Genomic DNA, 133,278 nt, shown 5'->3' with positions numbered 1-133,278 from the left:
TTTATTTTTCCCCCATTTTTTTTTTTCCGGGGGGGGGGGGGGGGGGGGGGAGGGTTGGGGTTCAAAGTATTCAACTAAAAAGTGCTCCAGGCTTGGTGGCCAAAATTCAGTGCATTGTTGGATAAAACTAGACCAACTAACATGAAGGCCTATTGTTTGAGTTGATTTGATATATTTTGATTCGATTTGATGTGATATGATTTGGTATATACATCATTGCCCTTGCGTGGATATTTCTTTTTGCCTCTGGGTCACAGAATACATCGTAATCTCATTACACACACGATGATGGTTCAGGCTAGGGCTAGGGTTCAGGCTGTATAGGCTAGGGCTGTTGGGAGGAGAGGGGCTTGGAGAATCAGACTTGAGTTACTCCTTAAAGGGGAAGGCTAGTAACTGATCAGTGGGAATCAGTGGGAATGCTGAGGGGTGATTGTTCCAATCATTGTTGGATTCATTTAAGAGTACATTATATATCTATTCTTGTGTGAAAATTATTTGCTTCAGAATGGTCTCATATTCAAGTAATGTGCAGTTTAATGTTTGCAGGTAAGCGTCCCTGGTCAGTGACGGGGCATTAATCTGCACATTACTTGAATGTGAGACTGTTCTGAAGCAAATAATTTTCACACAACAGTAGATATATAATGTACTCTTAAATGAATCCCACAAGGATTGGAAAAATCATCCCTCAGCATTCCCACTGATTCCCACTGATCGGTTACTAGCCATCCCCTTTAAGGTCTTTAGTGTCTCCTTAATATGGTACATGATAATTATATTAATAGCAAGGGTTTTGTTTGTTTTGCTTTGGTTCGGTAGTATTTAATTGACGATTCGTTTTGTTTGTTTGCGCGGGTCGCTGAATGAGCAGTCAGAACATTTGTTATCTTGATGTCCTCGATGGACATATCAGAATGTCCTCGGTTGACATATTAGAATGTCCTCGTCGGTTCTGTTGAGGGGATACTTCAGTGTCTCCTGTCAACGGGGGGCATCGCGACAACGCACAATCGCTCAGCACTGCGTGGGATTCGAACCCGCAACTGCTTGATAGTAGGCCAGACACGCTGCGGACTGAGTTAGCTCCCCCCCCCCCCCCCCCCCCACCTACCCACCCGATCGATGAATTCCTTGACGCACGACTTATACCACACTCTCCAAATATGCCAAATGAAAATTGAATACACATGTGCAGCCTACTTTATTATTCCTGGAAAGACGGACAGCGGTGTAATCCTTCTGAAAATAACTTTGCCTCGTTGTGCGCCAAGACTCAAAACATATAAAAAGTTACACTTTTCCGTCTGAAGGAAAAATAAAAGGAGGGAAGGTTGTCTTCTGGTGATTCTAATGTTTTTAATGTCCGGTATGTCATGCCATAATCACCGTGGCTGTGACATTCATCCGTCTCTAAAGCTTTATTCATTCGGTTGTCACTTGTTTAGAATAGAATCACGTTTTTGTGAAATAACAGACAGTCGCGGTTGCATCCAGGGAAGTGGCCCCTCCCTGGTGTATCCTGGTATTTGTAAAGTCAGTACGTGACTGACATTGCGTCGAAGCCGATACGCTGAACTGCATTGTGTGTATATGCTGCTTGAAATAGATATTTATCGCATCAGCAACCTTCATTTTATGCGAGATCACAATCACACTGATATCATCAGTATGTAATGCTGGAGATCTGATGCACAACAGTCCCAAAATGAGTCATATTGACCATTACGACTGAAAAAAAAAGACACTGATATGACGTTGCAAGAATAGACATTATACAGATATCTCTTCTCAGCTTTTGCAAGGTGACATAAGATTGAGCACATGCAACACGAGTTTTGTTTTGTCGATTCTTCATGGCCCTTTATCATGTTCACCTGTAAGAATAACACACTCGGTTGTGTGGATATTAATGATTTGTCTAATGGTGTTTTTTTTCACCAATCTAAATGAGAACCATGAAAAAAAGGGGGGTTGCGTATCTCAACGAGGGTTTCAAAGTCGCTCTTGTATAAATAACCAGTTCTTATTTCATAATTCCTTTGATGCACGTGACGGTTTTCAGGGATGCCAAGTTCATATTTTTTTTTATGAGTAAGATTTTCATGACTCGGCATCTCGGCAAGCGAATGTGCGCGCGAGCGAGGGTGTGGGAGGGGTTTTTTCCCCTGTGGCCTCCCACGATAGGGAGCTTTTTCAATTTTTAGCTCATAATGGTGCGATCAGGTGCATTTTAAGTGACTATTTTTTACTTATTTTGAAAGACAAAAAGGATAATATATCTTCAGTTTCAACTATCACTTCAATTTTTTGAGGTATGCTCATTATTATAGGCCCAAGTTGCAGACTTCGCCCGATGTGTGAGAAAAATGGGTGCCATGCGTTAGATCGTGAGACGGCCCCTAAATGCTTGAGTCTCACGCAGAATGCGTGAGACTTGGTAGCTCTGGGTTTTATTCGCATAAAAAGAGTCAGCAGCATTACATAGATTTAGAGGAGTAACCGTGTGTGATGAAAATCTCTTTGGATGTACCCAGCGTCGTGCTCTAGAAGAGCACGCCCTCTCCAAGCTGTCAAAAAATAAACAAACACAAAAACATGTCTCGCAAATTTAGACGATATTGTGAAGATACCATATGGCATTAATACGTGTTCTTTTTTGAGTGTGAAATAATTCATAGCATGTACGCTTCTTCCCACTCCACCCCCGTTTCTACTCCTCTCAATGATAATTTCTTTGTCTATTTACCCTTAATACGAAGACCATCTGATGTGGCGAGCAAAGATACCACTGATACAAAAGTATAATCAGCTATCTACCTGTTATTTTAATCAGTACTCTTTTATTTGTTGTAGATAATGTAGTTTGATATGCAATATCGTTCTCTGTAGACTATGACTGATGTAAACACAAAAAATATAAACAAACAGCTGACACAAGTAAAAGCCTTTCCCACGGGCTCCTATAATACACGCAATGCAAAATGGTCAACTCTCTTTTGCCATCAGGGTTACCGATCAGAACTTACAGTCTCAGCATACGTCACTGATGACCAGGGAGGTGAAGGGAGGTGAAACCATCACCTCCCTGATTAACTTTCATTCTCGTCAGTAGACGACAATCAAGTAACTTCTTTGAGCATAAACTTGTTTTCCCTATAAGGGAAGGTATGAGTAACATAATGAGTAACATTCAATCCTCTCTGATATGAATGCATAACAATATTTCAGTCGAGTGTGGCAACAGCGGTGGTTTTAATGTGTGTGCCCGACTCTTTGTAACATTCACGTGAGTCAATAATCTATTATTGTAATGCAAACAAGTCTGGTTCATGAATACCAAACAAGAGTGCATTAAATCATTATTTGAAAGTTGCTTCACGACCGCTGTGCTCTCCCTATAAAAAACCGCGAGTTCTATGACGCATGAAATAGTCTGGTTATGTATAATTTTGTTTGCGCAATGAGATTCTTCAAGTGCATAATATTAAGAAAAAAAACCCAAATGTGTTTGTATTTAGCCGAAAAGGATGCGTGAGAAAACATACTTCCTTGACATTGATTTAGCTCAGCTGTTATGATATTCAATAACTGTTCTGTGATTCATATTTAATGAACGCCATAAAATCAGTGTTCGGAGAGTTGAAGCAAATGATTTTTGACTCTATTTCTTTTCTTTATTTGTAGGTGTCACTACGTTTTAGGTCTATTAGGACAGTTTATTATCTTCATGAAACATCTTCTAATGTGGTAATCAAATTGTGGGCAACCTGGGTATCAATACCGAATTTAAATGATTTAAAGGAGTATCTCACTGAGCGGCGAACGTTTGCGAGCGTAGCTGATTCTATATAGGGAATTTTAGGTTTCGCCCGGATTCGTTAACAATTGTAATCAAATTTGCAAACGATTTCAGAGAAATTCAAAGAAATTTTGAACATGCTAACAATTTCTTTTAATTTCTCTGAAATATGACTGACGCTTATTTCGTGGGCAGCTATCTGCTGTGACAAATGTGGTTGTATTTCGTTTTGTTTGTTTTTTGCTGCCATAGTAGTATGGTTGGTCTGTGTTTTCAACTTTATTTAGTGGTAAAGATTCCTTGCAAAATCTTTGAATTCGTAATATAGATATATAAAGAAGAATTTCATGTTTTCAGCATTGTCTTATAGTTGCATGGATTTGTATATGCTTTTCGGTATGGTTGAAAGAGAAAGAAAGAAAAAATTCCGCTTAAATCACCTTCCTTCTCCATTACCACATCCCACGAACCAAGATGAAAATTGCTCTCCACCCCCCCCCCCCCCCCCCCCCACACACACACCTTCCTTTGATGTCTGCCGCATGAAATCTACGTGATGTTGTTTGGTCGTACGGCACGCAGGAATGCGCCTTTGAATTGCTTTCTGCTTATTATACACTTGGTATAAGATCCTCGAGGCTTTGAACTTGAACCAACGTAATGTTCTCTGGTCTCCATGTAATTTTCTGCCACCCTATTTAAATATTGATTCATCGAGGGCTTCTCGAGTACCTGCAATGTTTGTGCTCGCTTTATGTCTGCTATAGGGAGACGTGAACTGTGAACGAAAAGTAGGATTACCATACCAGGATGTATCTCCCCCTCTGAAGAACGAACACGCACACTTCCCATTCATGTGCTCAGTATTATTTACTGATGAAAATGAAACTTTCAGGGACGAGATGATCACATCAGCAATTCCTCTATGATCTGATCATCACACAGAAATCGTTTTGAAATGGGACAATTTTCCGCTCTCCACTTGGGATTCTTGGTATTCATGCTTTCTGCGGTCATACTTACCGCAGTCTTTTTCATGATGGGACGCTATATCATTTTCTTTTTTATGACGCAGTACAATTTAATCACAAACACACACACGCACACATATACATACATATCTGATCTATCATGCCTGCATTTACTTCTAAAGCCAAACCAAATTTTTATCGCATTATATATATATATATCTCAATCGAATTATCGCAAATATAGGCAAATGTCTTTATGTTGTGATTCGACATTCATTCACGTTGTACACTGACGCTTGACTGATTAAAGAAAAATGAAAAACATCGACATTGTGCTTGTTGTGTGACGTCCCTGTGTCTAGAATAAACTCGTGTTCGGGTGAAGCGCACAACATGACCCTAACTTCAGCCTTGTGCTAACCAAATTTAGCTCTCACAAGCAACTCCTGCAACGATGGTGAAAAACAGAACAACAACAACAACAACAAATACAAATACAAAACAAAAACAACAAAAACAAAAACAAAAACAAACAAATACACACCAAACCTTCATAAACAGAATTCTCCGAAGACATGCAGGTGGGTTTTTGACAATGTATGGGTTTTAATTGACAGCAGTAAACAACAGGGTCTCACTAGATGCAAAACATTTTTCGGCAAAATGACGCAGGATAAATCTATTTCCTCATCAGCACAACAGAGTCGATTGTCCTTTCAAAGCTTTGAAGATGAATACACACATAATATCATTCATTACCATTGACAGGAAAGGAAACAGAACTATAGCATCGGAAAAATAAATAAATGTATCTGGAGTCTTTGTATGATTACTTCCTGTAAGGGTAAGGAGGTACTAGGCTCGCCAAGTACCTCCTTGGTATAAGTATCCGCGACTGTTCAACGCTTGTGAGTGAGATCGAAGACGCCTCATTTTACTTTTAACATGTCTTCTCTTCAAGCCAGATCACAGACACAATCTCCTGAAGCAGTATAATATTTGATCAGAATATGTGACTGTCCCTGAAACTTCGACCGACATGTAAGTAACTTCGTCTTGCTCTGTTCTCAATTCAACAACCACTGAGTTATAAAAGTTACATAACCATGTTTGTGTGTATGTTTGCTTGCGTGTATAACTGTGTTCATGTTTATATGTGCAATTGAAGGTTTGGGGAGGGGGTTATAAAGAAAACACGAAGAGACATCGCTTATCTTTTTTTCCTTCGGATCAACTTAATAATACAAATACCTTTCATAGGATCCAACATCACGTTGCCAAGTTTTTGAGCGCTTCAAAATTTGAAAAGCAGTGGAGAAAAAAAAAGATGATTCTGTGAAAGACGGTCCATTCGTATTATCATTTTGTATGTGTGAGTGTCGATCGTTTATTAATGGCCTGCATAATTGTACGGAGGTTTGAGCAGAAGGTACCTTATGGTGAGGAACGCTGGGAGTGGAAAAGTTCTGGGCCCTATTTCATAAAGCTGTTCGTAAAGTTACGAACAACTTACGAGCGACTGGTGATCAGTTCTGATGTGCTATACTTATCAGAATTTCCATAATTCAGCACAAGAACTGGTCACCAGTCACTCGTAAGTTGTTCGTAACTTTACGAGCAGCTTTATGAAACACCCCCCTGGTCTCGTTTTGTTTGAGTTGCTTTTCAGAATAATTAGAGGGGGAAATGGGGGATAAACTTGTAGTCCCGGAAGCAGAATGAATAACGCATGATAATTCAGTGTCTTATAGAGTATGAAAGGATTTGACAAACCTCCTGCTATGACGACAAGAGTTTATATCAGCATTCATTCTCCGTGATATCACATTTTGGTACCTTTATCCATTCCTCTCTGTATTAAATAATACACACGCACACGTACACGCACATGCAGCATATATACATATGTATATATATATATATATATATATATATATATATATATATATATATATGTATATATATACATATACATGCAGCATATATACATATGTATATATATATATATATATATATATATATATTGGTTTATTCAAAAATTATTTACGTATGCAATTACTGTAATTCTCCGTCCATCTGCCGCTTTATCTCATTCTCTCTTTATCCCCAAACATATTCTAATAACATTTTTAATGTATTACACGTGATATACACTTCAGACGTGCTTGGTGTATTATTCACCGTTTGCACCACCCTGTCCACAATGCCTACTTTCATTTCCTCGTCCGAATTCTTTGTTGCACGTTCTGATACTTGGAAATAGAAACGAGAAACGCAGAAAATGTCATTTTAGATGCAATGAATTCATTGTTAGCAATGACTGGAAATGTATTTTGTCGGATATGCTTTGCTTGAAAGGTGGATGATGAATCTGGGGGTTTTTTTTAACGCAGAGGGCATTGCCACTTGAAGTTTGGGTGCTTTCTTTTCAGACCATTTGCTTTTGAAGTGTTGTCAAAAGTAGAGTGAATTCAATTTTTGTTGTGCAAAGCATATTTGCTGGAGGCTGGTTTCTTGGCTTTATGTTCCATTTGATACCACAGGGTTCACCAAAAATTGTTAATCTTCTTTTCGCACTTGCCTGTTCTCATTATAGACTGATGGCATATCATTTTTTTTTGGTAATATATGTGTGAGCATATCGTAATGTCTAAATCAGAACAAACTCTAACAGTTATCTTCAACAATTCCTGTCTTGACTCTTCTCCTCATGTCTTTTTTGTATAGCTTTTAAAATGTGATTAGTATTAGCTCTGTTGCATTCCGTACGCAATACCAAAATAGCGTTTGGATATATTCACAATATTCATCATTACGTGCAGTGATAAAAGTTTCCTACGGAGGACAAAGAGTGAACATTCGAAAAGTAATAAATCGGCAATTGAAATGTGCCACCAAATTCAAAGACCCGTATGTTCGAGCGCATTGTTCCTGTATTTTATCCACGACTATAGTGTCGATATTGTTCATTAACATTCTTTTTTTCTCTCAAAAATGGCACCCGGCCGTTATCTCAAATTATTGTGAATGCTTTTCCCTGTTATTGTGTGATTTCAATACATGTAAATTATAATTTTATAGAACGTAATTTATTTCCGTGGCTCTTGTTATGGTGGGACTCCACTGCATATGCAAGGAGACATTTTCGATATGTTGTGTTGTGTTGTGTTGTATTATATTGTATTGTGTTGTCTTGGTTATGTGTTCATTTATTAATGCTCCATTGAGCATTATACTTTCACAGGTATGATTATGTACTTTGTTTCATGGCAAATGTTATAGTTTTCAATAAAAACAGAAATGCAAAAAATATATATTGTTCAATTAACATAATAAATCATGACTGTGTTAAGAAGAGGATTGTATCTTCAACAAAAGTAATGATTTCATGATATCTTTATGCACTAACTTATGATGGGAGTATTAAAAGGCGGCGGTGGAACCTACTTTGCATGTGCTGCAAAACATGTTGAATTAAAAAAATTGATAACTTTCTAATCGTTTGTCGGATTCTTTTGAAATTCCAGCTGCCCAGCTTGTACAGGGTTTTCTCGAGTGTAAGCTTTCAAACAGTGTGCGGAATATCTCTTTAACGCTACGTGGAGCTCGAATGTATGCTGCACAGCACTTGAACTCATGACGTGTTGACGTCTCAACAGGGAATTCTTTGTTTCAACATAGACTTCCTCATAATGTTTGCAGGTCTCAACCAAGGCCTTTGAATGTCATCAGCGGTCGTTCCCTGCTCACCATCGCCACATAATTATCGCCTGAGGCTTGCTTTAGGCTCTTGGTCCAGACACGACCAGGAATTCATTAACATTCAAATCAAACTTATCGCGATTAATCACAGGTGTAGGCACTATATGATGGTTTGTTTAGAGGAAGCACAGGTCTTGTTTACACAGACAATATCCATTGACTCAAAATATATGGATAAGCAACAACGAGTAAACCTTATTATATTATGCCGAGTGTGAACACGCGTCTATCAAATCCCTTGATCATTCATCACCATGATTAATTTTTGTGAAATGTTGACAGTCAGGAGTCCGCGCGTTTTCTTCAATAATTGTGCGGACAATTTGGCTCATTGTCACCCCATAATTACATCACCATACCCTGTCGATATTTTCTGACATTCGCAATTTTCATCATGACTTCGGTCGGTGCATGCACTTTCGGTTGATGCTTTGTTGAGTGATTATCAAACGCTCACTCCTGCTATACCCTTCCCTTCTTCTTTCCTCTTTAGCTTCTTCTTCTTTTTCTTCTTCTTCTTCTTCTTCTTCTTCTAAAAACCCTGGCATATTCCGTATACAGCAGTGTCGGATCCAGCCACTCTAAAGAGGCGGGGGGGGGGGGAGCCATCCCCCCTCTTTATCTTTTTGTAAAAACAGAAGAAATAAAAAGAAAAAAATAAACAAAAATAATTTTGTAAAGGCGCCTCCCATTCACGGAATTCCTGGATCCGCCCCTGTGCAGTACTGTTCTGTCTTGAAACAGGCAGATTTTTCACAATTGCAATACAAGTCAGAGTTCCTTATTTCCATTGTTCTTTTCGAAGGGTTCAAAAATGTACTAGTATTGCTTTGTGTACCATAAGTTTAAAGGAAATTAAACAGAGATTTTATCAGGAATGATTCCATTTGTCATCGCTAAAGTGAGTTATGTTGACATTTGAGGATTCTTTTCAAGTTTAATTGAAGTCAAGGACCTCGAGTTACAATAGTGGAAAGTTATGGAAACAGGAACAGTGCGTTTATAGTGTAGATAGAGGCGTCTTTTATTTGAAAACCAAATACTTCCACGACTGCCTGATTCCATTTGGCAGGTTTAAATGATGGATTACGTTTTGGTATCTGTTTTGTTAGATTGATGGCGGTATTATCTGCATAACTATATTATGATAATGCCCGTGGGGAAATATTTATTTTCGTTATGCGGCTGCTCCATATATACACAGAGTATACATCCCCCTTTTTTTCAATAGAACAGCTAAAAGGGAAAAGGAAAAGAAAGAAGGGAACAACACGAAAAATCCACAATGTGATGTGAAATTCGTGCAGTTATATTTCATTCTGTCCCTTGGGAAGAAGAACATCGCGGGGAACTTAACCAATGATACTGACTGAATGTGAAGTCTCACCACACATGATATACAATTGTATACTATCAATAAGTATAAGAAAGAACTATGATAATGCGAGGTTGTCTCGGCGCAACTGTTTTCTTACTATATACATGCATGGATGACTATTACTGCGGAAATAGAATGTGCTGGCTGTGGTCTGTCTGTCTGTCTGTTTGTCTGTCTGTCTGCATGTCTGCCGATCTGTCGATATGTCTGCCTGTCAGTCATGTCTGTATGTTTGTCTGCCGGTCAGCCGTCTGCAAGTCTGTCTGTCTGTCTGTCTGTACTTGGGTGTCGTGAAAAGGTTGTTTGCTGTGTCTGTTACTAGACGCGTTTGCGGCAGCATTCATGAGCTTCCATCACTCGTCATGATCGTGTGGTAATTCATGTACATTTGACGCTCAGAAGTTTAGAAATGGTATAAGAAGCTTCGTACATACAGATTTTGAAATATACAGCTGACATGCAGACAGTGACGTGTTTGTCCCCATCTGGAGGTTGCATACTTTGTTATAAGAAAGTGGAACATATATAGGAGAGCAATAAAAGAGTAGACTACAGAAATACATTCTCCTATACCCATACAACTTCGTTCCGGACAAACATGCTTTAATCTGTCAATAATAAGCCACTTCTACCAATGAATTCTCCACAAATATTTGCTTTTATCACAAGATTTCCCCTTGAGCTTAGAAACTTAATGTCGCCACCGTGCTGGTAAATTTGACTGGAGATGTCGAGACGATCTGGGGAGGGCCACTTCAAGCAAATTTTAAACTTTTGATGGGACATTTGAGATGTCATGCAGTGGCTTCCCGAAATCCGTCTTCCGTGACAATTCCATTGTTGTATACCCTGAATTCTATGGGCAGAAAGGAAAGCCTAACAAACATAGCATGACACAGAGGAGGGGAAGGCGGTCATTGTTTGATCGATCTTGTTTCGTTCATGGAAAACTTAGTGATTGTGATGAATTAAACACTTTTGTTAAAGTGTATATTACTTGCGAGTCAGATCGAATGAGGTTGCGTTGAGCCTCGATCTCTAAAAAATTATGCACAATATGACAGCTTGATGAAACGTTGTCAGAGATTTTTCTTTGGATATGGGAAGGACAGAATTCAATCGATGAATGGATAGAAAAAATAACAATAATGCACACACGCACACACTTTCTTTTTTCCTTGATATTTTTTTGTGTGTGTGGTGCACACATACGCGCGCGCGCACACACACACACACACACACACACACACACACACACGTAGATACACAAGTCGCCAAGGAAACAATGATGACGGGTTATCATGTTTGTATGCTAATACGCCATTTCATGCAAATGTCTTGTTATTGACCCATGATGTTATTGACCTAATATACATGCAGTATCAGTCCCATCAGTATCAATTCCATGGAATTGATTACTCATAGTAATGGAATTTACGACTCGATGTGCTTATGTGTAATGGACTCTTTCAATCACTTTTAGTTACTTCAAAGTCTGTGGTCTTGTTGTTAACCAAACATGATCATTGATCTGTTATAATATATTAATATCCAACTGTTTTAGCTGGTGAAATAATTTGAATATTATGAGAAGTAACTGCTCGGCCGTTTTATTTTACGGATGCATGGCGATGTTGCTATTTTCCCGTTTTTACTACGTTCAACAGTTCCTCAAGGATTCGTTGTATATGAAAACCTGTCTTGCGCACAATGCACCATTAATGTACATATACGGCAAGTGCAATTCCCCGCTGATAAGTGGATCTACTCTTGTACGTGTGCAGACGCAGTACAAAAAAATCGAACATTTGTATTTTATTCTTATTATAAAAGTAGGCCTATTGGATAACTGAGGAAAACTGATACATCAGAGGACTGAGGAAATTTTCAGCTATTAATGTGACTATTACAAGACCCCTAAAGTGGGATCCTACATAAAGAATTGATGGAAGTTTCACATTTTGAACTTTATGAAATCCAACTGATTATAGACAGGAATTCTAGAGTTTGTTTGAATATTCCGATTGTTAGATAGTGTGAGCATGCAGATGGAGTATGCACAGTGTCGGTTGTTTGAACCCTCGGGAGAAATCGTCTGGCACTGCGCTATACTTTGTATTCCCGTGTAACTTTGCTGAGAAGATTTGCATCAAATTATATCGACACCATCTCATCAGCCGCCTCTTTGCAAGCAAGCCGACTGAGACAGGTGAGACGGAACTTCGATCTCCCGCTCAGATTCTTTACATTCTTGTTGTGTTTGCACTGAGGTGTTGATAGACTTTGTCTGAGTCTAGAGAAAAGGTCCACGGGTGTTCGCTCGTGTCTGCTGGATGCTTTCACAAGTTTGTACTCCAGGATTTGAGCTTTACACTTTTTCTGTGCAAACTAAATTCTTCTATACCTACTGTTCAGACCGTTAAGAGTTGTGTGCCTTGCAAACAGTTAGTACCTTTACTTTGACGGATTATAGGCGGCTTTAGGAAGTTGAAGACCAGCAGTGCATCTGCTTCCTATGCCTTCTTGATTCCGAAAGGTTATGAAAAGATAGAAGGGACACAAACACTACGTGGGCAAAATAGGACACAAGCATATTATTTCTCACATATTATTGTGACAGTTGAGAATACGTTCATAGTCCACAAACGTGTCATCAGAACAAATTTGACGTGCATAGCGATGGAAACTTCGTTAATGGTAATGGACTGAAGAAGCTGGAGGGGAAAGATCATGGTACATGAATGCTTACAGCTAATTTTGATGACTGGGAATATTAAAGCATTGCTTAATAATGATACATTTTGACTGTTTAGTGATCACGAATATCCGAGTGTTTATGATGACATGTCTAAGGTATAGAGCTGCCAAGCGGGCGATTGATCAACAGGTATAGGCCCCAAAGACATACGTGCACGTCATACCCATCTTCCTTTGAAGAAGAAGTTAAAAAAAGCAGCACCGGATTTTAAAGGCATAATTTACCATTTGCAGATGAAACAAAAACCCAGCATTAGTGCTTTAAAATAGTTCTGAAATGAGAGTTAGGGATTGAAACAACCACTGTGAAAATCTGATTCAGTAAAATCGATGTAAAGTATTGTTAAATCAGGGAGGTGGTAAATATACAAAATGTGAACAATACGTATAATAAAAATGTTTCCTGACTAAACCGTCTACAGATACGGTTTAGTGAGAAAGATATTAATATCTCCCTATATTTTAGGCTTCATTGCAAAAAAATGTATATGGTAGGGTGTTTTCTGATACAACACACCTAGCCTATACACATGTGCATGAAATGTGATATCTTGAACATTTTTAAACATCTGCCCCCAGAGGTAAACAAGACCTTTAAAGATTATAAATCTACGCTATATTCCTTCCAGATTTCAAGGAAATAATGCAACCTTCAGGTGGATAGGTTTCGTAGAAAATCACCCTCATTAGTCGCATTCGAAGATTGTTGTTATTTAATCTGTCCAAGGCAGATTTGAATTCCTTAATAAAATTCGTCACGAAATCATACGTTGTGGAAAAAAAAAAACTTCAAGGAAAAGAATTTGAAATAATGCATTTTATTCCCATTCTTTACTCTTACACTTCTTGCATAAACCTGGTTATAAAATAGTATAGCCAAAACACTGTTATGCGGTGGGAGTGATCGAAGAAATCCGCTGCCGGAGATATACGTATATATAGCAAAGAAAACTTGAACAGTGTCAGAAAGTATAACTATCAAGAAACGTTGCCTCGATGCCCTCGAATAGCTCGCCTTTTGTCAAGTGTAATCGTAGACTGTAACAGTTACAATACGCGAATTAGTGCTTGGCCAAAACGCCGTGTGACTGTGAGGAATATATCTCCGGGGTTGTGAAATCATCTATTAAAAAAAAAAAAAAAAAAAAAAAAAAAAAAACTGGGTCCCCACAATTTGATTTGGTTTGTTGAGTATATTCGAGGGGAACAATACCGCGTCTTTGTAACAATATTTGCTTTCCCCCTTTGTCTTCTCTTCAGAAATTGTCGTTCTCTTTCATTTTTTCTTCCACTCCCAGTGTTATGAAAGGAAATATGCCCCAGCCGTGTTGCAATTCAAAATAAATTAGTGGCTACTTTCCATTCTTTGTGTAGTTTAATAATCGGGGCCTTCAATGGTGAAGTTGGAGTCAAATAAAGGAGTGACGCCCCTCCCTCAGTGGTGCCAAAAGCACCATGAGTCATCACAGAGTGGATTACTCTCGAAATTCTTTAGATTGAGATGAGGGACCTGTGATCCAAAATTAGATTGAAAATTTCAATCTAAAAGATTTAGAAGTCAATCCATTTTCTTAGTCTAATTTTGGATTTGTCCCTACTATAACGATAATCTTATAAATTGAATTCCATAACAGCCTATAAGGAATTTAGAAACTATCGCAGATGGTCAGAAGGAGTTTTTCACTTTTATGTCGACAGACTTGGACGTTGAGTACATTGATACAGATATAGAGATAGATAGACAAAAAATATACTGATTAATTAATGAACAGGATAGATGACTAAATAGCAAATAAATACTGCAACGAATAAAAAAAAAATATGCTGAGATTGCGAAGTATCCATGCTCAATAAAGTTGTTATAAAGTCCTCAATTTCGCTTACAAAGAAATAATAACCTCCCTCGATTTGTCGCCATGAGCAGATAAAAATTCAACCTATAGTCAGCGAAATTGATTGGCATGAATTAGGGAGTTAGTTTAGTTTTCATTTTCTCGGGCATTTTAACGAAAGTTTATTCCTGGTTAGTAAGACCTTGTTCATGGTTGCGAATGATAAGTTCTTAAAAGGATCGTACAGTTTTGATTGAAATCTAACTTCAGGTTTCTAACATTTTTCTTTCTTTTTTTGTTGTTGAAATAATCTGAGAAACCTCTATGAAAAATGAAAGAGCATGTAATTCTATAAGAGGAATTCAACATTTATCTGATGAAAATTGGTTTTGAAATGACTGAGATATCCAAAACAGGGCAATCCTATATAATAAAAGGTGGGACCCATTTTTTTATTGGAATCGCTTTGTTTTACTGTTTTTGATGTCTCAGGCATTCCAAAACCGATTTTCATCTAATGAACTTTAATTCCTCTTAGAATGGTATGCTCAATATCATTTCATAGATGGTTTCTTGTCAAGTCACAAAAAGTTAAAAGCCCAATCCTCATCTCCACCAATACTATACCATTCCTTTAAGTCTGGTGGATCCTGACTGTCCTAAATATTGGAGGACACGTTTCAAAGATATCATCCTGGAAGCTTACATCCTCGTGTTATTGAGGGCATTTGGAGTACCTTTATACGAAGCAGAGACCGCATTATGCATGATAATGGAAGAAATGACTTTGTCTTCTTGTACGTCCTTCTCCGTCCTCTTGAAGAATGACCTCATTCCGCTTGACCTTCCCGCTGATTATCGCCATTGTACATGATCTAGTTGGGATGCTTCGTATATCCCCTTTGCAAGGAAAGATATAGAAGGATCCAAATCCAGGTGCATCATTCTGTTTCTTGAGATGATATTCAGACTGAATAATTAAATCTGGAGTAGTACATTATGTACCACATAGAATAACTGTCATGGTTTCGTTTTATGACTGAGTTATATGATTATGTACTTCATTTCTATTTCCAACCACTTTTATATATGAAAGGAAGGTATCCATATTTCCAATAAATATGGCATTAAAAAAAAAGAATATCTTCCTAGGTCTTGCCCGAGGTGGTCTGTTTAACGTAATTGTAGGTATAGACACTTCCCCCTTTTTCCAAAACCAGTCCGAAAAATGCAAAGTTCAACTGGTGATTCTATGCAGTAGCCTAATTTCTCCATGCGTTCATTCCCCTAGCTGTTAAAAATGTCCCTTATCCATCATCCTTTAAACCAATATTGACCCAGCCCAGATTAATTCCACTAGGACTCTAAATGAAAAGTGCAAACTTCCTGCATTATAACCAGATTGATGATGTTCAATAGAAAAGATTCTCCTTATGGACTAATTGAGCGACGTTATCCAAATGTGCTTATAGCCTTTCACGGTTATTCGTTCGCACGTATTCTATAACTTTTTTTTTTTTCAAGTAGTTTTATAGCTCCATCCATATAGTTTTATAGCTTGCAGTGATAAAAAAATGGAAGAAATGTCATACCAATTATAATTTTATACAATTTTTAAGTGGAACATCCCTCGTTGATGACAATCCTGAATATAATGAGAATATAAGGCAGAGTATTGATGACATTATTGACTGATATTTTATGTGTTATTGTTTAGAAATGCATGTATCATTATACCCAATATGATACAAGTAGCTGTTTTCATACCTTACCTTGAATCCGTCCGAATTCGCTACACATTTACCTAGTTGTAATACACAGGTACACGCCGGTGGTTTGAACATTACCATGGGACAATGGTTCAGGTAAAGTTTGTTTCACATCACTTCTTTGGTGTTGGAGTGTAATTGTAATAAATTATCATGGTCCTGACAGTTTGCAGCCTTGCCTCATGTTTTGTTTGTTTGTTTGTTTTTCAAAATGATCTTGTCGCTCCAACGCACAAGGATTTTATAGCTTCCAACTAGTATGTTTTTGCAATATTCATCAAAAGGACAAATATGTTTTATTGAATGAAAAAAGGTGTGGTTTTCAGTTTTGACACGTGATATAGAATGCCAAGTAGGCCTATGTGTACTAGTAATTTTCCCATTTTTAAAGCCAGTTAATGATGTCTGCCTTCATTTGTTTTTTATTTGTTTGTTTGCATATTTGTTTGTTTGTTTTTGTTGGTGATGCTGTGTTTTTGTTTATTTGTTTGTTTGTTTTTTTACTGTTCCTCAAGATATCTTTTTATCTGCAAATGCGTGGTAGCCTTGGGGTTTTATAAAACTGAGGTCAATCCGCTTGCCATCCGACAGTCAAACCTCATGGCCGTTTGGTTTCTTGTGTGTGTTTTTATATTTATCTAAATGGATGTATTATTTCCCTCCACCTCTCCTCTGCAACCATAGTGTTTACAAGAAGCAGGGACAGTTTTATCAATTCTCATTATATTTCTTCACTTCTTTTATTTTGAATCGTATCATTGCTATGTTTTGACCAGAGGATGACACAATTTTAGCATGTATAGGCCTACACTTTACAGCCACGCTGATTGGCGAATCCATTTGTCACGGTGACCCCCATCACCAAACTCTCCGTGAAATGCTGATGTCATTCACAAAATTCATTTCGTATTTCTCGGAAATGCTTAGGAATGTATTTTCAACGGCACAGAAAGCTTCAGGTCCACTCAAAGCCAGACCCTCCATTGTGTACATAACAAACATGTTACAGACGTCATAAGCTCAAGTGTATGTAAGCACACTCGAACAACATTGTAAATACGCACACACACACACACACACACACACACACACACACACACACACACACACACACACACACACACACACACACACACACACACACACACACACACACACAGTCCGCTGTTACTCTTCCCATATATGACAAGGAAAATGAATTGATAACACATTCACGTAAAATCGCTAGTAGGGTGTTAAAATGACAACCTCTAGCTTTAAGTTGCCGACAATGAGAATTATTTAGATATAAATAATATATTCTCTTTTCTGTGCAAACCAATGAGAGTATAATTGTGAGGCTGTGATATTTGAGCATACGTCTATTCAGAAAGTATCATCACTGTTTTGCGTCAATCAGAATTCCACAATTTCTTTGTATTTGGTCCAATTTTGGTGACTCTTTCTCTTTCACCGTTCTCTGTTTGTTACTTTGTTACCCTTTGTGCACAAAATGGGCGTTTCCTTTAGTACTTCGACAAGAAAGATTCTAATCGCTATATGCATGGAATAAGCATTTTAATATTTAAATAATAATATAGGCCTATAGAAGCGATAGCTGAAAACTGAGTGAAATCTTACGTATGAAAAGAAATCAAGACCGTTTGAGCGAGCAATCTCACTTGCTATATGTTTTTGTTTTTTGTTTTTTGTCAGAAATTTTAATCTTCTAAGCCATTCAGTTTTCAAAACTGCAGAGAATGACTGCCTCCTAAGGTTTTCGGGTGTATATAAATGGCACATGACGATAGGGATAATATTTTGCACTGAAGCATAAAACACACACACACACGCAAAAACACACTTACAGACAATTGTGTTGTAACTGACTAAAGTGACGAAGACAAGTGTTCAGGCTGTAAACGATGCCATGGCAGCTGATTCATTATTCGAAATTTCTCCGCAATTTTATTTTCTTCACTATGTATCATCTAAAGCTCAGAAGAATTGATTCTAGTGCGGTTATCAGTGAGAATGACAACACGTGCTGCAAAGTATGTGGATTGCATCCCCTGTTACTGGAATGGAATAGTCTAAATTGACTCAACAACAGCTGCTGCCCTGTACACTCTTCTGTCCTCACTCATTTTGGACGGGGGATTGCTGCAGCGTGTGATTTCCCCCTTCAACCCTCAAACCTGCCGTCTGCTCTGGTAAACACACACATCCACATGGTACACACAACACACACACACACTGGACGTGCTCGCCTACCAAGTTCTCCTCCTAAACGTCGTGGTACAATGTACTGCAGTTGAGTTATGATCCTGCCTACGCGCCTGGCGAATAAAGTTGTTGGGAGGAAGTAGGCTGCGACGTGTTTTCATTCGTGGGTTAAATGCGGCGCGGGCTCAGTCGGATACCTCAAACTCGGTGCGGATGCATGCTAACATAGGATGCCGTGTAATCCGAAGGGAGTGACTATTTACCTTTTGAGGAATACTTTGGAATTATCTCCTTTTCCTCTGCACCGTTCCGTGTCATTGTAAGTTCACTTCTGTTTTCAATGGTAAAACATATCCGCACTTTGCCCCTGTAAGGATAGTAAGGATATTTATTTTAAAATGTGCTTGTAAACCCTTTAACATCTGATGTGATATATGTCATAAACTATTAACCGGTGCTCAATGGGGAAAGTGCGCGTGTCATCATGCATGGCGTTTGGGAGTGTCGAGTTTGACAGTTTGACCCAGGAGGTATTGGTTTGACCATGGAGGTACTGGCGAGCGTAGGCCTAGTACATGATGTATCTCCTTGGTTTGATTCACTGAATACCTCTGGTGCAGTGGTGCTCATTCGTTATCGACTAGTATTAGTATTGACTGCACATGAAGACTGAGCATGATGCTGGTATATAAAAATAAAAAAACAGAGAAGGGGGAGAAGGAAGGAGAGATATTTAAAGATGAATGGAGTGATCTCTTGTATTAATAATTTAACCTTGTATTTTTGCATTTTTTATATAAAAGAATGAATAACTAGTATTGGTTTGAAAGATCAGAGTTTCAGAAATTTAATAGGCCTATATTATTCAGAAACTTAAAGATATTGGGCTGTGAGAATCTCACTATAAATATTCATTATGAAAAAGAAGTATAAGTGAAAATGGTTCTTGTCAATGAATGTTTGCTATAAAAGCAAATCTGTTTTAGTAGAAATCAAAATTGAGTTGAACTTCACGTGTGATTCAGCAATTCCACTTCCCCAGACAGAAATTTGTCATAAACAAATAAAGAAAGAAAGAAACCACAAGGTACTGGCTGATAAACTGATATCCTAAGCAAGCTGCAGCGCAAAATTAGACAATGCTCAATGGAGATGACTGCCATGTGCCTCAGCTGATTGAGTACTGGAATTGTATCTCTTTTAGCCAATCAGCTGTAAGCAATTCAATAAGTACTCCTGTTGCACCACTGTGCCATGCATGTGACATGCACTGTGACTGAATCTGATTCCTGTGTCATGATTCAAAGCATTTAAATAACTTTAGTGATATTAAAATTAACCTTGTCATCTGTAATGGAAGTGGGATTTTTCTTGGAAAAAAGAAGAAGTTTTGACTGGATCTCTTTCCAACTCAGCTGATAATATTCATCTCAGCTATCTCTTTCTGTTCCATCTTTGTCATTTATTTTTAAAGTATTCAATATATGGCATTAACTGCATGGCCCTATCTGATGCATTCAGTTTCTCTCTTCTCTCTCTATCTCAAGACTTTCAATTTGGTATAGATTTAGTGTTTTCTTCTATAAATATTTTTTGATCTATATTTTCTTGGTTTCTCAGGAAAATCTGCAAATTGGCTCTGTTTCTCCCAATAGAAGTGACAAAAGGAAAGAGAGGCAAAGAAGCAGCAGATAATATATATATTTTTTTCTTAATAGGGCCTACTATTTTGAACAGCTCAAGTCGCAGAGAATACAATGCTGTTTGAAGAGTTTATGCTTCTTTTTGCATAAGGGGTCTGAGGTGATAGACTAGCCAAGTTCTAATATGTCATGCAAGAACTATGTGGCAGATGACATTTAGAAATGACCCGTGCTATATTCCCTCTACTTCCTACAAATCCTCTGGTCTGGAATGTGTAAGTCAAGGGATAAACAAAGTTGAAGAGTGTCTGACTAAAAGTGTCTAATCTAAAATGTCATGATACAATTATTTCTCCCCTGTAGATGTTACCATACTCTGAGTTATTTATAATAATATTTCATGTCGAAATGAGATGGACTGAAATCTGTTTTTGTTGTTGTTTAAGATAAGGTGAACACTCAAGCCAACTTTCCCCACAAATAAGTTTTGTTGGTCAGGACTTCACAATGATCTGTCAATTATGTTAATGCCCAGTATACGTAACAGGAAAAAAAAAAGTTGTTGATGTTTGTTTACACAAGTGCAGTGTAGTAGAGCATTTATGTCAATACAATGGTTGTTTAAATATCATGAATAAATATGGTCTCCTCTTCTCAGAGTCGCCACCCAAGAGAGAAGCTTCTTGAATTGATAAGTTGTCCCTTGAAATATCCTTTGTGTAAATAGACCTTTTTGGTTTGGATGCTTCTAATGTTAATTTATATTTCAGCCCTGGAGGTGGGGTGGTGGAGGGGGCTTTAGTGTGCCTAAACAATAGCTGATTTATGCACTGACATAACCCATTGAATCATCTTTTCTTCTTATTTTGGAAGCCCCCTTCCCTCCCCTCCCCCCCCCCCCCCATCCCCATGGCTGACATTGGTTATACTTATAGTGTTTTAAAACCAAATAGTCTGTATAATGTGGACTGTAGCATTTAGTTCAGGGTATTACAAAACATATTCCCAAAATTTATTTGAATGGGCCGGCTGGTGAGGACTATGTACATGTGCTTTCAACACTGGCAAATAAGTTTGTAGGGCTCTGTCTTATCTCATGTCATATTTAGCGACTATTAAAAGGTGAATTTTTTAGACTTCCTGTAATATAGCATAGGGCCTCTTCCAGTATAAGAATGTAGTGTAAAACAGTGTAATGTGTGCTATGCAGGAGAGATACAAAACTGTATGTTGGGCACAGTAGCGGAATCGACCACCATAAACATTCTTGAAATACCAGATTCACACTTTGGTCTTCTAATGGGCCAGGTTAAAGCACCATAAACAGGGGACTTGTTTTGTGCAAAGTTGGCCAAGCCTGTCCCCACTTATTAAATACCAGGAGTTGTTTGTGTTTACTGCACCCCCCCCCCCCCCCCCACGTGTCACAACAAGCACAATTGTCTTTGTGGTCCGATAAATTTGTGGCATGTATGATATTCATGTAAATCTATTTCATTAAGGAAACTTCAATGGTAGTCACAGCTCCTGAGACAGAGATAAATTGGGTTTTGCTTTTGACTGTGTGATAGACTTGTCATCAAAGACCACAGCAAGCTACTGCCTTGTGAAGCGATGATTGTGATGAATAATTTCATCTAATGTTTTTGGTGCATAATTATGATAATATTAAATTAAATACAACATATTAGATACTATGAATAACAAATAATAAGAAAGTTCTCAGATTACAATCCATCACCCCCCCAAAAAAAAAAAAAAAAAAAAAGAAAGCTCATCAATTACAAAACAAACAAAAAACACAATGGTAATGATTATTACATGTAGATGAGTACCACTCTTTGTATGTGAAGAGTTTGTTTGCAAAAACCGATAAGTCCATATTTGTCAAATGGAGATATTTGCGATTAAATGTCAAGAAAAATAAAGAGAATAATAAGAAAAATTTGGCTTCTTTTGACCATAACTTCAAAAATATACCTCTATATGTAGTAACCAATATATCAATCATTTAAATGGTATTATTTTGTACCTTATGACAGAGACCGTACTTCAAAATCTTCAAAAATGGACTTATCGGTTTTTGCAAACAAACTCTTCATGTCTACTATTGTACAACATCTGTAAATTGAAATAACTTAGCAAGGAAGACAGTAATAACATATAAACATGGTGCAATACCATTAGCACACAAGGAACATTATACAATATGACAGTTCTCTAATTATAGTATTGTATAACATAATATGGATCATATTTACAGCAGTGTCAACTCATATTCCACGAATCAAGTTACGTCGCTGTATCGGGTATCTACAGATGTTATTCCTGTTGGCATACACCCATAGACATACAACACAGTGTAACGTTATCCGGGTACTGTGTCACTTGAGTTTTCTGAAACATGCGGAAGGATTAGAAAATGATGAAATGAAAAGTACTTCCTGTAGAACACATTCTGACCTGAGTGCTTTGAATTACAAATTTTGATGTCTCCAGGGACTTCATCTGTATTGTCTCTGCATTACCTTTGGCAATCAGTGCTATAGAGGGAAAACTGTAGCATACAAGGCATGTGAAAAGATGTAACGACATTTCTTGCATTGCATGCTTGATAGGCAGGCCTGCCACAGGACAATTAAAGGGATAGTATAGGATTGGAGATGAGGACAGGGCTTTGAACTTTTTGTGAGATACCAAGAAACCACTCGTGAAATACTACAGAGCATACCATTCTAAGAGGAATTCAAAGTTTATTTGATGAAAATTGGTTTTTGAATGGCTGAGACACCTAAAAACAAAGTAAATCAAAGCAACCATAGTAAAAGGTAGGTCCTACCTTTTATTAGGATCACTCTGTTTTGGATATCTCAGCCATTTCAAAACCAATTTTCATCAAATAAACGGTGAATTCCTCTGGGAATTACATGTTCTTTCATAATCATCAGAGGTTTCTGGTTATTTCACAAAAAAAAAAAATGTTAGAAATGTGAAATTAGGCCTAACCAAAACTACACGATCCCTTTAATAGAGTTTTGTCTGTGACCCACATTTCAAGCAAGCAGAAGATAATCAGGGCTATGCAAAGGAAGTTCTTGACCTGTCGGCAGTATCAGAGGGTGAAAAAAAAAGTAATCAAATGAGTCAAACCCAGCTGTGAATTCAGTTTTGGGGTTGATTTCTCCTCTGTCTGTTTATCTCCCTCTCCTTCTCGTCTGTTTGTCTGTCTGTCAGTTTGGCTGTCTCCATCATCTCTCTCCCTCTCTATCTCTCATTCTCTCTGTCTGTCTGTCTGTCTGTCTATCTTGTTATCTGCTCCTCTCTTTATCTCGCTCTCTCGCTCGCTCTCAATAGGAATGCTTTGTGTGAGTCATCAGTAGAGATCAGGGATGCGTGATCACATTGTCAAGGTCACTCATGGCATACATGATTTGTTTAGGAAATGTGTAGCCTCTTGACTGTCCACACATGACAGATATAATGTAAAACCAGGTCACTTGAGTTGAGCTTAATTGCAGATGCCTGTCAAAGGTTGTAGAATTCAATTATGGGTCATATTCATAATTGTCATATTGTGCATGACTGATTCTTGTCTTGTTTTGTTTTGGTTGGTTTTTTATTGTGGCTTGAGACAAAATGGATTGATCTGTCTCCTGTCCCTTTGCAAATTTTATTAGGTTCCCTTTTTTTATCTTTGAACACTTCCTCAGTTAAAAAGATTTCCTAATTAGATTGTGACTCTGACAGTTGTGATTACCAGAATTAGTCCTGATGACTGGTTGGTAGCTAAGGGAAATCTCCCTGGAGGAACTTATCTCTCTCTCTCTCTCTCTTTTTTTTTTCTACACCTCTTCCAAATAACCAAGTAATTTAATGTGAACATGATCTTGTGTCTTAAAAATGTGTTTGCGGATATATCTACCTTGAGTATATTGTTATGTGCCTGAAAAAATGATGTGAATGCACGCAAGCAAGTAATATACCTTACTCACTCATGTGCTTTATAAGATTCCAGGCACTCGACAATATATTTAAGAATGGTATCATGAAGAGATCTGTATTTGTATGTAAGTGCACATATACTAGTTTAACACAAGATAGCTCTATTATAATTATTGTTCTCCATAATTGCTGTTATGCATCTCAGTTCACTGGGATCTTGTGAAGTTGTAAACCGAATACAATGATAAAGTACTATTAAAAAAAAACCTTACTGAAGATATTAATGTTATACTGTTAGCAACTTGACAGTGGAATTAGGAATTCGGATTAGTCTCATTGTTGCATGCTTCGAAGAAAAAGAGAGAAAATTGTAAATTTTCAAAATATCAACATTCTCCATGAAAAGAAAAAAAAACCTCACATGAGCTGTGCCAGTGTCCCTGTGTGTTTGGGATTCAGTGTCACATTTAAAGTTAAAGATTAAGATCATTCTAGATAACATTTCAGCCAAGACCCCAATTCTAGTAAATCTCTATTGGCTGTGGGAAATGAATATCAATGCTTTTTTTAATGGTTAATCAATGTGTAGATTGTCTTCCACATGTCTGAGATTTCTGGGTTGATGGCAATATATGACATTTATATCTCATGAATTAAATATTATTGCAAAGTTGTAAATGATATGTCTGTGTGTTAATTTGTGGATTTTCCAACACTGTACGATGTGAAAACTACCTTTAAGACCCTTCATGTTTGTCATCATTGAGTAATTAGTCATGTTCCTTGCCTTCCATCACCCTCCACTGACACACATGGCTTTCATATTTGGGGAAATTGACATTCACTTGAAGTGCTTGTCATATTAATTCAATAGATGAAGCATGTTAGAAAAAATGTGACCTAATATCAGGATACTTCCACCGAGGGAAATGAAATTAAAGACTGGTATACTAGTACCATGCCTTTAATATGTTGTTACATCGCCTGTAGTAGGCCACAAACAAAACTTCATACTGATGCACAATTGATGTGAAACAGCAGTTTTGTGTCACTCCTTATCAAACCTTGAATGTTTAAAATCTATCGTTGATGAATTGTTTATGACTGCCTGCAAATGTAGCCATGTTCTACAAACACTTTTGTCCTTATTGTTTTTATCTTTCTCATGAAATTCAATTTGTGCCATTTCTGATAGATAGACTTTCATCATTTCAGCCTTTGGTGACTCATCTTAGATATTTTCATCATAATATCTTGTCTATTCAGCCACTTTTGAAACAAGCGCATCATTGAGACAACTTACAAGTGCTTAAAATAGCGCTGGTATAGCTATTGTGTCATACCAATGTTGATGCTTGGAGCAATCGCAGCCCTCCTGCTGAGACGTTTGGGAATTCATAACTTCTTAAAGGGATGGTACAGTTTTGGTGGAGATGAAAATTGGGCTTTAACTTTTTTGCGGGATACCAAGAAAACACTTATGAAATAGTACAGAGCATACAATTTTAAGAGGAATTCAAAGTTTATTTGATAAAAATCGGGTTTGGAATAGCTGAAACATCCAAAAACAAAGTAAAACAAAACGATCGTAATAAAATGTGGGTCCCACACTTTATTAGGATCGCTATGTTTTGGATATCTCGGCCATTTCAAAACCAATTTTCATCAAATAAACATTGAATCCCTCTTGGAATTGCATGTTCTTTCATATTTCATTAGAGGTTTCTCACTATCTCACCAAAAAATGATAAAAACCTGAAGTTAAATCTCAATCAAAACTGTACGATCCCTTTAACACATTGAAGACGTGTCTCAAATATACTCGGGCAGGTGTCCAAGGGAAATTCATGTTTGATATGGCAATTCTCAATTCAGCTCGTCCTCAACGTATTGAAACAATGACGTCCAATGAAAAACAAGGATGTCACATGACAGCTATAGTATTACAGGGAAGCTGTCAAATGCATGGTTTGTTGATGTTCAGGATCCATTTAAAGTTCAGCAACTGGGAGGCAAGGCCAAAGTGATTAAAAGGCTATTTATATTTCACACACAGGGGCTTTAATAATTGTGGACTTGCATGCCAAACTGTTGCCTGTCATAAACACAAATGTAATGTTCGCCATATGTACAACGTGTAGGCCTGCATAAACTGTGTGCAAGATGAGAAATTGCTTCTTGATAAGAGGTTATTCCAATTTCTCATTTTCTCACTATGAAACTCGATTGCAAATTTAACCATAATAACCTAAATTGTCTTGCATGTCGCGATATGCGATGTGTATGTACATAATTAATGTATCTATGTATGTGTACATGTTTTGTGTTACATATTATGTAGGCTTATATATTGCAATTTGCTACTCCATGCACCCATAATACATAGTGGCTTGCACAGCATTGAATATTGGCTTTTACAGGACGTTGTTATTGCCCTTTTGTTAACAGTTCACCTAATTTGTGGTGAATAGAAATTCTCAATTAGTTTTTGATCATGCTGAACAAATCTATTCAATTCATCTTCAAAAAACAATACAAAGCAAAATCACCAAACCCTATTCACTGTCAAAACTGCTGGAAAGCTAACACTAGATAGAAGTCTCAAATTTCTTAATTCTGATCAATGAGAAATTGAGTAAGGATTGTTTTTGACTTGCGACTATTCTATGCTCTTCCCAAAATGAATACAATGTTTGAGTGATGCTTAAGTTTCCATTCCCTTTGCTTGAAGTAATGTTGCCAACAAAAAAATGTGTGAAGTTCAAAATAGCATAATGAGTTTTTGTCACCACAGAACAGTTGTCCATGCAATTTGCAATGAATAAAGTCAGCAAGTAAACTTTGAAAGTTAAAAATAGTATGAGCCTTTGTCATTGTACATGTATTAGCCTGGCTGCATGCAACTGTGGCTATGTTGTAGAAAGTGCTTATTTGGTGTGGTACATGTGGCTGGATTTCAAATGTCAATTGGGAGTTAAAAACTTAATCTCTTTCTCATTGCAAAGTGTCTCAGAAGAGACTCATTGCAATTTGAAGTACTACACTCTGGTCTGTGCTTCATCTTGTTATGTTTGGCATGGTTTTTAGGCACAGCTGCTTATCAGTTGACTTCTACCGATATGTCATGCTTTTCTTTCTTTTTTCAGTGTTCATAATTTGCTGTGGGTTGCTGGGATTTTTGCTGTGAATTTTATTGACCTACATGTACGTGCATAGATGCCTGGGGGTCGGTATCTGTAAATGGGCATTTGTCTAGGGCCTGTTTACTTGTGTGGACAGGGACTTCATATTGATCTTTTCAACCAACTGGAGCTTTAGTGAAGATCCGGGAAGTCTGTGGGGTCAGATGGCTAAATGGGATTTTGTGTCTCTATTTCCATATTTTCCATCAGCCAGCCTTCTTGCCTTCTGGCAATGTTTGGCTTAGAAGCACTCTGTTTTCCCAGGCCAGCTAGAGCAGTGTTCTCAAGTTCATATCTCATCTCCTTCCACTTCCCAAGGATCAAAACCTGTCTTTGAACCAGGTAATCCCCCTTTGATGCTCAAGAAACCACAGGAGGATAAATTCTGGAGTTCAGTGAATGGCTTGTTATCAGCATCTTGAGGGTACATTTCAGACTCATACTTTACGTTTTATGTAAGTGTGATATTGGTTTATAACCACCTACCCTTCCTTTTGATATGGTTTTTCATGTTCAGTATGTGTTTGTATCCTCTGTTACAGCACACTGTCAGTTGTCGTATCAGGCTTCCAGGTTTATTGTAAAATTGATTTAACAGTATTCAAAACTTTTATATATATGCACACTTTCTAAAATCCTTTTTGGCATTAGTTGTTATCATTTGTCAGTCTAGCATTCTTGTTCAATAGATTTTTTTTTTTTCATGGCCTGCCAATCCTCCAGGTGTAAAAATGTATGATTCATATCACAATGAACATTGTATGTCAGTAGGCTTTAGGCACCATGTGTTGATAATAGTAGGCTCACAGGAGGCCAAAAATGCCTGAAAATAGACCGGATATATCGTTCGTAGATATGATTCAATTTTAGCTTGTACCCTGTAGTCTCAGACAGGAAAAAGAGGGGCTTTAGAAGGGTTGCTCTTAGAATAATGTGTAGCCAATACCAAAACACCCATTCCAACTTCAGATGAAGTGTGTAATAGCATTTCAAAAACTGCATGTCAACACTTTAAATTCCTAGCTTTTTAATTGGTTCCTCTCACATATTTCTTTGTGTGTACATGATTTTATATTTCTTTGTGTGTACATGATTTTATATTTCTTTTGGACTAAGCAAATATTCAAATGAACTAAAAATATGACTGGCAATTCAAAGAATATCTGAAAATATAGATCAGAATCTATTACATCATAGCCCTAATTGACAACCCTATCACAGGTTGACTGGACATTAGTGCAGTATTTTTCAGAATAGCATCAGCCAAATTATGTAACTGAAACTACATTTAGCAGTGAAAAATGAATGTACAACGAGTCGTAGATTGTATCAAGATTGTCACTTTAATTTTTTGCAAAGCAGCTACTAGTTCCATTTATATAGAATGCAATGTACTTTGTATGTTGTAAGGATGCAATGATATTATGTGAAAACTGTTTGATACATCGTATGATAATTGATATAATTTTTACCTGGTGAACTGTTGATTTTCAGAATGAAGAAAAAAAGAACACCCAAATAATATGTCAAACCTTCGTTATGTACTTCAAGTTAATGCCTGTACCATTTTCAGATGCTATTTTTGAAGGTTTGGTACATTATCATGATTATCATACAAGAGAGAAATAAAGCATGTACAGTAATATCCCTTATGTGGTATGACCTGATCACTGCATTGGCTCTTTGTATGGCCTAAAGGCTACTAAGGTACATTCTCCACAACAATCATACTTTTGACAGAACCAGCCTGCATTGTATCTAGTCACATGTTGCTCACCTCGCTTTTATTGGGCTGTTGCTATCATGTGTACTATCCTTTCTGGAGGACCAGCAAGTTTCTGTCGAGGTCAGCTTTCAGTTTGGGAATACAGTTTGTACATCTAGTGTTTTTTTTCCTGTATCTTCTTGTGTAGTATATGAATTAGATGTCCTGTTTAGCTGACCAAAGTGTTAAGTCATGCAATCAGTTGCCATTTCGAGGTACTGTGCATATACTGTAAATCGAAGAATGTTCGCGTGCATTTTAATTTTGCAAATTTCGCGAGTGCCAAGATTCGCAAAATTAAAATGCACACGAAAGTTCTTGTCTGCACTGTATGCATTGAAAGCCAGTTGCAATTCACGAAAATTTCATGCCACGAAAAAGACCATTGGCTCCAATTCGCAAAAAATTCATGCCGCGAATATATCATGTTTAACAGTATCACTCCTAGTGTGTGATGTTTGTGATTGAGGGCCAGAAATATTCTGTCCAAAGAACATCTGCTGATGAAGATTCGGGTCAAGCTTTCCTAGTTTAGTAAAAAGAGAAATGAATGGATAATGACATATTTAGTAATTAATCAATGTATTGGGATAGGAAAAGATATAAAGTAAAGACCTGTTCGCACACACTCCCAAAATGAACAGTTACAGCTTAACAAGAATATTTGAAACACTATGCAAATTGCAACCCTTATGTGTAGGTACACACAAACAAAAATCACTAACTGTCACAGTTCACATTGCAACATAAAAATCAGTCCGTCTTAAAAAATTTAGGAAACCCTTGATTGCATTGCCTTATGAAGTCTACACAAGAGGGTGTTTGTGGTCTCACTCTGGTCATTGTGTTCAAAGAATTACTGTATATGCTGAATATTTTGTGAGGTTTCTATTTTCATGAGTTTTGCAAGTCAGCTGCTATTTGCGAATTTGAATACACGCAAAAATATTGACTTTGATCTCGACATGAATGTGACGTGCATGCATTTATTTATCCATTTAGTAGGCCTACTGTACTCCTCATAGCGAATTCAACCATTCATGAAAACAATTTGCGAAACATTAGACTTGCTAGATATGTGGTGTAGCCTATACTGTACCATGCTTTCTCTCAGTTGAATGGCTTTTTTTCTTAAGACTGTGTGAACAGTACCAAATAAGATTTATTTTTGCAGTGCTGCCCAGCTATGTTAGGCCTAACTCTTGCATGTGAATGGGCCTGTAATGTCTGAAGCTTGCCTCATTTGCCTTCTTGAGAAGGTATGCAGTATGTTTACATCATCATGGGAGCCAGACGATTTCGGTAATCACACCATCTGATTTTGCCATCAAGACCCTGTCATGGTGTGTAGGGAGGAGAGAGGCATAGATTTCTCACCTCCATCATAAGAGTGTACTTGCACTGACCCTGCATTCGCTCCCTTGCCTACTGCAATGTCCAGCAGCCAAAGTGCTTTGACCTTTGACCTCAGAATGTCAGTCAACAAGGCCATCAGGCCATCTGCTAAAAACATGGCTATTTCAACACTTTCTGTACAGAATGTTTAAACAGGGAGGTCACCTCCCTGGTTTAAAGCATCTGTCATCCGGATGGGATGTTTTCGTATCATAGGAGGCTGGAATGGAACTTTGCATACTTGCTTTTGTAATATGAGCAGAGAGGAGAGAGACACATTGTTTGTACCACAAAGTAGTTTATAGGGGCCTATATTTTGTTCCTATAACTGGAAAGAGTAGAAATCTCATATATTTTCATTATTGCCGAAGAGGGGGAGGGGGAAGGGGAGGGGGAGGATGCTGGGGACTTCAGTATGCCTTACAGTGTAGTTACTGACATAGCAATGCACCTGACTCATTGCATAACCTTTGAGTCATCTTTTCTTCTTATTTTGGAAGCCCCCAGTTATGGCTGACATAAGTTACAGTGTTTTAAAAGTGAATAGTTGATATCTTGATATTGATGTCCTGCAAGCAAGTACTGAAGTATTTGTGAAGACAATCATTGCATGTCTGTGCTCTAGCAATTTGATATTAATAAGAAATGTTGTGCTGTGAGACATACTTGTGAAAAGATGACTGCGCATGACATATTTACTAGGTGTGCTACAGTTTAAATGAAATAAACAATTCATACAACCTTGTAGCGCAAAAGCAGACCACAGTACATCCTCTTCAATCGCTCACACTTATCAGTGGGTCCTATAGTGGCAATGTGTCCTGTGAGCTTGTAAGATTTCTTGAAAAAAAGGCATATTTTGCATATTCTTGATAAGTTCTTTGTGCTGTCCTATTTAAATCACCATGGACTCTGCCCTTTTCCACTCTGATGATCAGAACCTTTCAATCTGGGTGATGGAATGTCCTCTGTCTGTTTCCATCAAGCATGTGTAGATTTGTAAGAGGCTCTCATTACACTAATCTTGTCAAATGGCTAGTTCATTTCCTAGGCACTCTGTTTAACAGGAAATACCTCATCCTGCCTGGAACGGCCTGCGATAGTCTCACGCATCTGCCTACAAATTCAAATTCTAACTTATTCTCACACACACAAAAAAAGATGAAAGATACAAAATTTGAAATGCAATCCTATTCTCGTTGTTTTTACAGTGATTTAAGGATTTGGCTGAGTGCTACATCTGTACAGCTGTAAAATATAAACAGTCAGCTGGAAAAAATGAAATCACATAACTTAAACTGTCAAATGGCTAAAAAAAAATGGCTTGAATGCCATGAATTTTACTTGAGAAAGACTAGTGATATTGGTTTTTTTTTTTCTGGGCATGGCAGGCATGCATTTCATAAGAAGAAGAAGAAGAAGAAGAAGAAGAATATAGTAGCAATATAATATGAGTCTGATAAGTAATATGATGAAAATCTGTAAGAGTTTTGTCTATAGGTGTATAGGAAAAAGTCTACCTTGTGCATGACTTTAGTGATCCATGTTTCATGTAGGCCTATAGATAGTACATAGGAAGGATATTGTCAGTTGAGGATAATATGAATGCTAACTCTGTAAAATATATATATAATTATTAAATCTGGAAATATAAAGAATCTGCATCTCTGATTCTGTAATCTAATACACCTGTCTGTGTGTTATACAGAATAAGAGGTAATTGGTTTGGAGATTGCAGGGCATGAAGGAGAAAAGAAATGTTGTATTGACTCCACATGTAAGAATCTATATAAACACAAATTTAAAGCAAACTTACACGTATGTAGATGTGGAGATAGATGGTTGGAAACCTCTTTCAATATTTCCCAGCCATGCCATGAAATTTGTGGAATATTTAATATATTTATATAGTCATTATGAAGCATTGTCTTTTGGTTCATTTTCCCAAAGAGCGTATGAGGCGAGCATAATTGATTTGACAACAGCTGTATCACCCAGTTGAAGGTTTTCAGTTAATGGATGTGATCACCAGAAGCACTTTCATCAATAGCAACCTTGATAAACAAAATATTGATGAATACTGACTGACCAAGCATTATGTTTTGGCGCTATTGTGGTTCTTCTGGTGTTCGATCTTTGTTTAAAGTGACAGCTACTATATTCACAATGGTGAGACCATGTTGTCCCGGTGTGAATGTAGCGCTGAACTAATGTTGGCCGTGTAATGGCTGTGCAGTGACACAGAAGACAAATGATGCAGCTGGTGGAACAATAACTCCATGTGGCAACAGCTGCTCCCGGTTTACAACAATAAACTGCTGACTAAGCCATATCTGGATCTACGGGGACAGGGGGAGCACTCTTCTGATGTCCGATATTTTGGTGATCTCTGTTATCCTCTTCACAATTTTAAATAATAATTATTGTCCTCAGAATGATATTGGTTCTAAAGGTGGTAGCATTTCAGTGTAGATTATGAAATATGTTTTTTTGCAAAACTTTCATTATGTTGATTGAAATTCAGCTAGGGTAAAGAGGTGTCATTTTGATTTCTTCAGTTTTCTTCAGAACATACAGTATGCTGATTTTCTACTGGAAAACTTGTGGGAAATGGGCATGTTACATCTGTCTGGAAGAGCGTGGGGGCTTAGTCATTTGATAAATGAACTCTGCTGTCAAAAGGAATGGTATAATTTACACATGTATCTGCACTGCCATCAAAGATTCAGTCTTTCACTATGTAGAACATGAAATCTTGGGATACATGAGGTAATGCCGGGTGGCTCCATATTGTACAGTCACCATTTCACAGCTGTCGTGTGATATTCCAGGGTGTCTATATTCACTTTTTTTGACACTCCAGTCATGTCTGGTCACTCAGGTGATGGAGAAATAAATGTATACATTCTATGTTTTATCTGCTGTGAAGAGATGAGAAAGCACTATCAACCAGCCACACCTCATGATGCTGGTAGAGTGTACAGGCTGTAGAGCTATATAATGTCACCATGGAGTTACTGTAGCCCCATGACGTTGCCATCACCATCACCATCCTCATCATCATCATCCTCCTCCTCATCATCATCCTCATCCTCTGAGAATTCCTACCGTACTTGCCCTGTTGGTGAGGATTAGTGTGGTGCGAGATGCATTCGCAGCCATCCACGGCAGCATTCACCGATAAAGGGATATGGGTGGCTGGCCGGGACAGACATCAATAGACGGTCAACTTTGTCAACCATGCATGGTTTCATCTCTTAAAGGGACTCACTAGTCATAAAGGGAACAAAGATTATGTAAAGTCAATGAAATGGGGGCATAATGTTTCCTGTTCGTCTTCACGGAGAAGAAGATAAAACTTCTGCATTAGGAAGCAGTCACTTGATGATGTCAAGTCCCTACATTGACAATAACAGGCCCCCTTTAGATTGGCATTCAAGTTTTAGTCATGTGATGATGCATTATACTTGATCCTTCTCTAATAGTCCAACCCTCACCCTGCAAATTGTGTCACATGCCTCTCTCAATACCCTCTTTCATTATCAGTTTATGCAACTCTGCCGTAATTATGCTTCACAGACACTGGTTGCCACTGATATTTGATATTCCAGTTCAGTAATCAAGTTTTACTTTCCAGGGTGAGTTACAATTTTATACGATGTATGTGCCTGTCAGAGTAACAATGAAATTGTCCTGCACACTATGCAGACTCAGCTGTAAAGACTTGTGACTTATATACTGAACCATAGGACCTACACTATATTTTTTCTTACCAATTCTGCTTGAATGATTAAGTGAAAGTTGCAGTGTTTAAATTGAATTTATCATTCTCATAGTGAGATTAAAATATGATCTGATATGAATTTTGTGTTCTGTAGATATATTCTTGGTGGTTAAGTGTGGTATCATATCTCTGTTATATCTTGAGCAAAGTTATGGAGGAAAAAAATGTCTGTCTAAAATATGGTAGATGAAAACAATTTTAAACACATGAAAACAGTTGTATAGCAATGGGGACTATGGCATATCGTTTGTCATACTGAGAGTTCTTATGTTATGAAAGCCAGAATATTTGACAAAATTTAAGTCTCATGTCAGTCTGACAGGTTGTTGTTGTTGTTTTTTTTTCATGTAAACATTCTATAGATTCAAGATACAAAATACTATCAGTAGAATATAAATAGAAACAGTACCGGTATATACATACAATTACCAAGTATTGAACAAATTATGTGAACAAAGAGCATCCATGCTCATCTTATTTTGTAGGCTGTAACCCTGACGAAGTTTGTCCCACATACTCACTGGATGATGGTATGAAAGGAGAATCATAAGTCAGTTACTTTACCATACAGATAGTGTTGAAAGTGTTTGCTCTGTGCACTTCTAAGATTTATTTCCTAATCATACTTGTGTAAAGATGTCGCATTATAGACTATTGTGTAGAGTCTCAGTCACATAGTGGTGCATTCAACAGCTGGTGTGTGTACCAAAGTATCATGAATTAGTATAAATGTGATAGAAAGGGGATTTAGAGGGTGTACTCGAGAGGAGTGAATAGAGACATTGTACTCAAGGCTTTGAATGGTGGTAGGAGGGATGTGAGGTAGGTGCAATAATAGCAGCTTAGATGTTGCTTTGTGAATATTGTCATTGAGGGACGGTATGAAGACCCTCATAAAAGTGCAGTTTCATTTTGGCTTGGGATTGCATGGAATCTTATGTCCAAGTGAAGGTGCTCGATGCAAGTCTCTCTGTCTCCATTGGCCTCAATCAACATAATTTGGGCTTCAGTTTGAAGCATGGAATTGTGAGGTTGTGTGGAGCTGTCACTAAAAGCATCCTTATTCAAGGGCCCTCATGTTGTTGTTTATACTGGCCAATCAGTGGCCATCATGAGCAAAGGCTGAACGTGTCAGCGAAAGGGCCTTTTGAGATCTGCAAATGTGATTATTATTCATGAGTCGGAAGAAAAAGCCCAACCAGTGCAACACTCAGGATCTGAAGAAATTGCAACATTAGCCCATCGACCACAAGTGCAAATAGCATCTGGGCAATTCCACGGTAACTGACGTTACACGTAAGGATTTTCATGAAATTGTTTACCTTGTAGTTATGTGAATGAAAGCACCTTGGGCTTGCAATTAGCATTGATGAATAAGTTCATGAGAATGAAGAAATAGGTGGAAAGTTTTTCTCTCAAACTGCATTTCTTATCACATAGCAAGTGAAAATGTGTCGGTAACTGACGTTACGGAAAAAGGACATGGGAAATTATGGTGTAGATGAAAATGGAAATATCTCATGTCCCTGACTTTTAGCCTTTATGTGTTTAATATGGCAATACACCTAGGTTCTTAGGAACAGGTGTGCAAAATAATGTGCACTTTAGATATTTCCTTTTAGCACCACGCCAATTTCAGTGAAGGCATTACGGTAACTGACGTTACGTAACTGACGTTACGCTTACATTTGCCATAGGGTTTACACATGCAAAATCATGATTGGGAATAGCTATGTGATATTTCATAATTCTGACCATTCAGAATGATTTGGTTGATATGGAGTCATACCTTGGTTTATCAGTCATAAATACACAATGAAATGAAACAGTATTCCATTTTCTTCGTGTTCTATGAAAACTTAAAGGTAAACATGTCAGTAACTGACGTTACGTAACTGACGTTACACATACTTTGCTGTGGGGTTTACAGAGAACTAATCTATTTAACATGTTATTATACTGCTACAATGTACCAGTGACAATCCCAGGCAACTACAGCAACAAATTAAAACAAAATCTAAAGACACAAATAATATTGGGTGGGCCCTTATAGGGGGCACCCCCCCCCCCCCCCCCCATGCCATAGCACAGTTGGGCAAAAATAATGTAAATGCACAAGAGGATATATCTTGACATTTGTCTGAAGATTTAATATTTATTCAACATTTATGATTACACAGAGCCATTAATAGATTAAGCAGTTCCAAGTATAAATATATTGACGTGGCTAAGGGCTTTTTTTGTTTGTTTGTTTGTTTTTTTATGAACAGGAAAGTTTTTATCTACAAATTGTACATAGAGTGCTCCACCCATAATACCTTGTAGTACTACACAAAACATGGATATTTTTGTACTTGAAAAAAATATCAAATTATCTTCCAGGTCATGGGGGAAAAAACATGTATCAACTCATAAATATACATAAATATGTATGAAATCTATTGTGATATATTTCTCCTTCTTTTCTTTATTTTACTCCTGATGATCTCCATCATCAATTGATTTGAATGAAAAGTGTCGCACTTTTAATATTTCTCTGTGAAGAAGAAAAATAAATGCTTTTTTGGTCAAAAGAGCATTATTGTTTTATTCCTAGCTTGAAGTAATTTAACTGTTTTTCTTTTCCTTTTCACTGATATATCACGGCTTGCAAATACATTCGAGATACCAAGAAATCGGACTTTGCAACGAAAGAATACTAAAATCAATATAAAAGACTCTTCCTGTTCATAATTATCATGTGTTGTATTACAAAATGTCCCTGCATGAATAGAATAAAGTAATCAACAAATACACACTGTATGAACAATATTTTTTAAACCCTATAGAATCCTCTCTCACTTTGAGCAACATCAGTGTTAAGTTTCAAACAATAATGAGTACATGCCTTACGTACCATAATACAAGATGAGCCATGTTAACTACACCACACATTTAAGTGCAAGAGATGAAATATCTGTTTGTGCATTTGCCTTGAGGTAGAAACTTGACTAAGCTTCCTGAAAAAAAAAAGAAAAATGCCAGCAAAAGCAAAAATTGGTGGAGATTGTTAAACTGTTGCTATACAGCTGTGCAGAAGTTTTTTTTTTTTGTAGAAAATGTGGTTAACAGGGAATCATGTCACTGATTAGGCCTACAAACTTTGGTAGCTTTATCATCCCGTAGGACTGGGAATGTACTAATCTGAGTGCGTATACTGCATGTGGCAAACTAAACTTCCAGATGATTTAACCTTAAACTTGTGCTGAATCAAAAATCGAAAGCTCAAGCCCCACCCCCCCCCCCAAAAAAAAAGATAATCATGGTAAATGAATGAATAAATGAATTTAGAAATAAAATAAAATATTTAAAAAAATTTCCATGGACATACCATGGTAATGACATCATTTCATATGAAAGGGATTGCTGCTCTTTGTTGTAAGTTGACTTCCCAGATGTATTGAAATGGCCAAAAGTAAAAAAATTTGCCTCAGTTATAATTACTGTCATGGTAACTGACGTTACATACTCGTGTATGACGTTTCAGTAACTGACGTTACACATTTTGTAGTGTTCATTTTGACTCTCCAGTATGCCAAGTATCCTTATTTCTGGTATTAAAATAAAGGCATATGGGCATACATTAGAAATCCCAAGTTACATCATACAGCTCACTTCCTTTGATGAATGAACTTAAAAATCCCTTGTTTTTGGTAACTGACGTTACATCCATCATTATCAAAGTAATTACAAGACCTGTAACAGTTTTTATCAAATTCTTTAAAGCTACCAGCTTTTTTTTCTATCGTGTGGTAAAAGACTTCTCTGGTAACTGCATACATATGAAAGATTGTTGTTTAGGGTACTAATAAAGTGGATATACAGAGAGTAAGTTATGCAACAATACACTCTTTTCACCATTGAGTTACAGGCATATTTTGGCAGCCATTTTGAAAATCAAAATGGCCGCTTTTATTGAAAAACATAATGATTCTTAAAACTTCAACTCAAGTACTGTCTGAAAATGTATGGTGTTTGAAACAAATATCATTTTGAATTTTTGGCACCTGTGTCCTAGTTACCGTGGAATTGCCCATCTCACAAACTTCTTCAAATGGACCTCTTCTGATAGGGTGTGAGTTTGCTGCCAAGCACCGGAGGCAAAATTCAGGAATTTAAAAGCACAAGTCAAGAAATTTGAACGGTCTTCCAAGGCCCTCTTGTGGGGGGGCTTGCCTCTTGCTGGTGGCTTGACTTCAGTTTTTGCAGAAACTCCAACCCTTCTCAGGGGCGGATCCAGGAATTCCGTAAAGGCATGGAGCTACTAATTTAGTAGCTCCATGGTAAAGGTGAGGTGCCTTTACAAAATTAAAGGGGGGGGGGGGGCGCACCCCCATTTTCTCCTTATTTCTTTTGTCTTAACAAAAAATAAAGAGGGGGCGCGCTCCCCGTGCGCTCCCCTCTGGATCCGCCACTGCTTCTGCTTAAAGTGGGAGATCTCCCGAATTTGAGGCCATTTTCTCAAAATCTCCTGCTGTCCTACTTGATATGGTATTGAATTTCTCCCACCATTGGTGTGTGTCTCTGGCTTGAGATGCATTTTCTATCCCGCCCAACTTCAGTTTTGTTGAATGTACCAAAGAATAAAGCTAAGATAGCACCTCTGACCCTCTATAACCCTATAAAGCTTCCACGGACTTTAAGCAGGCCCTTGACCCCTGCTACAGAGAACATTGCGCTTTGCACTTGTGATGTGTGCTACTCGCACAGTGTGCTTGTGTTTGTGTGATCAGTCTCCAATTATCTTGGGGGTTCTAGGCATGAGAATCTGCCTTTTGAGAGATGCTTCAGGTTGGGGTCTTCTGTTGCTTCTGTTACCACAAAAGCATCCTTTGACAAAGGCTAATCCATAGTCTGCTTTGCTCCCATTTAATTTTGCTGTTCAAATGCTTCCAGCATTTATAATCAGGGGCAATTTAGTCTAGGATTGGGCAAACAAATACTGACAAGGATTTTTACTGCAGGCAAGGGGCCATTTTTGTGTATTATCTCAAAGGGACTGAAATCTTTTCATCAAATGTCAACAGAAAAGTGCTGTTAGAAATCAATTTAGAAGCCTCTAGGTAAAGTCCCAGCTATCTCATTAGTTACACTGGAATTTCATGGTCACTTGATAGGGAGTGTATTTTGTAGCGATTATCCGCGAAACTGGGGCTGACAAGTTCTATTTGCTGTGAGTGCTCTGCAAATCAAGCAAACATCTGAAGGAAGTTCATGGGAGGATAATGGGAGGCATCGTGTATGGAAACCTGATACTATCATTTCATAGCAGCCAAACATTCTGACGGCAAACACTCCAACAATAGTCATTCACTGTTAGACTTATTTTTTTCCCCCTGTCCGCCAGATCTCAAAGATGAATTGCTTACAATGTGGGGTGACTTGTATGATTACATACAAGCTAATATGAATGCCTTGCAGAATAACAAAACAAGTGGAGCCATGGCTAGCAATAAGTGTTAATACTTGAAATCGATGAAAGGGTGTTCTCCTTTTTACCAAAAAGAAAAGAGATATGTTGCCCTTTTAAAAAAATGCATATTACATATTTACATTCTGCATTATGTACTAAAATCTGAGTAAACAAAAATAAAAAAGTAGCTTCCAAAAGAACTCATTCTGTGTTTATACAACCATATTCAAAATATGGCCATGTAAGAGGCAACTAAAATGGGATCTTGCATGTTCTTCCTGCTCTGGGGCAATGAGTTATCCCATAAAATCCTGTATAAATTGTCATACAGAGACCACCATTCACAAACCATTAAATTGGCACCTTCAAATTTCACTGCCCATCTCAGAAACTTTATGGGCTAGATACATACTATAAACTTGTCCCAGCCATTGTCGGAGAGTCACGTAGGCCTACAGTAGCCTGGTATGTAGACAGACTACCATGGTACCACAAACCTATGCTGACAGAAGGAAGCTTTAAGTACATCCTGCTGGTGACCTTTCATAGTCAAGTTCTTTTTTTGTTGAAGTCTTGGAAGGCGTTCTGCTGTGCTGTTATCAATCAATGTGGCTGGATGCCATTAGAGGAAGATGGTGATGAGTATGATACACCCCACCCATGTGCAAACACTTTTTTAGTTAAAAAGACGGATGGAAGGAGGGATTAGAAAAAGCCCCTTTGAGTAAGAAAGAAAAGAGCAACAGAGCATATGAATGATATATAAAGCAAGCAAGGAAGGCTCCACAAAGTAGTCTTATTTTTAGTGTTTCACAAGTTTTTTTTTTTTAATCCTTGAGGTTGAATTAGAGGTATTCACACACATATTCACAAAGAGAGGCACTTATTTGTATCTGACAGCTTTTCTGTCAGATTCACAGAGCCAGAGTAATGATCCTCTGATGCATGAAAGATTTGAGTTTAAGATTGGGCATGAAATTCAAAGAGAACGTGACTTCCAACTCATTACCATCGAGAGCTGAAAATGCGCATTTAATGTTGTCCTTGTTGTAACTATAGTTGATTTCACACATTACTTATTGTGCAAGTGCAATAGGGCCAACACTGTAAAGCACATGTGTGTGTGTGTGTGTGTGTGTGTTTCCGGAAGAATGCTGTCTTAGTATGCTTTTTAAAGGACAAGTTCACCTTCATAAACATAAGGATTGAGAGAATGTAGCAAAATTAGTAGAACACATCATTGAAAGTTTGAGGAAAATCAGACAATCCGTTCAAAAGTTATGAATTTTTGAAGTTTTTTTGCAGTACCCGCTGGATAAGAAGACTACTGCAGTGTATGAATAACTTAGATGTCACATGCGTACAACAATATAAGGAAAATATAAAGAGAATTTCACAAAATTCCATCTTTTGAAAAAAGTACACATTCCCCTGACTCGTTACCGATAAATGTTATGGGTAATATTATTCCCCCTGCCTTTAGAAAGAGGCAAGTCAGTTGCTCTTTTATTATGCGAAAAAAAGTGAAAATATGTTGAATTTTCTTTTATATTTTCTTTATACTGTTGTACGCATATGACTCACAAGCTGTAGTAGTCTCCTCATCCAGCGGTTCCAACACAAAAATGTAAAAAATTCATAACTTTTACATCGATTGTCCAATTTTCCTCAAACTTTCACTGATGTGTTCTATTAATATTGTTGCATTTTCTCAATCCTTATGTTTATGAAGGTGAACTTGTCCTTTAAAGTTTTGCCCCGTCATTTGGCACTGTACAGGAGGTGAGTGGTCAAGTGACTAACAGTAGGGTTGAGGTGCTAACAAGGGTACACGAACCATATTGTGCATGGTGACTTTCATGATTTCATTCTGGGTCAACCTCACTGAAAAGTGCATTCATCCTTCTTCCAGCCAACTGTACACAACAGTGTGGTGACACTCTCTGTTTCATTCTCACTTGAAAATAAGATGTGGGTGCATAACCCAATTTCTTTACCTTCTACTTCTGTTGTAAACTGCAATAAAAGAAAGACAGCTCCCTTTTCCTGCAGATTGTGTGTATTTTTTATTTGTTTAAACATTGCAGTTTGTTAACTCCATATAAGATGCCTCACTGGACAAAAGAGTAGCGTTATTAATATCCCTTTGGAGAGAATTTGCTGTACCGCTCACCTCCCTGGTTGTAGTATCGTACATACGGTGATATAGGAGATTTTGAGCGGGGAAATCCACTTTCGAAACGCGAGCTAGGCAGAGTAATATTGCAAAGTGCGCATGCGTTAATTTTCGGACTAATTTCCCGAAGCAGGCTTTTTGAGCTGATGAAGATGCACATTCGCTGTATCGGGCTATTTACTAAGACCGCAAAATGTCCCGCTAGTTTGAACTTCGGGCTGATGAAGACACGCCTATTAAAGGTCCAGTTTACCTTTGGGAGCAGTAATTTCAAAAATGTTCAAGATATCACATTTCATGCATATGTATGTGTAGGTCTACTGTATCACAAAACATCCTGCCATATAAAATTTTCAGTGTTTTTCTCAATAAACCGTAACTGTAGACGGTTTAGTCTGAAAACATTTTTGTTATAACTATTGTTCACATTTTGTGTATTTAACAACACTTAACATCGATTATACTGATTCAAATTTTTACAGTGGTTGTTTTTATCCCTAACTCAGATTTTAGAACTATTTTAAAGCACTAATGCTGGGTCTTTGTTTCATCTGCAAATGGTAAATTATGCCTTTAACCCGTTGCGGACGCTTTGATTTTGCTACAGCACGCATTTCCCATAGACGCTGTCCCGAGTATACTCGGGACTCGTCTTCAAAAGACCTGGTAGCATGGAGATTCATGGGTAGTTTGATTCATTCGCTGCCCACTTGGGGTACATTTGAAAACCCTGAATAGCACTGGATAGCGAATATGTGCACCGAAGCATCTCATCAGTACCGGTAACGGTCAACTCCAGTTGAGATTCTCCGGCTGTGTGTGTGCTCACATTTAGATCAGTAATAAAGTGGTACACAATTTGTTACGGGGATTCTAGTATGTATCCAAGCCAGGCTAGCCATCCCATTCTATGGTATCCCCATACCATGCTCCTGGGTCTGTTAAGTGAGTTGTTTCAATTCCATAGTAATTTAGTGATAGATGGGATTAGTATGACACTGAGTTTTAAAAGCTTGTGAGTCAGTGTTTTGAAGCTACACAATTTCCTGTATGAACTCCCTGTCGGTTTAACCTGTTGATTGTTTAATTCAACAATGAACTCCCTCTTAAAGGGATGGTACAGTATTGGTGGAGATGAGAATTGGACTTTTAACTTTTTGCGAGATACCAAGAAAACACTTATGATATAGTACAGAGCATACCATTTTAAGAGGAATTCAAAGTTCATTTGATGAAAATTGGGTTTGGAATGACCGAAACATCCAAAAACAGAATAAAACAAAGCGATCGTAATAAAGTGTGAGTCCCACACTTTATTAGAAATGCTCTTTTTTGGATATCTCAGCCATTTCAAAACCAATTTTCATCAAATAAACATTGAATTCCTCATAGAATTACATGCTCTTTCATATTTCATATTAGGTTTCTCATTATCTCACCAAAAAAATGTTACAAATCTGAGATTAGGTCTCAACCAAAACTACAATCCCTATAACGGATAAAATATAGATTTTGTTAAACTTTCATTGGTGTAGACAGTGATCGGGGGGTAGAACCTCCCTCTCCCATTCTGCACAGTCACTTGTGGAATGAGGTCAGGTGACTAATACACAGATTCATGGAAACTGGTCTGAAGGAGGAGGTAAAGTTTTAAAATTTGGATGGGGTTCAATTATCAGTGGGTGGGTTACATCCACACCCAACCACATCCCCTTCCTCCTCAACTCCCGATGGGTGTACATGTGTTCCATGCTCTTTTATCACCCATCAGTGTCTTTTTCCTCCTGTCAAGATATGAATATCATCCATTTTTAAAGTTTCACCTCAATGGCCACAGAGATGGTGAAATGCTTTGCAGAGATCTGTGATAAAATAGCATTGCTCTTTGATTTCATTGTGATATATGCTTCAGTGTACAATACCAGGAAACATCAATAGGGCTTGCTGACACAATAGTGCAGTTGCAACTGATTGACAAATTGCCCTACATTGAATTTGAATAATGCATTTGTTGTTGTGTTTCTGGTTGGATGGAGACAAATTTCTGATGATGCAACCTCACCAAAGATGAGATTATTCATCTGTAAGCAATATCTTTCCCCCCTCCCTTCTTGTAGTGTACTGTAAAATTGTAGGCCTATTCACTGTGATCCTTCTTTTCAACTTCAGCATCAAAACAAATTTGAATTGAATTGAATTGAATTTGTTTCAAGAGCTTCTGACTTCTGTGTTGGTGTGAGTACCATTCACTCTAGATAGTTTCCCTTTTCAGGCTGTTAAGATTAAAAGTGAATGAATATAGTATAGTTATTCCTCTTTCATGGCTGGATAATGTCTATATTTGAGGGATGTAATCTGATTGAATATCATTTGTCTTTTTTATAATATACATCTGATCTTTAATTTACATGCACCCATCCATGATTATGTTTGTTTTTGTGGCAGGTTTTTGCTGCATTATATGGTATCTAATGGTCAAAGATATGTCTGCTTTTTTCATGGTTACAGTTTTAGGAACCTGTGGGATTCTTTAGAACATAGATTCAAATCTTTACACAAAGAAGATGAAACCTATCACAATTCACAAGTCCCTTACTCATATAAGTACGCAGCTAGGCCCTGCATGTTGAAGGTATAAACATGTTGAAAAACACATTAGGTGATATACGCTGATAGCATATCACCTAATGAGGGGACTTTAATTTCAGATATATGCCCTCAACGCTAATTTATGCTGAAAGACTGCAGTGAATAATTCATTTAGAATTTGACTGAGCGAAATGCTTCTGGGGGCATGATGTCGAAAGATTCCCAAAGTACTGTCTGCTTGCAATCGAACATGTACAGACTTGACTGTGCGTACAGGGTTGCCAATCTCGAAGATGTCTGTCAGTGTTTGTAGGACCACAAGTATGACAAGATGACGTTTGAGAGGTAATTATTTTTGTCAGAAAATGAGTGTACTTCCTGTCCTACTCTGTCTTGTCTCAGTGGTTGCTGGAAAAAAAAAGATAGAAATTGATTAAAGCTGTTCCCAAGGATGTAAGATAAGAGAAAGAAATGGGTCTGAATGTTAGACTGGGGATTGGAACTGAATTGCATCTATTGATCCCGTATGTCTGGCAGAAGAGATGTAGTATTGAGGCAGAGACAGACATATTAAACAAGCTGGGGTAGGCAAGACAAACAGTTCCAGTCTACATGTCTCTTAATCACATTGCAGAAGAGATTAAGCTGGTGTAATTATTGGTCAGCCCATGTGAGGTCATGAGGGCGACACCCAACCTCTTAAGGAAGCCTGTTTTAAAAGAAAAGAAAAGAAAATCTATTATTGATATGATTACTCTTGAGGGGCTTTTCGTTTGCTATATTGAAACTCAAACACAGCATCACAGACATTATTTGTTTGCGTATAACGTTTGAGCAGGTTAATTATCAACCAGCTTAAATAGGCCTGCAATACCTTGGTAATGTATTCGTCAATGCCATGATTAAGTCACAATATTTGTGCATGGTTGCTTGATAGCAGGCTGCATTGTTCATGAATTAGGTATGGATTGCAATGGATCATTAAATTGTATGTTTAGTATGCACATCTCTTGGAGTTGTATGTCTGAATTGTGGACAAGCACTCAATGGATTTTCCTCTTGGTAATCAGTATATATATATATATATATATACATATATATACAATGTTTAGATAGTTACATATCTAGATTAACATTATCATTTTTTAATGTATCCTAGTTCTTTTAGGTTGCGTTCACATAGAAGTATACGGTATTCGGTATTCGCTATTCGGTATTGCTATTTGCTATTCGGGCACCCAGTACACCATCACCCGCACCTTCAACTCACCATCCCATGCAGTGAGGATTTCTTCCTCCTACATCCCAGCAAATCTTTTCAACAATTTCTAAACTGCATCAGAATGTCAGTCTACATGCTTATTTTTGCTGAAGGGCAAATCCAGACCAAAATTGTCGTTGTTTCATAAACGAGAGACGGTATACGCTGCAAGAAAATCGAACAAGCTCGATTCCCACTATACTATTCTATGCTATTCGGTACTTTCGAATAGTGCCCTCTTATCTGAACCGGTGTTAGGAAATCCTATCGTTCAATTCAAGCTATTCGTGTGCCCTCGAAAGCGAGCCCCGAATACCCGAATAGTATACTTCTATGTGAACGCAGCCTGAGGCCTATAGCCTACTCATTTACTCATCTATGTATACTCTTTGCTGTCATTTTTTTCTATCTCCACTTTCTCTCATGCTCAGTGCTGAGAGATAACAACTCACTTTACAATTTACATATATTGATATAAGCACTTTACAATTTATATATATTGATATAAGCACAGCAGTGAAAATTTGATTAAGAATTTGATGGAAAATGGGGAAGTTATGAAATTATAAATTTTAGCTAATTTCACGAAACAGTTCTTGAACAGTCTGCGTATGCAAATATGCAAATAAGTGAGTCAATGATGCAATCACCTCACAACTTGCCATAATTATAGTGACACAGAATCTTGAAATTTCCTTCCTCATCAATGCCCTAGTCTCAAATCATAAATTATATCTGACTGATCATTATTTTGAAGTTAGAAAGTATAGAAAGTCCAAACATTCTCTGCAATTCAGATAAGACCTTCCACAAGGAATGTGTAGTGGAATGTGTTTATTCTTCTCTCTATCTCCCAGAGAGCAGATCCTACATTGTAACATACCTTCTTGAAGCTTTTGTCTCCCAAGCCTGCAGTAGGTGCAGTATTTTCATCTTGGGGAGTGATATGGAAGAGAAAATATTGATAGAAATCAATTTGGGCTAGCTTGCTGCTGTGGATGGCGACAAGTGCACACGATGGCCATTGCTCCCATCAGTAGGGCCTATAGTGTTTTGATACACTGTAGCTTTGAACATGAGCTTTGGGAATTCCGTATCAATTGATACTGAAGACTCCATGATAGAGTTGTTTTGAAGAAATAAAGTAAGGTTAAATAAACTCAATGACAGACATAGTTTCATTAGGATAAGATAAGAATGAAGTTTTGTGATGTTAAAGTTTCTCATGTTGTCTTAAAACATTGATATCAGCCACAAGCAGTCATGTATGCAAATTAGATTAAATGATGAAGTCTTTGCATTGCAAGTCTCATACGATTTAGTGCACAGATCTTCCCTGATTTTCTTTTACTTAAATTGCATAAGTTTGATTAAATTAAATTAAATTAAATTAAATGTTCAAATCAAATTTGAGATCGAGATTGGATCGAAAAGAATGAAATAATATCTTATCCGTTGAATGATTGCAGATTTTGAATTACTGCAACGTGTGAGATATGTATGTTTTGAATTGAAAAAAAAATCATTGAAAACATCGTTGATTATGAAAATATCAGTGTGATTCTTTCTGCATAGACGATTTTGAAGCAGAATAGAAATATTTCAGGTACAGTTTTCCCCAGGAACGACATGAATAGACTTCCTCTTAAGAGATCCATTCCTTATTAGCTGCTAGGTTTCTCCCTGACTGTGGGTCAAAACGTATTTGGTTCACCACGATTTGACGGACAATGATTGATGTTATATGGATAGCCTTGGTCATTTGTGATCTTAGCAAATAATGACCCAGAATGCTATGACCAAAGAACACAAAATGACCGGAGAAGTGGAGAGTAAGAGAGGACAAGAGGGGCATGAATTCAGTGATTCCACTGGTGTATGGATGGAGGATGAAGGAACGGCTATGTTTCTTTTGATATCCACGCACTCGTAGACAGTGAATGCTGGCCAGTTGGCCTGAACGAAAAGTGCAGGGTACACAGTATGACCATAATACCAAAACAAGTGAAATACTACAGCATTATATCAAAACAGCAAAGCACTGCCCGTACATTTAATATGTCTGCAGTACATGTGTTGTACCTGTTCAAAGTGTGCTGCACAACAGGGCTGAGTGACCAGCAAAAAGGTAATATGAATCCTTGATGTATTTTATAGGCTATTGAGAAGATGAAATGATCTGAAGTCATATTTTCATAACATGAGCATGCAATGATGTGTTTTATTTCTGGAAGAATGATACCATTTTGCAAAGTATTTCTCTTTGGACTATTTTATTTGAATCACTGAGCATTTTAACATTTGATGGGCTCTTAAAGGACAAGTTCACCTTCATAAACATAACGATTGAGAGAATGCAACAATATTAGTAGAACACATCAGTGAAAGTTTGAGGAAAATTGGACAATCGATGCAAAAGTTACGAATTTTTAAAATTTTTGTTTTGGAACCGCTGGATGAGGAGACTACTACAGCTTGTGAGTCATATGCGTACAACAGTATAAAGAAAATATAAAGAAAATTCAACATATTTTCACTTTTTTCGCATAATAAAAGAGCACTTGACTTGCCTCTTTCTAAAGGCAGGGGGAATAATATTACCCATAACATTTGTCGGTAACGAGTAGGGGGAATGTGTACTCTTTTCATAGATGAAATTTTGTGAAATTCTCTTTATGTTTTCCTTATATTGTTGTACGCATGTGACATCTAAGTTTTTCACACACTGCAGTAGTCTTCTCATCCAGCGGTTACTGCACAAAAACTTCAAAAATTCATAACTTTTGAACGGATTGTCCGATTTTCCTCAAACTTTCAATGATGTGTTCTACTAATATTGCTACATTCTCTCAATCCTTATGTTTATGAAGGTGAACTTGTCCTTTAAGTTAACTTCATCCAACTTTGCTTTCTATAAATTCTACTCCAGAAATTAATAGAAAGCTGTGTATGACCAAATCAGCAACAGTCTTATTTTTTAATTAGCAATGGGGTTTCGTTGCAGTCAGGTATGCAGGAGATTAAGCATTAATACACAACTGGTCAATTCAAAACACCATAGTAAAATTGGAATGAAAGCAATAATGTTTGTAAGTTCAGAATGTTCTTAAAAATCCAGACAGAAGGTACAGTACATATGTACATGTAGTTACTATGTAATATTTTTTTTAAAGAAATATTAAATGGGTACCTCATTTATCATTCAAACAAGGTCCTTATTTTGAGTTTTCTCTGTATTTTACTGTCTGGACCCTCATTTGTAGACAGGTTATATTCTGAAGGCTGCAGAGGGATTCTGCTAAGAGAATATGTTGACTTGTAGTATTTTGATAATATCTGTCTTATGCAAACCATAAAACTGCATCATGCATGGTTTGACATTGAAATAGGATTATGCTTTCCATGAGTATATTTTCTCTGTTTGTGTGGCGGTATAATTTTTCATCGACCTTCAGTTAAAAAATGATAGGTTGTTATGAGCATGCTTCAGGCTAAACCAAAACACAACTGAAGGAATGAAACAAACTTACCGTCATCTGCCTTCTGTGTGTGCAGCCATTTGGAGAAAAAACAGATCAAATGTTTATATCTCTTGAAATTGCAAATGACATGTAACTCTTTGCCTCCAAGGTTAGAGTAATATTCCATAGATTTGATACATGCTACGCCTACTTTTTCCGAAAAAAAACCCACATGTTTTATTGGGTCTACCAGCTTTAAAGTAGCAGTCTAGTCATATTGAAGATTACTTCCATGAGATTGTCATATCAAAATTGTTTTCATAAATGGGAAATCAGAGTTACATTCATCAGGAACTATGACTGATTGATAAGCAAAGCTAGCAAGTCAGTGGTAATGTTGCTCTGATTAAGTGGATTAGATGCTAAGCACCAGGTTAACCAATGGCTGGGATTAAAGTGAAAAATGTGGTTTGTCAGTATTGTGGAATGGCACTGAGCTCTCCTCTCCTATGTTTTGTTTATATCATTTCACCCTCAAATTGTGTCAAGAGCCATTGATACTGACAGCACTGAAAAGACACAACAATTCAATGAAATTATTGCAGAGCGAATACTTCCATTATTTTTCAAACTTATCCTTTACTGTGTATTATGATGAAATCTATGTATTCAATTTCTGTAAAATATTTATATGTTTCTGTTGGAAATGGAAAAATAAATTAATGAAAAAGAATGAATGTATAGGCACTACCTGGCTGTAGGCCTAGTGAAAGAAAAGAACTGTGCCAGAACTCTACCAAAACATCACTAGAGTGCAATTATAATACCTCCACATAAAGATTGCCAGCTGTCATGATCTGAAGCATGATTGCTCACCACATTAAGAAAAAAAATCTTAGTGATTATCAAGTGCTGTCCACTTCTACACCCTGTGGCCACAAGTAAAATATGCAGCTACCTGGTCATATATAATTGCTCTTGTAGCTTGCAGCTCGCTGTTGACCCAACAATGCATGACATTAGGGTAGTAGTACCAACAAAACAATTGATTGTGTATAAAAAGGTCAAACATTGAAATTCTTGATATCGTGAAATTTTACTCTGAGAATGGACTTTTTGGTCAGCCATATCATATTAAGCTAGAGAGAGCAAAGAAGCATATTGTGTTATGCACGTTTTTAATTTTTTTGTTTGTTTGGTTGTTGTTGTTGTTGTTGTTTTTTTTTTTTGGGGGGGGGGGGTTTGGTGTGTGTACGAGATATCAGCTGAATTTGACAAACCCATGTGATTCATGGCATTATATGACCATTGAAGCTCAGAAAGTTTGATGTACCTGCATGAGTGTTTCATCCAAAGATGTGCAGAGTTACACCACTCACAAACTGTGTTGGCCATCATGTACAGGGCTGTCACAGTGCAATATCTTAAGACACTGTATCCGGTTGAAATTCTCTCAGATTATCCCTTTTATTCCAGAGACACTTGTGATGTATTGGTGGTATATGAACGAATGTTCACCACCTTTCAGCATCCCCACCATGCCAGCCTGCCTCTGTGTTGTCGTAGCCAAGCAGGGAAAATAATGTCATGTTGTTAGAGTAACCGAAAGCAGACACGGTCTGACCGGATTTTTCCCCTGCTTCCTGAAAAGAGAAACTTGTGAGAGATGAGTGGGAGTGTTGTCAAACCCTGGCAGCCTTGGTCGGGATTGAGTTTCGGGAGAGATCACGGGCTCGTGCATGGAATGCAATGCCCGTTTTGCTCTCTGGGTTGCAGGCTGTCGACAGGGGAAAAACAGGGAAAGACATTGTTGACATTACAGAATATATTATTCGGATGCAGAGAAAGAAAGAGGGGTGATATTCCTCACTTTTAAACCTGTGAGATTTCCTTAAGATTACATTTGGGGTTAGCAGTGGGTATCAGATGGTGCCTACTGTAAAACCTGAGCCATCGAGGTGACTTGAGTGGATGATAATGACAGAATTCTAGCCAGTCACTTGATTTGAATTGGATATCATGAGAATCCTTTCTTGACTCAGAATTAATCAAATGATTATAACTTTGATATCAGTTTTATACATGTACCTGTGACTATAAACACACTTTTTCAGATAGACTTACAACCAATTTCACATCCACGAAGTGCTAAGCCCTGATAATATGCTCTTGCCCCATTTGTGATAGATGTACCATTCATGTGATGTATGTTCATGCCAGCTGAGCTGAAAGTACAATAGATACAGTCATGGACTGGATGACCCTCCACAGATGCCCCTTACACAGTTCTATGAGGAATATGTATGAGGAATATGAATGTCTGTTCCAGTACAAAATTCACCTCCTACAGAGACTCAACACACTTTCCTCTGAATTATTCAAGATTTGATGTAGATTCACATAGCAAATCTTTAAACATGATGTTTTTAAATATGTGTTTCTACAGAGAATTATTTACCTGTACGAGACCATAAGGGTGACCATTTTTGGTTCAGGTGCTGAAATGTAAAGGCTGCCTCTAACAAGCCTTATCCCCTTAAGTATCTATGTATACAAAAAACAACAACAACAACAAAACAGCTGTCTGTTAAGCTCCTCTTGAAAGAATAGTCTTGTCATTAGGTGTATGACTCTGATTTTCCTCCCTCTCTGCTTTCCTGATTGTACATGTTGATAAACTCCGCAGTAGTGGCTGAGTTTGACCATGCAGCTTTCGTACAAGTAATGAAGTTGTGTCGATGTCGTCCATGTCACACTGGTGGTTAGATTCTCACTGTCAGGCTATCAAAGGCAGGAAATGAAAGGAAATCTCCACCAAGACAAGGAAATGTGAGCCGGGGGACATCCCAGCATGGACCTACACATTGTACATCACTGATCTATTGGAAGTTCATGAAGTCTGTACTTCTTTGACAGCTGCAGTGTACAATAGAACCAGATTTTTTTTTTTTTTTAAGTGCATGAAACTTTTGCTAAAGCCAAGATTCTCAAAAGTGAAATGCAAAAAGTTTTTTTGTCTACACAATCCAGTACATGTTGTACACTCAAAATTTGTTCATGCTGTGAAAATTTCTGGTTTTACCGTAGTTGTCAGATTCGCTTGCATTTTGTAGTGGAAGTTTCCCTTTTGTTTTACACTTGTGTCTATGAAGATACAAGATGGATACACATGTAAGGCAGGGCTGCCAACCTTGAGTGAGAGTTTGGCATGAGATGCTGTAATGGCGAGAGAGGGGGGGGGGGGGGGGGGGGGGAGGAGGGAGGGGTTGATGGTGTGGAAAGGGGTTTTCCCCTGCCAAGTCAAAGAGCTTTGGCAGTTATATATTTTAGATAGTGCAATCTGGTACATACCTGTACTTTAATCAGGATTTCGACACATTAGTATCGTACGTAGAGCAGATGCACCTGCGGGAAAATGAGACTTTAAGCTTGGGCATATTGAATCTTTGACATATCAGGGATTTTATTATTATTATTATTATTATTATTATTATTATTATTATTATTATTATCATTATTATTATTATTATTATTATTATTATTATTATTATTATTATTATTATTATTATTATTATTATTATTATTATTATTTTGTTTTGTTTATACAGGGTGGCCCCGTCAGTAAATCAAGTACTGTTTTCCAGGGGGCCCTGTAAACACATACATGCAAGGTAACAATCACAACAAATAACATGAACATAACACAATAGGTCGTACGTCATGCAGAAGAGAACTTTTCATAAAAATGAGAAAACAAGAGACATTTGATTTTTTTTTTTGTTACCTTATATTATTCGGGTTTAGCATGATAATTTGTTTATCAGAGTGAGACTGTTAGAGTTTAATGAATGGCGTGATTTACGCTAATATCGCATAAGAGTCGGCGGCCCTGTGTATGTATTTGTATGGGGGGGAGGCAAATGTTAGACAAACAAATGAATGAAAAACAGTCTCTTTAGTCTGTTGTAACAATACTACACACACGTCACACACACAGATAAGCAGCACTATCAATTACCTTTTATGATTTGACAGTTTAATAAATTTTCCTAATTGTTCAAGTTGTTTCTTATAACTTTTCTGTCAATTTTTGTATATCCAACTATAGAGGTATGTTAATTATTCTATTCATGATTTGTGAGCTTCATCGCAACGCCTTTTCTGCATAAGAAAATTTTTGCTTTTGAAGTTCTAAAGTGATCATGTTGGATATAGATTTTGTCAGAAAGAGTAATAGATACATCACAGGTGGAACAGCAGACCTTTTTTCCAGGTCTGTACAATAAAGTGGCATAGATAGCTTGTGTGATCACTGGTATTTCCTACTTGGAAGATAAGGAGAGAACCTACTTTAAAGATTTGAGTAATATTCCTAAAATTACAGAACAGATATTAATGTGCTGGAAAGCCTGCTATGTCTGCTTGATTCTACTTGCCTTATGGCATTTTATCCTCTGTGATTTTTCTGTTTCCTGTACAGGATCAAGCACTAAATATGACACTGAATCATCAAGATCCATCACCGGGAAGCAAGTTGCCTGTAGCGGTGTGATATCGGACTGAAACAGGCATACAGATGCAGTCAACAAAGGTTGGTACAGAGAGAAATGTTTGTGTATTTGTTTGTGAATTTATTTGCTTGTATGTTTGTTTGTCAATGATGAACATGGTGTTCCACATAATTATTATGACAGATGCGCACTTACATGGAACCATATCTTCTCATGCAATACACACTCTGCATATGTGATACTTTCCATTTCTGAAATGAAATCTCTTCTCGTATTTTGCCACAGCTTCACTTACTGCTATTGAATACTTCAGTATAATTTCAGTGCATTTTCCTATGAATGTTCTCATCATTTCTACATGGGAATATGTCAAATAGGCATTGTAAAGGTTATCCGGTTTACACCAGATGGAAGATAAATTTGTATAATGTAGCTCCTTTAGACTTGGATGAGACTGGAATATGCGAGAGATTTTTATATAATACTCGTGTAATTTTCAGATCATGAGAGAGTTCTTGCTGCTGGTAGATAATTTATTTGGATAGTGTGACATAATTTATGGCAGTACCTGATATTGCCCTTTAATTTCACATAATATGCCTGCAAAGATGCTGGTAGACACACTCTCAGTGGCTAGCCCTACACAAGGTATTATCTAGTTAACCAGTAATTGGCACCATGAATTCTAGTAGTGTGGGGTGCGCCTAAAGGTTAGTAAATGTTTGTTTTATATACCCCCCCCCCCCCAAAAAAAAAAAAAAAAAAAAAATGATTTCCATCACCCAGTTCATACCTAAGTTAGGTATGAACTGGGTGATGAAAAGTAAGGTCACATTCCTACTCTGAAGGAAGATTTTTTTTTCATCTGAACACAATATTGCAATTGGTTTATGGCAGTAAAATACAAAATCCTGTCAGTTGGCGGGATCATCCATTTATTGCTGTTTCTTGGAGTTGACCCATTGAGGACGGGCTGATTTTGCTACAACACGCATTTCCCATAGACACCTGCCCGAGTATACTTGGGACTCATCTTCAACTGCTGTAAATCGGTATGTGGCCATTTTGTAAAATATGTTATGATTCCTATGATAGTTGATAAGTGTGTATAATTTTTCTTTCAAATTTTTGGCATGTTTTCTCCAAATTTGATGTCATCAGTGTCATTTCAGGGACATCCTATTCTGTCAAGAATTAAAAGTGACCTTTATCATCGACAACATCTTTCTCACACAGATAGATTAGCAGGGTATGAAGTGATCAATAAATTGTGAGACAGATGTCATTGACTTTATATTCACCTGTAAATTTAAAGGAATCAATATGCCACATTAGGCCCGTTCACACACAAGGGATAAAGTGCGATTTAAAAATCGATTTTCTTATCGCGATCAAAATTTCGAAATTTTTTCGTGTGTGGACAGAAAAATCTCACTAATTACCGCGATCCTTATCGCGATCCAACTCGCACTATTAGTGCGATTTTTCAGAATAATTGCGATTATTTTGCTTGTTTACAAAATCGAGTCTCTTTGAATCGTGCAGGCGCGAAACTCTATTGGGACTGCGGAGTCAGTCTTCGGTCATGCAAGTTTCGCGCATGCGCAATTTGGCCACTGATCGTTCTTTCCTTGCTGCGAAGTGTGATTTTTCCCTGTGTATGAACGGTCGAAAAAAAAAAATCTAAATTTGGATCGCGATTGTAATTTCGATTTCCGTTGTGTGTGAACGGGCCTATTGTGTTCTAATCTCAGGATTCTGATTATGGAGAACCTGAAGTACCTAAGCAGGCTAAGCTGGAGATATCATGAGGTAAACTATAGCTCAATCGACAAAGGGGTATTCATTGTTTGTGTGGGGAAAGCAATTTCTGCTTTTTTGTTCTTGGAAGGAGTATGCCATACGTGTAAAAAGGAAACTCCATCGTGCCGTTCTTCTGAGCAGAGTGCATGTTCGGTGTCTGCTGTCAGTGCTACTAAAAATTGGGGCAGGGGTATCGCATTGCAGAACTCCCCACATAATTGATAGCATCCAGGCAGCTCAAAAATGCTGCCCTTTTCACTCACTGTCAACTAGGAGCTAGCTGGAAGGAATGCTTCGGTATTTACACTTCACTAGAGAGCTTTGGGCTGCATTAAAGTTCTTTGTACTCTTTTGGTTGCATTCTCATGGCTCTTCAGAAAGCAACATCTGATATCGCACTGAAATGAGGAAGAATAAAGAAATGAACAGTTCATTCCTGAAAAACAAAAGATTGATTGTACATGAGAGCATGTATCCTAGCATCCTGTGGCAACCAACAAATAAAAAATAAAAGAAAATAAAAATAAAAAGAGAATTGGTCAAACCACAGTGACTGCTTGAATTGGAGAAGATATTCTATCAAAGTTCCCAGTAAAGGACAGAACATTTATGACGAGATATAACTGTATTTCACTTCAACTGTGAATTAATATACTATGCCTATAGCTGTTTGTCACTCATGCAAGCCCAGACAGCTGCAATTGTATCTGTGAATATATATCAACTATGAATGAGTTTATATAGATCTGGAATCCATGTCTTGTACAAAAAATGACTTGATTTTTCATAAAGGGACAGCTCCATACCATCGATGGGTAGCTGGACATCTTGTGAGAAGAAGTTTGCAGTCTTTTTTAGGTGCTCATAATGCAAACTATTCATATGCATACATGCATAGATGTGTATATTTTATACATGTACTAGTATTCCACCTGTTGAAGAGTCAGAAAGCTTGATTTGTGGGTCAGGCACCTGCTCTGAGGGGGAAGTGGTTAATGCCAGGATGACTGATGGCAGTGGCTCCCAAAAGGAAGTGCATCCATTCTAAGGAGACAGTCATGATGGATGCCCTTGCCTTGAACTGACTTCACCTGGGTTAACGATTTACCGATATCCAACCTGTGCTTGTTACTGCAAACTGCAGTCCCCACATTCTATGGCCACTGAAGTACATTTTATGATGTCTCGTGTCAGGAGCCTACCAAATACACTGGTACCCAGTGTTCATCATTTATTAAACATTTGAGATTAAGATATGCGTTTTTATCACTCGTTGCAAGTGTTATCACCAATTCTAGTATCAGCTGAATTAAAGTAAACTTTGAAGTTCCATTGTGTATAGCTTTACTGTCTTGAACATTGATAGTCATCAAATATTCACATTTGACCTCTTAAAAGTGTAGTAATGGGTGCAAATATTATTTGGCTACAAATACCTAACTGACGACGGGTGTAAATTTATGATTTTTAGCTCACCTGAGCCAAAGGCTCAAGTGAGCTATTGCGATCGCCCTTCGTCCGTCGTGCGTCGTGCGTCGTGCGTCGTGCGTCGTGCGTCGTGCGTCGTCCGTCGTCCGTCGTCCGTCGTGCGTCGTGCGTAAACTTTTTACATTTTCATCTTCTTCTTGAAAACCCCAAGACCGATTTTCATCAAACTTGGCAGGTAGCATCCCTAGGGGGTTAGGAACTCAATTTGTTAAAATGGGCACCATGCCCCACCCAGGGGGCCCCCAGGGGGGCCCAAACCCCCCAAAATTAAGGAATCTGTAAAAATCTTCTTCTCTAGAACCAGAAGTGATAGAGCTAAGTTAATACTATGAGTTAGTACATTGATGACTGTAGTTTCAAGTTTGTTCATGGCAAAATTAGGGGTGCCCCCCTTGGGACCCAGGGGAGGGGGGGTGGGGAGGGGTTCTAATGGGGCCTAAATTGTACATTTTCATCTTCTTCTTGAGAACCCCATTACCCATTTTCACCAAACTTGGCAGGTAGCATCCCTAGGGGGTTAGGAACTCAATTTGTTAAAATGGGCACCATGCCCCACCCAGGGGGCCCCCAGGGGGCCCAAACGCCCCAAACTTATGGAATCTGTAAAAATCTTCTTCTCCAGAACCAGAAGTGATAGAGCTAAGTTAATACTATGAGTTTGTACATTGATGACTGTAGTTTCAAGTTTGTTCATGGCAGAATCAGGGGTGCCCCCCTTGGGACCCAGGGGAGGGGGGTGAGGAGGGGTCCTAATGGGGCCTAAATTGTACATTTTTATCTTCTTCTTGAGAACCCCATGACCCATTTTCACCAAACTTGGCAGGTAGCATCCCTAGGGAGTTAGGATTTCAATTTCTTAAAATGGGCACCATTCCCCTCCCAGGGGGCCCCCAGGGGGGCCCCAAACCCCCAAAATGAAGGAATCTTTAAAAATCTTCTCTAGAATCAGAAGTTATAGAGGTAAGATAATACTATGAGTGAGTACATTAATGACTGTATTTTCAAGTTTGTTCATAGGAGATCAAGGGGTGCCCCTCTTGGGGGCAGGGGGGGGGGGGGGGGGTTGGTTGGGAAGGTCCAAATGGGGACCTGAATTGTACATTTTCATCTTCTTCCTGAAAACCTCATGATGTATTTTCATCAAACTTGGCAGGTAGCATCCCTAGGGGGTCAGGATCTCAATTTATAAAAATGGGCACCATGCCCCACCCAAAGGGCCCCAGGGGGCCCCAATCCCCCCCCCCCCAAATTAAGGAATCTTAGAAAATTTGGGCCCTTATTGTACAGTTTCATCTTCTACTTGAGAATGCCTGGTCAAATTTTGGTAGAGCTGTGAATAATTTAGATTAGTGACTGCGTGAAAGGTGAACTTGCGATACTCAGGTGAGCGCTAGACCCGCGGGTCTCTTGTTATTGTAGTCATAACCTTATAGCCAAAATATTAGATGGTCCACAACCGAATTGCTGCACCACAAAGATCAGAATCCCAACAGCATTCCACTGGGTACTTTAAAGCACCTTTGACCAATGACTGAGCAGACCTCAGTGTTGGATTTCCTTAAAGGCACATGTGTCAGACATATATCAAAAGATAAAGAAGGTCATCACTAATGATATCTGTGTGTCCAATTGAAAATGTGTACATTAAAATGTACATATGTAAGAAGAGGTGTTTTTTAATGAATAAAAAAATTGTAGATATAAAAATTCCATTAACCCTCTCCCCATCAGATTTAGACAATATTGTACATCACTCTGTAACTTCCAATAGCCAATGAGTTAACTTCCATTGTGTGTCAAGCAGTGTTTATCAGTGCTGACTGTCCATTTCCCTTCCAATTTGAAGAGATAATGAAGTGTCTGGTGTATCAGCTGACCTTCCTTATCCTTAACAAGGAAACCCAAATTTACAAAACAGCTCTGCGAGTGTAATTAACTTGTATCAGCAATTAATCCTGTCAAACTCACACCAGAACGGATCTCTCAATTCTTATCTTGTCCCAAGCCATGATGGAAGCCTTAATCAGAGGTCATTTAGAGACTTACATTGTTTATGTCAACTGTCCTTCACGAGGTGTTGGCAAGATAGTCATGCATTGTATCATGTTATATTAATCCCATCTCCTGATTAAGCATACGTGACAAACCGCGATTAGGGATTTCTTCTCCATTTGTTTCATATCATTTAAAGTAGATAGAGTATTTCAACATATTTGAGACGTCAGTTGTGTCATTGAAGGCATTTGATTTGAATTTAATTTGATTGGATAATCAGTGATCTTTAATCATTGCAATGCCACTCTCCCTCACATCCTACAAACTGTATATGCTGTCATATTGTTAGACACAACAAATTTTACATGTGGTCATTACCCCAGTCAGTACAGTTTTCAACCTCTGAATCTTATGTACATGATGTGCACCAGTACTTCGCATTTTGTTTGCCATTTCATATTAAAAACCTATATTGTAATATATTTAACAGTACACAATGCGAGTGTTGTAACATTCATTTATCTAATCATATCTAGATGCTTTTATTAGTCCAGATTGTGAGCTTCCCTTGAGAATATGTATTTGAATTTCCACATGCCATTCAATTTAGATTACAGCTTTATGTGCTTTAGTCCAGAACGTGATGTAAACTGAGGTCACTATGAGGTCACATTTTGGAGCATGGTGTGATCAAAAAGAAGTCGTTTACCTTTCCCACATTAAATAATAATATATGGCGTGACTTATACATTTGTGCCTCAGTAGCAAGCTTATTCTTATCATCTGAAATGCCCTAACAGAGATGGACTTCAACCCTGTCTGGTAAAAAGGGATGAAAAAATATCTATCGTTGTTTTGTTCCCTTTGATAAGGGAGTCCACTGGAGGGCATACATTTGTGTGAATACACTAGATGATTGTATCAATTTGGTATCGTCTCAAAGAGCATAAAAGGTATATAACTTGCAGGTAATTAGTTCCACCTGTTACCTGTTATACCCCCCCCCCCAAACAAAGTTTACATACTCTACAGTCATCTTTGGACCCCGGGTTGACATGTTAATCCCCATCTAGACCCACATACACTTCTGTGATTTTTTTCTGCTGTATCTGTTTCTAATTGTTTTTCTAAGGCGTCATTTTATTTCATTGGGAGGAGTAAAACATTTGCTATCATTTAAAGCTCTTTGCTGTTTATTATCATATCATTCTTATTTTCTGTTGCATTTAATTTCAAAAGGGCTCCTCATAATTATCAGCCTTTTAACTTAGTAATAAAATGACCATACACTTTATGAGATTACAGTTACTGTTTCTTCTGAAATTGGCAACTGTAAGTTAATTTCTTTCAGATATTGTATAGATTTAATGAATTAAGCAATTCCATCTAATCTTTCCCCAAGTATAAGAAATGTAGTGAAATTCAGAGGTACCAATGTGTTGATAAAAATTGAGAAGATAATCTCTGAGGCAGAATCCCCCGGGGCAAGGTGGGTTAGATATATAGATCCAGAGATGCATGTAATTGAGACATGTATTCACCAGTGAGATGAATCTTTGAACAGCAGGAATCACACTGTGCACATCACTGGGTAGGGAAAACACCCTCTGTGATAACAGTATTCATTCGCTCCCTTCGTGGCATCCCGCTGCGAGTCAGGGTTCTCTTCCTGTCATAAAAAAAGTACTAGATCTCTCTTGCTACCCAAACTTTGGGGGATCCCTAATATAATTTGGCTCGTTTTATTATAAATTGACAGCTTGTGGGGTAGACATTGTGGATCTTGATCTCTTCATTCTTCGCAAGAAGTACATTGTAAACCCTTTTGAAATGCTCTATGTGACTTAAACTTGATGTACCAAACTTAACATACTGATTTGCTTAATAGAAAAATGCCATGCACATCTTGATCTCAATATCATTGTAATGATTGATAGTGCTAAAAATGAGAATAAATGTAGTATATTATGGTCATGGCAGAAGTAGTTCTGATAATGATTGTAATATTGGTAATCATTCAAAAAATGAAGAAAAAAATGTGGACACTATTTGTATGAAAACCATAACTGTTTTCATAAAACGTGTTACCTTCAAAACTAAGTAGGTGTAAGGTATTTCATTATGCATGGCCAAAATTATATTTTCTCTGATCAGTTTCATGAAGATTTTTTCTTCTCTTTGTTGACAAGGTATCGTTTCCTGTATCGGTGAACGATTTGTTGAATACTGACACTCAAAATGGTTTCCTTTTAACTTCCACGGTCGGTGTTTCCATGTCTAGATTCCTATTCTTTGCTGGTCTGTGAGCAAAATTGAAAAGCTCTCTGCGACTGCACCATTCACCCTGGGGTTGAAAAGCAATCACAGGGGAGCACTTTTTCATTTTTAATCATCGAAATTAATCTGGCAGTAAGGAAGAAACTGCCAGGGGGTACAAATTTCATGCTGAAGATCCCTTTTTCCACGCCATTGTCCTCCTTCCGACGGCGTATGTGTCCCTTTAAGGCAAGAAGGTAGCCTAACCGTCTCTTCAAATGTCACATTAGTGAGAACAGGGAGAATAACTGCCAGGCAATGACAAGGGACTAGTCTGACCTAGACTTGACCCCCTGCAGCCGTCGAGTACCTGGGATTTCGCTAAGAATCGGAATATTGCTGGGATATATGTAAAGGGAGCACAGACTACAATTAAGATGCATTTCTTTTAAACCATTTTGTGTGGTGCACTATAAGTACCTGCATATTTCTCCACGGGCATGACTTTTCTGCTTTATTCCTCCTTGCTTTTTCCCTGCATTATTGTTTTTTAGAAGTTTCATTAATTTGTAATTTCATTGTTTAGTGATATTACACATTATCATACATCATGTTGGTTTTTATCTTATTTTCATTTCATCATGCATACAGGCCACATAACTAAAGTGAATATAGTTACATTGTAACACACAATATCATTATCCTTATATCAATATCATTATACTTCTTTGTTACCACATAAAGTTGTGATTTTCCTTAAAGATTCACAAAGTGTTATGCTTATTTTATGTAATTTCTCCTTTAAAGGGACTATATAGTATTGGTTGAGGTGAGGATTTAGCTTTGAACGTTTTGCGAGATATTTAGAAACCACTCTTTGAAATGTTAAAGAGCATACAATTCTGAGGAAAATTGGAATTTTATTTGATGAAAATCTGTTTTGAAATGACTGAGATGTCAAAAAATAACGTAAAACAAAGAGATTTTAATGAAAGTCACGGCCTGTCACATTTTATTAGGATTTCTCTTTTGGATATCTCAGCCATTTCAAGACAAATTTTCACAACCAAATAAACTGTGAATTCCTCTATGAATTGCATTTTTTCATATTTCATAAGAGGTTTCTCATCATCTCACAAACACACACACAAAAGATGAAAACTCTCATCTCTATCTGAACCAAAACTATACCATCCCTCTAAGATGACTGGAACAAATTTTTCAATATGATATAAGGAGACAAAATAAAAGAGAGAAGAGAATACAAATTAAGTCAACTGGATTAAGAATCATACCCAATCCAATATGCAGGACAAGAATAAACAAATAAAAAGATGCATGCTAGTGGACATTAGGAATTGTGAACCTTATTTTATTTTCGGATACATAAACCTTTGCCGTAACAAACCTTATTTCATAATCAGGCTAACAAACCTTCAGAATAATGAACCTTATTTCATTTTTGGAATTAAAAAATCTTCAGAATAATGAAATTATGGAGTAATTAACCTCACTTCATTTTTGGAATTATCAACCAGAGGAATAATCCACCTGTGGAATAATGAACCTTTGGAATGTAAGCTGGTATAATGAACCATCAGAATAACTGATCTTCTGGGGTGAATAGTGAATTGTAACTATGTGCAGGAATTAGATTATTGGCCTCATGATTTAGCATTATTTTGACTCAACTGTACATTTACATTTTAATGTGAAAGTTGTACTAGTACAAAGAATCTTAATGACATTATACCAGGTTTTTGTATTTTGTTTGTAGGGATTCTCCAACGGTCAGGTAATCAATATTGGTTCCTTTCTCCAACTTGGAGCAAGTCAATTTTTTAAAGTTAAAGGTTTCCAAACAAGACACATCATGTTTACATTTTACCCAAATGGCTTTGCCTTACAATTCTTTCTCAGCCTCCTTGTGTCATTTTCTCTTTATTGTAGCTATTGATTTCAATAATTCTATAAACAACTTTAGTAATACTTAATGAAAGTTTCCTTTAAGATTAAGTTCTTGATATTAACAACTGTACACCTCAAAAGCTATTTGCTGAAGAGCCAATTCACAGTTGAGAGAGTCCATTTGTCATTTTATTTTCATTTTCTTCTCTTTCTCTTTTGTGCTCACCAGACCACAGATAATCAGAGTTTTGGTCTGGTCTTCCAGACAAAATGTTTTTCCAAGCCCTTGGATGTCCATGTCCCCCTAATCCAATACAGAGATGCCAAGTGATAAATTTTGTACTATTTTTTTCTTTTGGGGGGGGGGGGGGGGAGGGGAGCAAAAATACTGCAGGTTTCATCTTAAATACTATCCTTCCCAATTTGTATTACTGCACTCGTCTGTTGCAGGAAGGTAAAAAATAATGTTTTTCCACTAGAATATGCCATTTCAGCCCTCAGAGTACTACCATGCTGTTTACAGGATTGGCATCCTTGCCATTGGGTGTAGGAACCTGGTAATCCCAATCTGGGACATTATCATAATTCAGTGGCAGTATACCCTATGGGTACAATATTTACTTTACAATGTCTGATATCACTCCTCCTGTGAGGAAGGGCTGTGGTTTTAAGTAGGACATCACCTAGAAGCAATAGACGAGTGTATTTACATACCACAAATTTTCATATGTTTGATCTTCTGTTGTTGTTTTTTTATTCCCGCTCCATCAATCTACAATCCTCCATCTTCCGTCTGTCTGGATGCGATCCCTTCTCCCAGGCGTCTTGTCTCATTCTCACTCTTGCAATTAGCATAACGGGGGTTAGCATGTTGGCTTGTTTGTTTGCGAGTCCAGAAAGTTCACGCTTGTTCATAAGCTTCCTCCTGGGCAGCTTTCTTTATGGGCCTGGCTGGATTTAATCAGATTTCTGTCTGCTGGCTAGAGGGAATCATATTTTGAACTTCACTGGGAATGCTCTAGTGCGAGTCAAAATGGCCGACATTTTGTTAAAACATATCCCAACTGTGCAGGGTGCATCATAATATAGGCAGGATAAAGAATGTAATTTTGCATTGCAGGGAAATGTGTCAAAAGAAAATTTGTAGGAGGAGAAGAGAGAATGCTGTGTTATTAGTTTACACAAACTTTCTGGTAAATATTTTGCCAGTTCTCAACCACTGGAAGCAAATGGGAATCACATGAATACAGTTACTCAAGGGTGGATAGATGAAGCATTCATGGCATTGTATTCCAATATTGTGAAGTGCACTCGATTTATTGCTTTAGATCAACAACATTAAAGTTTGAAACTTCAAGCAATAGTGTAGTACGTATCCAGTTCTATGTAAGATTTTTACCCTTCCGTGCCTTAGTAGGGTGAAAATTATGTATTGAAAATATGCATAATTATCTAAATCTTGAATTAATGTGTGATTAGGAAGTTACTGTGTAATACATTAAGTATTTCAAAGGAATGCAGTTCACACGTAAAGCATTATTCATAGAAGACTGTAAGATTGTGTTATTGTGAAGGAAGTTTCTTTATCTTTGTTCTATTGTTTGATCGTGAATGTTGGTCGTAACAGTGGGAGATGTCATCTCTGTCCTCCCAAACTTGCATCCTTGTCTTTCGTTTCCCAGCTTGGTAAATGTTATCTTCTCATCATTCAGGAGTGGAGATGGCTCACGGAGGTCACCGGGGGTCATGTGTCAAGTGAAATGCCATCTTCCATTCCCACAAGCTTCATATTACATGAATCCAGTAGCCATAAACTAGTCTTGAAGCAAGACTTGGTTAGTATTTCATCAACCTAGAAATTTGAGTATCGAGGTAATGCTTGGCACAACTAACCAGATTTATGAATAGTTTTCATAATTTTGAATAGCTAATTGCATTTTTAGTTGAAATTCCTGAAAAATATGCATTGATATACAATGATATAATGGGAATAGAGTGACCAAAGTACACAGGAGGTTTCAGATAAACATGACATCAAGATAGCATTAGTGTTATCCTGGAAGATATCTTATTTATTTGGATAAATGCAAAAATAAACTATTGAGTGGAGATCTGTCTGTTTTGTGACCAGACCTACAAGCTACTTATTTTGATTTAAGTTATCTCTCCCTCCGGTTGCCAGAAATGTATAATATGATGCCATCGGCATTTGGAGCTGGCATAAATATCAATGCCAACATTTTCAAAGTTGTGAGTGTATGTAGAAATGCGCGTTTCTAGTGCTTTGATTTGATTGAAAGGGAGCATGAACATTCCTGAGATACTATGGTCCCCTTTACACACGCCTAAATGTAACGTTTTTAACCCATTGAAGACGGACTGATCTTGCTACCACACACATGTCCCATAGACACCTGCCTGAGTATACTCAGGACTCGTCCTCAGCGGGTTAAAAAATCAGAGACACTAATAAATTGTTGACCGATGGGACCCACATCACGATGTGAAATCAAGTTCATCTTGATTTTTTTAAACCCTCAAGATGATATTAACACAGTGTGTGCAAATGGCAAGCGAAGAAACGTGATTAAAAAAAAAAAAATCCCATTATGCATCTCCCCACACTAAGACCCCGTTTACAGTATAAGGCCGGGCCGAACCACGGCTGAGCCCGGCCTCAATTGTGGTACTCGGCCCCCCGATTTTTTCCGTTTACAGTGCCTGGCTCGGCCCGGGCTTTTCATTCAAACCTTCAATATTTTGTTGTAGTGGCGCTCTGCTTGTAAACAAACACTATTATTGGGAGGGCGCCGGTCGCAATGTGGTATAGTCTGATTTCCAGACCCTTTGCCAACTGGACTCCGCAGCGACGAATGCCTTTGCCAAAGGCCTCTGCAGGACAAAACCACCTTAAACTATACTAGTTTTCGACATTGAGGGCGTTAATATCCTGGATAGCGAAATAGTACGGGCAGAGGGTCTGGAGGCCAGACTAAATTTGGTACTGCATTTGGCCCAGTTTGCGTTTACAGTGAGAAAAGGCCGGCTCGGCCGCGGTCGAGCCGCGGTCGAGACTACCGCCAGAGCTTGGCCAAATGCGCGGCCGATTTGGGTACCGCATTTGGCCATTTGCGTGTTGTCAGTGAAATGAAGGCCGGGCTAGGCCACTGCCGAGCCCCGGCCTTTTCACTCACTGTAAACGGGGTCTAGGTCCGCACACTTCAGTGACCGGGGTCACACTCTGGTAATCGTACAGATTGTTCTGAAATGCCATAGCTTCGAAATAAGTAAGTACTGTGAACTGTTTATAAAGCAAGCGATTGAGATACACAAGCCCAGCACTGCCTGTCCAAAACCTTGAGCATTATAAGGGTCCTCATCAAGGCAGGGGTGCAGATTATCTTACCATTGGTGTATTGGTGTAATTAAGGATTGCTCTTTACCCCTCTAGTTTTGGGACCCTTTTCACATCTATTCTAAGATGTGAAAGGGCAAACGTTACTAAGCGCCTTATGCAGGTGAAGTTTAGGTTAACCGCAGTTAAGATGTTAAGAAGTATCCTTTGTGTGTATGTGTGTGTGTGTGTGTGTATGTGTGTGTGTGTATGTGTGTGTGTGTGTGTGTGCAGGTACTGATGATAATTATCTGAACTTCTGCTCAATTGAAGAATTTTTTTAAACATTTGTAAGTCAGTGAAGTAAGATAAGATCACTGATGATTAAAGTTTTCATGTCTTGATTCTTACTAGAGAGTATGTATGGAACACCTGTCTTCCCACCAAGATATTTGGTAGAATGAGTGGAAGAAGTTCAGAATTTTATTTTGAAATCTTAATACACCTTGACTTCAAATGCAGATAACAGCATTTTACAGGTTGCACATTTGATTAGTGACATTAATATTGTTTGTGGACTACAAAAGATCTGTGTAAATGAGTTTTGATGCAAGATTATATGTAGAATCATGTTTCCATTCTGTTATATAATAGTATCTCATGGTTTCAGACTGTTAACGTGAAGTCCTTAGGCAAATGTTGGAACCCATTTGTAACTGTCAATTTTTAGTTTTGATTTTCACCTAGCGTTCAAAATGTGCAATTGACAATTTACCAAAAGCCAGAATGATTCAGTCTTGAACATGCTCCAACAAAAAGGGAATAAAAAAATAATAGGCATCAGAATTTTTTGATACTGACACTGATTACACTGTTGTTATTGCAGTTGATGAATCAGGTGCTAACACATAGCATTTGTCATGACCACAGTCCACATGTAGGCCTGGGTGTAGTGTTATATGAACTTCATCTATAGTCTGACCTGTTGTTAGGGAACCTAGTTATAATGATCGATGACCTAAAAACTGACAATTACCTTCATAATGTCGGATGTCTTACTCTATCAGGGTACAGAAATAGAGAAATATCAAGAGTTTGGACCTGCAAAATCACCTTTTATTCAAAGGGTTTTGTTATCCGACCTCTTTATGACAAAGTTCTGGCTGTATTGCATGTAGGCAGGCATGCTTTCATCCATGGGTTCATTTATTCCTTGAACTTGGTATGATAGGTACAAAGTTTATGAATATCTGATGGAAAGAGTCATGTAATGAACAAACACTCATTTTTGTATCTTAATGATACTATTTATCTTATCTTTGGACATTGAAGTACATATATTGTCACTAAATATCAAAGTACTAATGAGAGAATTTTGACATGGATGTACTTTGTAATTATTTGCAGCATCACATTTTGCAAATATAGGTTTGTAATTGGGGTATCCCCAGTTGTAAGCATGGCGATAAATTTACTTGTCTATATTGATGTCTAGATTGTTTTGAGATAATTGTGTGTGCATGTCTGTCTATGTGTGTTCCTTAAGTATTTCTACGGGGATGCAAGTGTTGTAGCAGTTTAGGAGTAGGGGCGGATCCAGGAATTCCGTAAAGAGGGGGCGCATTTACAAAATTAAAGGGGGGGTGCACGCACCCCTCCCCCCATTTTTTTCTTTTTATTTCTTTTGTTTCAACAAAAAATAAAGGGGGGCGTGCACCGGTTGCGGTCCTCCCTGGATCTGCCACTGTAGGAGTGACAGTTATTTTCAGAGCAAAACACTCCAGAAGCTTTTAAACACTGCTCATAGCACCTTATTTACATGGGCAAAAAATGGTAACAATCTGTGGTTGTAAATTCTTCCGCCAAATCCCGCCTAATGCCTCTTGGAATGAAGAAAGTGGGGGTCCAAGAAAGGGAAAGGGGGTAAGTAGGTATTGTGATGGTAGAGTGGAAAATAGGCTCTGTCTTTTGTTGTGGGTTTGGAGCCAAAGGAGAGAAATCATCAGACCATGATTATGTTGTCAAATTTTATGCTCTAGGAAAGAAAGAAAAAAAATTACATCTTGATGTTCTATTTATTAGCAGTACTTTATTATGTCTACATGTGTTGTTTGGTAGCAAAATTGTGTGTGCTGAAGTATTTCAACCATAACAAGGGTTAGAATAGGAATAAAGTTAATTCCTTTTTTTATCATTTTTTGTTTGATATCAAAATAGTATGTGTTGAATTATTTCAAATCTAATTATGTTACTATCAAGGTATAGGGCCTAAATCTGAAATTGGATTTTGTGTATCCTTTCCGTGTTTTGTGTTTTTCCTGTTTTACTTTTTTTTTTTTTTTTTTTGCAGTCGCTAGCATGATATGCAATGCCAAAGGAGTTTTCAGATAGTGATGACCTTCCACCATAGGGTCTCTTCACTGTGGTGTATCAACAACATTAATTGAATGTTGTATTTGTTTTTGGCATGATATGTTATTTCATACATGGATAACCTGTTTTCCAATCAAGATCCAGCACATGATAACTTGCAAATGAAAGATACCGCCATAAAGTCCTGCCTGAATTAATTACCAAAGAACATATGGCAGCACTGTGTAATCATTGTTTGGATAAATAGCACTTTGTTTTATCTATATACAGAGCAGGTCTGTGGGAAGTGAAAAACATTTCAATCAACAAATTTAATGTGCAGATGCTGTGTAATTACATTTTAAGTGCTTATCTAGTGTAGCAAGTCTGCTGGAGGGGTTAATATGTACGTACATTCAGTCACATGCAAGCTTCATGTGTCTATTTGTAGCGCTTCAGAGTGGAATATTTCTTTACTGAGCAGACTAACCCACTTTGTTGCCTTGGGCGTCTTGTGTTTTCATCAGTAGTGTACTTTAGATTTTTATTATCAATTATGTCTTGATAGTCGGCACATGAAAAAAAAAAAAGAGGTCTGCCTCATCATTCCCATGACTTCCTAAAAGGTTGCACTCATGTTTACCATTTGGATAATGTTCCCTTGGCAAACAATCCCTCTTCATCATGAGAATTTGTTCAGGTAAATCAGGTGAAGTTACGATGCCATTTATTGTCGGGCCTTTTATTGTCAAAGAGGGAGGTACTTCTGCTTTGTCGGATTCAGTTCTTTCAGATCTTTTTTGGGGGGCTCATGGTGACACGTGTTTGCTCATCAGACTTCTAAACTGGCCGCCTTACTTGATTCTTAAGAGAGCGAGACCATTAAGAGGGAGAGAAAATTCAACATTGTAGTAAATAACCCACTGTGATTGATTGTCATTCATACCAAATTAGGCTGTCTAGTGTAAGGGCTATTCACCATCGTGTGTCAGTCAAACAGGTACCACTAATGTTTGACTACTAGTGCTAGTATGCCAAAGTTAGAAATAATTCAAAAGATGGTATTGAATGATGATGGACAGCAGAATTTGGTATTAAGATTAAGTATAATTCCACTCCATCATCATCTTTGATAAATAAACTCATTTCAAACAAAAAGAATGGTGGATGTTTCATCAAAATCAGACAGTGATATGAAAGCAAAGGCATTTTAGAGTTACATGATATATATTTTTTGCTGAACAGTGGTATTGGCCATTGCCATATGCAAATTAGATGACATAATGATAATCACATACAAATATTCTCATGTCACCGCTTACACAAGAATTATGTATTCTGTATAAATATTTTGTTTTTGGTATTTCTGTTTTCCTTTTTATGGTCTCCATTGCTAGGTTTTCATAATACAACAATAATTTGATGGAAAGTATAAACTTTTTAATATATATTACATGTGTAAAAATGGTATGTAGGGAAAATTTGTGTACAAGCCTACAGGAGACGTGCATATGAGTGTTTCACGAAAACATGATACTTTGCAGTCCCATAACTTTGTTACCGTATTCTATATCTGTTTGTTTCATTTTGCTCTACTGAACTTAAGCATAACATGGAGTGGAATTACACTTTAAATGTCAAGTTGTAAACAAAATACAATGAAATATGTAGCTTGAATTAGCTTTAATGATATTGGGCCGAATGCATAAAACAAGCAATTGCTTGTAAGCAATTGCTTCAAGCAAAAGCACAAGCTCGTCTAGCAAAAGGTGTAGCTCAAGCAATTGCTTAAATTCATATGCATAACCTTTTGCATGTGCTCATACCTTTTGCTTGTCCCGCACAAGCAATTGCTTGCGTTTTCAACAAAAGGAACGTCACGCCTGTGCGAACACAAGAACAAAGACGAGTGTGACAGCACGTATTTGAAAGAGCGTGTGTGTGCGAAACATTTCCTAACATAGCAATATAGCTATGAAATGGCACTCATAAATGCACACACAGACGCACACACACATCTTTACACACACACGTACTGGCTGATTCCCATCACTGCTTATAGAGATAGCCCGGATCTGCCAGATCTCACGTGGAGAGAGGTCTCCTTGCTGTCCACCGACGTCAGACATCTACCTGCTTTTCATCACATTTTGCGTGCTGACCACTGGACTTTTTTGCCGTTGTTGAAATGAAAAAGTTTCTAACGCTGCTAAAGAATGATTTCTTGTAGATTTATACCACTCCTGTACAAGTGTGGTCTTTCTTGTATGAATGTGAAAATGATACTTAAAAGGGAACGTCCAAGTTAAGCAAAAGCTCAAGTTCATTTTGCAGAGCTTGGAAAATCGTAAGCAATTGCTAGCAAGAACAAGCAAAAGGTATGTTTTATGCATACGTTTTTAAGCAAACGCTTGCTCTCTAAGCAATTGCTTGCGGGCAGCAAGCAATTGCTTGTGCTTGCTAGCAAAAGCTTCTGCTTGCCAGCAATTGCTTGTTTTTATGCATACGGATTCGAGTAAAAGGCTAGCACAAGCAATTGCTAGCGTTTATGCATCCGGCCCAGTGACTTAACAAGTAACTGTCACATTAACATTAAAAAAATAATAATTTTTCCCCTTCTATAGATGTTACAGAACAAACAATTGGATAATTGTGAATATCATATGCTTTTTTGAATGAATGACACAATTTTAAATGGCAGTGAATGTATGGCTATTGTAGTTAGAAAATTAGGATTGTATTTTCTCCTGATATTTGAAATGTCATTTTTATACGACGTGGATATTAAAAGTTTACAGTTTTACAGTTTAAGTCAAAGTTTACAGTTGCAAAACTGCTTCTTAAAGTACTACTGAACCTTTAAGTAGCAAATAGCCAGACAACATCCAGATTTTCTCCACACCTTCCTTATAAGCCTGAACCTATCAGCAGATGTCGCACAAGGAGACTTCTTGACCCCGGTGAGATTGTGATGAGCACTTTACCATATTCTGTTTATGTCTCTGAGGTACGAGATGACGCTGTATATACGCAGCTTGTGCAGCAGGAGAGATGGCTGCCTTTGGCGGTGTACGGTTATTCAAGTCATGAACGAGACACGTCATTAAACCTGCTCTCAGGCAGTTAAAGTACACTCTTCGATCTGCACGGTGCTGACGCAACATTTTACAGCTTTCTTTCCCCTTCCATCTTGAATGTGACTACTGTGGAATTTTTTTAGGCGGAAATATCAGACCAGGCAGGAAGGTGGGAAGAGACCTCCCTGATCAGACTGTTGGGGGCTCAGTCTTGTACTTTTGCAGTAGAGAAATATGTCAAAATAGCTTGAGAAAATCTGGCTAATTACTGTACAGGTATTCAATTTTATCTGAATAGGAAAGTGCCTCTTTTGAAGATTAATCATGGCTAATACGGGACTCTTATTTCGTTTTGAGATTGTTTAAAATTGTCTAAAATTGTTAGTCTTCAAAAGATTGAAAGTATCAGCCTATCCTTTTCAATTTCCAGTCACTTCAGTTCATTGCATTTCGATGCTAGCAGTAGACTTTTGGAAGTCATAACTTTGTATGGCGAATATTCTCCGTACTTGAGTATGTTCTTTGAAGTACGTGAAGGTATCATTTGTTCTCATGAACCTCTGCTGAAGTCAGCACTTCCTGTCACGATTCTGATTTGGAGCCATGTGGAGCAATGGAAACATGAAAATAAAAGCTTGGTTACTTTGATATATAGATGTAGGAGTCACTGAGAAGTGCCCCAGACAGACCTTCTTGGGAAAACCGACGTTCTGGGTCCTATCAGTACCAGGCTGGTCTGAAGCAGGGATGGCTGCGATTTTTGAGGGTTGTTCATAAGATTAGTGTAGAGTAATTCAATACTTCCATGTTTGTAACAGTAGTCTGCAAAGACAACAAGCCCATTCACACACAAGAAATGTGATGCACAATTGCATATATGATGTCTAAGAAAATTCCTGATTCAGGGCCTTCCTCCCCTTTCAGACCAGAGGGTATGGATTAACAATGTACAAATATATGACATGTGGATATAGGGTATTTTTATGTGTCTGATTGCGGATTTTGCCTGTATACTGATACATTTTATATCAAAACCATGATTTGAGCATCGTTTCGTTTGATCATCTTGTGTTTCTATGATCATCTGTTCATCGTACAAGTGGATGGGGCATATTTGCAAACTACTATGAGTCAGTCCAACACAAAATTTCTAAACACAACATATGTGTAAAGCGTGTGCAAAGTTTGTACTGTGCAAGAGAGAGACTCATACATATTCATGAGCGTCCCATGAAACATTGTAGTGTGTGAGGTCTGAATGCTGCATTGGGATTATCATACAACGGAATAGTCTCATAACAAAATGTGTACACACTGTGTGAACATACAATAGCTCAATGTGTCTGAAGGCGTCCCTGGACGGCATGTGTGCAGTTGAGATAATCAGTCCAGAAGTTAGTTGCATAGATTATATGAAGGCGGCAGTCTCCAAACAGTACCATTGTCAAACAATGATTTCATGCTTGCTGACTTTGATAAATGACATTGTACACTGTATGCATGACAAATCCTTTTTATTGCCTGTGCATCTCATTCTTCTCAATGGGGCATAAAAAATCTTCACTGCGGGTGAGAAAGTGGGTGATTTGTGATTGCATTTTATGCTTCAAATACATATGGTGCTATACATTCAATTCAAACTATAGTTTCATTCTCTTAAACAGAATATAAGAAGTAATGATAGGAATTGAATATGTATTTGAATAATATACAGGAAGCAAAAGAACAGCTGTAAATGTTTAACCTTTTGGGAAACATATATGCTTGGATTCCATTATTTGTCTTCCTAGGCTTTCTAGGTATTATGAGCCCACTAGAGAAAGAGAGTAAGAGGGATCCTACAGGAGGTGGCACATTGGACAGCGGAGGAAGAATGAAACGGATCTGCCTCTCTTCAAAAACTGTCTATAACCAACCACAAGGGGGCAGAATATCAGTTTCCTTGCTTTGGACCATTTATGGGGTTCTTCGATATATGTATCTCCTAGGCATATGCCAACATGACATGTGAAGTGATGAATGGTTTGTCTTTTATGTTCATGCTATTATCATTAATGATTTTATGATGATTATGATTAATACTATCACCATCATTATCATGATAGTAATAATGATAGCTGTAATGAAATTGTATTTATTATTATTATTATTATTATTATTATTATTATTATTATATCATCTTTATCATTATTATTGTTATCGTTATTATTATTAATATTATTATCATCATTATTGTTATTATTGTTATTATTATTATTATTATTATTATCATTATTATCATCACTGATCTTACTATAAGATTATTGTTCTCTCTCTCTCTATCTCAAAGAATATACTCTTTTTAGAATTTGCATTTCTGTATTTGAAGTGTTTTCTGTATATGAAGCTCGAATTTTGATAACTGTTTTATGAATGAATTACTCTGATTGTTATGCTACTTACAATTTCAAATGAGAATAAAGATGAAACATTAAATTTATGCTCAGTATCAGGGCTTGTTAATGGTTGATACATGTAATGTCATACAACTGCATACAACATACAAAAATGAGTAAAGGATGAGTCAACTAGTGGCATTCACAGAGTTAATGTTTGACAGGGAAGAGAACCCCTTGAACTGTAAGGTGTGACATTAAAATTGGATTTGCCCAATTACCCCAAGATTAGTCTAGACCCACACATGGTGCCCATCTTCCGCTCGACACACGCCGACGTTGGAATTAGATTTGCTGCATGCATATACGAGGGGTGCACATACATGCCCACTTGATGCGGAGAGTAATCGTCACTGAGAATCACATATACTGGATGATTCGCTATTAAGTGAGGGGGGAGACGGAGGGCATCCAGCCCATCTCGGACAGGACTGAAGGATGGGATGGAGTTAGACAAGAGAGATGCATGGAGACTGCCTCATCTTTAGCTGTACCGGATCATCCACACCACGTCACCCGCATTGGCCACTATGTGGAAAGAGATATGGGAGCGTGGCACACACATACATACACACACATGCACACACACACAGAAACTCATTAAATCTGCCAGGAGAATCCATTAGAGGATGGGGAGGGAAATTCCCAATGCACTGAGGGATATAAATAGTGAGAGAGGAGCTGGCATCAATACATATTTCAATATCTGTGTCATTAATGACACAAAGCTAGACAAATCGTGTACGTGGGAGATGTCTCCAAACATAACCATTGATGATGAAAACTAAAATGATAATACTGTAGACACAGAAATTTTTGCAGTACATTAATTTTTGCATTTTTCGTGCTACTTTTGACTGGTGCAAAATCTAAAACCAATGAAAATATCTTCACAATTTTATCTGCACATTTTAAATCGAATGACAATTGCACAGCGCAACAGTGAAAAGCAGTGAATATGTTTTTGAGCGGCTAAACATGCAAAATTGATTAAAAATTAATATCTTATGTCATTTTCTTCTCTTTTTTTCAAGTTAAAAACAACACAATGATATGCAAGATTTTCATAGAATTATTAATCTTACTATATGCTGCTTTTCAAACTCTGAAAATTCATTACTCCAATTTTCATTATGCTGTGTACAATAGTAGTGTTTGTAAACATATGTTCAAACTACAAATCTGCTCTAACTACAAATACATGTGCAGAACAGAAATGTAATATGCTTCATTACATGGGTATCTCATCCCTGTTTTCTAAGATATGGTAGTTTAAATTTTGTATAAGAAGGAGTTTTTTTTTTTTGTGGTCCTTTGGAAATTGTTGTCTATCTTGAATTGAGTTTCATTGCATTCTGAGCTGGAATGGAATTAAATTGACCAGTCTGATTTATTCTTCATGAGTGCCATAGCTACCATAGGGTGAATTTTAATTTGATGCAGGTGATTGTGGCATATTATGGGGATGAAAAATGTTGGAAGTGACTCTATATGCTTTAATTTGACGAAGCAGCTGATGTGAAAATTGGTGTCCAAATGCTTTTCTCTATTTATTGGAAACATGCCCACACAAATAGACAAGGTTAATTTTGGTTCATTGAAAAAAAAAAATTTATCTGAAATATGGTTGAACATCCAATAAAGTTACCCTCTTCAGTAATGCATTTTTGAGAGTAGGCCTATATAGCTGTCATTACGTAGTGTTCCAAAAAATGTGACAAAATGATTAACTGTACAATAGGAAGTGACAGAATTGACTTGCCTCTAATTCAACTCGCTCGGTCTCATTGATTATCATCACAGTCCATCCCTTCTATTGACAGGGGCCTCCCCTGTTTCCGAGTGGTAATTTCCACTAGAATTATTCTCACAGTAATCACAATCTCCACTACTATCACCAGCCTTCCCAGCAACCCCCCCCCCCCCCCCCCCCATGGAAGAAGAAAAAAAAATCAGACTGTGTAGTAGTGGGAAGCATTCTACCTCACTCCACCGCCAGAATACACTTAGCATCTAAATGATTCTGCTCTCCCTCTCGCATCCCACTGCATCAAGACGTCGGCGCATCGGCTGGAAGATTGCTTCCGCAGACCGGTGAACCCTTCTCGGGGAGGGAGAGGGGGAGAGAGTGTAAAGAGAGATAGAGAAGAGAGGCGCATTAGGATCAGGATGAAGATGAGGTGCATGGGACTGTGTCTTCTGATCGGATTTTGAAATCTCTGCCGGTTGTTTCCACACGGAGGAAGACGGGGACCAGGATAATCAAGAAAACAGGGACTCATTTTTGGACATAATTTAGCCATGGTTCCCAGGTATGTCTCCACCGATAGTCACTCATTAGCAATGTCTCCGCGACTACACATATCGTGAGTAAGATGTCACGTGAGCGTAGGCAGAGATAGGGCGTGTGTACAATACCTACTGTAGGCATATGCTGCGCATATTCATGCTACATGCTATTTACCGGAGCTTGAAACTCTAAATTCCTGTCTTCAGGAGTCATAAACGTAGACTGATACGTGTTGGCAGAATTCAGAAATAACCAGGTCATACATATCCTCCACACAAATTTCATTACGCAGACTGTATGTTCATAACCTTGTAATTCATATCTACTATAATAATAATGATCATAATAATAGTGGCTATTTGTTTAGCACACAGGTCCACCTTTCAGTACCCATGGCGCTTCAAAAAATAAAAAGATATAAGTGAAAAGAAAAATATAAATAAAAAGAACGTTATCAACAAATATGTGATTTTGAGTATTCTTTTTCATTAGATTATTCTATTTCAATTTTTTTGTGTGTCTTTCTGGAGGAACAAATATAATTTAGTGCGGAGATGTCACAAGATTACTTTCAGACCATTGTCACACACTAGTTTTGCAGTTACACGTGTGAGGATGTCAGCAAGGAGGGACTGCATGTGACCATGTGGCAGCTTGTCATGCATTTTTCGGGAACACCGAAAGTTACCCGATTTGCTGTAAATGTAGTGACAACTTTAGCCTCTGCTGTCCAATGCAGTGTACAACACAATGAACAGTCGCAGAAAGCTTAGGACTGCATTGAAATGATAGCTTTAGATATATGGAGCTTTTGCTTCCTTCAATACCATTCAGATCTAATTATTCAAAATAAAAAAAAAAGACTTACTTGTAAAAGCCTGTAAAGATCGCCAAGAAGCAGACCGTGATGATGTAATATGTGTGCTAAAATGGACATCAGATAGGAAAGAATTCCCATTATATGTGAAATTATTCATTAGTTGACCATGATTCAGTCAGTCGTTTGCAGTATTGTGATGTTTGTCAACTAGTCCAAAAAGATTCTTGTGTTTTATTCTCCATACTTTGGAAAATATATCTTTATAGGGAATATTGAAATTAGAAGCTAAAAATTCATCGCTCATACAGCAGTTTATGTGATGTAGGGCATTATTTTTTTTCTTTTTTTTTTTGGGGGGGGGGGCATTTTTAGAAGAGTTTAAAGATTGCTTGAATAATTAGATAGAAAAAAGTGCATTATTCACATAGACTTTTAACATGCCTTTAACAAAGGCACCCCCTCCCCCTTAATGAAAAAAATGTCTTTGCTCGTTATAGAAATTGATAACAGCTTTAACATTTCTTTATCTTATACATGTTATCCTTCATGGCCTAATCCCAGTGCTTCAAGAAACCTTTCCTTTACCAGACTATTTATGATCTACAAAGGGAGACGTCAAGTCTGGATATTGCTTTCCACTTTCACTGTTCATCAATGTTTATATGCCACTGGCCTTCCTGTCCTGGTATGTCAAGCCTAGGATTGCCTTTTTTCCCCCCTTCAGATTAAAGGGATGGTACAGCATTGGTGGAGATGAGAATTGGGCTTTCAAGTTTTTGTGCGATACCAAGAAAACACTTATGATATAGTACAGAGCATACCATTTTAAGAGGAATTCAAAGTTTATTTGGATGAAAATCGGGTTTGGAATGACTGAAACATCCAAAAACAAAGTACAACAAAGCAATCGTAATAAAGTGTGGGTCCCACACTTTATTAGAATCGCTCTTTTTTGGCTATCTCAGCCATTTCAAAACCAATTTTTGTCAAATAAACATTGAATTCCTCATAGAATTACATGCTCTTTCATATTTGATTAGAGGTTTCTCATTATCTCACCAAAAAATGTTAGAAACCTGAAGTTAGGTCTCCACCAAAACTATACGATCCCTTTAAAGTCATGGCTTAGGCCCTATATATTTCTTGCTTCTCTGTCTCCCTCATTCTGAATGTTTTTGTCCCAGGGTAGCTCAGCTATAGCTTTATTAGATCCCAAATCCAATTAAGTCATTACTTGCAAGGGGTATTTGTAAGGAAAAGGGAATTAATGAGACAGTAAATGCATTTAAATCATTACTCAGCTAGTGTTGTAAGTGTTCTCTTCACAAACGTAGCTGTGAGATGGTGACCTAAAAATGTTTTATGTAAAATGTGGGATTTGTCATAAATATGATATGTATATGAACATATATATATATATATATATATATATATATATATATATATGTATATATAAAACACTAAATAGTACATGCAGCTGTTGGTCTTCATTTTGGGATATTACTTTGGCAAATACACCAGCTGTTAGTTATTCAGTATGTGTTATGTGAAGGTCAACACAGTTGGATGCGAAGAGATATAATCTTCAAGCTGCATAATTCTGTTCTCACTTTTCACGCCATACATGCTGAAAAAAATGCAAATGAAATGCAATGTGGCAGAGTGTGCATGATGGGGGGATGAATGCTGCAGAACACAAAAGTAGCAGTCTACCGTCCATTCAACACGTGTTAGACCCACCCAATGGCAGCTGACCTGATCAATACCCAGTGACTCACACCACGCTTTCTTCTCCGCCGAATAAATTAAAGGCTTTCTCTCCTCCAGATCGAAGCCCCACATCTTCAGCCGATGCTTCCCTTCCTCCAGCTTTCCTGCGCTCAGACGTTGTCAGCCAATTATGCTGTCGAATTTACACCTTTGTCCTGCCAATTAGTTTATTTGCATTTATGAATGCCTCTGCCAAATTTCAATTACCGTTGAAAAGCATGTGTTTTCTGTCAGGGTACTTTACAATTGGATGAAATACTCATCATTTTACAATTTGACTGTGACTGATGGTTAACTGGAAGTTTTCACTGTCAGCATGTCAAAGCTCCCTGGTACATTGGCTGATCCATCAAGCTAATTTTTAGAGCAGAGGCACATATTAGAGTAAGGTGTATTCTGGCAAAATTATTGAAATATTTGTTGAAATAAAAAGCATTCGAAAGTCATCGCGTCACTGCACAGTGTATGTCGGTCATTATTTAACCACTGCTGACCAAGCGTTTTTCATGCTACACACCCTTCATTAGCTTGTGTGTTTGAGTCCTTTGTACTCTGTTCCCATATTATTTGGTGTTGTCTTGAATATTGTTTATTAATAAAAAAAGGATATAATAATGTATTTGTTTGAAAATTAGTATTGTCTGCTGATCAATAACCAAAAGGAAGTTCATCTCATAGCGGCACATAAGTTGAAAATTCAAAAAATTGGGGTACCTGCACCTACCCCAAATGAGGGGTTTCAGGCAAGGACAATATACTTTTTAACAGGCAAGTGCCTATTTGTATCACATGCCTGACAGTAAGTCTTAATTCCCCTGGGCCAGAAAGTTTGTAGCACCCTGCCCTATAGACTTCATTGTTAACAACTTTCTGGCTCTCAGGTGTTTGGAACAGAAGCACATCATAATTGATACTCATTTTAAGATTTGATTGCTTTTTAAAGCTTTTTGAACAGTTATTGAATAGTTTAGGATAGCCACAACATTGAGCACACATAGTGGCTAAGAGTAGCATCCAGGAAATATGATGTAGTATAATATAGATTGATGAACAATTTTACAAGCCTGTAAAGAGCAACATGCCATGCTGTGCTTAAATAGCATAAGGCAGAGACAATATTTCATGATGCGAACCCAATTGCTGTGGTGTTATATTCAAGCAAGGCTGGCAGTGTGAATGCCTTGAATCCAGGTATCAATTTTCTAGGATCAGATGACCTGAATATTTAGTCAAATCAAAGTCCAGAACCAAAGGAAATGTGTTGACCGACCATTTATGATATTGTAGAATGACTAGGAAGAAAAAGAATTATAATGTGAATTTATTCGTATTACAATGAACTAATTCATTTTCTACAAGACATTGAAATCCATAGACATTAACTTGAACCAGTTATGTGTTTAAGAAGGCAACAAGTTATTGTATCTCTCTGTCTATCTCTCTGTAACAAAGCTGATATCAAATAAACTGGCCACACCGTATCCTTCTTGTTTACCAGATGCTTGATACTTTTTCATCATATTATTATGGATAAGCAGATTAAAGATGGATTTTGCCCGAGATATTCCTTATCAGAAAATGGTGCCACGATGTCTTTCATCAGATATTGTTTAAAAAATTGATAATCCTATAATCTTTAACATTTCTTTCACATATGATATCACCTTGTATTGTCCTTCTTTTTAATTGAATAATATGATCGTAATGTATCCCAGCTTTAGCTGTCCAAATTTCTGTACATATATTGTATCCTTGACTATCTCTTTAATAATTGTACTTTGCCAATGTGGTTCATATTTGATCAATCAGCCCAGGCAAGCTGTCAGTTCTGTCACCCTGGATGTATTACTAGCAAGGTCACATCATTTCAATTCAAAGAGTGCTGGATAATGCAGTTATACAATATTGACATTCATTGGAATAACGGTATCGAATGTGAGAATCGCCGCCCAGTGAGGAAGCAAATTATTTGTATAAAGTTGGGAGAAAAAGTGAATTGTACAGTGCTTTGTAGCAGCCAACATGACCACTGAATCATTTTATATCAAGGTTTCAGTAAAACCAGTGCAATTCTTGCAAAAAGAGAAAGACATCTTTCTCAAAATGAAATATGAAGAGTTATAGATTGAGTATACAAGGTTTTTTTTATCAACACATATATATTTTTTTGATATCCAAGGAATCCTGTGTAGACAACTTGGCATTATATGCTAGAGACACATACACACAAAATATGATATGTAGTTAATGGATTTTGAAATGTGCTCAAAGCAAGGTGTTGAATATTTCAAAAAGAGAATAAAGAGTAATCGGCTTTAATGGAATGTTTGTTCCTGGAAAACCTTGGAGATATTTCTTCGCACCCTTTGAAGCTTAGCTACCTATGATAGTTGTGTAGTTGTTTTGTCTTTGAATCTTCTTTTCTGAAATTCTCGGGTACCATAGAAGCACAAACTTGGTAAAAAGATGATATGATTTTGTGACCACACTTAGTCTCTGTGAATTCTCGCCACAACGTACATGGAACCAGTCCTACAGGGGTTAATGCTGATGAACTTCCGTCGCATGTGCGTCTTCCCGCTTTCCGTCTCTCATCAAATTTCCCGACTGGGTACACATGTGCCCCAAACCGTGACGTCAAACTGTATAAAATGAGGTGCGATGAACGGCAGTCTTACCTTGGAATGTGACATCACTTAGATCAAACTATGACCCATCATGGTCTGCTATTATAGTGATAGGTCTACATTTTGTGTTATCTCTTCCACAGAGAAATTGCCAAAATCATCAGCTTGCCGTAGAGTATGTTCACCGTCAACATACACTTTGGCTGTGCATTCAAATTGCCATGAAAACAAGAAAGAATACCCATGACCACAACTATTTTTGGTGTATTTCTGAATAAGAATTCTTGTCAAATGACACTTTTTGTAAATAACAATTTTACCTAATGAGACAAATGTTGAGAAAATGAGAACTATAAACAGATCTGCGATCACTTCTGCACACTTATAGATGAAAACATGATTTTTTTTCCCCCAGAACTTTGTATGAAGGAATCAACTTCCCCAAAGTGCTCTACAGAGTATAATGCTATGATATTCTGTATATACCTTCAGTGAGGTTATACAGAAAGACATCTTTCAAAAAAAGTGTAACATATTGCTGACATTTCTCATGCTAATTCAATGATAATACTATGCAAACAACACTGTGCAACAGAGACAACGCTTTGTTAACCCCATTGAGGATGAGTCCCGAGTATACTCGGGCAAGTGTCTATGGGAAATGTGTATTGTAGCAGAATCAAACCGTCCTCAATGCATGTTAGATGTCTAAACAACATTCAGAGAAGTCTCAAGTTTTAAACATTTCTACAAGATCTTCTCTGATCTCTTTGTGATTTGAAAAAAAAAAATATTGTGTGTTTGTTCATTCAAGTGAACAGCACAGTGCAGATGTTTGCCATAGAATCTACCATTTGATTGATAGTAAGAAGAGCAAGTACAATTTAAATACAGTAGGTGCCAGGCAAAGCTGTGGTTGGACTTTGGAACTGAACTGTGTTACATTGATTATCAAAAAAAAAAAAAGATGGCTCTTCTGTATGAATTCTGTATATACTATCTTGAAGATGATGAAGGAACACATTGTGGTACTAAACGATAAAGTGAGTATAGTTGTATGTTGCTGTCATGTTCCCACACTATTGGTTCGTGGATTTGGTCTCAAAGAAGCTTAAGATGATGGCCCATGAAGAAGGGACATCACAGTGTTCAGTACAGGTATCACACATTGATTTAACCCATTAAGGATGGACTGATTTTGCTACAACACGCATTTCCCTTAGTATACTCGGGACTCGTCCTCAACAGGTTAATATATTTAATATGCCTGGTTCCCATTGGCAATATGTTAATGAAGGAGAGCCTTTTACGCAAGAAACCTGGCTGATACCTGCAATAGGGATACAAATTAATTTAACTTCTGATCTCCAAATACATAGCTAGTATGTATGAAACTTGACACATGTAGCTCATTCCAATGAAAGGCATTTTGATATTTGATACAAACTACTGCCTAAGCAGAATATGATCTTGTATATCAAAGCTTTTGTGTGTTCTTACATCTGATTATTGAATCGATGAGACACATACATGGCTGCCAATATTCCTGCATAAAAAAATAACAGTGATATTCCAAAGAGCAGTTGAGAAAATTCTTGCCTATTACATGCGACTCTATCTTAGGCCAAGATGATACCTGAATCAGGAAAGCTTTTGCAGTTTATTGTCAGGAAAGGAAGAGAAATTTTCAGCAGACTCAGAATGAGATATGACTGATAATAAATGAGTTATACCGTTTGCTAGTTAATAGGGATAATACTCTACACTGTTTGTTTTCCTAGTATCTATCCAGTTCTACATTGAGATATGCAAGGTAGTTGTTAGGTAAGATGATATTCCAATCTTAAAACATTGTTTTTAGGGATGTGGTGACTAATTCAAAGCAGCACAATGTACAGATCACTCTGTGATATTGAGGACTGCGCTATACCAGCACGTGGGCATGGCCGGCAGAGTGTGTGGATGTGTAAAGTCACTGGAATCCAGTCGGCTTACAATCAATGGTGATGCGTCACAGCCGCTCTCAATGCCGGGTTGCCATGGCGATCCGGTGGATGAATCATCATCGGTCATGCTCGGGGGATGGGCAAAAGGGAAGGCGGAAAGTGATGCGGAGGAAAGTGGGAGGGGTCAATTACAGGTGAAAAGGAAGGCACAAGGGTGTCTGCGACCAGAAAAATGGCGCAAACAATAGGATTCAAGAAGCAATGAATATTATGCATAGCCACTGCTCAACAAGTTCTGATTGGTCGAGAAAATATACATGACCATTTAGCCTAAACTTGCAAAGGAAAGAGAGTATCTTGACTGGCAAGTCCTGCTATAGTAAATCATTACATGAATTCTGTTCGTATTCCTTTATTCCACACTAGGCTTCTTTAATTGTTGACTGTCATGCATGTACATGCATGAAAGTGGATGTTTTTCTTTGTGAGCAGAGGGTTCCTTGCTCAATGTGAATTCCCAACGTAATGTATTTTAGACAACTAGAAACTCCTGTGCAAGTGAAAACAATATACACAAGAAAGAGACATATCTTGGTATGTGTTTCTATGTCCTGATTTATCAGCACTTTTACTGGCATCAACTACATATTCAAGCAAAGGTCATTTGTAGTGTTGGCTGTTTGTAGGCAGCATTCTAGTTTTAATTTGCCTCATAGCCCCAGTGATGAAACACAGAATGATGCAAGTGTGTGTGTGTGTGTGTGTGTGTGTGTGTGTGTGTGTGTGTGTGTGTGTGTGTATGTGCGTATGTCTTTTGCACAGTTGATGAGAAACAGTCCAACTCTGATGATAAGAGAGATGCGAGCAGTATCATGTCATTTAATGACTCAAGTGGAGATAGCGTTATGTGAATGAATTATTCAGCACAGGAAGAATATTCTAGAATAGATAGCCCACACAGAAGCTGAAAATGCAAAGCTGCCGACAAAGATCGGGATCCGAAAATCTTGTGAGATTGTGTCTGTAATTAAGCCAATTTAAACCTGGAATGGTGGTGACACCAGCAATTTTGATTTTATGATGCCATTATTAATTCAAGGGAGAAGTCAAGCAGGTAACATTCATCAAAGTTGGCTGGAAGGAATCAAATTCATCAAGCAAAGTACCTTGGTGATATTTGTCTTGTGGATAGCATCACTTAATTATGCATTGTGTGGCCGTTACTGGGTCTGGCAATATTCTTAGTCATTTACCATGCCACATACTTTTTCTCTGGTTGGCAGTGGACTGATGATAATGAGACTTTTGGTAGATGTAATCAGTAATGATTGAATTTCATGAACACATTTAATAGCTTGCTATTGTGCCAGTATATTGATGGGTTCTATTAGACAGGATATTGGACTAGTTTAAGAAACAATGCTGTTGAATTCTCACATATTACCACAGTACATGGTTAGTGATTGTGCCCAGCAAATATTTTCAGTGTATGCATTTCTTATCACTCTGTCTTTACATATATTAAAAGCTCAAATCTATGTGATAACAAATGCTGCTGTGGAACTCTGAAACTATCTGTGATAGTACATAAAAATATAAAGGAATTTTTCTGTGACAACATCTTTGTGCTTCAGAAATTGAATAAAGTCAAATTTCCATATTCAGACATATCATACTGTAAGTCTGGAAATTTTGGGGTGCATTTAAATTTCATGAATGTCGCAAGAGCCAAGATTCGAGACATTAAAATAAATGTGAATGTTCTTGTCTACACTATATGCATTAAATGCCAGTGGCAATTTGAACAAAAAAAAAATCATGCTGCAAATATATTTCTGACTTAATTATAGTATGCTTAGTTACAGTGGGACTTGAATATGTATGTTTTTATATTTTCTGTCAAAAAGTAGGTCATGGCAGAACCTTGACTGGATGAATGCTTTACAGGCCGGTGTATTTCACAGATGTTCCAATGGCTTGCTCTTTGGCTTTCCTTGCTTTTTTTTTTCTTCTTTTTCTTCTTCTACCAGTACTCCTTCCATCCTACATCCATTTTGTGAGGATACAGAAACCTAATGTATGTACACGCCTGTTGGTTCATGGGATTGTGTGTGAATCTGTGTGTGTCAGGGTATGCAGTATTATCCCACCAGTGGCATATAGAGATGGTGCATTCATGCGTGCCTGTCATCATGCACACACACATGCACACACAGCTTGTGGCAGACCCAGAATTATAATGGAACCCTAGTGTTTACATTATATTGATCCATGTCTACCGCAGATGGTGACTTACTGGCTGGCTGTGAGAATGTGTGTGTACGTATGATACACACTGGAGTGCCATATATTGGACTGTGTGTATAGAGCATCTCACTTGGCCTATGTATGTGTATGTGTGTTTATATGTGTGTGTGGGGGGGGGGGGGTGGTGGTGGATGGATGTGTGTTGGGAGATGTTTCCAGATGTCCTTTGCCCTAGCTAAGTGCATACATGACTTTGATAGTAGCAATTTAATTATGTGCTGTTAATTATAGTTTGGAGACCTTTAATAATTCACCCTCCCCCCCAAAAAAGAAAAAGAAAAGAAAGAAGGTATAACAGATATATCATATATCCCCATTTATCTCTCTCTGTTCTAGCATTTTCCCTAGCATCTTTCTCTATCTTTCTAAATACATTAATTTGCCTTTTTACTCTGGCTGCCTTTTGCATTCAGCCCTGTATTATTCAATACATAATATTTATGTTCCTTTTTTAATACTTCAGACTTGAAAGAAGTGATAATTTCATTTTGTTTTCTTTTTTCTTTGACGTGATGTGTGAATGTTAATCTTCTGATTGGATTCAGTGGTTTATTTATTTATTTATTTTTTTGATAATAGATTCAGCTCTGTGCTATACAGGTATACTAATTTCAACATATGTACTTGTAGTCCATAAATAGCACCACCTGCCCTCTGACTGAAAGTATAAGCAAGCAGTATGTCCACAACAACTCATAGCTGGATGCTGTGTAAAGTAGATCACTGTATATGTATGTGGTATAGATATATATCTATTTTTGCAAATTTTGCATGCCCAGTTGCTTTTTTTTTTTTCGGGGGGGGGGGGGGGGAGCAAAATTAACCACCCATAAAAATATTGCCTCCCATAGCTAAAATTGTGTCGTATGAGGATTATGTATCTAAGGTGAGAAATCACTAAATGTTCTGTTTATCCATTGAGGATGGGCTTATTTTGCTGTAACACACATTTTCTATAGACACTTGCCCGACCATACTTGGGACTAGTCTTAGAAGATATTGTGTCGACCCGTGCTCGCATTGATCATTCTCATTTAACACATGCTTATTTATTTGCAGCCGAGAATCCTCTTCGGTGCATATCATGTGGTTGTTTATTTACGGTTAAACACATTCTGCTTGAATATGTGGAGTTCACTCACATTTGCACAACTTATTACAATGTTCCTGATTTGTTAACTCTATTTAGAGACGTTTCACGTGAAACAATTGTAGCTTTTCTAAAAGCTATCAATTTGTTTATTTAGTTCTAAATACATGTAGGCAACTGTTTGAATCCTAATCACAACAGGTATACCCTTGGGCAAGGTATCTTATGCTAATTGTTTAGTCTTTCAGAGGAGACTTTAATGTCGGTCCCGTGTAAAGGAGAGCCACACCATTTGCACGTTAAAGAACCTATTCACTTTTTGAAAAGAGTAGGGAGTTATCCCGGTGAAATAGTTCACTGTTTTTAGTTAATACATTATATGAATATTATGATTGAGATGCCCATTATTTTTACTGTGCATGTTAAAGCTGTGTATGAATTTAGATTAAAGGGATAGTACAGTATTGGTGGAGATGAGAATTGGGCTTTTAACTTTTTGTGAGATAACAAGAAAATACGAAATGATGTAGTACCGAGCATACCATTTTAAGAGGAATTCAAAGTTTATTTGATGAAAATCGGGTTTGGAATGACTGAAACATCCAAAAACAAAGTAAAACAAAGCATTCGTAATAAAGTGTGGGTCCCACACTTTATTAGAATTGCTTTTTTGGATATCTCAGCCATTTCAAAACCAATTTTCATCAAATAAATGTTGAATTCCTCATAGAATTACATTCTCTCCCATATTTCATAAGAGGTTTCTCATTATTTCACCAAAAAATGTTAGAAACCCAAAATTAGGTCTCAACCAAAACTGTATGATCCCTTTAAGCTAAACTGTCCGACACTTAAATAACACTTAACGTGTTGATAGTGTCGTTAAGCATATCAATCAATCAATTAATGGGTTAAAAGGAATGAATAATAGTTACATCTCATTTTTTCGCTGTCCTTCTCGATGGTGAATTCAACCTCTTGCGAAATATGGGATACACTCGGTGTGACCCACATAGACTCCTTGCTTGCTTTCTTTTTTTTTTCTAGTAGCCAGGTCAGGGTTAGTCATGATTGTATGGAGAAGATGCTATGATTCACTCAGCAGCCTGGCCACAAATGTTTGTGTCTCTGTCTGTTTGTTCTTTTTTTTTTCCACTGTTACTCTTTAATTGATTACTATCTAGTACTTATCACTTGTCAGATCCTCTTCAAAAAGTGAATAGCCCCTCTGGTAAATGACTCACTTACAGAGATTGATCATTGTTAAAGTCTTTATCCCTTTATTAATGATCATGCTTTCATTTCCTTTTCACTTCCATTAATCTTTAGATGTTTAAGATTTACATCAAATACTTCATACATTGTAGGTCAATTTTTGTTGTGCTATATTCAGTTGACTTTGTACTTCAGATAAAGGTGATGATGATTAATTCTGCAATCGCACTGTATTTCGTATGAGGTAATTTGACAGGAGTTTAGACAGTGTAAGCCTTGTTTCCAAAGCTCTTGATAGAGGAAGTCTTTTATCCTTTCCTTATTGCCATGCTATTCTAGGTATTCAAAAGTGTTTGCAAATCTTTACACACCAGAAGAGCAGATCTGAGGAAAAGGTTGAACCAACGAGTGTCTCAAATTTAAGGAGATGAATTCCTTAGCTGGTTTTTGAGACAACAAAGTTGTGGGTTAGTATGGATCTTGGGTTAGTGTTAGTCAACTGTGTGCGTGTTTCTGAAGGTGTGGTTTAATTTACATTATGTGCAACATATGTTATAGTAGAGATTGGGTGTGAATGTATAAATTGTGAGGTGCAATAAAGTTATAAGGAGGTTGCATTCCTCTGTCTCCTTGAAGGTAGTATTACCTGGATATGTTTAAACTCCATCATGAATGTTTCCATATGTGTTAATGAAGAAGGGAACATCCATCATCCCAAGTCCAGTTTTCGTACTGTTGTAAATTTTTTTCAGATCTTAAACTGGGACATCCCACGTATTGCCACACACAGGTACTGTTCATTGCTTTCCACTGTAACTGCCGTACACATTCAAATGCTAAAACGGTCCGTCTGTTCATACACTGGCCGTCCATCAATCGTGCTACCAGCCATTAAGATTTTCTGGCAAGTGGAAAAGAGGAGTCAATGTTGTATGTCGCAGGGAAATAAATCACAATGATAGCAACAGTCTGTGCAGCATTGCTCACATATGAATTTAATCAGATTACATTCTATATGGTCATGTGGTGGTGAACTTTTGCAATTTTGTTTTCAAAGAGACTATTGCACAACCCTTCTGTGGAAAGAAACCTCAATATTAATTATAATAAATGAAATCAAATCAAATGAACATGTATATTTGCATTCCATTATTGCTATCTATCTCATAACCTGTTTATGCTATGCAAAGGATCGGCCTTTTAATATCTCAAAAAGGGGGGGGGGTGACTATCAAGTGAGCAAGATTCCATTATACCCTTTTTTTGTGGTTGTTTAACTGTATTGCTACCCTTACAAAGACTTTGTTTGCCTATTTTGCTCTTTTTGTAAGTCTAAAGTAACCAGGATTACAAAAGAGCTGTGCACTTCATGTTTGATGACAGGGTTGTACATTCTCTGAGCTTCTCAGCATCCATATCCGACTTTGGTGTTCAGGTTTGCCTGTACTACAAAAGTATGTCTTATTTGTGTCAGCATACTTCTGTATTGACATTTCGGAAAGTAAACTGCAGCTGCTAACAGAATGTCTAGAATCTGTGAGGTGATATGTCCAGGAGAGCTACCTATATGGTCTCTACTGGCATTCCATGACGATGAACGGAAGCATTTTCATGTTCCGAGGAAGGAATGCAATGATGGCACCCACATCCTTACACCAATAAAGACCCATCAAATACAGGCACCATTAACATGCATTCCTGCTGGGTTGTGGAGTTAGCCTTCTTTCCAGGTATCTATTGCAAGGTTTTGTCACCATGTTGGTGAACTCGACAAATTGTGAATCCAGACAATGGTGCATTTAAACTTAGAGATGGGTTTGATGCATATTGGTACAATGTGTATATGTGTATGTGGCCATAAATTTCATAAGCTAAATAACACATGCACTGTATTCCCAACTTTCTGCAGAAATGGAATGTCAAACTATATAGCATTGTGGGCACTTGCTTATCAATATTCTGTTCTGCATTGTGATGATAGATATGAAAATATCTCAGTCAAATCAAATTCAAGTACTAGTGTCACAAAGTAAATATGTATATTTGAATCTATTTGCTTTAGCTTTAGCCCTGTACACAGGAGAATTTTCTCTGTCTTGAAATATGGCTTGGTGCACATCCAATGACTATCTTGGTAAATACAGCATGTTGTCGTCAAAGTCCACAGTCTTTGTCCCTTGTTCAAAGCTCTCCTGCATCCAACAAGCATTACTGTCACTCTTCAATCGTGGCAAAGTGTTTCTTGATGTGATTTTCTCAGATCACCTTGTCATCGACAATATATGAAATATATAGAGCCAAAACTATTTCTGTCCCCTCTTCCCCTCGTATTTGGGGCCCCCATCTTTCAAGTGCGTGTAATTTCATCCCTCCATTGTGTCGGGTCACGATCTGAAATTGTCTGGTATTTGCCATGTCAACCTGGGATGGGATGGGCGTAACTCCGAAGAGAGCGAGGTGAGAGCTGGTCAGTCAAAGGTGGAGTTCGTGGGAAATTGAACTTAGTTTGTGGCTTCGTTTTCATCGTGTCCAGGAGGCCTGGACTAGCCTGGGAGGATAATATGTGTTTCTGCTCTCATGTCTGCACTCGAATGTGAATCATTAGCCAAGTTTTTCATTTTCAGAATCAGTTTTTAGCTGGTGAAGCATGGAGGGTACCTCAGCAAAGATGGAGCGGTATGTTGAACATGGACTTGCGTAGCATTCATATTGATCAGCTGTAGGGGATCTAGCTGTTGTGGTGGAACAAAGTACTAACAAATCATCAAATTTTTCTCGCATATGAATGTAGAATCTTTTAGGTATCATGATATATGGTGTGATATTTATGTGATATCATGTCATTATTTCAGATTGTGTTTTGCATTTATGTATGTTGATATATAATCTCTAACTTTGATGGAGATACCTTATCTTACATCATGATATTGATCAGACACAATATCATCATCTATTTGTTAATGTTGATAAGTGTCAAACATGACAATCTGTGTAGAAATTTTGTATGTCAAATGGTAAATCTTGGTTTTATTTCGTGTGGTCCTATCAGTAGACCACTTTATGTTAGTTTTCAGTAAACATTTTCTGTTTCTCACACATCTTTCTCAAACATTTTGATTCTCTCCTTTCCTTCTCTGTCTCTCTCTCTTATCTGTCTTTCTGTCTGTCTTTTCTTGGTTGCTGGCTCCTCTAATATTCCATCTCTCCTTCTGTTTCCTCACTGCGATGTAAGCAATAGATGGAAGCAAATGCATGATTAGTTATTCAAGTCGTGTGTCACAATTTTGTCTCCAAAAGTCATGTGATGAGCACAATTCGTGTTCATATATTACAAAACTCTTGGGAGATAAGTGTCTGCATTTATGTTCTCGAGTGTGAAAGCACAGAGATGCAGACATGTTTAATTTAGTGCAGGCTTCTTCTTTTTTTTTTCTGGGAGATCTGGCTGTGCTGTAGTGTTCTACTGATCAACTGAAATTAGATAAAGTATTTAGTTTTTGAAATGTATAGGTGCTGCTATTGTTCCTTTTCACTTGTATTGTAAAGCAGAAAGTCTAGGTCTAATTAGATGAAAAAGCTGTGTGTTGAAATTGAATTTATAGCTCCTTTATGAGAGATGCCATACCCATTTATAAAGTTCCCATTAGACATTTGACCTGTAATGAGCATGTCATATACTCCTCTGATCTTGTATAACTTAGATTGTTAGTAGCCACAAAATTGCTGCCCATCGGGCAAACTATGCGCATGAGGGAGAATGTAAGTTGTAAGCCCACACACAGAGCTTGTATCTCAAAATTTGAACAAATATGTCTTATGCTCAGGGCATTATTTGTCGCTTTTTAAATGCTTTATATTTTAGGGTCCTGTGAGCTTAGAAAATATTGCCAATCCAAATAGGAAGCAGGTTTTGTGTTTCAAGAATCTGTGGATGATTTCCACTTCAGAAAGCAATATATCTGCCTCCTTGAGTGAACAAAATGTGTTGAAGAAATTAAATGTGCATTAGAATGACAGTTTTGTTCTCATTCTCATTGTTTGATGAGGTTGTGATTTGAATTCTGGCCAATGTGATAGACTTGATACCAATGAAGAACCTCTGACAGTGAAGAAAGTATCGAATTTGTAAGGAACTCCTCTAATAGAGATATGCAGGCATGACCAAAGATAACGGTACTCCTTGAAGTTGGTTTATTGCTTTATTACTGGTGACATTCCTCCATCCCTCACAGTGCAGAAAACAAACGGAAAAACATTTTGTTTAATATTCATGGGCTCATCCCTCACAACCTGTTCTGTTAGAGTGAATTATCAGACAATCATGTTCTGTGGGTATGTTTATAGCTTTAGTGTTGGTAACCCAAGTGTGTTGTACCCCAATGCATATTTAAATAGCTTGGACTAGGCAAATATAGTATGTGAGCACATTTTATTAGTCTTGGTGGCTCCATATCATGGTATTCTAACAGAAGAAACATACAGAGTCCTACCACCTGTTTGGAAAAGAGATTAAGCCTATAAACACTCTTATTGCAGCTAAAACACCCCCCAAAAATACAAAAGAAAAAAATGTCCTCACATTTTGAGGTTAAAACTTATTGATGAACATAGAATTCTATTCAAATTCTTTGTGGGCATGTGTTTGACATGAGCAAGGAGAACTACACATATGTCTGTTTTGTTTTCTGTGATCAGCAGTTAGAGTACGACGGCCTTAGACTGATTTTAAAGCTCTGTTGCCTGACCTTTGCCATATTTTTTGGCCTGAGAATTTCTGTAAATAACATTCCAAGGCCAGCTGCAACCAAAAAGTGTTAGGGAACCTATGTGATTTTGGCAAATTTATGGAAAATGACATTGATTTGATGGCAATGTCAGGTAGGGTTAGTACAAGGTCTCAAATTTTGTTATAGCGATGCAAGATGACTGTGAAGATAAGTTGATTTATACATGTACATGAATCACATGTACATGAATCCTGCTCTTGGTGCATTTTGTGAGCTAAGGTGAGGATTTGAGAATCTGACAAGAAGGGATGGTGTTGTTTTTCTGTAAATCATTCAGTTTTACAATGACTTTTTCTGACTCAATGACAGTTAATATTTCCATCTAAAAGATCTAACTGGACACCACTTTGATTTTCCAGATTACTGAAAGGAGGTACTTCATGCGAGGTTCTGACAACTGCGTCGGCGTCATGGCGTCCCAGAGCCCCGTCGTCAAGCAGATAGACAAGCAGTTCTTGGTATGTGGCATCTGTCTGGAGCGCTACAAGCTGCCCAAAGTACTCCCATGTCTGCACACCTTCTGCCAGAAGTGTCTCGAAAATTACGTGCCATCAGAGTCCCTTACCCTGACCTGCCCTATCTGTAGACAACAGTCCATAGTACCCATCGAGGGTGTGGCAGGTTTGCAGTCCAACTTCTTCATCACCAATCTCATGGAGGTCTTAGAAAGACCTGAGAGCAATGGGGGCGGAGACTCTCCCATTGGCGATCAAATGCTTTCCTGCGCAAGTCACGAGGGGGAGCCCTTAACGTATTACTGCGACAACTGTGAGACTGCCATATGCGAAGAGTGCACTGTTACAGAACACTGCGATCACAGCACTGTCCTCCTAGCGAATGTCATCGAGGAGCACAAAGAAACGTTGCGGAGTATCCTCGAGGAAGCCAAAACCCAAATACCGCAACTGAAAGATGCAATAGCGAAAGTGACCTCAATATCAGAACGATTGTCGGAGAAAAAAGCCAGTGCCGAATGTCAGATCAGTGACTCCTTCAATGCCTTGGAGGAGGAGGTCCGAGGCAGGAAGACTGACATGATAAAGGAGCTTGATGCCGTACATAGTGCAAAACAGAGTGTGCTGCAGAGACAAAGGTGTCTGCTCCAGGAGAACCTCAACAGTATAGAGAACAACTGCGATTTCACAGAGCAAGCACTAGCCAGCGACAATGAAACGCATGTTCTCCTAGTCAAAAAGCAGATGCTTAGTAGGTTACAGGAATTATCCCAGCTCACTATGCAACTGAAGCCGGAGGAGAATGACTATGTAAGTGTGTCGTGTGACATTGATTCCATACAGAAGAGCATTGCCAATATCGGGCTTGTGCAGTCAAACAGTGCCGTCCCACATGAGACCGTTGCCAATGGTGAGGGGCTGAAGAGGGCAGTGATAGGTGAACAGACGGCGGTCACGATCACGTCGAAGAACTGCAGGGGAGTGCTGGTGAAGACTGGTAATGCTCCTCTCACAGCCCAGCTTAAAACACCAGATTCAAAGACGGAGGATCTACCAGTCTTGGATAACCGGAATGGAACCTACGACGTCGTCTTTACCACGCAAAGAGAAGGTAGCCATAGTCTCACCATTAAGCTGTATGATGAACACATAAAAGGAAGTCCATTCAAGCTCAAAGGTTGCAAGGATGATAGTTCTGTTAGTCCCAAATCTCCTTCAGGAAAGATTCCAGTCAGGACTAGTGTGAGGCAAAAAGCCACCCGCCGGCCTCAGAGTGCCAGCGGTAACCTTAGAACATATCGAAGCAATAACCCCATTGAGGATGACCTGATATTGACCATTGGGACACATGGGCGCAACAAGGGCGAGTTCACTAATCCCCAGGGTATTGCAGCTACTCCCTCAGGAAGAATCTTGGTTACTGACAGCAACAACCAGTGCATTCAAGTCTTCCTAAACACCGGGGAGATCAAGCAGCGCTTTGGTATTCGAGGACGTAGCAACGGACAACTCCAGCGACCAACGGGCATTGCAGTCAGTAACCACGGCAACTACATTGTAGCAGACTACGAAAACAAATGGATCAGTATCTTCAGTCCAGAGGGGAAGTTCATCAGCAAAATTGGCACTGGCAAACTGGTTGCTCCAAAGGGTGTGGCCGTAGACAACAACAACAACATCATTGTGGTGGACAATAGAGCAAGCACCATCTTCATCTTCTCTCCTTCAGGGAAAGTCCTGAATAAGATCGGGTCAAGGGGAGCCCAGGACCAACAGCTGTGTGGTCCTCACTTTGTGGCCGTCAACAAGGAGAATCACATCATCGTGTCAGACTTCCACAACCACTGCATCAAGGTCTTTGACATCGACGGTCAGCTCATCACTTCGTTTGGCTCCAGGGGAGAGGGAAATGGTCAGTTCAATGCTCCAACAGGAGTCGCTGTGGATACACTCGGGAACATCATTGTTGCTGACTGGGGCAATAGCAGATTACAGGTGAGTTTGCTGTTAGGAATATACCAGGGAGATCTTCTAAATTGACAAATTAGTATTATCACGATCAAGTAAATAACTTAAGTTTGTTCTCCAACATACTGAGATATTAAAGTAAAAGCAATTTTCAGTATCATAACCATCATTATTAAGAATAACCTTTTTTTTAATCTGCAAAAGTTTTTTTTTCATGCATTTTGTACATAATCTGGTTACATACATTGTAATAATTTGTGTGTGTGTGTGTACTATTCAGATTCATTATAACTTTCCTTGACTGCCTTATGAGTTCAGTAATCGTGAATCATCTTCAAGCTTTGAATGCAAGCAAAGATTATAAGCTGGATAGTTATTTATACACAGGTAGATAGATACTAATCTTATTATTACATGTGTTGAGACTGGCCTGTGAATCAGTTAGGAAGGGGTATCAGGAGAGCATCGTCATTCCCACTCTTTTACCAAACCTTCACCAGACAATAAGAACTGAGTGAAGCAGTACATTCAGCTTTAAGTATAACACACATAACTTGAAAGGCCAGTCTCATGCAGCAGACCTATTCACACAATGTCTGTATTTGCCATCCAATTTACTCCCAAGGTGTTTGATGCTAGCGGCTCCTTTGTGTCATACATCAACACGATGGGGGACCCTCTTTACGGACCCCAAGACATCTGCATCACCAGCGACGGTCACGTTGCAGTGGCCGACTCCGGCAACCATTGTGTGAAAGTCTACAAGTACTTACAGTAGGAGGTAAAGGAGTGTCCCTATGTTCCCTGCAGAGGGCTTCTTGACGAGTTGTTTAATATAGCGCCAGGTTCAGAGAGACACAGCTGGAAGTATTAGGCTGTAGGTGGGACTAAGGAGGAATATATGTACTAATTGTGGTTGTAGTCTGTAGGCATGTTGAGAGGTTGTATATGTAGTGTTTGGGTCAAGGCATATGGTATTCGGTGTGTTGTAGCTTGCAAATTACGGTAGATAATACCAGCTATTCAAAAGTACTTAGTAAAGAGAGCTATGTGTGTAGAGTATTGTGTATAGGTATTCAGAATCAAAATGCAGTAAAAACAAAAATGAAAGTAGCCTTATGTGGTAGAAAACACTGTAACATATACAGTTGATCAAGATGTACACATAAATATATATTTAGGGAGTAGTAGTACACGTCATTATATTTTGCCATGCTGTATGTTCCTGCACAGTGCATGTCAATAGAATGTATGCATGGGCACCGCAATAGCTTGCATGCTTCATTTACGCTGCACCAGTCTGCACTGTGTTTTGTTGTTACATTGCATATAATATTGCATATATATCACTAGACACACTCTGATACTGTCTGCGTCTGTATTCCACATCATGTCACCTTGATTAGTGTTGTTGGTGTGCAGTGATTAAATCACTGATGTATCAAATCATGCGTACACGTGTAGAAAGAAATGCCGTCGTTCGTTTTCCATGTGGGCATCTGTGAGACGTTTTCTGATGATTTCTGTGTTGTGCTGCAGTGATTGCGCCATGTTGTTTCATGCATATGAGAGGATTTCATCACATGAATAGCATCCATTGACTGCGGGTGTAGTCCTCCTAAATACCGGAGGCCTTTCATGCACCTGTCTTGAGGCTGTGGTTCTTGTTGTTTCATGTATTTTTTTTTAGATACATAAGTTTTAGAGGTATTTTGAAGTTGTGATTGGAAATAGATGATTGACGAATTGCAAACAAGATGAAAGTTCAGTATAGACTCCTAATGCTGAATCAATGAAGTTTGCAATTAAGTCTGCGATGAAATCTGCCCAAAAATTGTTCCCAAAATGTGGACAAAAGTTTGTGGAAATGTTTGTCTAAATCATGACAGTGTGTACCATCTCCACTTTATAGAGCAGTGTCTTGAAGTCAAACAGCTCAGGTTAGGTCCTCGAAGTGGCTCATGATGTAGGGGAGTGTGAACTGTGTAGTGTGTGAAGACCATCGTGATGATTTATGTCAATGTCTTGTGTGTGTTTGTGTCATGTGACAATGTTAGCAAAAATTCACAATTGATCTTTCTATATAGTTAGCTTGCAAAACATAATAGCGTAAGATATAGAGATATATAATATATGTACAAGAGCACCTATTATGAAAGAGTTTTCTCTCAGCTGAGATACATTGTAATGCACCGAGCATTTAGAATGTTCAATAAGGAGTTTACTCTAGAGAGATGTGTACTTTGAATAAAGCTATCATATTTCTGTAACTTTGACATCATTTTTTTCTGTTTTAAATTCAAGTCCATAGCTTTTGTGTAATTGAAAATCTTTTGAAAGATATACTTATATAGGTTATGTCCTGTCACAGTACAGATTCAATTTTGAGAAATTCCGAGTGTCAAACAATTATATTTAGTGTTAATACTAGCAGTATATATGATCAAATTCTAATTAAACTCGTGCTCTTTGTTACTAAAAAAAAAAATGACAGGCTGCTTTCTAAGTGTAGGCAAATGTGCATTCAATCAAAGCATTGCTGCAGAATGCAGAAAAAATCACTTGCAAATAAAACATGGAGACACATTTTATGCAACTATTTGACTTAAGGTTATAAATGCAGTGAAGCAAAGGGGAATGAAATTTGAAGGAAACATATGCAGTTAGCAACTATATAATTTGATGTTGTCAGTGTTGTTTCTTTAATCTTTGCGGATATTGACCTGTGACTGTCTGCACTGCATGCGTATCCTAAATTTATGTGCTTTCCATCAATTTACAGACATCTATAGTAATTGTGTATTGTGTTGTTTCTTAAGAAAATATGTGTATCATATTAGCATTTGCATACACATTTGATATCTTACTATGTACAAGAATAATGTGTATGCTCTTCTTGACCATATGCATAATATGCAAATATACGTATTCTGATATTGTAATCACATATTCCCCATCTATCCAAGAAACATATACAATCAATTTTAAATTAGTTGTAAGTATGAAAGTTCATGATTATTCGGATCACCATATTTCAGACATGTTGGAATGCAGAAAGGCAAAAGAAATGGAATAGTCTAGCAAACCAGGAAACAAACCGTCTTCAGTAAAGATTTTGGTTGAGACATATGAATGCATAGATCTACCATGAAATACATCCATGGGCTATTAAATGAGATATCAATACATTCCCGAAGTGTAGTGCCATACCAAATCCATCTCCTTGATAAGGCAGTGTTATCACTGCCCTTTTGTCCTTCGATTTTATCTTATTTGACTTATTTTATTTTCATTTCTTATTCTACAATCATGCTTAAATTGCAAACTTTTTCTTTTTAGTATAAATATGTGTTAGAACTCTAAAATGTTTTCAGTGCACTGCATATTTTTCCCCTTTTTTCTTTTTTTTTTTTTGCATTTGGTGCTCTGTTTCGGATTCATGCCCTTAGGCTCACTTGGTGTGGTCACCATGACCTTTTTTATTTGGTGCTGAAAATGTTCTTGTCCAACTTCTCCCTTTTTTTTTTCCAGTATTTTATTCCAATATCATTCCTTACCCCATTTGCAGTTTTGTTTGTTGATGTTATGATACACGAATGCTGTTTGGATCTGATCACCGACAAAAAAAAAATCCACCGACAAAGAACCCACCTTCAATGGATGATGTAATTTACTTCTGTTTTCTATTTACTTCTCCATATTATTTTTTGTTTATTTCTTCTACAAACTTACCAGGATTGGCATTGTTACACTTATATCATAAGTGCTTATGATTTTATATATTTGTGTTATTCATTGTGGTAGTGGCAACCTGTGTTACCAATTTTTTGCACCATGCAATTAAAATGTATTATGTTTTATATTCATTAGAAGATGAAATTTATTTTGTGAATCAAAAAAAAAATCATGATATAGATATTCTTACATTAAGCATTTATAGATATACTGCACATTGGTTAGCTTTCATATTATGACAAATGATATATTGCAATATTCTCTATTTTATGTCAGTACTTAATGTTTATGTTACAAAGATGTCACAACTGCCAAATGTTATTGTCTCATAGCTTTATCGCACGAAATAGTTCAGTATCAGTACATTAGTTCTGAAATAGGTGAACCACAACATTTTATGAAATTATTTCAATCATATTGATTTTATTTGTGTATGATGATGAGTATCAGTACATATAGAAAGATTACAACTCTTCAGAGTATGTGTCATCGTATGTTGCCTGAAATTAATGTAATGATGGTAGTATTCTCTAGTTTACGCTTTCGCAAAATTAAGTTGATATGATTTAATAGTAGTATATTGCTGTGTCTCTCTGTTTAGATATGTTTGTATACAGATAGATATATTTACGTGCATATACAACCACAGGATTCATTCATTCAATATTTGTAGATAAAAATCCTTGTATCATAATCAAATTGAAACAGACATAGGCACTCATGGAAACTGGAATTCATGGACATTTCAATTATCATCCTTACTTTACCTATATACCGTGTTCATACATACAAATCATTCATCAACCACTCACAATATCAAGGTAGCTTACAGCATTACTATCATAATATTCACGTCAAGAAGATGATTCTGATTAGCATAAATTGTCATAATGTATCTAATCGTTATTTGGTGAACATGGGGAATATGCATGAAGCTATCAATCATTTTGTCAAGAAGCCCTCTAGGGACAGCTGTGATGATTAATGTGTGACTGTAAAATGCATGGTGATGTCATCTCCATTGGTGGAATCATTGTGAGCATTTCATCTCTTTGTGAACCTATTGGCTGACAGTTGCTTTCAGATTTCAGAGCTGTTATAAAGACCTTTTAAGCCTGTAAAGTGGTCCATATATCATTATAACAGCCTCATTGCCAAATATGCCCCACCCCACCCCCCCCCCCCCAAAAAAAAAAACAACCAAAAAACAAAGAAGACAGAGGAGAAAATTTATCTATTTCAAACAGGTTTGTCTGGATGCTGATTCATTATTATTCTTTTTTTTGTACAAGGGATGTTTACTTTCCATTATTTGAAATTGAGGACTTATTTGCTGCCAAAAAGCCTTGATACCGATATATTTGAGTTGAGCTGATGACTCGTGAAAAGAAAGGCAGATATTACAATCTCTGTTGAATTAGCAATCTTGAAAAGAATTTTTTGTTTTCATTTTCAGTATTGGAGCTGAATGAAGATTTCCTTTTTTTTTATCCCTGAAGAATCTATATCATGTCCTGAGCAGAACAAGAAGATGACCTTATACAGACTCAGTTTCAATAAAAAAATGGCACCAGGACATAGGGCTTGCAAAGTATTAGTGAGAGAAAAAGGCTTCTCTTTTTTATGTAGCTTTGACGAGCCAGTATAGGCAGAGAAGGTCGAGCAGTTAAAGTCATACATGTATTCAAGGCGAGATATTGCTGAATGGCTCCAGCTCAGCTGCAATATGGAATTCAAGCAAAATGAGCGCTATATGGAAAACTACCATGAGACATGGCAGTGACCTTTGCGTGTCGCTAGGCAATTTGGATGATGTATTCCCATCTCTGTCGCAGCAAATGTAATAAGTTGAGGGGGTCCCGTGCAGCATATATATCCAAGTAGGTTCTCTAGCTGAAGCATCTGTCTTGAGAAGAAGAAAGATTGGGGTGAAGTGCTCATTTGGAGATTCTGGTTCAGATGGAGATTTGGTAGTCTCCTAATCTACAGACCCTGCTTTCCACAGCTTTCACTAACCCTGAGTAGCAGTAGCATATATATTTGTTTGCCTGTCATACACATTCTCCAATGGAGGACAAACAGTGTATTGATGCACTTCACACACTCTGTGGAGTTAACACCTTTTGGTTCTAAGCTGACAATTTCACTCCTTGGAATTAAGTATATGTCATTATGAATGGTAAATCTTCATTTTTTTTAAAATCTAAATGATCCAAGACATCTCCATCTCCCATTTTATCAATGTGGAGAGCGTGATTGCACATGTTACTTCTTCTTTTTGTGAAGATTGTCAACATGCTGAAAGCAGGGTCTGAGATAATGTGTGAGGTAGACTAACCCGAGGCATCGCCATGCATATTGCAATACCGTTCACATTTTCACCTGGCTTAGAGTGGGCTTGCCGGTCCCCAGAGCTCACCATCACTTTTCATTCTATGCATCATGGTCAGAAAAGTGGGGTGTGTGGTGTGATTACGTGCCACATAGACACGCATTTCACTCCTGCAAAAATGTTGTCATCCATTCTGTGCTGGAAGTCACATATATATATATTTACACCCATTGTGGACACAGACAACCCAAAACACTATTATAAAACAATAAAACTGTACTGATGTAAGCTCAAAGCCTCTGGGTGTGAGGAATAAATTGAGGCTTTGAATCAAATATGTAATTCTAAAATACTGCAAATGTGTCCAAGGAAAATTGTCTTTTGCAAATATTTGTGTCTTCTTGCACAGAAAAGATGACTTGAAAACTTTCATTTTCTTTTCACCTTTGACCTTTTAACCCAACCCTGTTGGTGCAAGGGGGCTGTACTAACCCTGCTCACTAACCACCTATCCTAATTAAACTACATCCATGCACTTGTGCCATTCCAATATGATCCCGTTAATGTGTATTCCCCAGTCACGGTGTCGGCCAACATTTTAAAGATGTGATTCACATTCCATGGGCACTTCATCAATTATTCCAGACATGAGAAGAATCATCCATCCATTCATTTATTCATTCATTGAAGTATAGTATATTCTAAAGTGAATCACTGTATGCATCCATTAATCGTCGCATCAGAAGTAATAAGAATCACCCCGCCTCAACAACTATGCAGAAACTGCCGATATGTAGCCATGTGGAAAGAAATTTTGAAATCTAAAATAATACGACTCTGTCTGGATTTGTGAAATCTCTGATGTCATAGATTTTGAATCAGTTGCATGTAGAATTTAATTGCTCATGGAATGGCATTGAGCAATGAGCAATCGTGAATTTTATCAAACCACATAGTTTTGAAAATGGAAGTCAACTAAAAAATTAGAGTCTCCTAGTTATTGATGCGATTTTGGCTTGGCAAACACTCCAGTAGGTACCCCAGGAGTAGTAGACTTCTTTGTGTCAATCCCTCACAAACAGACAGACAACCTCTCCTTTATTTTATGTTAACATGAGAGCTGCATGTGCACTGTATCTTTCTAAACATAATTGAGCATGTAAAAGAAAGTGAGAAAGATCAAATTGCTTGTGAGAATGGTGCATTTGCCACCCTCTTTATTAATTTATCTTATCATACTTTTTTTTTGTTTATTTCTCGCTCAAAACAGGCACAAAGCTCTCTCCGAACCCTCCGTCTTTGCACAAATGGGCCCAACCCTATGTGGCCATGCATCCTACCAACCCAGCCCAAGTCATTGCAAGCCAACCCTGGGTCAAGCTAGGTCAAAAGGTCAAAGGTCAGGGAATGAAGGTCATGGGGGTGAAAGGTCACACCAGGACTGTGGACCGTGCAAGCTCCAGATTGGGACACTGACCCAAAACCTACCCACTGTAATGGTATTTGTGCTGTAAGAGTTTACACGGTGATATGAGTACATTGATTATGTACAAGATGTATTTTATCCTAAATTATATACCATGGTAACTTAAATGATATGTATAAATCAAAGACCATGCAAGATGTAAGTAATCCATGAAATTATTGAAATTATGTCTTGAATATCGATATCTATTGAAACCTGTAATGTTGTGTAGCAGTTTAAAATATGTAGTTAAACATATAGGATATGAATAGTTGCATATTCATTGATCGTTGTCAGAAAATTATGTTGCTTCTGTGATACCATCATGCCCTATCAAGTCAAAATGCAAGAAATAATGAATATTCATTTAGGGCTAGGCTTATCAATCTGAAATCATCTGGTCCTGACGTGTCATAGAGGTCAAACGGGACTAACACATGTACACAGCCATTGTCATTACATATGCAGTTGCAGCAGACACAAGAGCATGAGTGAGTTTTTTTCAAAGAATTTGAGGCTAGGAATAGTTTGTGCACATGCATGCTCTCCAGACGGTGTCTTTTCTTATGATTTTAGTGAGCCCACTTTCCCCGTGAAATGCAGGAGCTCAATTCAGGTAAACAGGATGTGACATGAAGATCGATGCAGTTTACATGGAAACAAGTATTGGATGAAGCTTACAGGCTGTAACAGAATTTAAAAATATTTGAAGATTAAATGAACAAATACTTTGAATATTGTACCAGGCAAATGATTTGAACAATTATATTCAGCCAGAACAATGAATAGAATATATGGCCTACTATTTCTGTTTAAATCATATGAATGGACAGTAAGTATGTAATATGCTCAACTTCTCTTTTATTTTGCAAGAACTCGAATGTTGTTGCCAATACCTGTATCTATCTTGAAAGTTCAAGTACTCATTGAAAACCTATCAAAACTTCTGTGTTCTGCTTCTACTTCATGCATCGAAATACAATGTGAATGGTTTTTGTGGCAGATACATGATTATAAACAAAACTGTAAGTGATGTTTTACACAGGCAATTTAATGTTAAGTTCAACATAATCAATTGTGACAAGAATCTCATTCATATCTCATTGAAGCTAGTCTTTTTGGAATGTCTATTTTGAGTGTTCATGGTTGTCATAATATTTCAGTGATGATTTTACTTTGCACAAAATTCCACGAGAAGAGAAAAAGATACAAATACGTAAAAAGATAAAAAGAGAAGAGGAAAGATATAGCTTAACTTGATCACATTGATCTTGCAAATTGTGCAATGAATTACTGGCATGTTCTGAATAAAATAGTTATCTGTGTGTTGGGGAATCCTTCTTAATCAGTCAATCATAAAACAAATCAATGTAGTTCAGACACAAAAAGACTTTAGCTACTGCTCTGAACTAAACTGACATGGAATGGTGCGAAGATATGCAATACTTAAAAAGTGCAGTGAACAAAAAAAAAAAACAGAAACAGTGGCACAGTGTATTTGGAATTAACTTCATGCACATTTTGGCAATGATAGAAAACTCAAATCTTTGCACAGTAACTCCAATCTGGACCTCTCTTCAGTTCTTTCAAAATAGTTGTTGATGGTCAGAAGAAAAAAATAATAAATGCAGAAATCACCTTTATAACCACATGATGAGATAACATTTCTAACTGTAACCACTTGCTTCCTTGGAGAAGGTCATGATCTATTCACAATTTGTTTTATTTGTTTGTTTGTTTGTTTTTTGGCAGGGGGATAAGCGTAAGTCAATAGCTAATCAAAACAAAAAATTATAATTTTTCTGTTAAATTTATATTTTCACTATCTGTGGACCAAATGAAGAAATGAGTGTGAATGTGTAAACTGGCATGATATCTCTATGAGTACTCACTTCATTGCGGGTATTCTTGCCGTGAATTATGCTTTTTAGTGTTACTTTGTTTTGGTTAATTTGTGTTCAGTTCATTCCATAGAGTACACTTCAGAGTTACATTTTGCCAAACACAGGAGAAATCTAGCTTTGAAGTGTCCTTCAGTGTCCAATTACAAATCAGACAAAACAAAAATTGGATTATGTGGTCTGCTCTCGTTTACTAACTACACAAATGCATGTCATGTGCATCTTGCCCTTTGCAACTACTGTAGTGATGTGTCAAACCTCATGGTTGTTCTGTAAGCATTTCAACAGTAGAAGTCATGGTATTTGAGTTTACTGGTATTCTTTCTGACCAATATTTCGTGATTTACCATATTAAATGCTAAACATGTCATGTGTGAACAGAGCCCCAATATAACAGAGAGAGAGATGAATCGGCTACAAAATTTTATGTCATCTCATGCAAGCAAGAGAAGACAAAATTGTTATGAAGCTGAATTTTGCAGATCAAATTACCAATGCAACATGTCTTGTAACCAAAAATAAGTTCTCTAGTCCTGCAGTTTCCCAGTGTTTCATTTTACAAATATAATCTTCAGCATGATTTTGTGCTATTTTCCCGAGTCTGTCAGTCCACATGATGAACAATGTCTGCCGAGAGTGAGAAGTGAGTTTCTGAAGTGTTGCAAACCAGTCACTGCTCAGTTGTTTCATATTAGAATCCCCATATTGAATCTTTAACAAAGTTCAGTTGTTATCTGTTCAACTGAGTTTGCGTCATTCTTAGCAAAGCTCAGTTCAGTGATATTGGATGAGTTGTCATCTAGATTGAGATGATTATGATTTTGCAACATCCAGCCTGCTAGGAAAAAGAAAACCAACAACATGCAACCCAAAAGAGCAAAAAAAAAAGATATCCCTGTCGAGATGAAACACCTTAAAGAATGTGAGACTCTGAATAACTGAATGGTGTGCAGTACATAGAGTTATCCATAGCATTGATAGAATGATATCACTGAATGCCCGTATCTCATATACGTTTGCAATATAGTTGTGGGTTCTTGATTGCAGGTTGAAGGATAAAACAGTCAGAAGCTGTAAGCAAGCTTCATCATGTATTAATATATTGATAGGGTGACTGCAGTCAGTTGTGAAAGTGTATGGAATAAGTCATGTTTGCTTCACACGTCTACTTAGGATGTCTCGCAAAGCCATCAGCATGGTTAAAAGAAAAAACACATCTTGAGTGAGATAAGTGAGGATGTTTTGTTCTTCCGACTTTATCTAGGTTCCTCTTTATGCAAGAAGTCGTTATGTATTTTCTGATGTTGATTTTATACAACTTCTTTGTTTTCACCGAGAAAAAAAATTGCTGTAAGTGTCCTGTTATGTCATTGTATAATATAGACCTACATGTATTTATACACTGCATCTCCAACATCCTACAGAAATCACAGGAATTCACGCATTGTAAACATTATTTATCATTAACTGAGGGCATTCGGTATACTGCATGATTGTTCTCGAGCCAATGTGTGCATGTTTCAACACTAGAGGGCGCTCTTTCAGTAGCTGGAAACACTTGGGTTCTCGTGTCACAAAGTGAGATGCTCATACTTTGTGTGTGCTGTGCGATTTCATCAATTGAACTGCCTGGATGGTTAGCAAAGTGTTATTCAGTTGAGATGATTCACATTACTTGAAAGACATGGATTTTATTCACTTATCTACCCGAAAGATCAGAGAGTATTTCAGGCAAACATAATTTGCGATGTGATGAGCTTATGCCATCTGCAAAAAGGCACAAGAGGCTTTCTGAGGTCAAAGAGAATGAAAAGAGGTAACATGTGGCAATTGCATTAGTGATGTCATTTTGTGTAATTTGATATGACATATGACATTTTAATGGCAGAGACAATTATTTGGGGTGGTAGTGAGTGTGTATAGATTATTTGAATTGAATTTTTGTCTTTGAATGCAGTCAAAGTCATTGCCTCAACAGGGTCAGAGCTTACTACAGATTGTCTTTGCTCGAGGACATCATTCTACGCAATGTTTTAGCCAAAGATTATGTCAGATGGGACCCTTCTCTTCTGGGTTCAACCAACCTGTCAAACGCATATTATATGACTGTTGTGCAGTTTATAATTTTTGCTTTCTTCTATACTCAACCTGTCATCTTGCCGTCATTATATCTGATTAAACTCTCTGAATCTCCAGCTCTGCCCAAAATCCCCCTACATAAGTGATTGATTGCATCCATGTTTGAATCTGGAAAAGTTTGTTTAAAAAAGAAGAAGGAATTCTGCAAACATTCAGCCAAGTTTAAAAGCTTTTAATTTTTCATGTGAATGTTTTTGAGTTAATTAGCTGTTCAAAACACAGTCAATTGCCCCAGTGTCATTTTGTGAGTAATCCATAATTTATCTCAGTATGATGTATCTTCATCAAATACAGCATAGATTTCCACCAATACTTTTATTAATTTTACATTTTGAACATGACCAGTCATTCGAAACTGTTAGACAAGCCTAGAGAAGTTGGAAGGAGATGCAATTTCTGGTGATTTTGTGTGAATATGTGTGATGCATTTAGAAAAAGCAATTTTGCCACAACCTTTGTTGCAGCGTTGATGTGGCTTGCCACCGTATTGGACCTAAGAGAAAATTTGCTGTTTTCTGCAATGGAAGTGTACATTTTTTCAGCAATATATGATTAGTCTTGTTTTTAATTGTACATATTGTCATGTACAGTGATTGTGTTCCCCCAGAGTAGTAAAAACTACTTCTTCTTTATTTTGTAAATCATGATGGACTTAATGACATCTAAAGCTGTCCATAAGTAGATCACTGTGAAATATAGAATGATACAAAGTATTACACACCAGCATATCAATTTTGATAAGTCCCCCATCCCATCCATTTGAGTTGAAGAAAAATTACTTTTGTTGATTTATTTTTGGACTTATTTTCAGAACAAACAAAAAATTGTTTATATTAATGATCTGAGGGATTTGTTTTATCAATCAAAATCTTGATGTCTGTTTCCTATATTTTGTTCTGCTCTTATGCCAGATTGTAATTGTTGTTGAATTAATACGTTGTGTCAGGATTTCATGATGCATAATTTGAAATTTCATAATGCAATATGTTGCCAAGTGAATTTTGATTTGGGTGTTCATGTTGTGATGTACCAAAGACATGTGAATCTACAAATTTGTCATACATCATTCCTTTTCCTGTCTGCCTGCCTTGGAGGGATCGTATAGTTTTGGTTGAGACCTAATTTCAGGTTTCTAACATTTTTTGGTGAGATAATGAGAAACCTCTTATGAAATGTGAAAGAGCATGTACTTCCATGAGGAATTCAACGTTTATTTGATGAAAATTGGTTTTGAAATGGCTGAGATATCCAAAACAGAGCGATTTTAATAAAGTGTGGGACCCACCTTTTATTACGATTGCTTTGTTTTACTTTGTTTTTTTGGGATGTTTCAGTCATTCCAAACCTGATTTTCATGAAATAAACTTTGAATTCCTCTTAAAATGGTGTGCTCTGTACTATTTCATAAGTGTTTTCTTGATATCTCACAAAAAGTTAAAAGCCCAGTTCTCATCTCCACCAATACTGTACCATCCCTTTAAGGATAAACAATAAAAACTCAGCTTACAACAGTCCTGTAGATGTATATTTGATTTTACCCTGTCACATTTATGATCCTAGCTAAAAGAAGGTATATGAAATCTCTATCACTCTTTTAAACTTCTCAAGTTTTGAATAATTCATGATAATCTATTCTGAAGAAAGTATACAAACCAGGGGAAAGTATTGTGTTAAAGGTACTTTTTGTGACCCCCCCCCCCCCATGAAAAAAAAAGTATCCCCTCTGTTCATTCATTGTCAACATCCTATATTAATCTAACTGTAGAAAAAAATATCCTGCATTGGCAGGCCTTGTGAATAAGAGGGGGCAAGTAACTTCTTCCTAACTTTTCAGGAAAATGATTATGGTTGCCCCCAAAGCCCTCGGACCTCAGGAATTTCTCCAAATTGGTGATATTTTTTGAATGATCAGTTTCTTCTTTTGTTGGGCTTGTTGCTCATTAAAGATGTAAGTATTTTTTACCCGTATAGACTTGGGATTGGCTAAACAACCATGACAGCGCCGTTATTGGCGTATTGACTGTTTTAAGCCCTGCAACTCAAATTCATGTGAAAACTTATGAACTACTGAAAGTAGAATTTTTATTAACTTAATTCAAGATAGTTTGTGTTTTCAAACTGTATTTTACCTTCCTCTATCCGTCTTCAGATCTGTATTATCTGTTTGTAATCCTGTACATTTGTTCAGTTTATTGTATCATTACTCTCTCTCTCTCTCTGTCCAGTTTTTCTTTTCTAATTCATTGTGAATGTTACTACATGTATACCTGCTGCAATATTCTAAAATCACTGGTTTGAGTCAAATTTGATAGTTTCAGTTTAGAGGTGTAAACAGCTTTAATTGATTTCACTGGTTTTTACATGATTTTTTTTCCCTGGTGAACTGTTATATCTGTTTTAGCCTTGCTATTTAGCCTGGGAAAAATTCATGGGTTTGTTTCTAATTGTAAATACCGTTAATTTTGTACATGCCTGTGAAAATGAAGTTACATGCATTCTGTGTAATCAAACCCTCATCAATTACTGTGGAAAGTATCAGTGGCCATGAATCAAAACTTTTATTAAGGTGTGTTATATGTAGTGAAATCACAAAGAGAAACACAAGTTTGTCCAGTGAAAGCTACATGGATCAACCATGGATCTACTGGTACCGGTAATACTAAGCCATTTGCATATGAAGAAAAGATCATTGGAGCTATTATTCTCAGCAGATGACAGGTTTTTGGATATTGTTGAAGTCATAAACAGATGCAAAGTTGTTGCTCTATGTTTTTGGTTGCTGTACCTTTTTATACCTCACATTCACAAGCCTGTGAATAGTAATTAAACTTTAATGACCATTTGATGAGGCACAAGGTAATTATGTCAGTGGAATATTTGAATGGGCGGGAGACGGGTCAAATTCAGATCCAGCCCCCACTTTGTTTGCCAGGACAAGTCATTCATGGCAACCCAAAATATTCCCAAGAATTGTCTGATGGTAGCCTGACCTAGCAGCAGACGATGCATTTATACATTCAAATTCAAGCCATGGCATTATATAGAAACCAGAGGAGCATATGAAGTATATTATGCCTCATCACAAGGCATTATGCACAACCTGTGAAAACAGAAGATGTATTGCAAATTATGCAATCTAAACTTCTGCTTTGAAGCCAACACTTGTTCTTTCATCTTAATTTCCCTCAGCCATTGTAATAGTTCACATATCACAGTGAACAAACAGCTTTTGGTGAATAACCATGGTTAGTACCACATCAAGCCATTGACTAATGAGAAACTAATGCATCCCATACAGAGTCTGTGGAAATTTCATTATCTACAGTGAATGATGGGATACCCTTGGCATATAATTATGAGAGAGTATGCAAGTTAGATTAATTGCAGTATAGAATTATATATACAACTTTTAACTATGTCCTGAATTATTCATATTAACAAACCAATGTTATCAAGTGCAGATAAATACTCCCATATAATGGTCATATAATTATAACTTGCCATCGTATTTATTTAACATTATGGATGAAGTATACAGAGATACGCCATGTATTATGATCTGAGGGTATCACTTAATTATGGGTGTCCCATCCTATCAACTCATTTTTATTGGATTTAGATCATAATTGTTAAGAAGTAAATTGCTGATTTACATCATCCAGGCAGACATAATGTTCCCCTGTGTGTGTTGTCTTGTGATTGCAATTCAGTTCTCACTTGTGTGTCTGAAATGTGTCGTATTTGTGGTGCCTCAGAATAAATCAGCTTCAAGTACATGTTCAAAGCATAACACATATGCATTGTGCAGTGTTTTCATTTTCCTACAGATACTCTACATGCTGAAACATGCCTGATAATGTGTATTATGTGTGTGTGTGTGTGTGTGTGTGTGTGTGTGTGTGTGTGTGTGCATAATATGTGCATTAGTGTAAATCATATTTATAGATTCACAATCAAACACCCCCAGCTGGTACTGTTTATATTCTAACAAAGCTGTCCCCCATGTCTAATGTAAACAGTTTTTAAGCGTTACTGACTTGCAATCATTTATGTCATGATTAAAAAAATACAAAAAATTAGCAAAACAAAGATAAAGCAAGGAGCCAAGAAAATAATAATTTCATCATACCTCCACCAAAACAATGTTTAGAATTATGGGTACATAAGAGGTGATCAATCAGGCAGGCAGACAGTTTGTCAATCCATGGCAAGAACTTGTTGAATCATCTACTTTATATAAAATTTGACACCTAAACACGGGACTTAAAGGCATTGTTTACCATTTTCAGATGAAACAAGAACCTAGCTGTAGTGCTTCGAAATAGTTCTAAAATGTGAGTTAGGGATAGAAACAACCAGTTGGTGTAAAAAAAAGTTATTCAGTATAATCAATGTTAAGTATTGTTAAATGAAGAGTTCGTTTGCAAAAACCGATAAGTCCATATTTGCCAAATGGAGATATTTGCGATTAAAAGTAAAGAAAAATAAAGAGAATAATAAGAAATGTTTTGCTTCTTTTGACCAAACTTCAAAATGTACCTTTATATGTAGTGACCAATATATCATTTAAAAGGTATTATTTTGTACTTTATGACAGAGACCGTACTTCAAAATCTTCAAAAATGGACTTATCGGTTTTTGCGAACAAATCTTCAAATATACAAAATGTGAACAATAGTTGTAATAAGATTGTTCCTTGACTAAACTGTCTGCAGTTATGGTTTAGAGAGAAAAATAGTGATATCTCCATATGTTTTAGGTTTTATTGCAGGATTTTTATATGGTAGGATGTTTTGTGATACAACTGACCTACACATATGCATCAAAAGTGATAACTTGAACAATTTTTAGATCACTGCTCCCAATGGTAAACAGTACCTTTAATGTGTAGAGGTACCAGGCATTTTTCAGGTGGCAAAAATGTATCACCATGGTAATAGCATACAAGCAAATAAAAAAGCAACAAAAACAAACAAACAAACAAACAAACAAAACAAAGTAAAACAAAAACCATGCATAACAAATGCCTATCTCAGATTTTAAGTGATTCCAAAGGACTTTGGCACAGACTGGTATATTGGTTTTCAGGCATCAGTGTGCAAGACACTTTTTGAGAGTGGCAAAAAGTGTATCACCATGGTAATACAGTGGAGCTTCAATATATAGCAGTAAGATATGTTGAGATATCTGATACAACAAGGTAATTTTACAGGCCCCAATCCTGTTGTGTTCTTATAAATCTCGTGCAGCATACAACTTCTCTGGTGCTTGATCAGAACAAATGAAGAGTTTGTTCGCAAAAACCGATAAGTCCATTTTTATGCCTCCGCCACGAAGTGGTGCCGGAGGCATTATGTTTTCGGGTTGTCCGTCCGTCCGTCCGTCCGTCTTTCCGTCCGTCCGTAATGAATTTTGTGGACAAGGTAACTATCAAAAGCTGTTGAGGTATCTTAATGAAACTTGGCATGTATGTGTATTAGGGGGTGAAGTTGTGCCTATCAACTTTTGGGTGCACATGCTCAAGGTCAAAGGTCAAAAGGTCAAGGTCAAATACATAAAATTTCACTGTTTCCACCATATCTATGCAATGCCTGAAGATATTTTCTTGAAACTTAGTGTATACATGTATTACCCAATTTAGATTCTCTGGTGAAAGTTTGGGTCATGAGGTCAAAGGTCAAAGGTCAAAAGGTCGAGTAAAAGTATTAAAACTTCTTTTTTTTCTCTGTAAATTGGAAAATTGTTCAAGGTATCTTCATGGAACATAGTATATACATGTACTGACTGGCAGTGATTATCTAGAGAATGTAGGGTTCATGGGGTCAAAGGTCAGGGGTCAAAGGTCAAGTGCAACACTTCAAAATTTTACTATTTCCCTCATGTTCATGCAATGCCAGCAGGATTAGTATTCTTTTTTTTACACTTGGTGTATGCATGTGTAACCTAATAGAAATTCTCTGGAGAGTTTTTTTTTCTTTTTCTTTTTTTTATTGCCTCAAAGGTCAAAAGGTCAAAGATCAAGTGAAAGTGCTGAACTAACTTTTTCCTCCATATCTCGGAAGTGGCTCAATTTACTGCATATCTATGCATGTTCTTCCTGAAAGTGATTATCTTATGAATTTTAGGGTCAAAGGCCAGATGAACATGGTAACAAATACTATTCAGTACAGAAATTGCACTTTTTCTCCATACCGGTACCATGAAAATTACTCATTGCATTAAATGTATGAATGGGTCAAAGTCAAGTTAAAGTCCTTAAATCCCCAAATACATGCTCTCCTATTCATCCAATTAAACCAAGGTCAAGGAAGGTGAACATTCAACACATTTGTGACAAACTTGTCATTTCAATATTTTGCCAGTTTTGTGAAAATGTAATCACACATTGTCCACATGAACTATCTAGACCTATTAGGAGAATCATGCATTATGGCGGAGGCATACCAGTCGCCATAGCGACATTTCTAGTTTAAGATTTTGAAATACAGTCTCTGTCATAAAGTACAAAATAATACCTTTTAAATGATATATTGGTCACTACATATAAAGGTACATTTTTGAAGTTATGGTCAAAAGAAGCAAAAATTGTCTTATTATTCTCTTTATTTTTCTCGACCTTTAATCGCAAATATCTCCATTTGGCAAATATGGACTTTTCGGTTTTTGCAAACAAACTCTTCAAATAAAAGTGAAATATTGGCTTTGATGTTATCATGTAGATGTACAAAAAAAAATCAAGAGTGGTAATTTAGCACCTTTGTGAAAGTAACTTCTGGGAGAAATATTTTCTGACAAAAAAAAAAGAATCAGAACAAAAAAAACACAACCTTCTAACAACTTCTCCAGTGTCAAAGCAACTCAAACAAGGTTTAGTTCAAGTAGTGAGACACTTAGTTTGAGAGTTGTTTGTTGCTATGGCAACAGCTTGTTTAACAAGAAAGGGGAAACCTTTGCATATCGATCAACTCCAGTTATTCAAATTCAGCCGATATGTCTGTCTTCAGGTGTGGTGATGTAAAGGCCCTTTTGTTGAGAGTTATAAAAAGTATTGCCTTGGCAATAAGCTCTCAATTACAAGGACCTATTAACTACAAGTATGGAAATTACCTTGTTATTTTGGTTTTTCTACTATATCTGGGTAGAATAACAAAGGAATATAAAGGAGTTTGGACCTGCAAAATCACCTCTTATTATAAGAGGGTTTTGTTTTATCAATCTCTTAATAACGAGGTTCAACAGACTGTTAAGTTTCAGAACACTATAGAGGTACCTTGTCATGTCAACCAACACTCACGGAAGGAAGCATAGTAATATTTCACACTTTTTTTAGGGGATGCATTTTGGAAAATTCTGGAGGTTGAATGACAAAGTAGGGTCACACGGGGATGATATTAGCTACACAAACAAACATACACCTGTTTCACAGACCTCGCCCCACATAAGATATCGTATGTCCCAAAAATAATTACAACGGTGCCCTCTGCAACGGTAGCTTTGAAAATAGTGAATCAATCCAAATGCAATTTCAGGGTATGAAACTATAACTCATTGCCCACATCTTACAGAAAACCCCATTCGATTTGCTTCAGGGGTCAAAGAGAAATGAGGAATTTTGTAGAGCATGTCAGAAGTCTCTTCCCTCCAAGTTCTTTCATTGTGTTCACACACTAATTCGCATTTCCAAGAGCATCCAAGCGCTAAACTTGGAAGAATCAAACTCATGACATGCTTTACAACAATCCACATTTCTCTGTGACCGCTTAACCAAATTGAATGGGGTTTTCTGCAAAATAGAGCTAAGATGTTATATTTGAGGACTCTGAAGTAGCATTTAGATGGTTTTAGTCCTATTGGGTGTTATCAGTGCGAAAAGTGGATTGTAATTTTTTTGGGGGGACATACTGTACACATATCCGTACACTCGCGCTCTATATGTAGTGTGAGGGGTCACAGAATTTGAAATCAGTTGGGATGAGCAACTGTTGTTGCTTGATGATCATTGAGACTTACATTACTACTGGATTTTTGATTATTTATCAGAGACAGATATCAATATGAATGATGATATCAGATTTGCTTTATTTCAGATCATGATGATGATGGAAATGAATGGATGAATTAATTTACTCAAACTCAAGCTCAAATCACAGCATAAATATAACAAAAAGAGCATAGAATATATGAAACAGTGAGCATAATATCACTACATAAAATAAACTGTAATGATACAAATCAACAAGATATCACTTGAAGAGTTTGTTTGCAAAAACTGATAATTCCATTTTTGCATAAGAATCAATGATTATAGATATATCACAATCGTAGGTCGTGGGACCAATCAGAAGATAAAATCAGTGTGTAACAAGATGCATGCTGGATGTATAACTGAATATTTCAGTCTGAAATCAATGTTTTGTTGCTAAACCCAATAAATGCTATGCACACTTTCCTCTGAGTAGATTTCTGAACATTAAACCTTCTGTTACATAGGTAACCAAAATTCATGTATGATTTCTACATCATTCCTGTTCTGTGCCAGCAGACTTTAACAAAAAATTTTGGTTAAAAAGTACAAAAATGTATCAAATAAAATGGACATCATCAGTCTTTGCAAATGAACTCTTTACTTATGCCCTTTAGACAATCTATGCTCATGTACACGCTAGAAATGGCCTATGCACACAGAATTCTTAAAACTATAATCTAAGTCATTCTTATTGTGACCATCTTCTCAAAAGTAAAGAATATTGTAATTCATTGGAATCATGATCCTGACACAAAAAGCATGATGAAGGCAAAGAGATTTTCCCCAGTGAGGAGAAAAATCTCTTTGGATAAAGGAAATCTCTCGGGTACTGGGTACAGTGCCGTATATTTAGAGAGTCTGGCCAACTCGGTTTTCGGCTAATGTGTTTTGAAGCCTGTGATTGGTCAAAAGCTGGTCCCGTGATCTACAGGCGCCATGTCGTTACCAAAGTCAATCACGCGGGCGCAAGCAGAGCTCATACGCAGTGCCCATTGTTCATCCTGCGCAGCTACGCGCTAATTTTGCCTGCCTTTGGGACATCCCCAATATCAGTCTAGGTGCAGTGGAAAAAAACAAAAAAAAACATTGCCGTTGTCCACTTATATTGAAGTAGAAAGTATATACGAAAGATATTTTGATAACTACGTTGTAGCTGCGATAAACTAAAGATTCGTCACGCCTTAATTCCTGTGCAGCATGGCGTTGCGCGAATCGACCTGGCTCAAGTGTAATGATGCACCGCTTTCCTTCACGAAGGAAAAAAAGTGGTTAATCAGAGTGCGACGGAGAACTATATGATTTGTTTTCCTTGGATTCCTCGCGGTGTCTTTCAGACTATTCGGGTTTTGATTCACATTTGTATGTCACCGCCATAGTCGCCAGAGGCATTTATTTTGCGTTGTCCGTCTGTCTTTCTAATCAATTTTGTAGACACCGTTTGTAATAAAACTAATGTCAGATATTTGATTTTGCATTCGGAAATGAATAAGGATAACATTCGGCTTCGGAAGATGCTGAAATAAATGTCGGATATTTGCTTTGATGTTCGGAAATGAATAACAATAATATTCAACTCCGTACGATGATTAACCCTATTTTAACTGGGGGGTTCCCGGTTGTCAAATTGACCCCCCTCGACATTTCGCGCCACGATTCGGCAACGCGCAAAGATTTTGCCGCGTCGTTTCATGACTTTTCATTGACTCTCATCTTCCGCATATTTTGAGACCAAATTTGCGACGTCCGGGTATAGCGTTCTGAAGTTACGCAATGCTTTGCATATGCATGTCAACCCGAAAACAGCTCAAATTTATGATTTCATGTGCAAATCCAATGCAAATTGTGTGTTTGTTTGTTCGGTTTTTGGTTTGTTTGTTTGTTTGTTTTGCTTTTTTGGTTTAATCGATATAAATTAGATTATTTCAACTTTTGAACATTGAAATTAATCAATTCTAATGTAGAGAAGCTTGAAAAAGTGCCTGCAACAGATTTTGGCAAAAAAAAAAAAAATCGAAAAAAAACAATAAAATACATAAGAAATTAACAAAACAATACAAAACAAAAGAAACTGATTTTATTTCTCTAATACAAGAAAATTGTTTGATGTGTCTTGAGGAACTCTGACACAAAAATTTAGCAATCCTTCATTCTTTTTGATGGAGTTATAGGTGAAAATATGATTTCATGCAGAAATTTGCATAATTAATTTATCAAAAAATATAAAATTAAAATTTTTCTCTTGTAACATGACCATGTAATCTTGTGGTTTACATCCAGCTCTATGTTCAGGCAAAATTTTGCGGCGATCGCGCGATCGGCGGCCGAAATCCGAAGGGGGGGGGGGGGCGTCAAATTAACCCCCAGCAAAAACTTGGTCTCAAATAGCCCAATTCAAATCAAAATAGGGTTAAACACATGTCGGATGTTTGCTTTTACTTTCGAAAGTAAATAGCAATAACATTCGGCTCCGGAAGATGCCAAAATAAATGTCACACGCTTGCTTTTACGTTTGGAAGTGAATAGCAGTAACATTCTGCTCCATATGATGCTAAAATAAGTGTCGGACATTTGCTATTATATTTCGAAATAAATAACAGTAACATTCAGCTGCGTTTGATGGTAAATGTCTGATGTATGCCTTGATATTCAAAAATTAAAAACAGTAACATTCGGCTCCGTACGATGCTAAGATAATTGATTAATTTCACTTTCGGAAGTGGACAGCAGTAATATTGCCTCCGTACGATAATAAAATGAATGTCGGATGTTTGCTTTTAAATTTGGAAATGAATAACGGTAATATTCTGCTCCGTACGATGCTAGAATAAATAACAGATTGCTGCTTTTACATTTGGAAATGATCATGGGTATGAATCGGCTCAATTAGATGCTAAAATGAATAGCGGATGTTTGCTTTCACGTTGGAAATGAATAAGGATAATATTCAGCTCTGTAAAATGCTAAAATGAATGCCGGTTGTTTGCTTTTATATTTGAAAATGACTAACGGTAACATTCGGCTCCGTAAGGTGTTAAAATACTAGTAAATGTTGGATGATTGCCTTTTACTATCAGAAATGAATAACGGTAACTTTCGGCTCTTTACGATACTAAAAACAAATGTCGGATGTTTGTCTGCAAATGCTCCCACTTTCTCATTTCAAGCGTAAGTTTGGACCACCTGAAAAGGCATCAACTTTTATAAAAATCTATAAGCCTATTTGCTAAATCTTAGAACTCAGAATAACGGTTAAGATGATTGAATTTTCTATTCATTTATTTTAAACATGGGTACCTGTATCACTTCAGTAATACTTAATATCAAATTATTTTTCTATCTTAAGTAGGACCGATTTATTTTTTTTCCTTATGTTTCTCTTAATCTTTTTTTTCGGGCCGCCAGATTTTACTTTCGGGCCACCAAAAAATGAAAATCAATGATTTTGGTGACCCGATCGGGCCACCAAGAATAAAAGTCAGTTTACGACACAGCATAATGTGGCTTCTTCTTTTATTTTTGCAGCGATAATTTATCATATTGGTAGGGTACCTATTCAGGAATTATGTCCTTTAGACAGCTTCCTTATGTGCTTGAGTCTATTTGAATGTGTAAAAATGATTGATTGTCGGCTTTTGTTCCATCACATGGATGGAATGAAAGAATGTCCCTCCCACAACCTACAACCTTTCTCTCTCTCTTTCTCAATAAAAAAAGTCAAGCAACATAAGTGCTGTGCGCCTTTGGGAAGCCTGCGTGTACACGCTAACCCCCAAGCGCACACGCTAAAACCATAAGCGCACTGTACGCTGGGTAACGACATGGCGTTCAATTTATGAGTTGGCCAGACTCTCTTAATATACGGCACTGACTGGGTAAGTTTAATAGCGCCATCTCGTGTTCAATAACTTGTCGATCGGACAGATTTTTATCTTGTGACGTCACAGTTGCTACAACACATTCAAGATGAAGCCAGTGACCATCGAGTATCAAGCCCATCGATATCGTGTGTTATGAACGTATTTTTTCCAGAAATACAAGCTTTTTGAGGGAAACAAGTTGGCAAGATGGATTACGAGGGTACACCAGAGCCGATAGACTTTGACTTTTTCGACTATGAGAATGGATCAGACACTGGGGCAAGAATAATATCCCCGGATCGCAAAAGTGCTCGTCCCTCAAGCGGTAAGCGAAGCGACAGTGCACGGGGCAACGACGGCGATTATGATAGGGAGTCGGTGCGAAGTGTTGCGAGCAGTCGCAGTAGTGTTAGCGTGCGGATTCCAACGGCTGCTCCAGCTAAAGACGACGGTAATGAAGCGGACTATTACTCTGAGGAATTCGAGAGTGATAAGGAAGGACACAAAGATGGTGATAATACCTTTCGTTTTAAGGATGACATCGAGTCTTTAAAGGAGCGACCAGATAAGTCGAATTCTGGCAGTGCACACCACAACTTCCACAAGTCGTACTCTTCATCAAAATCAAAGTCAAGTGCAATGAGGAAGTCTAACTCTCGGTCTCGGCCGAAAACAGCAAAAAACAGCAAGAGGCAGCAAAGGTCAAGGTCAAGTAGCTCTAGCTCTAGTTCGTATACAAGTGCCAGTGAGCACAGTGACAGTCCAAGTTTTACTTCGGAGTCCGAATCGAGCACGAGAGACCACGACAGTGTCACTGATGTTTCACCGCTGCAGAGCCCAAGAAGTTCACCCATCCCCAAGCTTGAATATGATGAGCAGGAAATGGAAAGGGAGACCGAAAAAATGAGAAGTGTTAGGTTTGAGGACAGAGCAGCAGATAGCAGAAGGGAGAAATCACATCAAAGATCAAGGCCGAAATCTGCCAAATTTAAGGAACGGCCTCCTCCTAACGTCAAAACTCCAGGTTATTCCAAGTACCAAGATGACCCACGCCTTAGAGAATCGGAGGCCAACGAGTTGAGTATGTTGCTGCGAGCAGTTTTAGAAATGGACGAGACACCAAACACATCAGAACTCTCCATGCTGCACAAAAATCTGAAGAGACCGCTGTCCGGAAAACGAAAAAACAGACCTCAGTCTGCCCCAATGCCTCACCAGCGCATGAACATGTCATTTAGTAATGATGAGGTCAAACGCATCGACAGAGAGAACCAACGACTGCTGCAGAAAATCGTGGGGAGTCCAGGCCCAGGCCAGTCAACAACGAAGGCTCGAACGGGCAGTGCAAGTCATTCACGGGCCAGCAGAGTTCCCAAAACACCAATGAGTCATTCAGCAGTCCAGAGACAGAGAGATCAGAGGAGAATAGAGATAGAAAACATGGTAAATATGAAATAGGATCTAGGTGTCTACATAAATTTATCGTAAAACCAGAATGCAAAAATATTTGCTTGCATGAAACTTCCACGAATTCTCTTTTGTATTAGGAGCCAAGATTCGAGAAAGAAAATTAAATGCACACAAAAGATTTGATCTACACAATGCAAATGCCAGAGACAGTTCGTGAAAGTTTCATGTGGCGAAAAAGGCTATCGGCTCCATTTTGCAAATGTTTTTAGTTTTAAACACACTAACCTTACGTGTACGTTGCGTACATGAAATTATGGATAGTTTCACTACCCGGCATTTTGCTTTGCTTAGTTTGGGCAGTATGACAGCAAACTTCTCAAGAAGTGATTCCTGCGAAAATTCCTGTGAACTTCCTGCGTGCACTTGGGAAGTTTCTCACTTCTCACGATACAACACATAGGGCCTAGTTTGGTACAGTGTTACCACATGTGGCTGAAACTTCTTTGAAGTGTGTGATGCGATCCATTCATAGTGTTTACACTCATTGTGCATGCTTTTGTATGCTGTTGTGCATTTCTTTTTTTCCTGCAAGAGGTTAAGTACGGAGTAAGTAAGTTAAGTACTTCAGCTACACATAGTTTTTTTCTGTAGTGTAACCACGTGCTCAAACTTCTGGGAGTTATTGAGAGACAAACTACGCATACAGCTGTTGTTTTGTGTAGTGTGACTGTGGCTATTATATGATTTCCCAATGAGAAGGGCCTCTTAATCCACTCCATTAGCATGTCAACTGTATGAACTATGACATCATATGGCTGTTGTACGTTGTAGTGGAAAATGCAGGACAATTTTCTGAAGTATGATTGGTCCATGACTGCCTTGGCATCCCACAAAAACATTGGCTCATTTCTTTCTTATACCCCTTTCAGGTAATGACGGTTCAATTATCCGCATCCAAATAATGCGGATGAAGTAATCAAAATCGCGTTCATATATCCCATGAAGTGCGCACTACTTTTACGAGCGCCCGTTCATATAACGGTGCGAAAGACGGGAGTATTTGTCATGGTTACTGCGCACGCCTCTATAATGACGTAATGTTTCCGGTGATTATACTCTCGTGTATGCACAGCTCTCGCTCAAGCTCAGCAATCAGCGGTTGTGCGGGAAATCGAGTGACCTTTGACCGAACTGTGGAATGTTAGTGCGCATAAGTCGTAAAACGCGTTCATGTATTCTCGATCAACTCCTCATGCTGCAATAATGCGCATAATAGCAGCATCAAAATAATGCGCTCTTTTTTACTCCTCTCCCGTTCATGTAATCAAAATTTTACGACTTATTGCTCCTATTATCCGCATCCACGATTACCTGAAAGGGGTATTAGAGATCATTTTTAGTTCAGTACCAAATGAGAGGATATAATTCAATGTGCTCATACAAAACTGTAATTGCCAAAAAGGGAAAAGCAAACAAGCCTCCCTGAGGCCAAGTGAAAAAAAAAAATAGTTTCTCATTGTAACTTTTTTTTTTTAGATAGAGGATGAGGGCCCTTTTTTTTTTTTTGGCAAAATTATGTTCTGATTAACCAATTGCCCTACATCGCCCAGTTGCATAAAAACCTCTCGACAGAAGAATTTCACTTTTTTTGTTTTTATTATTATTATTACCGGTATTTTTTTTTGCCTTTCCAGGATACAGTCATTGGATTTAAAAATGGTTGATCCACAACACAACGCTTTTCGGGTAGTCTTTGTTTTTTGACAAAAGACGACAAAAAAATGATGTGGGCGGGGACAAGAAACTAATGATCTTTTTGTACCTGGCCTTGTCTGTACAGTTTGTTGAACTCTAAATCTACATTTGAGCTGGCTTTCTATCTCTTATTTGCAGATCAATATAGTCACTTTTTTTGTTTCACATCAGCACATTGGACGTGTACAAATACATACTTGCCAACTCTACCGCTTTTGGCGGTAGACTACCGCTTTTTAGAGGTTTTGACCGGCTACCGATTTTCTCTTCTGATCTACCGATTTTGTAGCAAACCTACCATAAAATGAAATGGAAGTCATATTTTCCCTTCATTGTGCGTTGATTCCCTAAAATAAGGTAGTAATTAGAATACTAATAATAATTTTAAGGAACTCGTTCCTCAAAAACGCCGTATTCAGCCTTCTAATATGCACACATTGTATGCACACTGCAGTGGCGCACTAGTTTATCATATCTACGTGCGTGCAAGACTTACTGTACACGTGTACGTGTAGCTCGAACCACGCATTTAATAGTAATGTTTTGGTAGCTCACGTTCTGCAAGAGTGAATGCTACGAATGGAAACCCTCCCAAACACTGCAGAAGAGAGCAAAATCTGCCACGTACAGGAATCTCACAGCAAGGTCATCTGCTAATTGTTGTCCCCGCCGAACGAGTTCGAACAGGGGACTATGAAACGGGCTCCGTACGTGTGTGTGTCCGTGTGTCCGTCCGTCTGTCCGTCCGTGTGTCCGTGTGTCCGTGTGTGCGTCCGTGTGTGATCAAAATCTTCAATTTGCTACTTCTCTGTCATTTATGAGCCAATTTTGATTCTGTTTGCTTTATATGATAGCACTACATGGGAGCTTTGAAACTTCTACACAGAATTTCAGTCGTGACCTTTGACCTTGACCTTTGACCTATATTGTACATTTTGCTACAAAATGCTACTCCTTCGCCATTTCTAACCCGATTTCGATTCCGTTTGCTTTATGTGATGGCACTAGGTGAGGGCTTCAAAACTTCTACACAGAATTTTGACCTTTGACTTCTTTGACCTTTGACCTTGATTTTTTGACCTGTATTGTACATTTTGCTACAAAATGCTACTCCTTCGCCATTTCTAACCCGATTTCGATTCCGTTTGCTTTATGTGATGGCACTAGGTGAGGGCTTCAAAACTTCTACACAGAATTTTGACCTTTGACTTCTTTGACCTTTGACCTTGATTTTTTGACCTGTATTGTACATTTTGCTACAAAATGCTACTCCTTCGCCATTTCTAACCCGATTTCGATTCCGTTTGCTTTATGTGATGGCACTAGGTGAGGGCTTCAAAACTTCTACACAGAATTTTGACCTTTGACTTCTTTGACCTTTGACCTTGATTTTTTGACCTGTATTGTACATTTTGCTACAAAATGCTACTCCTTCGCCATTTCTAACCCGATTTCGATTCCATTTGCTTTATGTGATGGCACTAGGTGAGGGCTTCAAAACTTCTACACAGAATTTTGACCTTTGACTTCTTTGACCTTTGACCTTGATTTTTTGACCTGTATTGTACATTCTGCTACAAAATGCTACTCCTTCGCCATTTCTAACCCGATTTCGATTCCGTTTGCTTTATGTGATGGCACTAGGTGAGGGCTTCAAAACTTCTGCACAGAATTTTGACCTTTGACTTCTTTGACCTTTGACCTCGATTTTTTGACCTGTATTGTACATTTTGCTACAAAATGCTACTCCTTCGCCATTTCTAACCCGATTTCGATTCCATTTGCTTTATGTGATGGCACTAGGTGAGGGCTTCAAAACTTCTACACAGAATTTTGACCTTTGACTTCTTTGACCTTTGACCTTGATTTTTTGACCTACCACATTGTACATTTTGCTACAAAATGCTACTCCTTCGCCATTTCTAACCCGATTTCGATTCCGTTTGCTTTATGTGATGGCACTAGGTGAGGGCTTCAAAACTTCTACACAGAATTTTGACCTTTGACTTCTTTGACCTTTGACCTTGATTTTTTGACCTGTATTGTACATTTTGCTACAAAATGCTACTCCTTCGCCATTTCTAACCCGATTTCGATTCCGTTTCGCTTTATGTGACGGCACTAGGTGAGGGCTTCAAAACTTCTACACAGAATTTTCACCTTTGACCCCTTTGACCTTTTATCTTCATTTTTGACCTATATTATAGATTTGCTTCTGAATGCTTCTTCATTGCCATTCTTTGGCCGGTTCCGATTCTGTTTGCTTAACCAATTTCCTTTTTTTTTCTTACCCCTTCTACAATCATTGGCACTCTTCGTATTATTCACAGCCATTTATTTTCATTTTCAAATCGGACATTTTTTATTTTTAGCTGAAGGACATCCATGTTGATATGTGCAACATCAATCTGAGCCCACCAAAAGTGTGCCTTCAAAATCATTTGTTGTTGTTGATGTTTATAAAACAACTCATAATAACAGTCAGTAACAGCTGTGAACAGTATGATGTGTGATCTGCGTCCCAGTCGCGGTGCCGGGCAACATGCTGCACTCACCTTAGCATGTAGCTGAGTGCAGAATGGCTGAAGGATCACAATGCATGCATCGTTGGTGTTATCAAATTCTGCAAGTTTTGTCAAGTTCTCCATGCACTAACATTTCTTTTTCTGTTTCGAGACATACACAGTTGGGTTCTCAAGTTCTGCATGCACCAACATGATTTTTTTTTTTGGGTTGTTCAATTTACAGGTAATGGACCACAACCTCAGTTTTGTCCCTTACAGATCATTGATCACTTTGAGCTGTCATCTTGAGCTTTGCAGTCCTGATGTTTAGTATTTGAAAAATGTAAAATACCTCAGTGATAAAAAAAGTCACGACAAAGTTGTCATTTACAAAAAAAAGACAACAAAGTTGCACAAAGTTGTTATTTACCAAAAAAGTTTTCCATGCACTAACATTCCTTTTTTATTGACTGTTGTTTTGTTTGTTTTTACTGTTTGTTTTCAGACATACACAGTTGGGCTCTCAAGTTCTGCATGCACTAACATGATTTTTTTTTTTTGGTTGTTCAATCTACAGGTAATGGACCACAACCTCAGTTTTGTCCCTTATTTTATATTCTTATTCTTACAGGTCATCACTTTGATCTGTCATCTTGAGCTTTGCAGTCCTGATGTTTAGCGTTTGAAAAATGTAAGATGCCTCGGCGATCGAAAAAGTCACAGGTGCTTCGAGCTCGACATACACTTTGTCAAAAGCCAGACATCACTCTTGACCAAGGAAATCTAGAGCATCAAAAGCAAAATGAAAGCTGTCCGCTGAAGTGCACTCAGTTTAACAATAGCAGCAGGGAAACCAATGCAACACAGACTTTAGCAGAGAATGCACAGCTTACCCAACAAAAGCAACAAAATGAAGAATTTAAACAGTCTATAAGCAAAGACAATGAAGTCCCAAGCAGAAAGAAACAGGAACAACAGGTTCCAACGTTTGATTTTGCAGAAGCGATTTTTACAAAGACCAGTAGAGCCAGTAAACATGGATCAAAAAACAAACAGAACAAAGAGGCCATCCGCAGTAAGCACACTGAAGGAATGTGCAACAATGGAAAAGAGATCATCCACAGTAAGCATATTGAAAGTATGCGCAAACAAAGATTTGAAGCTTCGTACAGAGCAAGAGAACAAGAGGTAAATAAAATGAGAATGAAAACGATACGCAGTGATCATGAGTACAGAGCCAAGGAACGTGAGAAAGACAGACAACGTAAAAGGATGAAACGAGCTGATAATGAATATACATCAAAAGAGCAGGACCTAAATAGAATGAGAATGAAGAGAGCACGCACAGATGTTGATTACACAGCAAAGGAGCAGCAAGCCAATAGAACAAGAATGAAAAGGAGACGTACAGATGATGAGTATGCAACAAAGGAGGAGCAAAGAGATAGAACAAGAAAGAAAAGGAGACGTACAGATGATGAGTATGCAACAAAGGAGCAGCAAGCAAATACAAAAAGAATGAAAATGAGACGTACAGATGATGAGTATGCAACAAAGGAGCAGCAAAGAGATAGAACAAGAAAGAAAAGGAGACGTACAGATGATGAGTATGCAACAAAGGAGCAGCAAGCAAATACAAAAAGAATGAAAATGAGACGTACAGATGATGAGTATGCAACAAAGGAGCAGCAAAGAGATAGAACAAGAAAGAAAACGAGACGTACAGATGATGAGTATGCAACGAAGGAGCAGCAAAGAGATAGAACAAGAAAGAAAACGAGACGTGCAGATGATGAGTATGCAACAAAGGAGCAGCAAAGAGAGAGAACAAGAAAGAAAAGGAGACGTACAGATGATGAGTATGCAACAAAGGAGCAGCAAAGAGATAGAACAAGAAAGAAAACGAGACGTGCAGATGATGAGTATGCAACAGAGGAGCAGCAAAGAGATAGAACACGAAAGAAAACGAGACGTGCAGATGATGAGTATGCAACAAAGGAGCAGCAAGCAAATACAAAAAGAATGAAAATGAGACGTACAGATGAGGAATACACAGCAAAGGACCAGCAAACAAATAAAGCAAGTAAACAAAGAAGACGCACAGACAGTGAATACACAGCTAGAGAGCAGGAAGCAAATAAATCTAGAATGAGAAAGATACGGACACAAGATCAGTATAAAGCAAAAGAACATCAAATAAACAAAACCAGGATGAAGACAAAACGAACATGTACTGAGTATGTAGCCAAAGAAAAGAAATCTACTCAACAGAGACTTCAGCAAATAAGATCTTGCAAAACTTCTCATGTAAAATCAGTTGAAACAGTTCTTCAAGAATACAAGAGAGCCATCGCCGAAGGACCCACTTACACATGTGCCTGTTGTTTCAGACTTTTATTCAGGCGATCCATGGTGCAAGTAAAATTATCCAATTATGGAAGGTGTCCACCAAACATTCTGCGGAAATGCATTTCAACAACATTCTCATTGATCTGCAAAACATGCCACAGAACATTGCAGAAAGGAAACATGCCTGCCCAATGTCACCAGAACAATTTGTTGTTAGTGGATATTCCAAAAGAGCTGAAAGAACTGTCATCCCTAGAATGCCTTTTGGTTGCGAAAATCATTCCATTTATGCACATTGTATCTCATACTAAAGGAGCCCAGCATGGTTTGAAGGGTCATGTTGTTCTTGTGCCAGCCGATCTATCAAAAGTCTGCAAAATGCTACCAAGATGCACCAACAATAATAATATCATAACACTCGCCCTAAAGAGGAGACTTACTGATAAAAGTGCTGTCCACAAACAGTTCATCCGACCAACATGTGTCAATGCTGCATTACTCAAACTCAAGCAAAGCAACCCCTTCTACAAAGATGTCACTGTAGATACATCATGGGAAAATGTATCGCAGCAGTCAGATCCATACCTCTGGGAGCTTCTGACACAACCAGTCAACCCAAATTCTCAACCGTCCACAAGTACGCAAGAACATCCAATTAATTCTAGAACTTCACATCAAACTGGGTTAGGCCAGCAGTCATCACAATGCCCCAATGACACCCTCACAGACAGTGAGGATGAAGTTGAAAAGGAAACACCAGCTGAAGTTCAACAACAATTACACAACAAACGGTCACTAAATGCAGTGACATGTCTGCAACCAACACATGGACCATCATTGTCCACTGAACAAATACTAGACATTGCACCAGCAGAGGGACAGATACCTGTGAGTGCTACTTCTGAGCCAAACTGGGAACCTATGGCATTTCCAAAGCTGTTTGCTGTTGGGAAAGGACATTTTAATGACAACAGACCGAAAAAGCTAACACCTGCCAAATATTTAAATGCCAGGTTACAAAATGCTGATGATCGATTTGCAACAGCTACAGAATACATCTTCCATGGACTGCACTGGCTTGAGAGTGAACGATTAAAGAGTACCATTAACATATCCAAAATGAAAAGGCACCAGCAAGATATCAATGCAGGCAAACTTAAAGATCCACAAACTGTCCATCAACTGATTTCCAATGATGAAATGTTCACAACCTTTAAGACAATCAGAGGGACACCCCAATACTGGAGAAACATGCAGTTGGATATGTTAGCTAAGATCAAGCTCTATGGACCTTACACATTCTTCATTACGGGCTCTGCGGCAGAATTTCACTGGACAGAAGTTATTCAAGTGATAGGCAAACAGTATGGACAGCATTTCAGTGAAGATGACATCAAACAAATGGACTGGCAGACAAAGAGGAAGTGGCTTCAAACAAACCCAGTAACTGCTGCCAGACAAATTGACTACATCTTTGAACAGCTGTGGGATAAAGTCCTCCTCAGTAGTGTTCATCCTGTTGGACAGATCCTCAATTATGACATACGTAAGGAGATGCAAGGTCGAGGAACACAACACTTTCATGCAGCAGTGCATGTGAAAGATGCACCACGACTGGACCAAGAATGTGATGAAGAAGTCATACAGTTTGTAGACAAATATGTGACATGCTCCATCCCAGCTGAGGAAGAAGACTCAGAATTGCATCATCTTGTCAAAACAAGACAAATTCATCATCACACCAGAACATGCAAGAAAAAACTAGGAGTTACATGTCGCTTTCATTTTCCATGGCCACCATCAAGCAAAACAATGATTTGTCGTCCAGCTGAAAAGGATACTAATCCAAAAGATGTCAAAAAAGCCACAGATGTACTAAAAAAAGTTCTCACTGCTCTTGCCCAGATGGATCCAACTCAGCCTCCAACAGAAAGTGAATTGCTCAGACAAGCAAATGTCAGTGAAAATGACTATTATGCATCTATTCAAGTTGCTTTCAAACGTGAGACAATTGTAATGCAACGCACAACATCAGAGACCTGTGTTAATAACTACAATTCTGTCATTCTCAAAGCTCTACAAGCAAACATGGACATCAAGTACATCACCAATGTCTGGGCATGTATTGCATACTTGACATCCTACATGTGCAAACCTGAACGAACAATGAGTGAACTCATGAAAAAGGCATGCAAGGAAGCAGATGACATAAACATTCAAAACAAACTGCATCATATTGGACAAGTATTTCTCAAATGTCGTGAGGTGTCAGAACATGAAGCTATAGCTCGTGTCCTTTCTCTCCCACTACGGCGATCTAATACCAAGGTGACTTTCATACCAACTGGCCCAAAAGAACAAAGAACACGGATGTTAAAACCAATGAACGTCATCGCGGAAATGGATGACCAGGAGGATGATGTGTATGTTTCCAGTATGCTCGACAAGTATGCTGCCAGGCCCGACAGTTTAGAGGATGTATCCTTGGCCCATTTCTGTGCAAATTATGTGACACGACCTAACACTGACACAACTGAAAACCAAGAAGAACAACTTGAAGTTGATGAAAGTATCACCACAAAGAAAGTTCAGCTCAAGAATAACCTTGGTATTATGTGCAAAAGACTAAAACCATGTGTTCTTCGCTACCATAGTGTGTCAAGAAACAAAGATCCCGAGTTGTATCATTTCAGACTGTTGTTGCTATATTATCCATGGCGCCAGGAAGAAAGTCTTCTCCATGCTGATGGATCATGGACCTCCAAGTACAAAGAGGTCTCAGATCAAATACTGCCAACTATCCAAGCATTTGAGCCTTTCCATGAACATGTTGAGAATGCAGTAGAAGACATTGACTTGGATGAGGGTCTTTGGGCTGACCCAGAACTTGAGCAACAAGAGACCAGTCATCATATTGACCCACAGTTTGCAGGTTTGGACCCAGATTTACTGGAGTATGATCAAGTTCCAAGTGACAAACCTGCCTCTGGAAGTTATACAGTACATGCTTCCACTACATTCTCACCAGATTCACAATACTATGACCTCATATCTTCTCTGAATGATGAACAGTACAAATTATTTAGTTACATATTCCAGTGGAGCACAAATATTTGTCATTCAACTTTGACAGATATTCATCCAGACCCATTCTACATTTTCTTATCTGGAGGAGCAGGTGTAGGAAAGAGTCATCTCATTCATGCTATTTACCAAGGTGCCATCCGTGCCTTACGACAGCCTGGCCAAAATCCTGATCAACCAACAGTGTTACCGCATCAACAGGAAAAGCTGCTGCTAACATCAATGGCACAACATTGCATTCGGCTTTCAACCTGCCAGTTCGCCAACGTGGAAAAGCTTTTCAGTATCGCAAGTCAAGTGATGAAAAACTCAACACAATGCGAGCCATGTACCAAAATCTCAAAGTCATCATTATTGACGAAATCTCCATGGTTGGAGGGAGTACACTAGAGCATTTGTCACTAGCATTGCAAGATATTTTTGGCAATGACAAACCCTTTGCCAGTGTATCAATACTTGCTGTTGGAGATTTATTCCAGTTGCCACCATGTGGAGATAGAGCTGTATTTCAGACACCCAAGCTTGATTACAATGTTCTATGTGGCTCAATTTGGAAACAGCATTTCCAGCTGTATGAACTCACCACAATTGTACGTCAACGAGAAGATGCTCAGTTTGCTGAAATACTATCCAGAATACGTGTCGGAGATCTCCAACCCCAAGATATGGAAGAATTAGCTGCCCTTCAACAGACAGATGAGTCATTACTGCCACCCAACACACTGCATCTGTTCTTTACAAATGACCAGGCAAACAAACACAACCAAGAAATGCTCCAAAAATCAGATGCCCCACAAATTACAGTCACAGCTTCTGATTCTAGAACAGATCTTCAGACTGGTACCTGTAATGTTACCATAACGTCAAATAATATCCATGAAACAGGTGGCTTACGTAAAACACTGCAACTGTGTGAAGGAGCACGATGGATTCAGACTAAAAACACAGATCTCTCAGACCATTTGGTGAATGGTGCCACAGGGACTATTGTGAAGCTTCATATCAGTCCATCAAATCCACTAGGAGGTATCATTTATGTACAGTTCGATGATGAAAAGGCAGGAATTAATAGCAGGAGACACAATCCACCTCATCTAAAGCATGCAGTACCTGTCAGGGCAGTGACAGCCAGGTTTCCTCTGTCACCCAAATCTCCAGTAATGGTAGAGAGAAAACAGTATCCAGGAATGCTAGCATGGGCACTCACTGCACATAAAGCTCAAGGGAGTACCTGCACTCACATCATAGCTGATCTATCAATGCCTCCTCAAGTCAAGTCACCACCACCTGGTCTCACCTACACAATCATAAGTCGGGCCACAACTCGTCAAGGTGTAAAGCTCATAAATTTTACTCCAGACAAAATCAAGGTCAACAATGCTGCACTGCAAGAAACTGTCCGAATGCGCAACTCAAGTGTATTCAAGTGGCAGCACCAATTGCTTGAGAATCACACAGAACTGACTATTGCTCATCTTAATATGAGATCATGGAAGTCCCATTACAGGCATATAATAAAGGATCCACTTATATCAAAGTGTACCATACTAGGCCTGTCAGAAACACATACATCACCATCTTCCTCCAACCTAGCTCCGCCTGGTGACAAATGGCAAGTTGTTCATCATCACACTCAGCATGGTCTTGCACTTCTTGTACAAGGCACAACTGCTTCAATAAAGCAGCTTCAAGTTCCAGCTCCTCATCTCCAGTGTCTCCCATGCATTGTGAATGTAGACGATCACTCCTGCCTCATAGTCATTGTCTATAGGCCACCTGGACCATTGCAAGGTTATGCAAGTCATATCAACAACTTCCTAAGCAATGCACCTGTTACACAGTACCCTACATACGTCATGGGAGATTTTAATATGGATCTTTCTGCCAAACAACAACTAGAGACAGTATTGCACAGCCATGGCTTCAACCAACTTATCAGCACACCTACTCACCAACGTGGAGGAGTATTAGATTTGATCTTCACCAACACACCCCAGGGCCAGTATGGAGTATCCCCAATTCCATACAGTGACCACTGCATTGTCTGGACCACAGCGACCCATCATCCATAGACTACAAGTGCCCCTATCCCGTAGGTAAACATTGTATCAACAAATTACCATTTTATCCCTGTTTAAATGTATACAGACAAAACCCTTTTATATGCATACATCAACATACTGCTTTCTAAGCAAACAAGACTTAATGACTTCACAGCCTGCTAATATTGTATTTACTACAACAAAAATATAACTGAGTTAGTGTGTAATATTAACAAAAATACCACTTTATACTCTTACCACAGTAAGTGTATATCCACTTATAAAGGTTTTTTTTTATACTATCTAACTTCAACTTCAATCCTTTCCCATTAACAACTTTTCTCCTATTTGTCTCCACATGCAGCAAATTATACAATTTATTACATAATTTCACTTACCTTGTAAGAAACATTCTTTTTATTACAGGATATAGCTCCATTGGAGACGTGTACCTTTCCACTTTATTATAACTAAATATCAACTGCTTGTTATGACACTGTATGGTAATCACAATATACTACTTAAATAATATCTTTAGCTGCAACAAACTCACTGATGTCAGTCCAAAGATTTAAACTTCCGGCGGGGACATATATTACGCACCGCGTAATTTCTACTTTTCCTTGTTAATTTAGATTTGGTGAGGGCAACATTATGTCTTATTCATCAAACTAGCTCCGCAATAGAAAGTACACTATAAGGGGATAAATTATTTGCCAATATGTTTGATTACATTTTTCACATATGCTTAGCCTACAAAAATTATTTACCAATATGTCTGATTTTATTTTTATATGCATAGTCTACAAAATAGTTCATAGATTTACATGGATTATATGTTTTTTTATCAATACCAAGAACCCTTTAAAAAGGTTAAAAAGCATGCACCAAATCCCATATTTTGATATTGAAAAACAAAAAAGTCCACACCGTGGGAGGGGGACACCCCCTTCCACACCCTCCACCCACACCCCCCCGACACCCCCACCCCCACACCCCCACCCCCCCCCCCCCCCTTGCGGGCAAGCGCGCTCGGGCTTGGTTGCTTCGCTCCCTCGCAAAATCTACCTCTTCAGGATCTCAAAATGTTGGCAAGCATGCAAATATATGTTCAACAAT

At 37.8% G+C, this 133,278-nt stretch overlaps 2 protein-coding genes across 2 annotated transcripts in view; both read left to right on the top strand.

The window, feature by feature from the left end:
- Positions 1–18,600: 18,600 nt before the first annotated feature.
- On the top strand, positions 18,601–103,315 carry LOC139728092 (tripartite motif-containing protein 2-like). Its single transcript, XM_071639055.1, has 5 exons — positions 18,601–18,795; positions 53,607–53,717; positions 93,497–95,587; positions 96,186–96,341; positions 102,898–103,315. The coding sequence occupies exons 2-4, from the start codon at positions 53,703–53,705 to the stop codon at positions 96,336–96,338; spliced, it is 2,259 nt and encodes a 752-aa protein (XP_071495156.1). The 5' UTR covers positions 18,601–18,795; positions 53,607–53,702; the 3' UTR covers positions 96,339–96,341; positions 102,898–103,315.
- A 15,907-nt stretch (positions 103,316–119,222) lies between these two features.
- LOC139728091 (uncharacterized) overlaps positions 119,223–133,278 on the top strand; it is a 23,903-nt gene continuing 9,847 nt past the window's right edge. The window contains exon 1 of the mRNA XM_071639053.1: positions 119,223–120,458. Within this exon, the coding sequence (XP_071495154.1) occupies positions 119,223–120,458 (1,236 nt within the window). The remainder of the gene's footprint in view (positions 120,459–133,278) is intronic.

This window comes from Diadema antillarum, unplaced genomic scaffold (genome assembly GCF_040938485.1).
Source record: "Diadema antillarum isolate AM-2024a unplaced genomic scaffold, OU_Dant_1.0 seq00000163_RagTag, whole genome shotgun sequence".
In the NCBI taxonomy this organism is placed as follows: Eukaryota; Metazoa; Echinodermata; class Echinoidea; order Diadematoida; family Diadematidae; genus Diadema; species Diadema antillarum.
Note: the sequence above shows the minus strand (reverse complement) of the source record. Positions and strands in the feature narration are given on the sequence as shown.

Bases quoted from the DNA above. Each gene is read 5' to 3' on its own strand.
- LOC139728092 (XM_071639055.1), top strand. The intron at 95,588-96,185 runs GTGAGTTTGCTG...TTTACTCCCAAG, and splicing joins GGGGCAATAGCAGATTACAG to GTGTTTGATGCTAGCGGCTC.